Genomic DNA, 142711 nt, shown 5'->3' on the forward strand with positions numbered 1-142711 from the left:
ACAGAGATGCTTAGGATATAGAGTCCTGGAGATTTGAGTGTGATGGGATATGGGACAGTGCAGGGAACACCTGCGCTTCCTTCTTAAGTAACTGGGAGAACAGAGATGTCATCTGAGCTGGAAAAATGTATTGGTTGGCCAAAAGTTCATTCAGGTTTTCTGTACCATCCGATGGAAAAAACCCAAATGAACTTTGTGGCCAACCCAATAAAAGTCAGAATTTAGCACACAATTTTTAATACTTAGTTTATGTCGGATGTGAGGTTGGACAGGAGGATGATGTAAACTCTCGACACACTGAGTCCCCTTGCCACCCCCGTCCCCCTGCCGCATACCTGCACATCAATTACTGGTCCACTGATGCTCTGATTATCCAACTATCCACTAACTGTGGATGTGAGTGTGACTGGGTGTGTATTAGACAGAAGAAATGTGCATACAAAGTAGACAAAAACTTAGAATATTTATGAAACTGTGGGCTGGAGAGGTCTTCTTGAAAATATAGGCAACAGGAGGGGGAAAGGGATAGGGAGTTTGTGATGGACTCCCTCCCACTTCTCACCCTTTCCCACTCCTCCAGGTTGTTACAGAGCCCTGTTTGAGTTCCCTGAGTCATACAGCAAATTTGCAAGTAAAAATAGGTATTTTACATACGTTGCTGCTGCTACTGCTAAGTTGCTTCAGTCGTGTCCGACTCTGTGTGACCCCATAGACGGCAGCCCACCAGGCTCCCCTGTCCCTGGGATTCTCCAGGCAAGAACACTGGAGTGGGTTGCCATTTCCTTCTCCAATGCATGAAAGTGAAAAGTGAAAGTGAAGTCGCTCAGTCGTGTCCGACTCCCCACGGTCCCATGGACTGCAGCCTACCAGGCTCCTCCACCCATGGGATTTTCCAGGCAAGAGTACTGGAGTGGGTTGCCATTGCCTTCTCCTTACATATGTTGCTGCTGCTACTGCTAAGTTGCTTCAGTCGTGTCCGACTCTGTGCGACCCCATAGACTGCAGCCCACTAAGCTCCCCCGTCCCTGGGATTCTCCAGGCAAGAACACTAGAGTGGGTTGCCAATTCCTTCTCCAATGCATGAAAGTGAAAAGTGAAAGTGAAGTCGCTCAGTCGTGTCCGACTCCCTGTGATCCCATGGACTGCAGCCTACCAGGCTCCTCCATCCATGGGATTTTCCAGGCAAGAGTACACACTGCTATATTTAAACTGGATAACCAACAAGGACCTACTGTACAGCAAGGGAACTCTGCTCAGTGTTGTGTGGCAACCTGGATGGTAGGGGAGTTTGGGGGAGAATGGATACATATATATGTATGGCTGGGTCCCTTTACTGTCCACCTGAAACTATCACAACATTGTTAATCAGCTGTACCCGATACAAAATAAAAAGGTGTTTTTTTTTTTTTTTTTCTAAAAAAAGGATAGGCAATAAATTAAGTGTGAAAAAAGGCACCATAAACAAAGTCAGAAGAAAAACAGGAAGACTTGCCATAGTCAAAGGTTACTATCTCTTCAATACAAAGAATGTTTTCACATTGATAAGAAAGAGATGATTTACCTCTTAGAACGAGGGGCTAAAGACAGGAATTGAAATTCACTGAAGAGGAAATTCAAGTGACTGATAAATATATGAAAAGATGTTCACCCTTCTGTGGAGTCTGGGAAATGCAAATCAAACTTCAGATTGAAGAGAATGTAAAAGATATCAAATTCAGCTGCGAGTGCTGGGAGGATGGCACTTGTAGTGTTTGTGGATAGTCTTTATCATTTTCAATTTCTACTAAAATTAAAAAAAAAATGTATCTGAGTGTGGATCTCGGTCTGTGAACTGAGCGGCATGAAAAACACTTGTATTTATTTTGAACAAAATGACTTCATTTCTGATGCTAAACCTCTCATGTTCCAGACTGGGGAAAAGAAAATCCTAATTCTCATGGGGGTTTCTCTTCCTCACCCTCTGGGTCACATCCAGAGGTGTGTTTATACTGTTCTGGTCTGTGGTTTCGGAGGCACTTGTCTTACCTGTAAAGCTCAGACTGCGAGGTCTTTCCCCTGCTTTGGGCTGAGCACCGACCATCATTCTCTGCAGCTGTCCTCTGTTTATAAGCATCCTTGAGAGCGAGCAGGCGGGGCCTGGCACTTCAAACCTGTATCCTCAGAGGTACCCTCATCCCCTCACCCCCGATGAGTGCTGATGTGGTCTCCTCTAAGCTCTACTCTCTGCTTTCCTGGGGGAGCAGCCCAGACACAGCTACTTTTAAACTGACACCGTACTTTGTTTTCTACATCCGTGACTCTGCCTCTGTTTTGTAAAGAAGTTCTTTTGTACCCTTTTTTAGATTGCACATGTAAGCGATATCATACGATAGTTGCCTTTTTCTGTCTGAGTGTCCAAATATTTTAATCCTATGCCTTGAAAAAAGTTTTATTTAGTAAGATTTACTTATTTATTTTAAGTTTGTTTTTGGCCACACTGCACAGCATATGGGATCTTAGTTTCCTGATCAAGGACTGAACTCACACCCACTGCAGTGGAAGTTCAGTGTCCCAGCTATTGGAATGTCAGGGAAAATACCCTAAGATTTATTTTTACTCAGACTCTAGGTTCCTAATATTTTTATGCCTGTAAATTTCACTTTACTTTTTTTAATTGAGACATATATTCCAGAAAATCATGGTTTTGAAGTATGTGTTTCAGTGGGGTTTTTTTCATGGTCACGAGGCTGCACAGCCATCAGCGCTGTCTAATTCCAGGACATTTTCCTAACGTGGTCTCCACTAGCAGTCACTGCTTGTTTGCTACTTCCCTCAGCCTCTGACAATTACTAATATACTTTCTGTCCCTATGTGATGGTACAAAATATGCTCATTGAGGCTATGTTTATCTTCTGGATCACAAAAGTCTCCATGTTCCAATTTTTCAAATTCAAAACAAGCAAAACCAACAGCTGTCAGTGGAAATGTAAATTGGGCCTGCCACTATGGAAAATGGAGGGTCCTTAAAAAACTACAAATATAGTTACTGTATGATCCAGCAATCCCACTCCTGCCTGGGCATATATCCGGAAAAGATGAAGCTCTAAATTGGAAATATACATGCACCCCAGTGTTCATAGCAGCACCATTTACAATAGCCAAGCCAAGTGCCCCCCAAACAGACTTAAGAAGATGTGGTGCAACAGAATATTACTCAGCCATCAAAAGGAATGAAATATTGTCATTTGTAGGAACATGGAAGGATCTAGAGATGAGGCAGTCAGAGAGAGACAAATATTATATGATACCACTTAAATGTGGAATCTAAAAGATAATACAAATGACTCTATATACAAAACAGAAATGGACTCACGGACATAGAAGACAAATTTATGGTTACCAAAGAGGAAATGGAGCGGGGAGGGATAAATCAGGAGTATGGGATTAACAGATACAAACTACTACTTTTGTATAGATACAGACTACTATGCTTACTATACCTAAAATGGACCAGCAACAAGGATTTACTATGTAGCACATGGATGATATTCAATATCTTGTAATAACCTATATTGGAAAATAATCTGAAAAAAATATATAACTAAATCACTCTGCTCTACACTTGAAACTAATATAATATTATACATCAACTATACTTCAATAAACAAAAACAACAAAAACCCAACACATGTAAATTCTTCTGTATTAAAATTCAGTATAAAAATTATAAAAACATTCAAAACAACAAAACCACACATCTCTGCTCTCACTCTCTTGAATTTCAAGACCTTATAAATAGAGAGTTGTTTTGTTTTCTGAACACTTCAGTGCAAGGAACAGGTCAAGGTACTTTCTTGCGCATGTTTTTTAAAAAGAACTTGCTTTCTTTGCTCTCTGCTGGAACCTCTTTTGGAAACTTAGGGTTATATTTTGCTTCTCCAAGTCCATTTTCCTGTGGTTGATTGACAGTTGTAGCAACCGAGTCAAATTAATGATAGAAAGCAGTTTTCTGAGTCTAGAAGACAGATGATCCATGTTGTTCCCAGTTCTTCTGGTTGCCAGATATGATGAATACAAAGCCCTCCATGGTGTACAAAAAAAAATCTCTCTGTATTTCTTGCTTGAAAAAAAAAGATCAATCTTAGCACTTTTCTTCAATCATAGAATTGAGTGCCCTTAACTCTCCTCACCTCCTCTTGTTTCCTTTGCCTGTTTAGCACCAGAGTCCTAGGTTCTTAGTGTTGTGTTTCTTGGTGGGAGAGCATTACCCTGATGATGCTACAGGGCTGAGGACTGTATCACTGGATTATCTCACACCAGGAGTGGATGATCTCAGACCAGAGCTGCTTAGCCTTTTGCTGTACATCTGAATAACCCAAATATCCCATCAAAATCCAGATTCTGGTTCTATAGATCTGGGAATGCTGATGCTGCTGGTCCATGGACTATACTTGGAGTATTGAGGAAAGAGATCTAGCCATTTACAGGTATTGACAGAGAAGCCGTGCAAGGAGAGCCAGCCATGGAGTTCATGTGGGAGAGGAGCATGGAGCATGTTACTTTCAAAGGCAGCAGTGATGCCCCAGCTGCTGGACTTGGTGTGTGACCAGTGACAGTCACACAGGGGGCTGCCCATAAGCCTAACTCGGGCATCATTCCTGTTGTGTGGCCTCTGAGCTCAGTGTTCTGACCTCCCCAGAGAGGTTGTGAGCTACCCAACAAAACATCATTTAGTAAATTCCTTTTCTGTTTAAATTAGCCAGAGAGGGTTCTGTTATTTATAACCAAGAATTTGAGTCACTCTTGCATTCTAGTTCAGGTCAATAGATATTGGCTATCTGGAAGAATTCCAAGGCTTCATCAGTTTGGAAAAAGAATTTTAATAGCTCAGTGGTAAAGAATCCGCCTACCAGTGCAGGAGACCCAGGTTCAATCCCTGTGTCGGGAAGATCCCCGGCAGAAAGAAATGGCAACCCACACTGGTATTCTTGCCTGGGAAATCCCATGGTCAGAGGAGCCTGGTGGGCTACAGTCCATGGGGTTTGCAAAAGAGTCAGACACAGCTTATGGACTCAACAGCAACCACGTGGTGCCTGTGCTGAGGAGGGAATGGAAGCCTGCCCGCTGTGCCTCTGGCATCTTTGTGTCACACCTCTATTAGTTTCCTTTTGCTGATCTCACAAATCACCACAAACTTAGCAGCCTAAACTATCAGAAAACGTGTTCTCTCACAGTTCTGGAGGGCGGAAATCCAAAAGGGGTTGGTTGGCAGGGCTCCATTCTTTCTGGAGGCGACAGGAGAGAGTCTGTTTCCTTGCATGTCTCAGCCTCTAGAGGCCACCTGTACATCCTGGCTCATGGCCGCATCCTTCCGTGTCAAAGCCAGTCAGTCATGCCGTGTTTTTACATCTCCCTTGGACGCTGACCTCGTCATTGTGTCTCCTTTTGTAACTCTGACTTTGTTACTTCCCCACTACAAGGACTCTTGTAGGCCCACTAGGATAATCTAGGATCAACTCCCATCTCTAGACCCATCACCTTTTTAAAATTTTTTTATTTTATTTTTTAAAAATTATTGGAGTACAGTTGATTTACAATCAACTATTAGTTTCTGCTGTACAGCAGAATGAATCAGTTATCCAAATACATATATCTATTCTTTTTTTTTAGATTATTTCCCTAGATAGGTCATTACAGAGTACTGAGTAGAGTTTCCTGTCCTATCCAGTACGTCCTTGTTAGTTATCTATTTTATATATAGTAGTGTGTATATGTCAGTCCCAATTTTCCAGTTTATCCCTCCCTGCCTTTCCCCTTTGGTAACCACTTGTTGTTCAATTACTGAGTTGTATCCAACTCTTTGTGACCCCATGGACTGCAGCATGCCAGGCTCCCCTGTCCTTCACTATCTCCCAGAATTTGCTCAAATTCATGTCCACTGAGTTGGTGATGCTATCCAACAATCTCATCCTCTGTTGACCCCTTCTACTTTTGCTTTCAATCTGTCCCAGCATCAGAGTTTTTCCCAGTGAGTCAGCTCTTTGTATCAGGTAGCCAAAGTATTGGAACTTCTGCTCCAGCATCAGTCCTTCCAATCAATATTCAAGGTTGATTTCTATATAATCATAAATTTGTTTTTTTACATCTGTGACCCATAACTCATAAGTAAAAGTGTTAGTCCCTCAGTCGTGTCCAACTCTTTGAGACCCGGTGGACTGTAGCCCGCCTGGCTCCTCAGTCCATGAGATTCTCCAGGCAAAAATACTGGAGTGGGTTGCCATTTCCTTCTCCAGGGGATCTTCCCTACCCAGGGATCGAACCTGGGTCTCCCAAATTGCAGGCAGATTCTTTATCGTCTGACCCTCCAGGGAAGCCCCATAACCCATATATAGACCTTTATCTTAATCTCACCTGCAAAGTCCCTTTGGCCATGTAAGGTAACATCTTCACAAGGTCTGGGATTAGAATGTGGATGTGTTTGGGGGCATTATCCCATCTAACTCATGTTTATTAATCAGTATTTCAAGTCCTCTGGTGAACATTTTTAGCGTACTCATAGATGCCCAGTTCTTTGGTGACTGACTCATTCTAACTCAAGATTAATGTATTCATTTATAATGATTCCTCTTCTTTAGAGAGCAGAATACTTGAGCATTTGTGTGTAGAAAACCCTGTCTTTATGGGATTCCTGAGAAAGCAAATTACTATCCAGAGGTTCTGTGATGAATTAGAAATCAGAAAAAAAGAAAGTAGGAAGGTTGGGAGGGAGGCACCGAGTCCTCTGAAAGTCTGGTAAGATATCTTTGTCTTGAAAACAGACCTCCCTTCTAGAGCCTGTGTGTGTGCTTAGTCACTCAGCTGTGTCCAACTCTTTGTGACCCCATGGACTGTAGCCCACCAGGCTCCTCTGTCCATGGGAATTCTCCAGGCAAGAATATTGGAGTAGGGTTGCCATGCTCTCTCCTCCAAGGGATCCTCTCAACCGAGGGACTGAACCTAGGTCTCCCAGTTTCAGGTGGATGCTTTATCATCTGAGCCACCAGGGGAGTCCATGAATATTGGAGTGGATAGCCTATCCCTTCTCCAGGGGATCTTCCCAACTGAGGAATCAAACTGGGGTCTCCTGCGTTGCAGGTGGATTCTTTACCAGCTGAGCAGGAACTCATTTTCTTCACATAGAGTATCGATTGGCAAACACTGCCAGACAGTAAGCCTTGCAGACTAGAAATGTTCGCCAGTGCTGAGATAGAGACATACTGGACCAGTGATTCTCAGACTTTCGCACGTGTCAGACTCACCTGGAAGGCTTATTAAGATACAAATCCCCCCAAGCCCTGCCCCATTCTGTTTCTGACTCAGTAGGTGAGGAATGGGATCTGAGAGTTTGTCCCCATCAGGTCCCCAGGTGATGCTGACTCTCTGTCTGAGGATCACATTTTGGGAATCACTATTGCTGCTGCTAAGTCATTTCAGTCATGTCTGACTCTGTGCGACCCCATAGACGGCAGCCCACCAGGCTCCCCTGTCCCTGGGATTCTCCAGGCAAGAACAATGGAGTGGGTTGCCATTTCCTTCTCTAATGCATGAAAGTGAAAAGTGAAAGTGAAGTCGCTCAGTCGTGTCCGACTCTTCGTGACCCCGTGGACTGCACCCACCAGGCTCTTCCGCCCATGGGATTTTCCAGGCAAGAGTACTGGAGTGGGGTGCCAACACTATTACCAGACTGTAAGCTCTGTGAAAGCAGGGACCCTGTCTAATTGGTTCACTGCTACATGCAGCATCGAGCAGTTGAGTTACAATATCATAGGTGTTTAATGCACATCATAATAGCTACATAAGTAGCTTTACCTACCATCTTTTAGACCTAGATATTTGCTGATATGGGGCTTCCCAGGTGGCTCAGTGGTAAAGAATTTGCTTGCCAAGCAGGAGACTAAGGTTTGATCCCTGGGCCTGGAAGATCTCCAGAACAAGGAAATGGTAACCCACTCCAGTATTCTTACCCAGGAAATCTCATGGGCATAGAAGCATGGTGGGCTACAGTCCATGGGGTCGCAAAGAGTCAGACACAACTTAGCGACTAAACAACAACTGCTAATACACTATATACAGATTTCTATGTGTGTGGTCGGCAAAATAACATCCCCACTCCCAAAGATGTCCATGTTCCCATTCCAGGAACCTGTGAATGTTACTTTACTTGGCCAAAGGAGACCATGCCGGTGTGCTTAATGTTATAAACCCTGAGATGGGAGATTATCCTGGATCATCAGGGTGAGCCTAATCTAATTACACAAGTTCTTAAGAATAGACTAGCTTTCCCTACTGCTGTGATAAAGATGCGTTAGAAGAGAAAGCAGGAGTGAGGAGACGGGAGGAAAGCTCCATTTGCAATTTCTGGTTAGAAGACAAGTTCATCTGTTCACTTGAAGTTCAAGTTCAAGGAACATAGGTGTCCTCCAGAAGGTGAGAACAGCTCCCCACTGACAGCCCCCAGAAAACGGGGACCTCTACCCTACAACTGCTAGGAACTGAATTCTGCCAACAATCTGTACGTCCCTGGGAGGGGTTTCTGCCCCAGAGCCCCTCGTCAGGAAAGCAGCCTGCCGCTTTGTAAATTAATACTTCCAAAAAAAAAAAAAAAAAGAACTAACATCGTCTACCGTGTGTCAGGCACCACAGTGAACACGTTGCAGAAATTAATTCATTTTTGCCTCCACTTTATAGGTAAGGAGAGTGGGGCAGGGAGGGCTCAGAACCTCCTCCGAGGCTACAGCGGATGGTGGGGGAGGCCTGGGGTTGGGATGCACCTGGCCCTAGACCAGAGAACTTCTTCTTCCTGCATTTCCTCCTTTAGTCTTTACACCCCGACAGGGACTATGGTGCATCCATAAAGGTGCTGAAGGTGTGGAATTTAAGGAGGTGCTCATTCTCGGGTTCTTGTCTCATCTTAGTTGGGGCCCCACTTCCTGATGTCCCGATGAGGCTGTATTGTTGTAGCAATTGCATTTGACAAAAGAAGAGACCGAGAGGGGCTGTCCTGTTACTGGGCAAGGGCTGGACTGGACCCCAGGGTTCTTTTCTCAGCAGCCCCTCAGGTGTGGCACCCAGCACACCTCTTGTGTTAGGACACGCTTTCTGCTCTGCATCCTAGTCCCTTGCACCTCCCCCTGGTCCATCAGAGCAGCCGCGTTTGCTTGTGAGGCTCCCGCAGAATTGGGACTGTCCTTTGCAAGCAGCCATCCAGTCCCTGTCGGCAGAAGCTAGGAGAAGACAGCTGGAGTCCTCGCTGACACGCAGAGTAAAGCAGAATCTCACCTCTCTCCTGACACGAGTGTGCTGCCTCGAACAGTGTCCGTCACCCACACACTCTCTTTCCCTTCATTCTGCAGGAGGCTGGTGCTTCAGGCAGACACCTGGCATCTCTGACCTCATCCCTGCATTTCTCTCAGTCATAAGTCAGGATGGAATGACAGATCACCTGCTGCGGTAACTCCTTGCTGCTCCCATGGGGACAGGTGCCAGGCCCTTGTGCTCAGAGACTCTGAAAGATAACTCTCTGGGGGTAGGGGGTGAACTTCTTCCCCTGTACCAGGTCAGAATCCTCCAGAGACTGTACAGTCTCCCCCTGGAGGTCAGGCTTACACTGAGAGTCAGAGCTTCAGGTATCAGTGGATGGAGTAGAGAGGCACCTGAGCAGAGGTGGGGAGGAGGGGAAAGACTCTGGAGGTGTCAGGTCATTGGTCCACGAGCTCACAGGGTCCAGCTCCCACATGGACACTCCCAGACTGGGCAGTGCTTCTCTCCCACTTGAACAAAGATCTTGGCTAAAAATGGTGTCCAGCCCTGAGTGAATTCCACTCCATGGTGTATTCTGACTTCCTTCATCAGCTTCTACCCCATACTGCTGGGTTGCAGGGAGGGAAGAATAGCCCGTTCTCTCCTATTCTCTAGAATTGGGCTTTCCTACAGAACCCGGTGGCAGGCTAGGTTCTGCAGGATGGAGGGTGGGTGGGCTGGAACTTTCTGAGGAGTGCTCACATGTGTGGGGGAGGGGGAAGCAGGGTGGGGCAGAGGTGGGAGTTGAACCTGCCATTGTAGTGTGGTCCTCGGTCAGTCGTGCAGCAGCCCTGGAGCTGGACGGGCTGGCAGAGCTGGGTTGACCTGGGGCGTGGGGCTGGTTTGTACCCCAGCCTCCAGAGGTCATCTGTATGGGTGTCCATTGCCCCCGTGAACCCTCATGCAGACGTCCATCTTCAGCTGAAGGCCAGCGAGCCTCAGAGAAGGATTCAGCTGCTTGCTTTTGTCCACCAGCTCTCCCCGCCGCTGAGGAAGGCACTCTTGGTCCTGGAGGGAGCCTGGGCAGCATGCCAGCCCATCCATCACAGCCCCGTCTGCAGCATCTACACGGTGCACGTGCCTGAGAGCCCGCTGTGATTCATCTGCTCAGTCAGGTCTGCTTAAGCAGCATTCAAGTTCTGAAACCAGACATAAAGAGAAAATTATGGGGCAGCAGATCCCTCCTCCCAAACCCCAGAGAGATGCTCTTGCCAGGAGACGACAGAAACCAACAGAAGGAAGAGAAGATTCATGTTCTTCAGTTCACAGGCTCCTGGCTTATACTGACCGACAGCCATGGAGGCTAGAATCTCCCTCACTAGTTAGATGATTTCTCTTTCTCTCTGTAGAACATTCCAGCACACGTGGAATTGTGTTTGCATGTGTCAAATGTGTTTGTTCTGTGACTCCAACACAATAACAATACCTTAAAAAAAAAGTATTTGGCCACTCTGCGTGGCATGTGGGGTCTTAGTTCCCTGACCAGGGATTGAACCCAGGCCCCCTGTGTTGGGAGGGCCTTAACCAGTGGACCACCAGGAAAGTTCCCAACAATAGCCTTTTTTTTAAAATATCACCCCTGTTGGGACACTCTTCTTGTCAATAATCCTTGTGTGCTCTGCCTTGAGGAGCCCAAAAGAGGTGTATGTGGGGGAACATATAATAAATAAAACAGAGTGTGGCAAGTACCGTAAAAATGTAGTAGTTGAGACCAGGTTGCTGTGCTGTGCTCAACTGTGTCCGATTCTGTGACCCCCGTGGACAGAGTCACACCAGGTTCCTCTGTCCATGGAATTTTTCAGACAAGAGTACTGGAATGAGTTGCCATTTCCTACTCCAGGGGATCTTTCCAACCCAGGGATCAAACTTGTGTCTCCTGCATTGGCAGGCAGATTCTTTATTGCTGCACCACCTGGGAAACCCCTGAGACCAGGTTAGAGGAATTAATTTTGACCATTTGACCTGGTTCGTCTGCGACTTTGGTTGGTTTTACTCTGAGAAAACCCAAACCCTGGTGCTGGGAAAGATTGAAGACAGGAAGAGAAGGGGACAACAGAGGATAAGATGGTTGGATGGCATCACTGACTCAATGGACATGAGTTTGAGCAAACTCCAGGATTTGGTGATGGACAGGGAAGCCTGGTGTGCTGCAGTCCATGGGGTCACAAAGAGTTGGACATGACTGAGCGACTGAAACGAACTGAACTCTGAGAACAGATTTTTGTAATTGCTAGGCACACTTTTTTTTTGTAATTGCTAGGAAGTTTTATTGAGTAAGATGTAAAAGTCACAACTTGTAGAATCCTTCAGAGTCCCACAAGGTTGACCAAGAAGGCTTTCTTGTTTTGCTGAACTCATAATTTAAAGGAACATTGGTTGACAAAAATAGATGCTGACCTGAGAGAAGGTGGAATAGGGAAGAAGTGCTTGCATGCTCCAAGGACAGCTGAGTTGTCTGTTTTGCCACTGGAACCTTTCTCCCTGAAGCAGAGGGAGAAAAATAGCTCTCCAATATGATCTAAACCATGGTAACATGAATGTTTCCTTTGCTGCAAATGGCTTTTTTAAAAAAGCCAAGGCTTTTATGGAAAACATTCCTTTCAAAGAAAAAAAAAAATGACTGGGTTCCTGGTCAGTGATGAATAGGCTAGGTTTTGTCAGATGTGCCCACATTTTTCTGAGAACTGAGATTTGCCTGATGGGGAGCACTCAGGTAACAGCTATAACGTGACCGGCTTGACTGCATGTCCAAGTGGGTGCGTTCCACGTGAGCACGTGATGCCTGGGAGCAAATGTGAAGGGTGAGTGCAGATCTGGCTTTGCTGTCCTGAACTTGAGATGTTGTCACAGGCGAGCATCTGCAGAATGTTAGCTCTCAACCTCTGTTTCCCTGGTGCTTCCACGCGCATCCACTTTCATTAGCTTTCTTCCTCTTCATGTTCAGTGGTGTGTTTTGCTGGGTAACACGTCACAAGTGGACGTGATGAAATGCCAAGTGCTATGCATTCAGTCACATTCCTAAAGGGAGAAAATACATTTCCAGTAGGTTTTCCAGAAGTCAAAACATTGCAATACTATGTAATGTTTGCCTCCAGAAGGACTTTTTATTATAGAAAAATTTATAGTAGAGTTTAAAAGGACATCTGACATCTTCATTATGTTGAGATTTACCATCTAAACGAATATGTTTCATCATCTCTCTTAATATTTCTTAATAAAATGGACATTTTCTGCATATATCTTAAAATTTTCACTATGTATTATATGTTTGCTGCTGATGTTACTGGGGTAAATGGGAGTACTTTCCTCCATTTATTTTCTGTATGAGATTAATCCCACCTCAGGTTGTCTGAGAACTCTGACAATGCAGCCAAATTGTTGAAAATCAGAATCCTGAAATGACCTAAATGCCAGCTCCAAACTGGTTTGAGCAGAGCTGCTTTGATGCATCCAGTTTTCATGGACTTCTTTCCATAAAGAGGTGCTGATTCTCACTGCAGCCTGAGTCACTCAGAGTGGCATCCAGGGAGCCACATTCTTTACCATGAAATGGGACCCAGAACCCCTCACTCTCAGGTGGTTGGAGATAGGGTTAAGCAGCAAGCACAATGCTTGGCATGTCGTTGATATTAAATTAATGGTAAAAAGTGCAGGTTCTGGGTTCAGATCGTGCGGGTCCAAATTCCTGCAACCAGACGTTTCCTAGCTGTGTGTCCTTAGGCAAGTGACTCGAACTTGCTGAACCTCAGTTATTTTATCTATGAAATGAAGATGAGAGTAGTAAGGGCTTTGGGGGGCAGCTGCAGGAGTGACGTGACAATCCTTATACAGGGCTTATCGAGGCCCCGGTGTGTGCCGAATGCCAAGTGAATAAGCTTCCCTGCTTTGGCCACTCCTGAGTCCCAAGGGTGCTGAATGAATGACCTTAAATGAAAGAGCAAGGGAGTGAAAATATTTAACTGAAAGAATTCAGTGGCCTCTGAATAAAACCTCAATCCATAGTTACCAGCTTTGAGTCTCTGTTAACAAAATTCTAAAAGATCAAGACCAGTGGTTCTTAACTGGAGTCTCTTGCACCCAGGGGACATTTGTCAGTGACTGGAGGCATTTCAGTTGCCACAACTAGGTGAGTGTATTACTGGCATTGAGGGGGCAGAGTCTAGAGATGCTGCTGAACACCCCGCAGCACACAGGACAGCCTCCACCACAGAGAATCATTCCAACTCCAGATGGCAGTCATGCTCACAGGTTGACAAACTCAGCTCTAGGCTCGGATTTATTTGTGGTTCCTTAGGGTTTAAGGTGGGGCTACCTGCCAATGCAGGAGACCTAAGAGACACAGGTCCAATCCCTGGATCAGGAAGATCTTCTGGAGAAGGGAATGGCAATCCACCCCAGTATTCTTGCCTGGAGAATCCCCATGGACAGAGGAGCCTGGCAGGCTACAGCCCATGGGGTCGCAAGGTGTTGGACACGACTAAAGTGACTTATTAGCAGTAGGGTTTATCAGATAGTCAGATTGTCTGGTTTTGGGTGAGGTCATCTGATCCAGAAATTTCTGGTGATAACTAGCAACTTCTCAAGTTATAAGACAGGTGTTTGCTCAGTGGTTCAGTTGTGTCTGACTCTTTGTGACCTCATAGACTATAGCCTGCCAGGCTCCTCTGTCCATGGGATTTCCCAGGCAAGAATACTGGAGTGAGTAGCCATTTGCTCCTCCAGGGGATCTTCCCGACCCAGAGATCAAACCTGTGCCTCCTGCAGGCAGGCAGATTGGCAGGCAGATTCTATACCACTGAACCATCTGTGGTTGTTGTTCAGTCGCTCAGTAGTGTCCGACTCTTTGCGACCCCATGGACTGCAGCACACCAGACTTACCTGTCCTTCACCGTCTCCCGGAGCTTGCTGAAACTCATGTCCATTGAGTCGGCGCTGCCATCCAACCATCTCATCCTCTGTCACCCCCTTCTCCCGGCCTCAGTCTTTCGCAACATCAGGGTCTTTTCCAATGAGTCGGCTCTTTGCATCAAGTGGCCAAAGTGCCACCTGGGAAACCTGCAGGTGCCTATAGTACCCCAAAGATGCTGTGTTTCCTTTTCCACTTGCTAATTTTCTAGATGCCCTGCTGGTAAAGTACTGGTTCAACTTCTCCATGGATCAAATATTCCTCAGTCCTAGGATTTGCTATAATTAAACCCCGAGGAGATTGAAGCTTTTCCCTTGGAGAAAAAGCTCAGGAGATGAATGATTCACTCTTTCCAATGAACCATGGCCTCCCTGTGATTTTTCTTGTTGCTTCCACTAACTTTGCTATTCCCTCTTATTCACTGCTTCCTGTGTTTCCTAGTCTCCACTGATAGCTAAATTGTTCAAGAGCAGCAGGCAAGGCTCCTTGCAGTGATGAGAATCTTTCCAGCTGGGGAACTTCAAGAGAACTTGGTTGTTTGAATAACAAGTGAGTGACACCATGACAAAGTTACTTATTACCCAGGGATTGGGGAGGGAATGGAATGTGAGAAGTCACCATTTAATTTTAAATGATACTCAGAATGCAGCGACTAAAGTAATGAGCATGTTTTAATTCATCAGATACTTACTTGACAGTTGTCTAGGATCAGAGAGACACACGATAGCAGAGACTGCTGGTTTGCCTTCCTCAATATCTACTCTCCACCATGCCATAATAAGATCACACACAGTGACCCAGAGCAAATACTCTGTTCTCAGTCCTCCATGCAGCTGGATGTGTCCTGTGGCTAAATTCTGGCCAGTAAGACGGGAATGGAAGCTTTGTGTGGCAGCTTCCAACAACACTCCCTAAGGTGAGCTGGTGAATGCCCTTTGTTTTTTCTTCCATACTGCTCTCTGAAGATAACTGTGATGGCTGGAGCTCCAGCCAACATCTTGGAGCATGGGTACTAGAGTACAGTCCAGGGATAAGAATCTGGAAAGAATTTGGCTCCCTAAGGACTTATTGACATAGAGCCACCTTACCTGGTCACCTCTGAGCTTTTACTTGGGAGCGAGAAGAGTTCTGTTTGTTCAAAGCCATCATTAACCAGCCTCAATGTCACCCTCACTGATACTGAGACCAGGAGACCGCAGCTACAGCTCTCATCTTGACTTCTGTACCTGAGAAAGTGCTTTCTTTCATGAAAAGTCTCCTGACTTTATGAAGTGGGTTTCAGAGGCTTAAGAATGTTATCCATGGGAAGTTCCTGTGAGATGGCAGAAAATGGGGATATTTTACACTCTACAGTAGATAAGTCAAAAATGTGTTAATTCAGTGAATGATGTAGGGTGATAAAGCTCCACATTTATGAGCTGGAATCTGCTAGGCTCAGGCAGGGCTGGAATCCAAAATACCCTTGTTCTTCTCCCTTTACTCAACCATGACTTGAACAAAGGAAGGATAAATTGGCCAGATGCACTGTGACTTGTTTGTTGTTTGCCAGCTTTTCCTTGAAATGAACATCTGTGCACATTTGCCTGCCTGCTCACCCATTTAACCCCATCTCCTCTCTGCAGCTCTTCCCAGGACGGACTTCTGCCACGGGGATGATGAGGAAGTGGGTCTCAGAAGACTGAGACTGAACCTCCTGGGCACTTTGCCTCTGGAACAAATGACAGGAAACATCCATTCAACAGGCTGCTCATCCCTTACATTGATCTCAATGAGGCTCTGCCAATTAGTGTATTTTGTAAAAGATCAAGAACCCAGCAACAAGGGGCTTGTGATCGATATCAGGGCTTTTGTTCTAAGCAGCCACTTATCTCAGTAATTCTCGCTGAGAGTCTGTTGAAACAAGAGCTTCAATTTTATTGGAATGGCTTATAATTTGTGCGTTATTTTTAAAAGAAGAGACACACATGAGCTGGCCTATTATTCCCTCTTACAATTACCTTGGAACCTCTTCTTTTTCTTTAAAAGATCAAAAATTGTAACAGGAAATAGGATTACATGAATAAATTCCAAGGCACTGAGAAGACACTGACACCACTTTTGAGTAATCTGGCCCGACTTTCAGCACTTGTAATGAGTGTGTGCCCTCGGTCTATTAATAAAACATTGTTTTTCAGTTCTGAGTCATCCAATTTTTCATCTTCTTTCTGGGTTCTGTTTGCATCTCTGTGTCTTGTCCACGTGAGTATACTCCATTAAGGGATGTTTAATTTTTTCCTGTTTGGAAATTTTATTATATTCATTGTAGTAAAACAATGCAGAAAAGTTTAAAGAAGAGAGAAATGTCAGTACTGGTGATGGTGGTGTAGTCACTCTGTTGTGTCTGACTCTTGAGACTCCATGGACTGTAGCCCACCAGGCTCCTCTGTCCGTGGGATTTTCTGGGTGGGAATAGTGGAGTGCCATTTCCTTCTCCAGGAGGATCTTCTTGCCCCAGGGATCGAACCCGAGTCTCCTGCATTGCAGGCAGATTCTTTACCAACTGAGCCACTAGGGAAACCCTAAGGACAGCACTGCTACCTCCTTTATGATATTTTATTTTTAGTCTTGATTTTGTGAAAAACAAGATATATTTGTGACTAGAATTTACACCCCCTCCATGAGTTTTTTTCTCCTGCTTTTCATTCGTTAAAGCAGGCAGAGGGCCCTGATCTTCTGTAAAGGGTAAGGGCCCTGTGGCAGGGGTGGGGTGGCTGGCTGAAATTGCCTACAAGACCCTTCCTTGGTTGTCTTTATTTTCACATCAGTGCTCATGGATGGAAGGAAAGAGGGGCTTCTTCAGACTAGTGAGGATTGGCCCAGGGTTCCCAGAGCAGCCCCAACCTGAGCTCCACCTGGACTGGACCAGGCAGGCATGGTAAGGCCTCTTAGGGCGGTGTTTCCAAAAATGTAATACACACTCAAATCACCTAGGGATCTGGTTGAAATGCAGATTCTGATCCAGCTGTATCCAAGTGATGCACACGCTGCTGGTTCAGACCACACCTGGAGTGGCAGGTTCCAGGCTGCTTCGGGGAGTTTTGGCTCAAGTGTCACCCAGACCTGTAACCTTTTCTGGTCACAAAGACTGGAGCAGCTGACCTGGCAGAACCACAGGGCCCTGGCAGTGGGCACTTCCAGATACTGCTGTGCACACATGAGCAAATACCCTGGGGTTCTGAGTTGAGAAATTTGGCTAAACCCTGGAGGGTAGGTTGGAGGGTAGGTGAGCCCAACTGGGGCTGAATATCTTAACACCTTTGCAGGACTGGGATTCAGAGGTAAAATTAAGTTGAATTATGAAAAATAAAGAAGTGTGCACTTTTTTTTTACATACCTGAATTTGTAGACTGAAACATTTCATACTCTACCATGATGTACATTAAAGAAGCTTGCAGCATGCTGTATATACATTTTAAAAATCTTGTTTTGCTTCCAATTATGATATAACAAACTATTTTCCCAACTCGTGAAATAGTTTCTGAAGATAACACACCTTTAACAAGTCCATTCTAGGACAGCGAGGACCTGATCCATTGTGTTCAGCACTGTCTTCAATACTCGACACAGTGCCTGGCGAGGGGCGGAGGCTCATGAATCATTTGTTCATTCTCTCACGTGTAGATGGATGGATGACTTCTCTGCTATTGGCCACAAAGATTGCTTTCAGGTTTATAAATCATGCTGTGGTAGACATTCTTGTTGAAAACCTCTGCCCACACGCTTGACTGTTTCCTTAGTTTTCTGAAGAAGTCAGTGAATATGAAGAATTGAAGGTGAATTTAGTTCATCTTTTAGTTTCTCATAAAACCCTTGCTTATTGCTTGGCAAAACCCCACATAATATAGACATAAACTTAACTTAGTATGATGCAGATTCTTCTTAAAACTTACTCCAAGGGTTAAACCACTGAAATACTTGAATTACAGCTCTTAAGTTCCTATAAAGTTAAGTGTTAGTCATTCAGTCATGTCAGACTCTTTGCAACTCCATGACTGTAACCCCTAGCCCGCTAGGCTCCTCTGTCCATGGGACTCTCCAGGCAAGAATACTGGATTGGGTTGCCATTTCCTCTTCCAGGGGTCAAACTGGGGTCTTCTGCATTGCAGGCAGTTTCTTTACCATCTGAGCCACCAGGGGAACCCCTATAAGGTTAGACCAGTTTAGTAAAAAATTGGATATTGATGAAGATAAAGGTGGGATTTTTTCCTCTTTGAGTTGGCACCATCTAGTGGTACTTGCAGACAATACAAGAACAAAAACTGCTTTGGGGATTAAAAATGACACTCATTTAACTTTGCCATCTCCAGTCCAGGCTACCTTCTATTTTTCACCTGATCATTGATGCAGACTCCCACCTGGACTCTGTCTCTATTCTTTCACTCCTTATTCCATCCCTTAGTTTGTAGTCAGAGTGACTGTTTTAAATTTGTAAATCTGAGTCATGTGTGCGCGCTCAGTTGCTTCAGTTATGTCTGACTCTTTGCGACCCCACGGACTATAGCCCACCAGGCTCTTCTGTCCATGGGATTCTCCAGGCAAGAATACTGGAGTGGGTTGCCAGGCCCTCCTTCAGGGGATCTTCCCAACCCAGGGATTGAACCCGAGTCTTCTGCATTTCCTGCACTGCAGGTAGGTTCTTTACTGATGAGCCACCAGGGAAGAAATCTGTGTCAGTTCTGTTTAAGTCAACCAATAGCGCATCATTTTTATGATAAAGCTTGATCTTTTAACTTGATTTGTGAAATCCTATGCCAGGATTTGGCAAATATTTTCTAAAGGGGTCAGGTGGTGAATATTTTGGATTTGGGGGCACGCGGTCTTTGCAGTTCTCCTCCTAGGCCCCGTGGTGCTGCTGGTGGGCAGTGTCTCTGTCATCTTTGTCCACAGGAAGCTCTGGGCATGACTGTAAGTGTGGGGGTGGCTGAGCAGGACGAGATTTGTCCCAAAGGAAGCAAGTTCAGCAGGAGGGTCAATCCACAGTTCAGACAGGGTCAGGGCCCACATATAGTTAGGAGAACGGGACACACATCCCTCTGTACCCTCAGGAGGATCCTTCTAAGAGGTTTCCAACTCCCAGGAAGTATGTGGTGTTCTGTTTTGAAAAGGGGGGCTTGATCAAGGGTTTTCAAAGTGTATCTCCTAGCTGTTCTGTGGGCCAAGGGTGCTGAATGAGGGGCAGCTGAGTGGGTGGTATTCCTAGAGACAATTTCTAGGTCATAAAGGAATTCCCATTTAGAATAAAGTTGAGAAATCAGAGTGGAAAGGCTAGGGAAGAGGAACCAGGACCTGGGAAGAAGGCTAAGGGGGCAGAGTCCTATCTCAAAGGCTGCCAGGACAGGCATCCCAGGAGGAGCCCACCTGGGCACATAGGAGGCATGTGGAGAACAATTCCTGAATAATGAGTAGGTAATTAAATATAAACATGTTTCCCACAGCCCCTTCCTTCCTCCCTACTAAGTGCCACCCTCAGCCTCTGCTGCCTCCTTCCCTCCCTGAGAGGCCCAGCCTCTCAGTTTGACGTCTCAGTTTGAACCTTCCATGACTTTCCAGATGCCTCCCATCCATGGAGAACTCCCTGCCCATATGCCCCTGAGGTCCCCAGAGCTGGGTCGCTATACATGGTCCTAGGCAGGGATCATGGGAAGGAGCTCTGGGGACTGACTCACAAATATGAGAAGAAAGGCAGCACAAAACAGGTCAGGTTCTCTCTTGTCCATCACCTTGGACTTGACCATGACCCACACACCAGCATCCCTGTACTGAGGAGTTATTCTGTCTTGTGTGCTCCTGTGTTCACCAACCCCCTAAAGGTAAAAGAGGTTCTCTTTTACCTCCTGAGTACACAGGATCCCCCTTCCTGGTTTTAAGGGGGAAAAAAATGTATTCTCCTTTCAACAGTTTTGTTATAACTGCCAGAGCTAAGACAAAAAACAAATGTAGACTTCAGTTACTAATAATCATTAGTAATATCATTAGTAATATTAGTACCAATATCATTAATTGCAACAAACGTACCACACTAATATAAGATGCTAATAATAGGAAATTGTGTGTAGGGGTATATGGGAACTCTTTGTTTTGTCATCTAAGTTTTTCTATAAATCTAAAACTGTTTTTGAAAAGCCTATTAAATAAAATATAATATTTTGTCTTCTTGTATCCCTTTGGGAAACAGTGTAAGGAAATACATAGTGAGGAGGTTTCTGTGTTAGTATACCCACATTTTATCTCATCTTACAGGTCTGAGGTTCCCTTCTCTTGCTTCCTCTGTCCTCTGCCAGAGCTCACTGCTAACCCAGGCACTCAGAGATCCCAGAGAAAGCTGCATTTCAGGCCTCTATGACATGCATGCTGAACTTTTCCAATTAGTAAAGTCCAGATCAGGCCACCTGATGCGAAGAGCCGACTCATTGGGAAAGACCCCATTGCTGGGAAAGATTGAAGGCAAGAGGAGAAGGGGGAAACAAAGGATGAGATGGTTGGATGGCATCACTGACTCAATGGACATGAGTCTGAGCAAACTTAGGGAGATAGTGAAGGACAGGGAAGCCTGGAGTGCTGCAGTCCATGGAGCTGCAAAGAGTTGGACACAATTTAGCGAATGAACAACAACAAGGTCAGGCCAAGTAGGGTTAGAGAACTTTATGTTTCCCAGGTGATGTGAGGTGGCTTTGAGGACCTAATTGTGGGGAAATTAATACATGGCCTGAGTCCAAAGACTCCCAGATGGAAGATGCTTCCAAGGGCATGGAGGATGCTGTTATGCACCAGGTTGCAGAGATGGCCCCTGCCTGCCATCCCCCTTGTGACTGCATCAAATGAGGAGACCCAGCTTGCCCAAAGTCTTGCCTGGTCACATGCCACATTCACTGACTCATCAACATGGTGACATGAAAGCCCAGCACTCTCCCCTAAGCTCAGGACAACCCTGAAGGAACATCCTAGCACCAGAGCTCCACGGGAGCCCTGCTGATATCTTCATTAGGATTTTGTTGCAGCTCAACTTTTTCTATCTGGTCCTGCTTCCTCTCTGTCCCTTCCGCAGAAGTTGAGTCTAAAAGTACCTCTTGAGAAAATGACACGCTCATCTTCACCTCAGAGTCCATTTCCCAAGGAAACCAACCTGAGACAAAGAAGTTGTGGGGGCCACACCAGTCATGGATGAATCGAATTATTTATATATACTACTATGTACCAAATTGCCTTACTATACCGAGAGCAATCAGAGTCCACAAAAGCGTTTATGCCAAAGAGGTGTATAATCAGATCTGTGTTCTGAAAGACATGGATAAAGAAAGAGGAAAAGATTGTAGGGCAGGGCAGGAGAAACTGGAGTAGCCTGATTAGGAGGTAATCATTTTCCTTTATGTAAAAGATGACAGTGGATACAGAGAACTAGATTTAAGATGTGTTTAGGAGGTCAAACTAACAGGGTCTGACAGGGAATAGATATGAGTGGATGAGTGAGGATGAAGAGCATGGGTCTCTTCTTGGTTTAACCAAATGGATATGCCACATACTGAACAGGGTTGGGCAGGAGAAAGGAACGTCTGAGTGTAGATCATGAATTCAGCCTTGAATGTTCGAGGTGCAAAGTGAAGATTTCCAGGTCAAAGGATATACAAGTCTGTATAATGGGCTCAAGATGATTCAGTTACTAAGAAACGGAATCAAGATTTGAACCTAAAATGTATCTGGTTCCAAAGCCAGTGCTCTTGACCATTATGCCACCGAAAATCCCTCCCTCTGAAGTCTTCAGCGCTCCATAGAAGGTGTGAAGATGGCTGGAGGTGGAAGGAAGCGTAGGGTGATGGAAGCTAGAGATAAGAGGCTGTCTAGTCTTCAGCAGGGTCCATTAATGGGTTTCCCAGTGTGGAATTCATCACTCCAGAACAATGGGATAGAATGGTGGCGTCACAAGGGGAGGGGGAGTCTTGTCATCTCATAGAGGATGTCTGGGCCCTGCTGTGCATTCTGCTTTTCTAACACCTCTTCTGGCCTTGACATCTAGTCAGTCCCTGAGGCAAACGCAGGAATCACAAGGAAGCAGTCAGCGCCTGACTATGGATGCTTGGAGAGTGAAGGGGCTCCAGTTGAGAGTGGGCCAAGAGTCCCAGGACACAACCCTTGTGCTGGGGTTGAGCCCATTCCAGAGGTGAGAGAGAAGCAGGTGAACATGAGAGCTCCTCTCTATTTCTGAGAGTGTTTTCTTCCGCCCCTCCACTTCCTTACTACAGAGCTAGCCCCAGACCCAGTACACACAGGAGAGGCAGACCTCACTTTCCCAGGTATGTTTCTATGTGTGTTGCTTTTACCTCTTTGAGAATGTGCCTCAGAGCTCTACCTTCCCCATTCTGTAATGTACAATCACCATCTCGGAAACTCTTAACTTCTTTCCGTCAAATTGTCAAAAACAATTTCTCTGCAAGAGGAGAAAAGAGGCAACTTTCTGTATTATATGCAGGGATCCACAGAAAAGCCAGGAGCCCACAGCAGACATTGCGCTAGGACTAATTTTATACCTTCGACCCCTCTGGAGTGAAGAGGAGGAGTCTCTCATAAAGCTCAACTATACAGCCAAGAGGATGAGGCCAGAGATCTACCTTCCTTCCTGTAGCTCTGCGGCCCAGGGAGGCCCTGCTATTCAACTCAGGCCGGAGCTTTAACCCACCTGCCCATCATGAGCTTCCAGAAGTCTCCGGCCCAGATGACATCTCTGAGGATGCTAGATAGGCAAGGGCTGACGGAGAAGGCAATGGCACCCCACTCCAGTACTCTTGCCTGGAAAATCGCACAGATGGAGGAGCCTGGTGGGCTACAGTACATGGGGTCGCTAAGAGTCAGACACGACTGAGCGACTTCACTTTCACTTTTCACTTTCATGCATTGGAGAAGGCAATGGCAACCCACTCTAGTATTCTTGCCTGGAGAATCCCAGGGATGGGGGAGCCTGGTGGGCTGCCATCTATGGGGTCGCACAGAGTCGGACACGACTGAAGCAACTTAGCAGCAGGATTAGGGAAAATCTCTAAGATGGGATGAGACACAGGAAGGAGCACAAGCTTCAGGTGTCGCACCCCTTGGCTCTGGAAACCCTGAACATTTCCAGCAGCAACTTATCCGTTTGTAGCAACCTTGTCTGTCCAGTTTATAATTTCAAAGAGAAAGTGTTCCAGTTCCACAGTTTTTCCTCTCATCACAATCCTGTTCCTCTGACATCATGGAAGTAGGAACTGTCCTCTCTCTGTAGATCACAGAGGTCCAGGCCTCTCCAGGACCACACTGACACCGAGCAGGCTCCAAGGGCCACCATGATGCCTGTCCTTGATTTCCCATCCTGCCCACGTCTGCCCTCCCTTCTGCTGGCTCTGCTGCTGAAACTCACAGGTGAGTGGGACCTCCCTCTGCCTGGTTACCGTTTCCTCCCCTTCTGCTTCCCCAGAATTTCTTTGAGGAGGGATTTCCTTGGCCCATCATAAAACAGGAAGAATTTAGAGATCTAGACTTGAATGGCCTCCAGCACACAAAATCTCCCAGGGACTGTGTCTGTTTCACACCTTTGGGTCAGGTAAAGGACTCGCCCATGATCAGCAGGCTGAACAGAGCAAACACGACAGCTCTCATTCCCTAGCCACTGGGGACACAGGGTCTGTCTTTTCATTGGTCACCAGCACACATATGCTACCCACTAAGTGAAGAAAAACATCTTAGAAAAGATGAGATTATAAAAGCAAGAAAATAATCCACAATGCCATCAGGAGATAATCAGTGTTAAAGTTTTGCAGAGGTCTGAGTGTTCAGAGAATATTGGTCAGAAGTGCATACTAGAGGTCTCTGGGTCAGAGATGGAAGCTGAGCCCTGCAGTCTCCTTTGCTTAACTGTGTGGTTCTGCCTCTATTTGCTGGGGGAAAAAAAAAGAATTTTGTAGAGTCTTTCCCCCAAGGATATTGGTCCATGTTGGTAGAAGCTTTGAGTCCCAATTGCCACAGAAGATAGCTTGAGGGGTTTAGATCAGATGAAGGAGGAAGCAGACCATTATCTGAGAGTGAGGAAGAGGTGGGAAGGCTTGGATCTTAAGGGAATAAAATATGTGAGGCACTCACACCCACTGGAGAATTTTAACAGACATCTAAACAAGAATTGACACCAATTTTATACAATCTCTTCAAAAAATTAGAAAAAGAACCCACACTTCCCAACTCATTTTATGAGAAAATTACTACCTTGATAGCAACAGTAAATAAAGATTGTACATAAGAAAACTATAGCCCAATATATGTCATGAACTTAGATACAAAATTCCTCAACAAAGTATTGGCAAATAGGATTTAACATTGTATAATGTTATATATTATGACTAAGTCAGATCTTAGTTTCAATACTGAGAAAATCAATCATTATAATCCATCACATCAAATTAAAGAAGAAATAAATTGCATGATCATGTCAATTGATGCAGAAAAAGCACTTGACAGATCTAACACCTATTAATAATGAAAACTCTCAAACTAGAAATAGGGAGGAATTTCCTCAACTTGACAACATCCACAAAAACCCTACAGGTATCACTATACTCAGTGGTGGAAGACAACATTTTCTTTCCAAGATAAGGAAAAATGCAAAAATATCTATCCTCACAACTCTTATTCAACAAGTGGAGAGAGGAAGAAGGAAAGGATATAGATTGGAAATGAAGAAATAAAACTGCAGATACCGTGAGTTTCTACATAGAAAATCCCAAAGATTCTACTAAAAATCCACAAATGATCACTTAAATCAAAAAACTCCCAGAACTGAGTTCAGCAAGACGGCAGGAAACAAGTTCAACACACAAAATCAGTTGCATTTCTGCATACTGAAACAAGGGCTTCCCTGGTGGCACAGCCTACAATACGGGAGGTCTGGGTTTGATCCCTGGGTTGGGAAGATCCCCTGGAGGAGGGCATGGCAACCCACTGCAGTATTTTTGCCTGGAGAATTCCATGGACAGAGAAGCCTGGTGGGCTACAGACCATGGGGTCTCAAAGAATAGGACACAACCAAGCAAGCACAGCACATACTGAAACAAGCATGTGACCATTTAAATTACCTCCAAGAAAGGTAATCAGTCTCTCAGTTGTGTCTGACTTTTTGCAACCCCATGGACTGCAGCACGCCAGGCTTCCCTGTCCATCACCAACTCCCAGAGCTTGCTCAAACTCATGTCCATTGAGTCAGTGATGCCATCCAATCATCTCATCCTTTATCATCCTCTTCTTCTCCTGCCTTCAATCTTTCCCAGCATCAGGGTCTTTTCCAATGAGTCAGTTCGTCCCATCAGGTGGCCAAAGTATTGGAATTTCAGCTTCAGCATCAATCCTTCCAATGAATATTCAGGACTAATTTCCTTTAGGATTAACTGGTTGGATCTCCTCACAGTCCAAGGGACTCTCAAGAATCTTCTTCAACACCACAGTTCAAAAGCATCAATTCTTCGGCACTCAGCCTTCTTTATAGTCCAACTCTCACATCCATACATGACTACTGGAAAAACCATATCTTTGACTAGATGGACCTTTGTCGGCAAAGCAACATCTCTGCTTTTTAATATACTGTTGAGATTTATCATGGCTTTTCTTCCAAGGCACAAGCGTCTTTTAATTTCATGGCTGCAGTCACCATCTGCTGTGATTTTGGAGCCCAAGAAAATAAAGTCTGTCACTTAGGTATAAACCAATTTGTATCAAGAGCTGTGTGAAGCAAGCTACAAAATTGAGCAAAAACATCAAAGAAGAACTGAATATGTATATTTATTTATATATATGTATTACATGTTTATAGCTAGTAAGATAAATATTGTCAAGGTATCAGTTCTCCCCAACTTGATCTATATATTAAATGCAATCCCAATTAAAAGCCAGCAGGTTAATTTATGGATAGAGACAGATTGATTCCGAAGTTTATATGATGGAACAAAAGATCCAGAATAGCCTACACACTATTGGAGAAGAACAAAGTGACTTTTCACAAGAATTAATTGAAAATGAATCATATGAGTATGCAGTGGTAATAAAAAATAAAATGTTGCAGTATTAAAAAATGAATCATAGACCTAAATGTAAAACACAAAACTATGTAGAGAAAAGTCTAGATGACACAGGGTATGGCAATGACTTTTAAAATAATAGACTTTATATTTCAAGACAGTTTTAGGTTCACAGCAAAACTAATCACAAGGTACAAGGATTTCCCATACTACTCCCTGCCCCCACGCATCCTTGCCTCTCTGTTTTCAGCATCCTCCACTAGAGTGGTCATTCTGTTAGAACTGATGAACCTGCAATGACAAATTATTAACAGCCAAAGTCCAGAGCTTTCATTACGGTTCACTCTTGGTGTTGTACATTCCATGGATTTGGGTAAATGTATTATGATAGGCATCCCCCAACTTTATGGTATCATACAGGGCAGTTTCCGCACCCTAAAATTACCTGTGCTCTGCCTATTTTCCTCTGTTTTCATCCTAACCCCTGTCAAGCACTGATATTCTTATTGTCTCTTAAGTTTTGCATGTAATATAGTTTCCTGTCATGTAATTAGAATCCTGCAGCATGTGCATGCTAAGTCCTTTCAGTCATGTCCGACTCTTTGTGACCCCATGGACTGTAGCCCACCAGGCTCCTCTGTCCATGGGACTCTCCAGGCAAGAATACTGGAGTGGGTTGCCATGCCTTCCTCCAGGGGATCTTCCCAACTCAAGGATGGAACCCACATCTCTCATGTCTCCTGCACTAGCAGGCGGGTTTTTTACCATTAGTGCCACCTGAGAAGCCCCTACAGCATATGGGCTCATCCTTTAAATTAGTAATAAACATTTAAGGTTCCTCCATATCCTTTCAGGGCTTATCTGCTCATTTCTTTTCAGGGCTGAATAACATCCCATTGTCTGGATTTACCACAATTTCTTTATCCATTCACCAACTGAAGATCTTCTTGTTTTCATGTTTTGACAGTTGTGAATAAAGCTGCTATAAATTATGAGGGAGAGTGTGTTCCTGGCCTCTCTCAGCTTCTCAAACATTCTTTAAATTGTAGATGGTGTTTTCCCTGTGTCTTTGCATTATCTTTCCATGCATGACAACTAAATTAAGCTGTGCCTGAATTCCTGATTCACATAAACCAAAAAATGATGAATAGGTGTTTCTTAAGCCATTAGGTTTGTGGCAATTTGTTATTCAAAGATAGAAAAAAAATGTGCTAGGCTTGAGAAATCATTCAAGAGGAAAAATCTTCCATAGTTAGAACTTATCTTACATATATTCTGTGTATCTTCCATGAGCTCAGTGTCAGTACTCCCTGTGTAATACTCAAGAACACATAACAAGAGCAGTACTGAGTACTAAGAATTTGTTGCATTGGGTTGAGCATCCATAAACATCACACATTGTAATAACTGAGATGTTTTCACATTGCAATAACCAATTTTATACCCCTTAAGGAAAATATACATTTTATGGAGAATGCACGTCTCCGTGTGTATCTGGGCACCTGGGCTTCCACATGAAGAAAGGGAGATGCCTGTGTTTGAAAATTGCACTCTGTATATAGTATGTTGGTTATCAGCACAATGTCCTTAGCTTTTGGCCTTATTCTGGTTGTTGTTCAGTCACTAAGTGTTGTTGTTCAGTCACTTTCACTCTCATTAAGAGGCTCTTTAGTTCTATTCAATTTCTGCCATTAGAGTAGTATCATCTGCATATCTGAAGGTGTTGATATTTCTCCCTGCAATCTTGATTCAGCTTGTGATTCTTCCAGCCCGGCATTTTGCATGATGCACTCTGCATAGAGGTCTTCTCTGGTGGCTCAGTCAGTAAAGAATCCGCCTGCAGTACAGGAGACCTGGGTTCAATCCCTAGGTCTGGAAGATCCCCTGGACGAAGGTATGGCAACCCACTCCAGTATTCTTGCCTGGAGAATCCCCATGGACAGAGGAGCCTGGTGGGCTGCAGTCCATGGGATCTCAGAGTCAGACACAACTGAGAGACTATGCACAGCACTCTGCATAGAAGTTAAATAAGCAGGGTGACAATATACAGCCTTGTCGTACTCCTTTCCCAATTTTGAATCAGTCCATTGTTCCATGTCTGGTTCTAACTTTCTTATTCATCTACATACAAATTTCTCAGCAGACAGGTACATAGAGAAAAATCTGACTCAACTTTTATTTCACATTTTTTATTTAATATAAATCCATTCATGGGTTCATTGAAGATATGTTTATTTAGTGCCCACTATGCTCCAGTCTGGGGCTTCCCTAAAGGCTCTGCCAGTAAAGAATCTGTTTGCAATCAGGATTTGCAGGAGACGCAGGTTCTTGGTTCAGGAAGATCCCCTGGAGGAGGGTATGGCAATCCACTCCATTGTTCTTGCCTGGAGAATCCCATGGACAGAGGAGCCTGGTGGGCTGCAGTCCTGGAGTCACAAAGTCTCGGACACGACTGAGTGACTGACACACACACACATGCTCCAGGCTATCCTTATATATTGATGGAGAAAGAAAGTTCCATTTTCCTTTCTACATACTGGTCCTCTTCTCCTCATCCTACATGGCAATCAAATTTGTGATTTGTATACTTTGGTGCCAGTACATGTTGCTTACGAGTGTGCAGTCAGACCCCCACCTTGATCTAGAACCAGACCCTCAGAACATTTTGCACCAAGACAAGGAATATGAGAAATAACTCACAGTTTCTTTCTAGGAACTTCAGTTGAAGATTTCCAGGTGAATCAGCTTGAGAGTTCAGTGTCAGCCAAGGTTGGAGATGTCATAACCTTGGGCTGCAACATTCCTGCACCATCTCCAGTAGGGCCGGTCTTGTGGTTCAAGGACGCTAGGCTAGAACGAAAATTAATCTACAGTTTCAATGGACGCCAATTCCCCAGAGTATCCCAAGTGGTGAATCCAATGGCCAACCAAACAGACTATTCCATCCGCATCAGGGATGTGTCACCTAAGGATGCTGGCATGTATTACTGTGTGAAGTTAACAATAGGGCATCCTGACATGGCATATATAGCTGGCCCAGGCACCTATGTGTCTGTGAGTGGTAAGTACAGTTTGACAAATTCCATCTTCCTGATTTTTAAGACATGTTTTTTAAAATCGTTGACTTGTACCAAATCATCACTCTACACTGGATACTGTACCCCTTCATTCACAATCTGCTCTATAGGCTGGGATTCTGCAGATGGCCCTTCTGATCCTTCTGGCATCCTATGCCCAATATTGAATCAGGCTGAGTCGACAGGTCATGCCCTTCTTTAATGGCCACCAGAAACCAAATTAAGGACAATGGACATTCCCAGTTGAAAAGATGTTGGGTAGGTAAAATGCACGACATGTGTGCACTCTACGAACACTTCATGAACATGTCCAAAAAGTTAGAAAACAGAGTTGGGAGGCTTGTTTAGAAAAGCCCTCCTAGAGAGGTTGAGTCACTCTCCTAGCACTTGACTGTAGCCTGAGAATCTGCCCTGAACATTGCACTCCAAGCTCTGTTGTCCTTTTATTCTCAGAGGACAGCCAGTGCTTCTTACTCCTTGCCACTCTGAATTAATTTCATGAAATACAATGAGATTAGGGTATCTTCTGTTTTGCTGGGAAAACTTGTCTTCTCCTCAAGTTTTCCTCGATGTTTTCCTCAAGTTCAGCCACATTCCATGGCATCTAACTGGCCATGGAAAATTCACACATTGATTTCAACTTGAAAAATATGGGTACAGATAGCTTACCTGCCATTCTCTCCTGGCTTCAAGAGTTCCCTTGTCTCCCCGCTGACATCTTAGGCCATCTGTGATTTGATGCTTTGATAACTTGAAAGGAGAGATTATCATCAGAACTTGATATCATGTGGGGTAGTAAGGTTGGTGGTAGTGGGAGTTAGGGGTCAGTGGTGGACCCTCAAAATTGATGTAATCCCTTGAGGCTCTTCTCTCTTTTTGTTGAGTAGAATCAACTGTCCCCCTCTTCCCTCTTGAAAGTGAAAGTGAAGTCGCTCAGTCGTGTCCAACTCTTTGCGACCCCATGGACTGTAGCCCATCAGGCTCCTCCATCCATGGGATTCTCCAGACAAGAGTACTGGAGTGGGTTGCCATTTCCTTCTCCAGGGGATCTTCCCGACCCAGGGATCGAACCCAAAGCGTCTGCATTGTAGGCAGACGCTTTACCATCTGAGCCACCAGGGAAGTCCCTCTTGAGGACATAAGTAACAGACTCACCTCTGCCTTCAAGAATATATGCCCACTTGATTTTTAGGTTTCTGATTTCTTTACTTCCTCTTTCTCTACACCCCTCAGCATTAATGTCTCTGCAAAATCAGTGACTGATTACCCTTCAGAGGAGAGGTGAAGGCCAATGCCAAGTTCTCTGGATGTGTGGGGTGGGCAGAGGAGACTTGGATCTATCTCCAAGTGTATTGAGCAATTTTTGGCATTTAAATAAGAAGGAAGACTTATTTCTATGAACATTACCCATTCACAAACCCAGCCCTCCCTATCCATCTTCCTCTTATTTTACTTAGGGGCTGAGGAATGAAATTGGGGAGGTGATTCATCTAGTCCTCTGAATCGCCTCCCCTCTGCTAGCACTTGGGGAAAGAGCGGCCTGCACCTGCAGTGGCCACTCTAAACTCAGTATGTGGGTACTCATCAGATCAGATCAGATCAGATCAGTCGCTCAGTCGTGTCCGACTCTTTGTGACCCCATGAATCGCAGCACACCAGGCCTCCCTGTCCATCACCAACTCCCAGAGTTCACTCAGACTCATGCCCATCGAGTCAGTGATGCCATCCAGCCATCTCATCCTCTGTCGTCCCCTTCTCCTCTTGCCCCCAATCCCTCCCAGCATCAGAGTCTTTTCCAATGAGTCAACTCTTCGCATGAGGTGGCCAAAGTCCTGGAGTTTCAGCTTCAGCATCATTCCTTCCAAAGAAATCCCAGGGCTGATCTCCTTCAGAATGGACTGGTTGGATCTCCTTGCAGTCCAAGGGACTCTCAAGAGTCTTCTCCAACACCACAGTTCAAAAGCATCAATTCTTCAGCGCTCAGCCTTCTTCACAGTCCAACTCTCACATCTGTACATGACCACAGGAAAAACCATAGCCTTGACTAGATGAACCTTTCTTGGCAAAGTAATGTCTCTGCTTTTGAATATGCTATCTAGGTTGGTCATAACTTTCCTTCCAAGGAGTAAGCGCCTTTTAATTTCATGGCTGCAGTCACCATCTGTAGTGATTTTGGAGCCCAGAAAAATAAAGTCTGACACTGTTTCCACTGTTTCCCCATCTATTTCCCATGAAATGATGGGACCGGATGCTATGATCTTCATTTTCTGAATGTTGAGCTTTAAGCCAACTTTTTTACTCTCCATGTGGGTACTCATACATGTCACTAAAATGATGAATGATTGAGGCCCAACCTTGATCTGGATCCAGTTTTCTTAATCCTGCCTAGGTCGGAGCAGAGAAAATGGGAGATGATTTTGAGTTTCTTTTCAGGAGTCACACATGAGATGTTCAAGGTGCAGCAAGCTGAGCTATCGCGGACTGTGTCACCTGGGGAAACACTCACTCTGAGTTGCAGCGTACCAGATTCATTTCCAAATGGACCCGTCTTATGGTTCAAGGGGACTGGACCAAATCGTGAATTAATTTATAATTTTCAAAGGGGTCTCTTTCCCAGAGTAAACCAAATTGGAAACATGGCCAAAGCTGGCAACAAAGACTTTTCCATCCGCATCAGTGAAATCTCTCTTAAAGATGCTGGCACGTACTTCTGTGTGAAGTTCAAAGAGGGAAATCCTGACATAGAGTACCAGTCAGGTCGGGGCACCAAGGTGACTGTTACTGGTGAGTTTAACTCTTCCACCTTCTGTCGTGTGATATTGTGACAGTAATAATGTCCTCTAGTCATTGAACAACTACATTCTGCTAGATATTGTCAAAGGTACAGTGTACACTTGATCTTGTCATTCTCTCAGAAACCTGTGATTTAAATTTTTTATGGGAGGAGAATCTGAGAGTTAGAAAGGTTGATGAGTGATGAGAGATATTTTGTTTAACATTCCAACATTCAACCCACTCCCAATAGCTAGGCTAAACCAATTAAGGTAATTTCATGTCCCCTACTGGCAGGTGGCTCAGATGAGATGGACTTAAGTCAATTTGTGTCCATAAGAGGAATCTGGGAAACTAATACAATTTTCTCCCCTGTTGGCTAGGAACAAGAAATAATTTTGTCCCGGATACTCCAGGCAGACATTTTTTGGCCACGAGGGGAACCAACTTGAATAAAAATCTACTCTAGAGAAGTGCAAAAATGTAAAGTATGTGGGTTGACAACATTGAATATCCGTATTGCTCCTGATTCCAACCCCACCTCTGGACCGTCAATTATAGGAGAGAAAACCTCTCCTTTAAGCCTGTTTGCTAAAGTCAGCACTGTCCTAATGGATGCCAGCTGATAAAGAGCATCCACAGAGCACTGAAGCACAATTTCCAGTCAGTTTTTTCTGTTTCTAAAGTCTTACTGTATTTTGTTTTTCTATTTTATTATGACCTCTGAGCAATACCCAGCCCAAGGAATGATTAAATTGGTGATATGAAAACATTACTGTTTATTGGGCATCTACTATATCCCAAACACTTTCCCTATATTATTATAGTTACCTGCATAGCAACTTGAGCATAACAATGCCTGTCCTCACTGCACAGATGAGTAAACTGAAACTCAAGGAGATTCAGGAGTACAGACAATAGGGAATAGAGGTGAGGTTGGTCTGGGCTCTCTTCAGTATGCTTTATATTAGTGGAGAACCTTTTCTTACAAGGAAGAGGAACTTAATACACTAGTTTAATCACCCTGCCCCCCTCCAAAGAAAAGAAAGGAGTTGCGCTATCCTATACTTGAGGAGAGTTCTAGCTTCCTCATGTGTTCAAGGCAAGAATCAAGAACAAAAAGTCTGGATTTGGGCTCACAGCCTCCAAGACTCTTACTCTCTGAAATTCTCTCAGTTCTATCACTTCCTATATTTGTCTTTCTTGCTTGTATGTAGGCCTTGCTGCTGCTGCTGCTAAGTCGCTTCAGTCATGTCTGACTCTGTGCGACCCCAGAGACGGCAGCCCACTAGGCTCCCCCGTCCCTTGGATTTTCCAGACAAGAACACTGGAGTGGGTTGCCATTTCCTTCTCCAATGCATGAAAGTGAAAAGTGAAAGTGAAGTTGCTCAGTTGTGTCCGACTCCTAGCGACTCTATGGACTGCAGCCCACCAGGCTCCTCCGTCCATGGGATTTTCCAGGCAAGAGTACTGGAGTGGGTTGCCATTGCCTTCTCCTATGTAGGCCTTACCAATCCAATAAAGAAAACGCTGACATTCATTCCCTCATCTTAGCAACCAGCATGGGAAGAGAACTCCTTTTTCCCCAGACTCCACAAATGAGTCCCAGTGAATCACTCAAATTTGCCTTTCCTGTGCCTTTTACTTGCTCATAATTGCAAAGGAGAGGAGGTATCAGGTAGAAAAATCATCAACCCATTGAAACAAGTGCTTAACAGACTGAAAGCAACATGTGTCTGCCTCAAGGTCTGGTTCTTCCTTTATTGTAGAAGAACGTTGAGACCCAGAGTCCGGAAGGTACACAGGCAGTTCTCTCACTCCCATAATCCTTTAGGTTTGTGGCTTTGCCTTCTTCCTAATAAGAAGACCCCAGTTAGAGTGGAGGTGGAGGTGTGCATGAGGATGATTTAGACGGAAATTATCGTGAATGAGTTCAATTTCCCTATTAAAGTACAAATAGGTACCATTTAGACATGATAAATGAAAAGTACACATACATACAGTTTTTAAATACTCAGCTAAGTATAGATTTGCTGTAACTAGTTGTCGCAATTTTAGGGTTTAAAACAATAGGAATAGATTTATGTGAATCGCGTGATAGTGTGAGGAGCCCCACAAACCTACTTGCCAGTGAAATTGGCAAAAAAATAATTGATTATTTAAAGGAGTGACATTAGCAATAGAGCAGACTAGGACGGTGCCCAGCCTTTGTTCTCCAGTCACGGGAAAGGATTCCAGTGAAAGCTGTAGGAGTGAGCAGTGTTTTTTATACTCATACTCCTCCTTCAACCTGGTGTAGCAGCACAACTGGGAGGAAACCTTACATGCCTGCTCCGCCCTTGGAAATACAGTGGGCCATTCATCCAACATTGTGACTTGTCTTGGGGCTGACTGTGGGATTAGTTTCTGTATCATCTGACTCAGAACTCTAACAGGAACAGCAGCACAGTTTAGAAGTGCAGAAAACAGAAGCCATTGAAGAGGTTTCATTAGAGCTTCAGATATTAGGCAGTTCCACAGGAAGACACAAGCGGGTATAAGAGATTGAGAACTCCTAAGAAACAGGAAAGCTATGTAGGGAATTTGAGATAGCTAAGCATAATGACCAACCTAGATAGCATATTAAAAAGCAGAGACATTACTTTGCCAACAAAGGTCCGTCTAGTCAAGGCTATGGTGTTTCCAGTGGTCATGTATGGATGTGAGAGTTGGACTGTGAAGAAAGCTGAGCGCTGAAAAATTGATGCTTTTGAACTGTGGTGTTGGAGAAGACTCTTGAGAGTCCCTTGGACTGCAAGGAGATCCAACCAGTCCATCCTAAAGGAGATCAGTCCTGGGTGTTCACTGGAAGGACTGACGTTGAAGCTGAAACTCCAGTACTTTGGCCACCTCATGCGAAGAGTTGACTCACTGGAAAAGACTCTGATGCTGGGAGGGATTGGGGACAGGAGGAGAAGAGGACGACAGAGGATGAGATGGCTGGATGGCATCACCAACTCGATGGACATGAGTTTGGGTAAACTCTGGGAGTTGGTGATGGACAGGGAGGACTGGTGTGCTGCGATTCATGGGGTTGCAAAGACTCGGACATGACTGAGCGACTGAATTGAACTGAACTGAACTGAACTGAACTGAAGCATAAACACAGCCTGTTGTTCAGCCACTCAGTCACGTCTGACTCTTTGAGATCCTATGGACTGCAGCACACCAGGCTTCCCTGTAGTTCACCATCTCCTGGAATTTGCTCAGACTCATGTCCATTCAGTGATGCCATCTAACCACCTCGTCCTCTGTCGTCCCCTTCACCTCCTGCCTTCAATTTTTCCCATCGTCAGAGTCTTTCCTAATGAGTCAGCTTTTTGCATCAGATGGCCAAAGTGTTGGAGCTTCCGCTTCAGCATCAGTCCTTCCAATGAATATTCAGGACTGATTTCCTTTAGGATTGACCGGTTGAATCTCCTTGTAGTCCAAGGGACTCTCAAAAGTCTTCTCCAACATCACAGTTCAAAAGCATCAATTCTTTGGTGCCCAGCTTTCTTCATGGTCCAACTCTCACATCCATACATAACTACTGGAAAAACCATAGCTTTGACTAAATGGACCTTTGTCGGCAAAGTAATGTCTCTGCATTTTAATATATCATCTAGGTTGATCATAGCTTTTCTTCCAAGGAGCAAGTGTCTTTTAATTTTGTGTCTGCACATCATCTGCAGTGATTTTGGAACCCAAGAAAATAAAGTCTGTCACTATTGCCATTGTTTCCCCATCTATTTGCCATGAAGTGATGGGACCGGATGCCATGATTTTTGTTTTTAGAATGTTGAGTTTTAAACCAGCTTTTTCACTTTCCTCTTTCACCTTCATCAAGAGGCTCTCACAACCTAGAGAAGATATATCCCCAGAAAATACTTGAAAGGCCCAGAATCTAGCCAGGATGATTGAAGAAGGCATTCCCCTGCACAAAGCCAGTCCATAAAGAGATGGTTGTTTTAGTTCATTCAGGCCACTGTACTAAAACAGCATATACTGAGAAGTTAATAAATAATAGAAATTTATTTCTCATAGCTCAGGAGGCTGGAAATCCAAGATCATCACACCAGCATGGTCATGTGAGGGCTGTCTTCTAGATCAAAAACCTCTTATTGTATCCTCACATGGCAGAAGCAGCTAGGGAGCTCTGTGTGGCCTGTTTTATAAGGCCTTACTACCATTTCTCATGATTCCACTCTCATGAGCTAAGTATCTCCTGAAGGCTCCTCCTACTAATTCTATGACATTCAGGGCATAGGATTTCAAATATGAATTTGGGAAGACATAAAAATGGTGTGTTCAAATGTCCAAATTTCAACCAAAGACCAGAAAGCATACTAGGAAAACATGGCCTAATCAAATGAAAAAAATGAAAGCCCCAGAAACTGACTATAAAGAAACTCAGATTGTGTCTCAACTCACAAATAAAATTAATTTTCTAATTTTCCTTGTTAGATATATCCATCATTTAAAAGCAGACATTTAGTTATCAAATACATGGAATTTTTTAAAAAGTATCTTTGATATTAATTTCTCATTTAAATGCTTTCTTCTTTGCAATCACACTGTGTTTTTTCAGTCTTCTAACTTTATTGAGGCTTTTAATGGCTAAGTCAAATCTCTCTTGGTAAATGTCACATTGCCCTTGAAAATATGTGGGTTATTTTCAAATATCTCTTGATGTTGATATCTAACATAATTCCACAGTGATAAGAGTACAGACTCTTTATGATTTCAATACCTTTGGACCATGAAATTTTTGCACCTTGTTTTACATCCCTGGGTATGTTCCAGTGTCTTCTAGTTTATAGTCTATGGGAACTTAAGTAGAATTTGAACTTGAGTAGCATCCTACTGTTTTGTGAAAATTTCATAAATCTTAATTATATTAAACTGGTTTATAGTGCTCTTGAGGTCTACTATATCCTACCTCTCTGTATATTCATTCTATTAATTTTGAGAGTTTGATATCGAAACTCCAACTAAAAATCTTAATTTATCTACTTAAAAAATAATTGTAATATATAAAAATAATTATATTACAATTGTAATAATTGAACTATATGTAACCTTGTTCTGTATTTTCCAAGTCTCCTGTAAATGTGTTATCGTACTTTCATAATTTAAAAAAGAAGAAAAAAAAATCAGCTGAAATGTGAAGAAGTATGGAGCTGAGCCCAGACAAAATTATCAACCCACAGAATCACAAATTAAATAAATGGTTATTGTTTTAAACAACAGCCGTTTTGGTGTGGTTTGTTACCCAGCAGTAGCTAAACCATACAATGCCTTGCCTACTAAAATTTAAAAAACTTTTTTCATTTTAAATAAAACTTTAGAAATAGCTGAGAAAGGAAAGCACATAGATAAGTGGCTGATTCATGAGGATGACATGCAGATCCTGAGAGTCTTGTGGAATTTTCCAGGCCTGTGCTATATTCAAAGAAGCTTCAATATATCAGGGTCCTCAACAGGAGAACAAGTAGAGGCAGTAACAGGATTTACCGACGGTACCATGAAAGGTACTAAAGGCCATGTAGGACCAGCCACATCTCAACAGACCCCAAGTGAAAAGCGCTCAAGGAGCAGGTCAGACCACCTCTGAAACAGACTCAGACCCCAAGACAGTGCTCAGACCCAAGGCCCACATTCCATCCAGAAAGAAACTTCAGCTTCCTCTGCACCCAGGACTTCCTGCAGTAGGAAAGAAGAAGGGAAGCACTGAAAACTTGAGCTTTTTTTCCTAAAAAAGACTGAGTTAACCTAAGAGAGAATGATGGCAGCATATAAGTGCTTACTCTACCCCATAAATGCAACCATATTTTTATTTTAATTTTATAGATCAGGAGTGTTCAATGATTGTCCTAGGGTCACACAGCCAGATCTGGGTAAAGCCACAATCTAAATCTAGACGGTACAGCTAAAGAGGCTATCAGAACATGGAAAAGCCTGGGATTAGTTAGCAAACTTAATTTTTCCTTCCTAATAACTGGCATGATGGAGGAGGGGGTGATTCTTGAGAAACTTTAGATCAGTTACAGAAAATTAAGATGCCACAAACACAAATGTTTGCACAATCTGAGTGTGTTACATTTGGACCCCAGAAAATGGAGCTTTAGAATGTTGCCCACAATTATACAATTAGGAAGTGTCTGTGCCCACCCTCCAATGCCAAAAGGAGGCCACTAGGGGTCTTGATTTATAATCAGTCCTTCTTAAGCAAATGTTACTTCCTCTATTTCCTACATATTATGAATAATGATGGATAATATGTTTTCCCTTTATATTATGCTAGGCCCTCATGCATATATGTCATATCATTCCTGCAGTTAGGAAGGGATTGCTCCTGTCCCCATTTTACAGATGAGACAACAAAGCCTTGAAAATGACAAATGACTTTGAAAAGTCACACAACCAGGAACAGGCAGACCCAATTCTCTATTTTTATTTTAGACTTTTTATTTTATATTGGGTTATAGTCAATTAACAATGTTGTGGTAGTTTCAGTTGAACAGTGAAGGGACTCAGCCATACATATACATGTATCCATTCTCCCCCAAACTACACTCCCATCCAGACTGCTACATTACATTGAACAGAATTCCCTGTGCTGTATAGTAAGACCTTGCTGGTTATCAGTTTTAAATATAGCAGTATGTACATGTCCATTCCGAACTCCTTAACTATCCCTTCCCCCCAGCAGTCATAAATCTGTGTCTCTCTGTTTTGCAAGTTCATCTGTGTCATTTCTTTTGAGATTCCACATATAAGGAATGTCTGTTGAAGAAGACTCTTGAGTGTCCCTTGGACTGCAAGGAGATCCAACCAGTCCATTCTGAAGGAGATCAGCCCTGGGATTTCTTTGGAAGGAATGATGCTAAAGCTGAAACTCCAGTACTTTGGCCACCTCATGCGAAGAGTTGACTCATTGGAAAAGACTCTGATGCTGGGAGGGATTGGGGGCAAAAGGAGAAGGGGAAGACAGAGGATGAGATGGCTGGATGGCATCACCGACTTGATGGACGTGAGTCTGAGTGAACTCTGGGAGTTGGTGATGGACAGGGAGGCCTGTCGTGCTGTGATTCATGGGGTCGCAGAGAGTCGGACACGACTGAGCGACTGATCTGATCTGATACGATATTTCTCCTTCTCTAGGGGCAGACGCAATTCTTGATCCAAAGTCAGGCTGACTTGAGGCCACACTGTGACAGCCGTATTCATCTCCCTCCCAGGATGGCAAGGACAGAGTCTGGGAAAGGTCATTAAGGTTTTGACAGAGTGAATACAGGAACTACTGCTCAGATGTGAAAGCCGGAAACTCCTCTATTCCCCTTCTTCCTCTTGCATTAGCAGCTTTGTTTTGCTGTAGCGAAAATACTTCCCCAAGTAGTCCTGGCCTTGAGAAGGCCTTGTATACGGACCCCACTTCAGACTCCAACGCCCATCAGAGAGTAGAATGGTGGTCAGTCTAGGGGACCACAGGAGGTGCCCTGTGCCCTCTCTGATGCCCACCCTGACCTGCCTGGCTCCCTCATCTCCCTGCTCCTGGCTGCTGGCACTGCTCCTTGTCCTCTCCGGTGAGTAGGATCTGAGACAGAAAAGGATCCACCCCTGGCTGACCCCAGAGACAGGTGCCAGGAGGGGCCTGACCCCTACCAGATGGAGTGGGAGGGAGAAGCTGAGAATATCTCTGATCCCAGCAGAACTCAGACCAAGTGTCTGGAGAAGCAGAACTTTTAGGGCAGCACAGGGAAGCCAAGCTCCCAGGCTCTGGGCTTACAACACCATGTTCTGGCTGATACTTGTTAGCCCATCTGCAAAGAACTGGTCTTTGGGACCTTTCTCTAGGGGGTGCTGTGAGTTATTAAATATTAATATAAAAACAGTGAGGCTCAGCCCATGACCGGCTACATAATTTGCCCAGCCCTGTGCAAAATGAAACCGCAGGTCCTTTGTTCCAAAGATATTAAGAATTTTAAAACAGCAATAGTAGAGCACTAAGGCAAGCATGAGGCCCTTCTAAGCTTTGGGCCCTGTGCAACTATACAAATCAAACATCTGTAAGTCAGTGGGGCTCCATAAAAAGAGACTAATCCTAGGGCCCATCTCATGACTTTGTGTGAGATAATACCTATAAATACTTGGCACAATGTAAAGATTTAATAACTATTGGCTACTACTATCATACCCATGTCTCCTCTAAGTCAGGATCAGGCTGATTTAGCTCCTGAGTTTGGGGGCTTCCAGGTTCAACTCAGACTCGGAGCCCAGAACACTTTGATCAACCAGACAAGATGCGTGGCTCTCGGTGGACTCATTCTGTCCCCTGCCCATCTGGGTCTTTGCCCCAGGACCTGCTGAGATCTAGATTCTGTTCATTATACCTTGGGTCCCCCGGAATGGTCAGCCCCAAGAGAGATTTCCTTGAGTAAAGTGTGAGTCATAATTCTTAGTAAGTCATTTCACAAATACTTGAGTGTCCCTTAGGTGTTAGGCACTAGGTTAGGAAATCATATATCTAAACAAACCAGAGTAAAATATATTCAAAATATTTGTGGAAAATAGTGATTTCTCGCAGACTTCCAAAAGAGAACCCCTTGACAGGGATAATGAAAACCAGAGCGTGCAGATAGAAAAATGGGTGGAACGGAATCCCAGCGCTGTGGGGAAGGGACTAGTCCAGCTTTACAGACAAGAGAGAGACAAAGCACCCCGGATTTCCCAAAGTCTGTGTGATAACACAGAAGGAGAATCAAGAAAAGGCGAGTGAGAAGGGGCGAGAGGCACAGCACCTTATTCCAGGCTCCAGTTTCCTCTCTGCTGTTTCACTTTCCCAGACTTGCCCCAGCTGGGATAAGAACCACGCGACTTTCTGAGCCCTCACCTTCTCCACTGCCTCTTCTCCGTTAGTTCTCCCCTTCTCATAACACACAGAAGCTTCATCTTCATAAAATCTTAATAGCTTTATTGAGGTACAACTGACATAAAGCAAACTGTATGTGTTTAAGGTGTGCAATTTGACACGTTTTGTGGGCATTGGACATGTTTCATACTTGTGAACTTATCACCAAGATAATCAAGATGATGAATGAATATAACACTCATAAAAGTTTCCTTGCATCCTTTCCATTCCTCCTCCTCCCCAGGTAACTGCTTATCTGTCTCCCATAGCTGCCTCCATCACTACAGTTTAGTTTGCACTTTCTAGAAATTTATACAACAAACATCCAGTACATACCCTTGTTTGCCTGGCTTCTTTTATTCATTGCAATTATTTGAGAGTCACGCATGTTGTTGCACATATCAATAGTCATTTTTTGTCTATCTACTGTATGGATAAACCACAGTTTGTTTCTCCACTCATTTATTGACAGACATTTGGGTTGCTCGCTGTTCTGTGTGGACGTATGCTTTCATTTCTCTTGGGGAAAGTACTAAGAACAAAATGACTGGATCATATGGCAGGTGATTGATTAACTTTTAAAGACACTGCTTTAAAGTTTTGCAAAGTGATTTACCATATTATATTTTCATCATCAATGTAGGAGAATGACATTTCCTCCAATCCTTGCCAACATTTGGTATGATCAGCCTCTTCAATTTTAGTCATTCTAAAAAGTAGCATCTCATTGTGGTTTTAATTTGCAATATGCAATTGGATCTTACATTTTTTGTTCAATGTGACAGTTTCTAACTTTTTCTGGGAATATTTAGACCATTTACATTTAAAATAATTTTTCATATGATTGGGTTTAAATCTATTAACTTATCTGTTCTACTTGTTCTTTGCTCCCTTTTGCTTCTTTTTCTGTCTTCATTTGGTAATTTAATACTTTTATAACGCTATTTTCTCTCTTTTTTTGGCTTATTAGCTGTGATTTTATTTTGTAATTTAGTGATTGCTTTAGGGTTTACAATATATTAATACCTCTTTATCAACATCTACCTTAAGTGATATCATACCATTTCACATATAGTATAAGAACCTTATGATGGTATACTAACATTCTCCCCACCCCAATCATTATTCTATTGTTACCTTAACTTTACTTATACATGCATTATAAGCTTCACTTTAGAATGTTATTATATTTTATTATTTGGGGCCTTGTTTTTCAGATTTGCTATGTGGGAGAGAGCACTTCTCTCTAGGCAGAGTACTCTCTTCTGTGTAGTCTACCCATGACCCTGTTGATGAGTTTTTCCAGTTTTACAGATGGGAACAGGCATTATTCTCTGTGCTCTGCTGAGTGATGGGCATGATTTAGTGCATATGTGTGAGGAAACTGCTGAGGGCAGGGAAATGAGCACCAGCAGGAATTAGGACGAGGTCTCGCCACTCATATAGTGGTGTTTGGGGTGAGTATTGCTGAACTTCCTGTAACTAAGGACACCAAGGACAAACAGAATCCCTGGGACTGAACATGGGGTGTCCCTTGGTCACAACTGTGAGGCAGTTCTTAGTGGCTAATGGCACATACCTCGCTGAAGATGGGAGGGAAATGAATTTTGAATTCCACAACCCTTCCCCAGATCCTCTTAGAAGGGAATGTTTGCTCCACCTTTCTACTCCCCTCCTGCACTGAAAACTAAGAAACACCATGATACAAACTTAAGACCTGGGATGAGACTGAGTTATGCCCAAGGCCTGATTAAAGCACAGATGAAGGGAAACTTGGAGCACAAAGCTGATGACCCCACGGTGAGCTTATTACTTATAAGTTCTCCATTTTATAGCCCTGCTCTCTCTCTCTCTCTCCAGCCAGCTGCTTCACCTCCTCTTTCACTTCCCTCTCCAACAACACCCCTCAAATGTTCTAAGCAATTGTTCCTGACCAGTTAATGGCTGGTTTATGTTAAGTTTGCCTCTTAGGACTCCAACTTCCTCTAGCCTTGCACGAAAACTTTTTTCCTCTGTTGCAGGAGTTTCTGAGCAGAGCAAGGGGAGTAAGTGGCAGGTGCTGCAGCCTGAGGGCCCCATGCTGGTGGCAGAAGGGGAGACACTCCTGCTGAGATGTACAGTAGTTGGCACCTGCACTGATGACCTGATAAAGTGGGTCAAGGTGAGCAACCAGGACCAGCAGGAAATTTACAGCTTCAAGCATGGCTTCTTCCCTGGGGTGATGCCTATGATCCAGAAGATGCTGGAGCCACTTAATTGTGACTATTCCATCTATATCCACAATGTCACCAGGAAACATGTTGGAACCTATCACTGTGTGAGATCTGATGGCTCAAGTGAGCACTTAGGAAAGACGCTGGATGGAGGCACCTCCGTGCTTGTGAAGGGTGAGTATCAGGCCCTGCAGGTCACAACCTTCTGCTCTGATCTATCTCCCTTTACCCGCATCATTCACCTTTACCCACAATCAAGCTCTGCTCGCAAAACCTCAGTGACATACAACAATTCGTATGTCTCACTCACACATTTACAGGCAGCTGGGCTGGTTCTATTCTGCATGTCTTACTCCAGGGCCCAGACTGGCCAGAGTACATATTTCTCATGGAGATAGCAGAAGCACAGAGGGAAAGTCCCAACACCTTAAGCACATTTCAAGCTTCTACTTGTGTGTCTGCTGTTAATAACAAATAGCCCATTGGCTAAAGCAAGTCACATGGCTAAGGTCAAAGGTAAGAGGCAAGGAAGTATACCCAACCACCGTGAGGCCACGGTAAGAGTTTGGATGTGCCATGCCATCAGAGGAGAGTCAAGAACTGGGGCTGATCATTTAATCCACAAGTAACCAGTCATGCCATCTCTAAGTCCACCAGTGGTGACCTGGACACCTATATGGTCTGTCATTCAATAGGAATGTGTTCTTAACTTAGTCATTTCAGGTCAACATCCTTCAGGTGCTTAATTTGTGAAACAGGCAATATAATTCCTATTTCAAAGGATATTCAGGTGATGAAATAGAAGAATTGATGTTTGTGAAACCCCTGTAAATTGTTGACTTGGAGGGTATCTCTGTGTGTGTGCGTGTGTGTGTGTGTCAGGGTAGGGGGTGGAGGTAGGGGGTTCATTTTATCTTAAGGCAAACATTTCAGAAACCCTTCTCTGACTCCTTCCAAGCTTCTCTTCGTCCTGCAGTCTTCTGGGTTTCCAACCTCAGAAGAATTTTCTAAGCCAACTCCACCACCAGACTGAGAACTCTAGGGCACGGCATTTATGTTTTGCTGAGCTTTCTTTTCCCCAGTCCTAGCATCAGCACATAGTAGGTACTGAGAACTTCTTTACTGAGTGAATCATCTATTGAACAATGAGAGAATGTGGGAGGGAGTAGCTGAGTGAAAAAAACAGGGGAAGTAAAGGGAGGAAATCAGTGAACTGTGGAGGGAGAGAGAGAACAATAAAGTCCTCTCTTTGGATTCAGGACCTGGGAACACAGGGCCAGACCTCTGGATCATCCAACCCCAGGAATTGGTGTTGGCAACCCCTGGAGACACCGTCTTTCTGAATTGCACAGTGCTTGGAGTTGGTCCCCCAGGACCCATCAGGTGGTTTCGGGGGACTGGTCTGAGCCGGGAGGCCATCTACAACTTTAGAGGCATCTCCTACTCCAACGTGACTGCGGTCCAGGCCTCCAACAATGATTTCAGCATTCTTCTGCATGGCATCTCTGCCGAGCATGCAGGAACCTACTATTGTGTAAAGTTTCAGAGTAAACTCAACAGGCAGTACCTATCCGGACAGGGCACCAGGTTGAGAGTCAAAGGTGAGACAGGTAGTCAAGAAGGTGTTGGGGGACAGAGGGAGGTGGTCCACCAGGAAATTTTTACCGTGTCGCAAACAAGCTAGCTCTTCTTAGCCTCAAAGTCATTTACATAGGCTATTAATGCTTTCTCCTTTTCTATGGAGAATTTCTACTCATCCTTCAAGGACCAGCATAAATAGCCCCTCCTCTGTGAAGTCTTCTCCTTCTCCCAGGCAGAGTTGATTTCTTCCCATTCTGGGCTCCACAGAAACAGACTGTGGAGACTGTACAGACTCTTAATGATTCAACAAACATGCATGCATGCCTTTGACGGCCACACACTGGGTGCTGCAGATACAGAAACGGAGCAGGCATTGTCCCTATTCCAGAGATGCTCAACCAGGTCTGACTAGTCCTTCATAGTTACTGGGCTTGACTTCTAGTCCCTATCCCAGGCAGAAACTCACAGGCTCATCTCCCCAGCTACTAACACAGGGGCTCAGGAAATGGAGGGATAGAAAGAAAGGGGAGTGTGAGACCACTTCTCTTCCTTGCAGCAAATCACCCTTCTCTCAAAGGGTCAGAATTCACCAAGGAACGTACAACCAAGATATTTCCATCAGGTGAGTATACCTACCTCCAGTGGCATTAACCAGTCCCCCATAGGTAAGTGGGGCCAGAGAGCTTGGCCATGGGAGATGAGCAGCCCCAGACTTCTGGGGCCCTCCTGCCACAAAGACGGTTCCCATGACTCCATCTCAGCTGCACAAGCAGAACCCAGAGAACCAGAGTAAAGTTCAATCAAAGAAGTACTTTCCAACAGTCAGTGCGAACTGCTCAGTGGGCAGTCTTGCTGTGAGGTCTTGAGCTCCCCCTGAGTCAGAACCCTTGTATCCTTATACACTGTGGAACTGTGCAGAACAGAGCTGGAGAACATGGCTTTGTAGCCAGGCTCCCTGGATTGAGCACCTTCCTAGCTCTTTGAGTCTCTGGTGTCCTGCTCTGTGATCTGTGAGGGGAAAGGGAGATAAAAATCAGAGAGCTTACCTCATGGAACTATATACAGATCCAATGGGGCAAGTGCCCAGAACTGTGCCTATCACATAGCCTCAAGGGCACTTGATAATTGGGGGATGAACTTGGGATAGAGGTGACCAGGTTAGTTTCCCAGATGCTCGGCCCTGTTCCTGCTATCCTTGGGAGCCAGACCACTTCGTCCCATCACTATTTTGGCACATGTGGCCCTGAGCAAATCACTCCCCTGCTCTGGGTCTGTTTCCTCATCTATACAAATTGAACTGTTATCTTACTTTGCAAGATTAGTTTGAGGATTATATAAGGCATTTAGGAAATGCTTAGCTCTGGCCCTGGGACAGAGGAGTTGAGCAGCAAATAATGAAAGACATTTTCTCTTGTTATCAGAGGTCTGGGATGCTGTCAAGATGATTAAGGGTACAAATAGGATATTGGGCAAAGGCTCTTTGAGCCTGAAACAGGAGGAAGGGAGGTCTATGATCTCTTTAGCTGTAGAAGGGATATGGCCCCGCAGGCTATACAGAAGCTAGGCTCAGCTTCACCATAGGGGCACTGAGTTGTGGGCTGTTGGGGGCTCACCCGGGGTCCTTCCTGAGCTTTCCTCTGTGTCCTCCAGGACTCCTGTCTGTCCTCACACTTGCAGTCCTGGGACTGAAAACAGGGACCTTGGCTGCACTCTTGCTGGCCCTGGTTATCTGCTGGAGAAGCCCTTGACGAGAAGACATCAGAACTCCGGGCCCAGAAGAGGTGTGCTCGTCTTAACATGGGTCATGGATGAGTGGTGGGCCCTAGAGTGGGTCCTCTAAGAGAGGGCCCAGGAATCCCCGGTCATTTCTCTGCCTCCCAGCTGCCCAGCTGCCAGCTGCCCTCCCAGCTGCCTTCAAGCCTCACGATGAACTCCAGGATCCTGATTCCTATTCACCTGGTGAAATTCTCTATTTGGCACTGGGCTCTCCTCTGTTTGCTTTTGTCTCACTGTATTTCACTGTTTGCTGAACCCAGGGTAGACAAGGTGCGAGCTAAGAGGCTGGAAAAAGATGCGAGGAGCTGTAGGAACTGTAGACATATTTATTCTCTCCTCTTGTGGCTGACCCAGCAGACAAAGCCCTAATGCAGCCTCACTGCCATAATGTTAGCAGCCATAACATAGACCCAAGGGCTTTCTCAGGTAGAGTTTATATATGCTTACAGAACAAACATAGCCTGTGGCCAAGAGAGTACCTCCTGACACGCATGTGCAGTGCTATAAGTGACCTCAGCTGTTACGTAATTATTATTTACAAAAAGTGGGGCAAGAGTGAGAGCGTGTGGGGTGAGGGAGCCTGATCACTCCATCTTCACCACTTTACTCTTTCCCTACAGCCTTCCTTTCTCTTCTCAGCCTGTTCAAACCCTCCTTATCTTTTAAGGTCTTGCCTAGGTCTCTCCTCGAGGCCTCTGCTCCTGTTGCAGCCCCTTTTGGAGGGCCCACCCCCTTGCTCCCCACCCTACATTTTCTCTTCCTTCAAGATCCAACTTGAGAGTCCTTCCCAGAAGGTTTCCCTGAGTGACTCTGAGCTGGCCCAGCCAGACCACCTGTGCCCCTCCATCTATATCCTTTCTTCCTCCTTTTCTGCCTATGTTCTTTCTTCACCCTGGCTGGATTAGGTGACTATAATAGTTAGAATTCAGGTTTGGCAACTTTGACAAAACTCTTAAATCAGAAGAAAGTAGCTCAAATCAGAAGAAAGTTGGTTCCTCTAGTAGTATTTGAGCATAAACAGGCCAGGCAATTTGGGGACTCCTTGAGACCCAAGATTCTTTGATCTTGTTGATACCAGGTCCATATCTCAGGCAGAAAGACCAGGGAAGAGGAGAATGACACTTCCCTTCAAGGTCACAGCTAGGAATTTGCCCATATCACCTCTGACTGGTTGGAATGTGGTCACTTGGTCACACCTAGCTGCAAGGAAGGCAGCAAGAGTGCACCTAGCTAAAATCTGTCACTAGAGAGCCAGAGAGTAAAGCTTAGTAGATGACCAGCGATCTCCACCCCTGTGGCGTAGAGACAGCTTACTTGCTGTGTGGCACACCTGAGCTCCATTCCCAGGTGAAACGGCACATCTCTGTACCTCTGCCTCCACCAGGGCAGCATAGTGGAGGGTAGTAGTTCTAAAGAAAAGGACACTTCGCCCTCCAGGGGATACATGGCAATGTCTACAGACATTTTTGATTGTCATAACTTGGGGGAGACTGTTGCCCTCTAATGATTAGAGGTCAAGGATGCTGCTAAATGCACAGGACAGACCCCACAGCCAAGAGTTATCTGGCCCAAAGTATCAGTAGAACTGAAGTCGAGAAGCCCTGACGTAGTGGAAAGTATGCATTCCCTGCAGTCAGACACGCCCGATTTCTAATCCTGAAGCGCCCACTCCCTCCTTGAGCACCATTGATAACGAATCAGTCATTGCCCCTCTTGGAACATGGAGGAAGATAACGTGGACTTCTGCATTGTATAAGAAACAATTCAGCATCGACTGAGGGCTTACTATGAGCTGTGTGTTCTGTGTACACTCAGTACATGTGAACTCCCTTTTCTCTTTCCATACAAACATTTATTAGCACCTATTATATCAGGAAATGGATTAGCCTGAATGTTTTTCATTTTAACAAACAGAAAAGTGGGTGGAACAACACTAAGCCAACACATTTAGCCTGAGTGTTTCGTGCCCGTTTCAACGTATGGATAACCGGTGCTGTAGCTGGATCAGCTCTTGTAGTTCTTATTATGAGTGCAAGATGCCCTTCAGCAATACCCATCAGGGAACTTTGAAGAACTAGAGGTTTATAACTTTACAAGACCTGGAAGTTACACAGAATTCCTGGGGCCGCACTGTGAGGTCACAAGGAAAAAACAGAGAGGGAACACCTGGGGTTCTGTTTTATTGGGGTTGATGATTTTGTGGGCTCACTTTTTATTGGTAAATTTAAAACTTAAGAGAAGGAATTTAAAGCCCAGGAAGAAGAAAAGAAATAGTAGCTCAAATGATCAGTTATTGAAATCAACCAAGAAATCTAAAACAAAGGAAACTCAGTGGGGGAAGATGGCCTGACTGTTTAGCCCTGTGATTGGCAGTGCATTCAGAAATAAACACATTGAAGGGGATGCCTCTTTGAAATGGATGCCTCAGCAATCAAAACTTAAATCAGATAATAGCATTACCAAAAAAAAAAAAAAAAGGAAAAAGAAACAACTGTCAAGGTTTACACTGCACTGAGAATTGAATAATTACTGAATTACCAGACATCAGAAGAGAGGTAGATATAATAAATTAAATAATATCTTCCTACAAAAGATATCCAAGTCTGAATCCCTGAAACTTGTGAATGTTACCTTATGTGACAAAAAGGACTTTGCAGATGTGATTGTGTGTGTGTGTGTGTGTCCCATTTTTAAATGGAGCAGTTGTCCTGAATTATCCAAAGTAAAAGTGTTAGTCACTCAGTCATGCCCGACTCTTTGCAACCCCATGAACTGTAGCTAGTAGCCTGCCAGGCTCCTCTGTCCGTGGAATTCTCCAGGCAAGATATACTGGAGTGGATAGCCATTCCCTTCTGCAGGGGATCTTCCCGACCCAGGAACTGGACCCAGATCTCCTGCATTGCAGGTACCTTCTTTATCATCTGGGCCACAGGGAAGCCCTTAATTATCCAGGTGAGCCCTAAATGCAATCACAAGTGTCTTTGATGAGGGAGAGAGAGGGAGATTCCACACTGAACAGGAGGAGAAAACAATGTGACCACAAAGGCAGAATGGAAGTGTGAAAAATGCTGGCAGCCACAAGCAGCGGGAAGACGCAAGGAGCAGATTCTCCCCAGTGTCTCTGGAGGGAGCACAGCCCCCTGACACCTTGATTTCAGCCCAGTGATACTAACTTCAGACTTCTGGCCTTCGAAGCAGGAGAGAATAAATTTCTGTTGTTTTAATGCCATGAAATTTGTGGTAATGTGTTAAAGCAGCCAAAGGAAGCTATTAATAGGGTGGAACTGGGCTTCTGAAATAGCTGGGTATTCCCTGCTCTGCCCCTGTAAACCTCTTCACTTGTGCTGACTTAAAAAAAAAAAAAAAAAAAAAAAAGCACAATATGAGAGTTATGAGTTAAGTTTTATTTGGGGCAAAATGAGGGCTATCTCCTGAGAGAGCGGATTCCAGATAGTTCTGAGAAACCACTCTAAAGAGGTAGGGGAAGGTCAGCATATATGTGATTTTGGTCAAGGGGGAGTAATGCAAATCAAACACATGTTTTTGGCAGGTTTCTGTTAGTCTCATGAAGGTTACTGCTAGTCACAAGGAGCAGATATCACCATGAGGATTTTAGTGTTTTTCTAGATATGAGGAGATTTGAGAACTGGGCTCACAAAATCAGCTCCTGAAAATATCTGTCTGAAAACCTGTTCTGCCAGTTTTTCCCAGAGCACAGAGCACTTCATTTCTGGTCTCCACCCCAACAGCTCCTTTCAGTGGATGTTGAAAATCAGCAGCCGCAGCAGCACATGACTTAATCCTTGTAGAGACAGATGGCAAGAGCCAATGGCAAGGGCCAATTTGTAGTTGACACTAGACAGGGTCCTGCGTGGTGTGATCCCTGAAAGCCCTCCCCCCATCTTATCCCCCGCCTCCAACACCCTTTAAATTGACTCCCTGTCACCCACCTGGGCCTTGGCTACACATGTTCCCTCATTCAGTCGTCTGCTTAGCTGTTTCTTCAAGAGGCCTCCATAGTAGCTCATCCACAACATTGTCTTCTCATTTCCCATTTGCAGCGTAAGTTTCTTCACAACATTTACTGCTACATATAAATATGAGAGTGTGTGTGTGTGTGTTTATTTCCTTGATGATTGTTAGTTGTTTACTAGTGAATTTGAGTGGGCTTCTCAAGTGGCTCAGTGATGAAGAATCCGCCTGCCAATGCAGGAGACATAAGAGACGCAGTTTCGACCCCTGGGTCAGGAAGATCTCCTGGAGGAGGGCATGACAACCCACTCCAATATTCTTGCCTAGAAAATCCCATGAACAGAGGAGCCTGGCAAGGCTAACAGTCCGTAGGGTCACAAAGAATCGGACACAACTGAGCCACTGAGCACTCATACAGTGTATTTGAGTTCACCAAGGTCGGGAACCTAACTTTTCACTATTGTAGCCCCTTCCATTCATTCATAAAAAGTAGTTGAAGGCTGATAATGTGCCAGGCAGGTGGTGGAAGGCAGAATCAGAGTGGGACTGGGGTGAGGTCAGGATGGGAACAAAAATGGAGGTGAAACTGGAGTGGGGCTGGGGGTGAAACTTGAGGAGGAAGTGGGCTTTGGAGGGTAGGGGTACATGTAGTACTGGGAGTGGGGATAGGGGAGAAAATGGTGGGGCTGTGTGGGTCAGGAGCTCGTGATGGTGGGTCTTCAAGGTAGGGATGAGTCTGGAGGTGGTAGTCATGGTGGGACTTGGGGATGGGGGCAGGGCAGGGGAAGGAGGGTGGGGGAAGGGGCTGGAAGTTGGAAGTGGGCAAGGCCTTCAGCACCACCCCTACTCAGTTTTGTTAAGGACATTTAGATAAATGTTATAAAAATGTATCAATAGTTTCAACTTCGCACCCAAATGTCCCCTTCTAATCAAATTCTGACTCTAAACACCTCCAATCAGATTGCTGGAACCGCCTCCAGAAACTAGCCATGGAAGCACAGTCCTACTGGCCAAATAGATACAGGGTGGTATAGTGGTTAGGAGCACAGCATCTGAGATGCCTGGGTTCAAACTTATTTAGGAATCTGCATTCCTGGTCTTGAAGTCCTAAGACATAACTCTGAATTGTTAGGTTGTGGTTTTTTTTTTTTTCAGTCAACAATAGAGACAAACATCTGTTTCATTTTGCCTTGTACTGTTCTTGTACCTGGGTATTGAAATACAGATCATTTTATTCCAATCACTATCTTTTTTCCCCCCCTTCAATTAGGGTGTGATGTTGGTTTTGTCAATGCATATAAATCAATTTTATTATCTCTCAATTTCATTTAAGGCATAAAGGGGTGATACAAAATGTTTGTTATGAAAGTGGATCTGAGAAGGCTGTGAACACTTGCTGGCCCACCTTCCACCACCCACTTTGAACATAGGCCCTGAGGCCCAGAGAGGGCAAGAGATCTGCTCTAATCACCCAGCTTGTTCAGAGCCCAGACTGAGGCAGGAGCTATATGGGCTCCAGGATAGACATTTACAACTAGCCTCCTGTTTATATTTCTTGAGGCAAGAAATGGATGGACTCCAGCTTAGACATGTATAACCAGCCTCCTGTTTATACTTCCATGTAGAAATAAACAACAGGAACAGGGTAAAGAGCTGTACTTTTGTCTCTGGTGGACACTTAAAATGACAGTAATGGGCGGGGCAGAAATGAGCTGAGTCTTGCCCAGATAAAGGATAAAGAGAGCACATATTTCTCATTTTTGAGATCAAGGTGACCTCCCCCACTGCAAGTATGCAGAAAGACTTCCTAGGGGTCCAAAAGGGAGAGGGGGCCACCCCAGAATAGCTGGTGTCAACTTTCCCATAGGCCTCTGTGCTGGAATCCATCTTGACAAAAAGATGTGCATACATGTGAGAGAGGGACCAAGGACAGGTCAGGTGTAGAAAAAGGAGAGCGATAACTGGCCAAAGGTAAACAAAGACCTGGAAGAACTGCCCTGTATAAACGATGTGACCACCTCTTTACTGCCCTCCTCCTCATCAGGCAGGAACCCGCTCCTTTTTCTCCAGGTGGGTATCTCTGCCTTGCTTCTGTCTCAAATAAACAAACTGTAACAGGAGGGAAAGGGGCGGGGCACAACTTTGGAAAGAATGACATAGCCCAAGGACACAGCATAATCCCATTAGAATCAAATGGGACCAAGATGGCAGACAAGACTAGACCTTGATCCTCAATCAGCAAGTGAAATGACACACCCAGAGGTGCCAGGACAGTTCCAAGGCACTGTTAAAAGACCAAGGAGTGGGCGATGGCCCAAATCCTGGAAATCTCCACTCCTTCCCCAAAAAAGTTGCAATAATCCTCCCACTCGTTAGCATAGGAAATCACCCAGCCTGTAAAAACTAACCACATCACATTTCAAGGCTGCATTTGCCCTCTGTCATGGCCCACACTCTGTCTGTGGAGTGTGCTTCTCTCTGACTCTGAATAAATCCACTCCTTACCTATCACTTTGTCTCCCACTGAATTCTTTCTGCGATGAGACATCAAGAACCTGAGCTTCATTAGGTCCTGAAACCAGGTACGGTGGGTTATAGCTGAGTTTGAGTCCCAGCCACGTGGGTTTGAGTCCCAAGCAGGGTTTCCTCTGGGTTCAAGTCTCAGCCACGTGGGTTCAAGTCCCAGGCAGGGTTTTGGCTGGGTTTGAGTCCCAGCCATGTGGGTTTGAGTCCCAGGCAGGGTTTCCGCTGGGTTTGAGTCCCAGCCACATGGGTTCAAGTCCCAGGCAGGGTTTTGGCTGGGTTTGAGTCCCAGCCACGTGGGTTCAAGCCCCAATCCGAGGGAAACAGCTTCAAAACCATTTCCTTGTGTGTTCTCCCACACGTGCCATGTCTCCAGTAATAAACTTTGTACCTGCTTTTACAGTTTTTGCCTCCTTGAGAAATTCACTTTTCAAACAAGGCAAGAACCAGGGCAACTTTGCTTCCAGCCTCTAGCCCTTGGTGGTCTAGCAGCTAGGATTTCTAATTTTCATCCAGGCTGAGTGAAGTTGCTCAGTCGTGTCCGACTCTTTGTGACCCCATGGACTATAGCCTACCAGGCCTTTCCATCCATGGGATTTTTCAGGCAAGAGTACTGCAGTGGGTTGCCATTTCCTTCTCCAGGGGATCTTCCCAACCCAGGGATCGAACCCAGGTTTCCTGCATTGTAGGCAGACGCTTTACCCTCTGAGCCATGAGGGAAGCCCAGGCTACTCAGGTCCAATTCTTGGGCAGGGAACTAAGATCTCACTTTAAGCTACTGCTTGCTGGTGTCTCTTCAAGACCAAGCCCACAACCACGATGAACACTAAAAGGCAGTCACTCTGCAGCCCCACACCTCCAGAATGTATGTTTGTGGGTCTCAAGGTTGCCACTTCTCATAGCCACAAGGCATCTGTTCTATGGAAAATGAAAAGTTTTCTTTTATTGAAATTAGGTCATATCCCACAGTCTGTTCAACCCTTCTCGGGAGTCTGGTACGTGCCCTGCATCCTTGTGCTGAGATTTTCATCCCTGCGTTTCTCACCTGGATATGCAGATGCTTGAGGTTTCATTTATTCTCTCCTTCACTAATTCAACAAAGAGTCAGTAAGCAGCTGTTTAATGCCAGTGACTGCAAGTCATAGGAGATAAAATGAGAGCTAACATTTGCTGAGGACTCATCGGGCTTCCCTGGTGGCTCAGCTGGTAAAGAATCCACCTGCAATGTGGGAGGCCTGGGTTTGATCCCTGGGTTGGGAAGAGCCCCTGGAAAAGGGAAAGACTACCCACTCCAGTATTCTGGCCTGGAGAATTCCATGGACTGTATAGTCCATGGGCTGGCAAAGAGCCAGACATGACTGAGCAACTTTCACTTTCACTAAGCATCAAACATTGCTCTTAGCAGTTCACATTGAATCCTCAGAACTCTCTGAGGTAGGAACCATGAGGAGTTCCACTTTACACATCAGGAAACTGAAACTTAGAGAGATAATCTATCTGCCCAAGATTACACAAGCAGTAACAGCTAGGTTTCAACACCATGTGTGTGTTCTAAAGCCATACTGTGTTGGAAACAGTCACAGCTCCTGCTGTTCACGAGGACTGTGGCCCTTGGGGAAGACAGACACTTAACATGGCGCCAGAGGGCATTCACTGGCAACTGTCTGATGGAGCCTAGGGACGTAGAAAGGTATCCTTGAGGAGGGGATACCTAAGCTGAAACTAGAAGGATGAACAAGAGCACATCAGTGGATGGCTCCTGTGTGCTGAGTTGCTTCAGTCATGTCCGACTCTTTGCAACCCTATGGACTGTAGCCTGCCAGGCTCCTCTGTCCATAGGATTCTCCAGGCAAGAATACTGGAGTGGGTTGCCATTTCCTCCTCCAGGGGATCTTCCCAGGGATCGAACCTGTGTTTCTCTTGTCTCCTGCATTGGCAGGTGGGTTCTTTACAACTAGCACCACCTGGGAAGCCCAGTGAATGGCTCAGTGGTAAAGAATCCGGATGCCAATGCAGGAGACACAGGTTCAATCCCTGGTCCAGGAAGATACCACATGCTTTGGAGCAACTAAGCCTGTGCACCACAACTACAGAGCCTGTGCTCTAGAGTTGGGGAACCGCAACTACTGAGCCCATGTGCTACAAGTACTGAAGCCTGTGAACCCCAGAGCCCATGCTCTGCAACAAAAGCCACCACAGTGAGAAGCCTGCGCTCTGCAACCAGAGAGTAGCCCCTGCTCCCAAAACTAGAGAAAAGCCCGCACAGTGATGAAGACCCAGCACAGCCTAGATAAACAAGTAGAAGAGTGATCAGGGGAGGAGGAAGAGAAGAGCATCCCAGGGAGGGTGGCAAGAGGAAAGAGGGCAAAGAAGCTGAGGACCTCTGTGACAGGATTGTGTCTGAGAAGTTGCCCTTGGAGCAGAGGCTGAAGAAAGTGAGGAAGCCACGAGGGAAGGGTGTTCCAGGCAAAGGGAGCACACAAAAGCTCTGATGCAAATACTTGTCTGGCACCTTCAAGGAACAGCAAAAAAGGCAGTGTGCCCAGAGTAGAGGAAGCTGCTGAGAAGCCTAGGAGATGAGATGGAGAGCTAGTTGGTGCACCTCACAGAGGTCTTCCAGGCCCTCAGACTTTTTTTTTTATTTTTTAACACAGATTGAGATGAGGAGCCATGGAAGGGTTGGGAGAGACAGTGCCTTGTTCAAGGCTCTCACAACATGAACAACAAGAGTGATATTCGCTCAGTCTTGTCCGACTCTTTGCAACCCCATGGACTGTAGGCCGCCAGGCTCCTCTGTCCATGGAATTCTCCAGACAAGAATACTGGAGTGGGTAGCCATTCCCTCCTCCAGAACAAGAAGGCAGGGACTTTGTTTTGCTCCCTGCTAATGCCCAGCCCCGAAAGAGCACAAAGAGGGGGTAAGAATACACAGAAGAACTATACAAAAAAGACCTTCATGACCCAGATAACCACAATGGTGTGATCACTCACCTAAAGCCAGACATCCTGGAATGCAAAGTCAAGTGGGCCTTAGGAAGCATCACTACGAACAAAGCTAGTTCAGTTCAGTTCAGTTCAGTCACTCAGTCGTGTCCGACTCTTTGCGACCCCATGAATCGCAGCACGCCAGGCCTCCCTGTCCATCACCAACTCCCGGAGTTCACTCAAACTCACGGCCATCGAGTCGGTGATGCCATCCAGCCATCTCATCCTCTGTCGTCCCCTTCTCCTCCTGCCCCCAATCCCTCCCAGCATCAGAGTCTTTTCCAATGAGTCAACTCTTCGCATGAGGTGGCCAAAGTACTGGAGTTTCAGCTTCAGCATCATTCCTTCCAAAGAAATCCCAGGGCTGATCTCCTTCAGAATGGACTGGTTGGATCTCCCTGCAGTCCAAGGGACTCTCAAGAGTCTTCTCCAACACCACAGTTCAAAAGCATCAATTCTTCGGCGCTCAGCTAGTGGAGGTGATGGAATTCCAGTTGAGCTATTTCAAATCCTAAAAGATGATGCTGTGAAAGTGCTGCACTCAATATGCCAGCAAATTTGGAAAACTTAGCAGTAGCCACAGGACTGGAAAAGGTCAGTTTTCATTCCAATCCCAAAGAAATGCAATGCCAAAGAATGCTCAAACTACTGTACAATCGCACTCATTTCACACACTAGAAAAGTAATGCTCAAAATTCTCTAAGCCAGGCTTCAACAATACATGAACCATGAACTTCCAGATGTTCAAGCTGGATTTAGAAAAGCCAGAGGAACCAGAGATCAAATTGCCAACATCCCCTGGATCATCGAAAAAGCAAGAAAGTTCCAGAAAAACATCTATTTCTGCTTTATTGACTATGAGAAAGCCTTTGACTGTGTGGATCAAAACAAACTGTGGAAATTTCTTAAAGAAATGGGAATACCAGACCACCTGACCTGCCTCCTGAGAAATCTGTATGCAGGTCAAGAAGCAATAGTTAGAACTGGACATAGAACAACAGACTGGTTCCAAATCAGGAAAGGAGTACGTCAAGGCTGTATATTGTCACCCTGCTTATTTAACTTATATGCTTCATGTGAAATGCTGGGCTGGAGGAAGCACAAGCTGGAATCAAGATACCCAGAAGAAATATCAATAACCTCAGATATGCAGATGACACCACTCTTATGGCAGAAAGTGAAGAAATGAAGAGCGTCTTGATGAAAGTGAAAGAGGAGACTGAAAAAGTTGGCTTAAAGCTCAACATTCAGAAAACTAAGATCATGGCATCCAGTCCCATCACTTCATGGAAAATAGATGGGGAAACAGTGACAGACTTTATTCTTTTGGGCTCCAAAATCACTGCAGATGGTGATTGCAGCCATGAAATTAAAAGACGCTTGCTCCTTGGAAGAAAAGCTATGACCAACCTAGACAGCTTATTAAAAAGCAAACACATTACTCTACCAACAAAGGTCCTTCTAGTCAAAGCTATGGTTTTTCCAGTAGTCATGCATGGATGTGAGAGTTGAACTATAAAGAAAGCTGAGCGCTGAAGAATTGATGCTTTTGAACTGTGGTGTTGGAGAAGATTCTTGAGAGTCCCTTGGACTGCAAGGAGAACAAACCAGTCAATCCTAAAGAAAATCAGTCCTGAATACTCATTGGAAGGACTGATGCTGAAGCTGAAACTCCAATCCTTTGGCCACCTGAGGTGAAGAACCCACTCATTGGAAAAGACACTGATGCTGGGAAAGATTGAAGGCAGGAGGAGACGAGGACGACAGAGGATGAGATGGTTGGATGGCATCACCGATGGGATGGACATGAGCTTGAGTAGGCTCCGGGAGTTGGTGATGGACAGGGAAGCCTGATGGGCTGCAGGTCCCTGGGGTCACAGAGTCGGACGCGACTGATGACTGAACTGAACTGAACTGAAAGAGTTCCCTTGGTTCCACTCAGTTGCACAAGTGAATGAACGAAAGAATAAATAAATGAAATGAGGAAACGACTCAATGAATAATGTGAAACTGAATCCTTTGGCGATCTTTCATTCCACAGGTACAGAGTGTTGGACCCGCCCCGCCTCTCATCCTCCCCGCGCTCCCTCCCCCGCCGTTAGACTGAGGGTCCGGGCTGCGGCCGCCAGAGGGCGCAGAGCGGCGGCGTTTCCCGCACGGAAGGTTTTGCGTTAGGCACTGTATGGGGCGGGGCCTGCGGGCGGGCTCCACTCGGCTGGACCTGGTCAACCGGAGGACGGAACGCCGCGGCGGGGCTGAGGCTGTGCAGTGATACCCGGGGCAGTTTGGGCGGCGCACCGGGCGAAGATGGCGGCGGAGCGGCAGGACGCTCTGAGGGAGTTCGTGGCGGTGACGGGCGCCGAGGAGGATCGGGCCCGCTTCTTCCTGGAGTCGGCCGGCTGGGACCTGCAGGTAGCGCCGGGAGGGGGGCCGCGTCGGGCAGGCAGGGTACTATGGGGAGCAGACACCTGGTGCCTCAAGCCCTCGGCGGCCGAAGCGCACAGTCATGCCGCCGGGCTGCGGCCCGACCCAGGCCTCAGGGTCCTGGGGCCGCTTGCCACGCGTCGCCAGCTCGTCCTGGGCGAGGGGAAACGCAGGCCAGCCCAGGCCCGGACTGACCTGGTCTATCGGGCTTCGTTTTTCCTTTTTGGCTGGCTCTCGGGTAGGCGAGCCTTTGGGCACAGCCGCAGCCCGCGTGGAGACGGGGACCCTGGGGGCGTGGCTGCCGCGCCAAGTCTCGGCTGCGGCCCCGGCCGGACTGACCAGCTCCCGGGTGGAGCGGGGCGACGGGGGGCACGAGGTGCTCGTTCATTTCCATTTCCGCAGCCTCCGTCACACGCCCCCTCGTACCTAAATGCTGGGAGAAACTGGGTTGTGGCACAAAGTTGGATCCTATTCATCTTTATTGGGTAACTTCTCTGTGAAATGGGAGTCTTCTTGGAGCTTATCGTGTAATTCACTGGCAGGTATTAGACATACATAAAATACTAGAAGAGATTAAGATAAAGTACACCAGGCAGGGATTTTGGTAAACTGTTGAATCCTCTGTGTCTAGAACAACACCTGACACGTAAATAAGCACTCAGTGATTAATTGTAGAAAGAATTGCATACATGTTTTTGGCCAACCTACATCTTTGATGGATGACGATGATTAATATTTATTAAGTGCCTACCATGAGCTTTATGTATCTTAAGTTATTTAAGCATTGCACTTTGAAGCTGAAGTTTAGGAAGTTAAGTAATTTGCTGAAGGCCTCACTAGCTACCAGGTGGAAGAAATGGCATTAGAACTCAGTTCTGTCTGATACCAGAACCCAAGCTCTATTAAGCTCTGCCACCACGTGCCCTGGGACTTTACATACATGATTTGGTTTATCCTCGCCACATTGTGAAGTGAAGAAAACTTCTTCATTTGAGGAAATTGATGAATTGGAAGCTCAGAAGGCAAGTGATAGGCCCAAGGTCACACACCCAGAGGTTAGGATGTGAACTGGGTCTGTTGACTTCACTATTCACATGCTTCACGAAGGCATAAAGTTAGGTAAAGCATCACAACTGTATAGACATATGGTGTAAAGCCCCTGTGCTGGGTGAAAATGCAAAGTGCGGCTTCTACTTGAAAGACCTAGAAGCTCCCAGTGTTACAGTTGGCAGGTCATCGGTCTCGGTCTCCTCATGCTGTTAGTGCGGAAGCACGCTCACGTATGTGACGTGACTTGCCCACGACTTGGACATAGACCCCCCCCTTGATGCCATTCAGTGCATGTCCCGTAGCACAGTGCCTCCTGGCTGGCTTGCTAAAGTGTGTCCTGTAAAGGCACGCTGCTTCCCACAGGCTGGTTGTGTCCCACAGCAGCTCCCTGTCTCTGCAGTGTGGTGACCTTGAGGACAGGTGCCTTGTCTTGTCATCTCTGTAGACCTCATTGCGCTCTTACTTAATTGTGCAGAGTAAGTGTCGGTCGATCAGTCCTGTCTGACTCTGCGATCCCATGAACTGTAGCCGATAGCCCACCAGGCTCCTCAGTCCATGAGTTTCTCCAGGCAAGAATACTGGCGTGGATAGCCATTCCCTTCTCCAAGGGATCTTCCCTAACCAGGGATTGAACCTGGGTCTCCTGCAATGCAGGCAGATTCTTTATTGTCTGATCCACCAGGGAAGCAGTGATTAGTAAATACCTATGCATTGACTTCATGCAAGAAACATCCAATCACAAATGGCTAAAAGAAGTCCATATTCCTTCTGTATGTATAGAGCTAAGACATGATTGTGCATAAATGTTAATGGATGCTCTCATCCATTTTGCAGGTTGGTGAGATGAGTGTCCCCATTGCACAGACTAGGAAACAGCCTCAGAGAAAAAGTAAGAGTAGTCATCTGTAGTGACCTCGCAGTTTCCAACTCCTGGCTGTCACCTGAGAGCTGAGAGCAAGAGCCTGAGCAGACTGCCTGGGATCAACCCTGGCTCCACTCTTTACCAACTGTGTAACCTCAGACAGTTTTCTTCTTACCACTTCTCTGTCAGCTATAAAATGAGATGATGATAGCACTAACTCCATAGGGTTCTTTAAGGATTAAATAAGTTAGCACAGATAGAGTTGCACTCAGATCAACATGGCACATAAATGAGTGTTCAATAAATGTACACTGCTTTTACTAGATCACATTTCCTCATAAAATGACATTGAGGAGTGTCTCCATCCCAGCTTTTCTTTTTGCCTTCTTTTTCCTTTAGTAGTTGGAATTTGTTTCAGGTGATATGAAAACAAATAGTTGGGCCACTAATCTTTTGGTCTTATTTTCTATGGCTCACCATATACAGACTGCCTTATAAGCATGGGCCATATTTTTGTGTCTTTGCTCCTTTATGTTCAAAGGGAACATGTTAGATGAAGGCCTGTTTAAGGATCCCATGTTACTGCCTGTCTGTTTCAGATTGCCCTAGCAAGCTTTTATGAGGATGGAGGGGACGAAGACATTGTGACCATTTCGCAGGCAACCCCCAGTTCAGTATCCAGAGGCACAGCCCCCAGGTAAGGGCCAACTTCAGTTATTGCTACATTGGTGTGCTTCCAGCAGTGGTGGACTGTTTCCTGACTTGACAGAGGGTTCAGGCCTGGGAACCTGGACCAGTGGGTTTGAGGGAGAAAGACTGACTGGTGGGCAGTAGTTTCTTGCAAGACTTATTCCTTTTGTGTGGAGATGTGGGATTCTTAACTGAGTGTGCTTTATGATCCAGTCCTGAAGGAAACCACAGAACCAACTATTTAAATGTTTGGGGAGGGGGTCTCTTATTTATGAAATGTGAGGAGTGGCTTCTCCATTTCTGAAAGTTTTTAAGTTGAAACTGAAGTGCTTCCTTTCAGGGAGGCTGTAGACATAAAAGATTAGGCCAGATGACTTTAAAAAGGCTCTTTAAATATTTTAGGATGCCTATTACCCTATTTAAAAGACTTAGACAAACTAAACCTGTTAACCCGCTCTTTCCCAGATTGATTAGGGAGACCTTGTCTTATTTTGTGAAACAGTGTTAACCTTTGCGATCTCATTTGCATCCCCTGTCCTGGCTGTACTGACTCCAAGATTCTTAGAGCAGATCACTACTGTGATCTGCAGATTGCAATAATTATTGCAGGACTTCATGAGACAAGCAGGGCCTCTTCCTTTAAAGGTGTGGAACCACATCTCCCTTCTGTGCTGAAGCCTTTTCTACTCTGGTGTATGTCCTCAATTAGTTTGAGTTTGCATTCAACTCCAGAACACACATATAGGGTTTCTTTGCTGGTGTGAAGTGATAAATTGTGTTTCTCTCTGAGGACATCTGAGATTTAAATTATATTTCCCCTCTTTCAAGAAGGAACACTAATCCTAGCTGTCACTGTTTCCTTAACTTCTTCTCTATTTCCAGAGGAGAGAGGTAATAGGCAGGACATCTTTCAGTTCTTCATAGATGCTAACCTGTGAGGTATCAATGATGACACATCAGGATATTACTCCCTGGGACCTGGTTGGTAGGGTAAGGGCTCTTCTGCACTACTCATAGAGACAGCTAATTTCCTGCAGTGTCTTTCACAGGCACACCAGATTACTGTTGGGTGTTGGCACAGAAATAGAGAGGAGGAGAAATTGAAACCTAGCTTGTGATGTCAGTCACATGTTCATACCTGTCTTCTCTGGTAGACCCAAAGTCCAATCCAGACAGTGGTTTATTAGAGCCTGGGCTTGGAGCCTAACTGCCCACCTTCATATTAGAGCCTAGGCTAGAAGCCTGACCGCCCACCTTCATACTAGAGCCTAGGCTAGGAGCCTGACTGCCCACCTTCAGGTTAAAGCCTAGGCTAGGAGCCTGATCACCCACCTTCATGTTGGAGCCTAGGCTAGGAGCCTGACCACCCACCTTCTTGTTAGAACCTGGGCTTGGAGCCTGACCTCCCACCTTCATACTAGAGCCTAGGCTAGAAGCCTGACCGCCCACCTTTATGTTAGAGCCTAGGCTGGGAGCCTGATCACCCACCTTCATGTTAGAGCCTGGGCTTGGAGCCTGACCACCCACATTCATGTTAGAGCCTAGGCTAGAAGCCTGACTGCCCACCTTCAAATCCCAGCTCTGTCACTTGAGAGCTTTGTGACCTTGAGCAGGTTACTCAACATCGCCAGTCCCTCAGTTTCATTACTTGTCAAATGGGAAGGATAGTAGTGCCTACCACATGGGCAAATAAATGAGTTAATACAACATGGAACATGTTAACTGCTATTACTGTCATTTTTGTATTACCATTATTAGCATCCATTCTCATCTTCCCCATTCTTTTATTTGTTCCCTGTCTCATTCCACAAGTTCATATGTTAAGAAGAGTTAAAGAACCAAGGAAATAGAGTTTATCATTAAGACCAAGAGAAGTAAAAGACTTGCACACACATGCAGTTCTAAAGGTCTTACTTTGCTTTGGTTAAGCCTCAGACTTGGTACTGGGCTTAGGTGAAACCAAGGAAAAGGGAGAGGGAACGCACCATGTGTTACATCATGGTCCTTGTGCAGATGGTAAATGCTAACTGCATTCTCAGGAGAAGGCAGGCATGTGTTAGCACCCACGAGGAACTCTGTGTGGGGCCTGCCTTTCCCCTGTTTGACCTGACCATTGCAGGACACTTAGCCTGCTGCTGAACTCTCCCCGCCCCCGACCGTCATCTTCTCGTACTCTTTCACGTTGTCACTACCTCTGTGCATAGCACTCAATTAGTAAGCTCCTAATGTGGAGGCTAACCCCCTAGGAGGGATCTATGGAATGGATGTCAGAAGGTCCGTAAATTACCTGAAGTTGTATGTAATAACTTGTATATATGTTGAACCTTTTCAGGCAAAAATATTCGTAGCTTTTTACCAGATACTCAGAGGGCTGTGGGACATAAAAAGGTTAACCATAGGTACAGGAGAAAGTCTGAACTCCTCAATAATAACAGCTATCATTTATTGAGTGCTTATCAGCTGCCAGGCACTAGGTTTAATGCTTTACTACAACCCTGTGAGGTGGCTACTGTTATTTTTCCCATTTCACAGATGAAAACACTGAAGCTGGGCTTCTTCCCAAGATCACACAGCTAGTCAGACAAAGATTTAAAGGCAGATCTGTTTCTGCTTCCAGCACTCAGCTCTCAGCCAGAATGATGTACTGCCTCTCCCTGTGGACATTCAGCATCCTCAGGAGTTTGCAGTGAACCTGCCATCCTCATCTTAGCCCCCTTTTCCTCCTTTCTTAAATCTTTATTTCAACCAAAGTGATTTGTTTGGTGTCTCAGTTCTGCCTTAGTTCTTGGTTCTTCTGCTTTTGTTGGAGCCACTCATCTGACTCGACATGCCTAGTCTCTTGCTTCCTTTCCACCTGTGCAAATCCTTGTGTCCTTCCATGTGTAGCTCCCTCCCCACCTTCTCTACTAAGTATGTAATCCCCAAACCCAGAGGCAGCACAGACTCCATTCACAACCCACATCTGCATACTATTCAGTGACATCTCTCCTATGTTGTCTTGAATTCTTCTGATGATTACCAGAATGTTTTCTCCCTGAGTAAATTGTAAGTTCCTAGAGGTGGAAGGGCTAGTATTTCAGAAGCACCCACCATCTGTCTGGCCCTGCCAGATACTCTTTCATACATTATCTTCTTACACCTCAGTATCCACTGTGGAAGTAGGTAGGGTGCTCACCATTTCACAGGTCTGGATGCTGAGCCTTAGTCTGAGTAACACATTTGCCCTTACGGCAAATTCAAACCCAAACTCGTCTAAATCCAAAACTGCTGCTTCTGCTAACTACCTTCCTGTCCAGTATCTCCCACCCCTGTACCTAGCACAGGGTTGAGTAAGAGGGATGCTGTTATTTCTTCCTTTTTTTTTCTTCTTTCATTCAACAAAACTGTACTTTCTTAAAATGTTAGGGGCCACCGTTGTCTGATTCTCTAAAACTATATTGTCTAATATGGTAGTCTCTAGCCTCAGGTAACTGTTTAAATTAATTAAAATTAAATAAAACAAACATTCAGCTATTCATGCTCAGTTACTGAATTTTAAATGCTCAATAGCCCCATGTGACTAGTGGCTTCCATATTGGACAGTACAGATACAGCATTTCTGTCACGGCAGAAAATATCGTCTGACAGAGCACCTTTGTGCCACTTCAGGGTGCCTGGGAGATAGAGTTCTGATCCTGAAAAGTTGAAATTTCTGAGACATTTTGCCAGTTTGTGGAAGATACAAGACCCAGTATTCTTAAATTGGTGATGTCCCTAGGACATCTGTACTGTTAAGGTAACTCTGAGAACATTACTCCAGAACAGTGGTCCTCAGACTTGAGCATGTATCAGAATTACTTGGAGGACTCCTAAAACCAGATTACTAGATACTCCTTTTAGGGTTTCTGATTGAGGAGGTCTAGGGTAAGGTGAAGGATTGCATCTGTCTGAATTTCGAGGGTAAATGCTGATACTCCTAGTTCAAGGACCAACAGTTTGATACCTTCTGCTCAAGAGTAGTACTTGAAAAGTGCTGCACTGTCTGTCAGCACCCCAGCTGTTCACAGTAAGCCCACGAGGTTGGTGCTGGTTGTTTCCATTTTCACATGAGAAAATGAAGACTTAGAGAATTTCAGTAGCATGCCCAAGATCCCAGGGTTGGAAGCTAAGTTGGGATCGAGAACTTTTGGGGAAAGAGAACTATAGCCAGAGCAAGTGGTTTGCTCAAGCTGGTGGTGGTGGTGGTGGTGTTCAGTCACCAAGTTGTGTCAACTCTTTGTGACCCCATGGACTGCAGCACACCCCTGTCCCTCACCATCTCCCACAGTTTGCCCAAGTTCATGTACCTTGAATCAATGATGCCATCCAACCATCTCATCCTCTGTCACCCTCTTCTCCTTCTACCTTCAGTCTTACCCAGCATCAGGGTCTTTTTCCTGTACACATGTGTATTTGAAGGTGTTTAACAATGGAGAGAGAGAGAATTTTTTTTTCCCATAGATGATAAGCTGAGCATCTGTAGAAAAATCCATTGGGAAGAGTCATGAGTGGAATTAGCTTTCCTAGGTGGTTCAGTGGTAAAGAATCCGCTTGCCAATGCAGAAGATGTGAGTTCGATCCCTCGATCAGGAAGATGCCCTGGAGAAGGAAATGGCAACCCACTCCAGTATCCTTTTCTGGGAAATCCCATGGACAGAGGAGCCTGGCGGGCTACAGTCCAGGGGGTCACAAAAGAGTGGGACACGACTTGGTGACCAAACAGCAGGCCTTTAAGGCACTAGTACAGATCTTACTCACTTGCCTCCTTTTAGACCATGTTGTGTAGAGCGTGAAGGAATGCCCAGGAGGTTGCTCTCAGCTCACTCAGGCAGGAGTGTATTTGCTACACCATTTGCTGGTTGTCCTCTTATGTCTAGTTGGTAGAGCCTCAGAGGGTATTCTGTCCTCTGATTGTCTCCCTGAAATAAATCTTTCTTCAAGACTGAATGGGAGTAAACAACTCCTTCTTAGCCTCACTAAATCGCTATTACCCCCTTCCCCTCGTATTAAAGAGAAACAACTTTTTTCCCCATAAGAGATACAGAAAATGTTTTTATAAATTCTGTGTCTCATGGTCCTTGAAAAACTAAGATTGTTCCTTGAGGACAAATCTAAACTAGGAAAAAAGTGGCAGTGTAAGACAACATCAGAGGAGGGAGTTAACCTTTCTCATAACGTGTTTAGTGGGCCCTCTCCACCGCACCCTGTACTTGACTAACCTACAGCGGAAGCAGACAGGGGCCTCTTCACGCACATATTTGTTTCATTTCTGTTCCTTGATTTGTCCTTTAATGTGTTGCTGTCACTGGTTTCTGTGTGTGCCTGTACTGCTTTCCTATAATGCCCTGCTGGTCCCCTTTCCCCACCATCACCACCATCCATTATCCAGTTGACTGATGGTCCTCTCGTTCATCGGCACTAGGTCCAAATGCCGCATTTCTCTGGGAAGCTTTTCTTGATACTTCCCCCACCCCCACCTAGAACAAAAGACTCTGCTCTCACGTCCCATGTGCTTTCCTTTGTCACAGCCCCTATTGCACAGTATTTAATGGATGGTTTCCAGGCCAGAGTGCCACTAACCTGTAAGCAACTAAAGGGTAAGAACTGTGCCTGATAATTTCACAGACCTAGCATCCAGTTCAGTGCCTGACACACAGGCATCCTCCCAATATTTAAAAATTATATGATGAAAATCACTATCCGGTAGTGTGTTTTTAAAGTAGTACAGTCCCTATCGGGTTCCCTCCTCTCCCCTGCTGCTGCTGCTAAGTCACTTCAGTCGTGTCTGACTCTCTGCGACCCCAGAGATGGCAGCCTACCAGGCTCTTCTGTCCCTGGGATTCCCCAGGCAAGAACACTGGAGTGGGTTGCCATTTCCTTCTCCAATGCATGAGAGTGAAAAGTGAAAGTGAAGTCGCTCAGTCGTGTCCGACTCTTTGTGATCCCATGGACTGCAGCCCACCAGGCTCCTCCGTCCATGGATTTTCCAAGCAAGAGTACTGGAGTGGGGTGCCATTGCCTTCTCCATCCTCTCCCCTAGGAGAGCTTAAATTGGATTCTACTTTACTTCTTGATACACTTCCTATTTATTCTTAGTCCTGGGTGACCTTGAATAAATATCACATTGTTTAGCATATAAACATAAGAGAGAGAACCCTCTCTACCTAGATCCTCTTCCTGCCCCACCAAAAAACCTAAACCTCAGTGTCCTCAACTTTTAGCAGTTGATGATGGAGTTTACCTTTTTTTAACTCCCCATGAGATCAATTTGCTCCTTTCTGTGTCTCCAGCGATAATAGGGTGACATCCTTCAGAGACCTCATTCATGACCAAGATGAGGACGAGGAGGAAGAGGAGGGTCAGAGGTGAGTCTTTGTTGGGGACACAGTCCACATGAAATTCTGTGATAATTACCTAGAAGGGCCTAGAAGGATAAACGTGCTCCGTTATCATTAACCATTAGTACTGTGAGCTAGTCACACACATACTAGGAACAGTTTTCCAGTCCCTGTAGCTTAGAAGTGATCCTGGTCTTCTTACCTTTTTTTTTTCATTTGGGGTTTGTTTTTTTTTGTTGTTGTTTTTAATTTTTTAAATAATATGTATTTATTGAAGAATATTAGGGAAAAGGAAATAAATCTATAAGGAAAAAAGCCATTCATAGTATTATAACCCAGAGGTAGCCAGGTATCAATACTTTTGGTGTATTTCCTTCCAGTTTTTTCTTAATTGAAAAAGCAGTATGTTACATAATCAACAGGAAAATGGGCTTACAAATGTATATTCCCCTGTTATACAGACACAGTACTGTTTTTTGTTGGCTTGCTTTTAACCTTTAGGAATGTTATAATAAAACTGGTGTCCATTGTGGAAAATATAGCATAATGAAGAAAATATAACACTCACCCACCCTTTGGTCACTACAGTTAATATTTTGGCATATTTCTACTAAGTCTTGGTTCTGTGTATAAAGGTAGCTTGTTGATACCGTATTTTACATGATGAAGATTAGATAAGTTTGTTTCTTGCTTTTGTAGAATTAATGCTACATCTTGATATATAATGCTACATATTTCTCTGTGTCATTAAAATTTTTGATAAGTGTTTTCACTGACTATAATAATAATCCATCATATGGAATGTTTGATGTTTAGATCATTTTCAGTTTTTTACCACTGTAGATATCAATGCTGTGAACATCTCTGTGTATTAATCTTTGACTACACTTCAGGTTATATTAAATAGTTTCTAGAAATGAAAATACCAGGTCAAGGCCATGAATATTTTTAAGGCATTTGATCATATGTTCCTAGTTCATAAGCCAGGGCTTTGAGATCCCATAATAAGGACCTTACAGAACTTTACCTGGAATGAACAAGGCTGAACTGGCTGCAGCCTCATTTTACAGGTTTTGGTTCTCCATGGAATCTGCCTGGGTCTGTCAAACATTCCTGAGGAACATTGTGTAATAACCATTATGGAAATGCAGTTACCTCATTGTGGTCAGTCTTTGGAAAGTGAGCTCAGAAATTACATATGTTCTATTCTTTGTTTTCATCCATGTAGTGACTTTTGCCCTACCTCAGCATTCTATTTAAATATACTCAAAGTTTAGGAATAAATGTTAATTTCAGTGTTTCAATGCCCCTTGAAAGACAGTGTCATCAAGTAAGTGAATGCCCAACTCCTAAATAACCTCTCCCTAGTTCTCCTGTCTGGTCACGTCCTCCAGGCAGTGACCTTTATTTCACATCTGGAATTACCTCTTTGATCCCTCAGCATTTCAGACCTAATGACACTGTTCCTCTTGTTCATGCCAAGGCCTAGGGTTTTGCCTCCATTCCCTGGATAATGTCAAGACATGGAAGGCTGAGGCTAATTTTTATAGGTTCTCAGTTCTCCCCACTGAGATGTGCTGTTGACTTAGCTGTGAATAGGAGTGAGAAGGAAGCAGCCAGCTAAGGGTGCATGACTGTAAATTTTCAAACCCAGGTTAAAAAACTAAAGTGCTAACTTAATCTCAAGCTTTGCTTGGCCCCTTACAAAGCAGATGTGGGTATCTTGGGGCTTATATTTGAGCTTCACTGACCACCTCCAGTACCCACTCTCATCATCCTCCTGGTGTATGTCACAAGAATTGCAAGGCGAAGTAAAGCTTGGGTGAGCTCTCGGTGCGGTATCAAACCACCTTACATGTGTGCGTTACTCTGTGCTTGTTCTTTTGCATACATCTGCTGATTTGAACCTCACGGCCCTGACTTAAGGAACAGGTAGGTAGGACATGTGGTTCTTCCCTTCCATTTCAAAGAAGGAAAGTGAGGTATAGCTCAGTGCACTGGCTTGCCCAGATCACTCAGTGACAGAGCCACCAATGGAACCTTACTGCTTGTACTAACCATGCCACTGCCACCATTAATCCGGGGCTGCTAGTGGTAGCTGCTTCTCACTGTGCACATCGTGATCATCTCCTGGAACAGTGTTGGCGTTTAATTCCCAGAGCTAACGTGCTGTCATGCATGCCTGGAATGCCCTTTTCTGGTTTCTTTACCTGATAAACTCATCATCCTCAAGGTTTAGCCCAGAAAACACCCTTCCAGGAACCCTTGACTGTTCTCCCTGATTCTGTATTCCCAGAGACCCCTTCCTTACCTTTTCTGTGGCTCACACTGCAGTATGCCTGCCTGCCTCTTTACATGTGTCTCCCACTAGACAGTAAGTTCCATAAAAATGAGCATTGGTGCCCTTTGCCTCATTGTGCCCAGCTCCTAGCCCAAAGCCTGGCACATGCTCTGTTTATATTTTCTAAGCGTATTTGGTGTTAGATGTGTATTTTCTGTGCAGGTTTTATGCTGGGGGCTCAGAGAGAAGTGGACAGCAGATTGTTGGCCCTCCCAGGAAGAGAAGTCCCAACGAGCTGGTGGACGATCTCTTTAAAGGTGCCAAGGAGCATGGAGCTGTAGCTGTGGAACGAGTGACCAAGAGCCCTGGAGAGACCAGTAAACCAAGAGTAAGCATAGGGGCTTGATGTCTATGTCCATAGGACTGAGGTTCCAGAGCAGGGGGAAGGAAGCCTTTATCACCCAATAGTGACGGAATTGTTTTTGTTTTTCATTTGCTCACTTCCTCTTGTGCAGAAGAGCAGTGCAGTTTCTCTTACCTTTTAACATAAAATCAAGATTTGGGGTAAAATTTTCAAACCTGTGGTCTAAATCAGGTTCTGCCAGTTGTTTTGTTTGGCCTGATCAACTTGATTCAATGTCTTGCCTTATTTTTTTTTTAATTTTAATTAAATCAGTAGCCATCTGTTTTACATAAAATCTGAATTTCTGCCTTCTTTGTGAAAATCAAAAAAGTATCTGGTGTTACCCTGCACCGAGATTCCAGCATGGTCGTGATTAACTAGATCTTAGTAGCAGCCATTCCCTTTAGCCAAGCAGCACTCTGTCCGGTCACACCTTTCCAGTTTTTACCCCAATCCTGACCTGGTAGCTCTGAGTTTGCTACTCAGAGAAGGCATACCTCATAGTTAATAATCTTGAAATAACATTTTGTCTGAATAACCTGATCACTGTTGACCCAACTCCTTAGGTGTTTGTGGACTTGTCTTTTATAGCCATTTGCAGGCGGTGGCTACCGCCTTGGAGCGGCACCAGAGGAAGAGTCTGCCTACGTGGCAGGAGAAAGGAGGCGGCATTCTGGCCAAGATGTGAGTGTGCATCCATCTTCTGTAGGGAAGCTCGTGGACTGTTTAATTACTTTGGGGGAGAAGTTAATCCTATGAGTCAGCAGCCTCTGAGAGGGAAGAGGCAGTACATTTGCTGTGTCATCCATGAATGAAAAGGCTTACCTGAGAAGCACAGACAGCTCTCATCTGGCTGGACGGTGGCAGGGGGAGCTGGATAAGTTGGGGTGGGCAGAGTGGATGGACAAATAAAGGAGTTTTCTGAGCGTTCCATGAGTCTCAGACAGAGGGATAGTGATTCCAGGGTTCTCTGATGGTGTGGACAAGGCTAAAGAACTTGGTCTTTAGATCGCCCCCCCCAATTCTTGCCTGGAGAATCCCAGAGACAGAGGAGGTAGGAGGCCGTCTATGGGGTCGCACAGTCGGACACGACCAAAGCGACTTAGCAGCAATAGCAGCAGCAGGGAGGCTTGAAACATACTTTTAAAACTTTTTCCTATTGTTATTCAGTCCTTTTTCCCCTGTGCATAGGGGGTCCCCCCTTCTCTACTAAGTGTAATAATGCTATGAGTCAATTTTGAAGTTTATGCCATAAACATTTTTTATCTTACTGATTTACAATGTTGTGTTAATTTCTTCTGAACAGCAAAGTGACTCGGCTGTATATATTCTTTTTCAGTGCCATAAATGTTTTCATATGACCTTGTGAACATTAGTCTCCATAATGTTTTTGTTTTTAATCATTTTGGGTTTTTTTCAAAACAAAGTCAAGCAAGAAGGAAATAAAAATTCTATCTGCCTGAGGCAGCAGCTGCTAATATGTTGTTCTTTAGCCCTCTAGACCCTTTCCTGTGGATGTGTACAGGGAGTTAACAAATTTTGTAGATATCATTTTTAATGACTGCAAAATAGTCCATGTAAAATTTGCCATGCTAATGTAGTTGAGCACGAGCTGTGTGCCAAGCACGCTGGCAACCCTACAGATAGGGAAGCTGCAGTGTCAATCAATTGAGTCATGTGCTCAGTGCCACTTAGTGAATGGCAAGATCAGACGCAGATCCTGGTCTGCTTAAATCAAAGCCTATTCTCTTAACTTGTGCCATATCACCTTATTTTAGGTTAATACTTATTTCATTGGTTGTTGATTGTTCTCCTTATGCATGAGTATATATGTTTGTCTGTCTGTGTGTTTTAGTAATGACACAGTAAAATAGTAAAAAACTCGCTAATTTGCAGGTTCACACTGGTGTGCTTGCCAGGTTCCTGACAATGTATGGGCTGCTTACCTCCTGTTGTCATAGGTTCATGTAGTGTTGAAGCTCTGGAAGACTGGATTCAGCCTGGACAATGGTGAACTCAGAAGCTACCAAGACCCATCCAATGCCCAGTTTCTGGAGTCTATTCGCAGAGGGTGAGCAGAAAAACCCTTTTTCAGGTTCCATGTCAGTGAGTGAGATGGCAGATGGGAAAGAAGAAACCAATTCAAATGTTTATTATTTAAGAAATTTAAAATTTTAAGCAGATTTAACATAGTTGAGAAACAGATTCACAGATCTGCTTCCAAAACCCTGTGTATCTGCTTTTCCACTTTGGGCCTAGGTCAGAGCCAAGTCACCAGATATGACTCTAGGCAGGCATGAGAGAAGGGGGAGGCAGCAGTGAGCTCCCCATGGAGGCCCATCAGTTGGAGATGGGAAGTTTCTCCTCCTTTTGTACCCGTCAGTGTCATTCCCATCCTGCTCTGTGTGGGCCCCAGCACTGCCTTTTCTCCCACAGAGAGGTGCCAGCAGAGCTGCGGAGGTTAGCGCACGGTGGGCAGGTGAACTTGGACATGGAGGACCATCGGGATGAGGACTTCGTGAAGCCCAAGGGAGCCTTCAAAGCCTTCACTGGCGAGGGTCAGAAACTGGGCAGGTAAGGAGCAGCACGGGTGGGGTGGAACTGTGTGGGTCTCTCCTTTGGGGCCCAGCAGACCCTGTGCACAGCTCACTTGATGCAGCTCTTTACTGTTTATTACAAAGTACTTCAGATTTTATCTTTATGGGAGGAAAAGTATGAGAACATAGGCTTTGGCGTTAACTAAGTCTAAATCTCTTCTTCGCTTTCTAGCCATATGACTTTGGACTGTACAGCCTCAGTTTTCTCAGCTTAAAGTGGGGCTAGTAAGAGCCCTTATCTCCTTGACTACTGTGGGGAGGAACACGTAGAGCACTGTCCTACAATGAGCAGTGAAGGTAACACGTTGCTGCTTGGACTTGGTCATCTAGGGTGCTCAGGGCAGAGAGCACCTCCTCGATGGCTCTAAGGCTGAAGCAGACACATGTATTCAGGTCAGTCAGAGGGGTTGAGGAATCCAGCCAGCCTGCAGCAGCATCGTTCAGGATCCAGGGAAGCTCAAGGACGTTGTTGCCCGTGTGCAGGCTGCTGCTCCAGTGTTAGGGGCGTCTTATTTTTACCTCTCTGGTAAACACTGCCTGACACTTAACTTTGTCATTCCCTGTGACTGTTTTGCCTTGTGTCTTCTGCCACTATCTCTGTCTTGCATTCAAACCCCTCATATTAACAGGATCTGATTGGTTGATAGTTCCTGTTAACTGTGATCAGCAGAGTTCTCACACCAGATCCTTGACGAACCCACAGATAGGCAGCCTTTTCTCAGGGACCCACTCAGCTTTGGCTGTGCACGGGGTCACTTGGTCAGTATTCTTCTGAGGGATCTGTGCACACAAGAGGCTTTCAGCGTGGTGAAACATGGTACAGTCCTTACTTCACAGAGGGAAAGCTGAGGCTCTTGGACTCTAAGGATTACCCTTAGGTGCTCCCTGCAGTGCCACCAGGACTAGAACCTGGTCTTCTGATTGGCACTCCTTCCCACACTTCTGCACAGCATGACCCTACTTCTGACCTAGCTCTGGCAGCTTTTGAGCTCGGTGCTACCCTTGCTCACCTCACCAGCATGTTCAGGAATCAGAGTGTGGTCTGTGCTCTTTACGATTCTGACTGGCCCTCTCCTCGAATCCCCTGCCTCCCTGCTGGCCATTTGTGCCTCGTCAGGAGCAAGGGTCATAGCTCTGTTAGAGATAATAGACTGCGATTTACCAGGACCAAAATACTGAAGTCACCCTGCTCTCATCGTTTCATCTCCCACATTGAGCCCAGTGGGTTAGTCTGGGACAGCTGTTCTCAGAGTGATCCATCTATGACTTCCTTGTCAATTGTGGTAAGCTTTGTGGAGCACCACTTAATTTTTTTTCCCATATATTATTGAAAATAAAGTGTGTTTATCTTTTAAAATAGGAAATACAGATAAAGAGTAAAAGCTATTCTTAAACCTAACAGCTAGATATATCCAGTTAGTATCTGAGGGTGTGTGTGTAAAAACAAATGTTCTATGCCCTACTGTTTTGCCTAGTCAATGTAGTCTGGCTATCGTTCCAGATCAGTAAATGCATTTCTACAATATTTTTTTTAATGCTAACATAATTTTCTATCCTCCGTATGTGCTATAACTAGTGCCTGCTATTAAGTATTTACGTGATTATCAGTATTATGAACATTGCAGTGGTTATCTAATTAAAGCTTGATATACCCCTGATGTTGTCCTGGAAGTAGTACAACAAGTAGCTCAGAAAGTCTTCACGCTGCCCTCAGAACATGGCAGCCTTCTTTCACCCGCCAGTAGTTTTAAGGAAGGACTCAGAACACCTTGCAGTTTGGGTTTGTCTGGCTTCATATTAACCAAAAATGCTTCTGCTTTTGCAATGTCTTTATTGTGTGTACAGGACAATACGTCTCAAAAAATTAAGATATTTTAAGGAGACTTAGGATGAAGTGAAGTGTTAGTCGCTCAGTCGTGTCTGACTCTTTGTGACCCCATAGACTGTAGCCTGCTAGGCTCCTCTCCATGGGATTTCCCAGGCAAGAATACTGGAGTGGGTAGCCACCCCCTTCTCCAGAGGATCTTCCTGATCCAGGGAGGGAACCCTCGTCTCCTTCATTGCAGGTGGTTTCTTTACTATCTTAAGTCACCAGGGAAGCCCTCTGTTTTAGGATGAGACTACGTTATTAGTGCAGATGATGAATCAACAGAGCTTGATAATCAGACATGATGCTTGTCAGCTAAATAAATGTTCATTGCCAGTTCCACTTTGATTTTCTAGCTTTAGTTTTTCCAATAAATTTTACTGTGCTTTCCATCATTGTCTTGTTAAATAAAATGATTAGGAAGCCAACTGTTTTAAGAAATTTTTCTCAAGTTTCCCTCAAAAATTGATCAATCCTTGTTTTTTCTCCAATTACCTAGAAAAATAAAGTGAATGAATAGATTTTTCTCAGTTCAGAAATTAAAAAAAAATTCTTTCAGTTGCATGAAAGAATGTAGGTTTTGTTTTAGATTTTGCATTTGTTTGTTTGGATGGGAACTAATCTGAAGATTTGAGAAGCCTGCATTTGATTTCGAGTAGCAAACACCACAAGCGCACTTGGGATGGGGTGAGGGCGTCACTGCTGCTGGGATGAGCTCCGCTGCTCCCCATGCTTGCTGCAGTGCTCGTGCAGCATGGTGGCAGCAGAGCACTTTAGTGCCCAGTTTATTCCTCTACAAAGCAAATGAGCAGTCATGTGATTCAGCTTCTCTCTCATTCAGGCCTTTCTGGCAGCCAGCAGCTTCAGTGAGTACCTGTCGTACTTGGAACTGTTATAAACAGTTGAGGGCCAGGCTACCTAGAATCTAATTAGAGAGTTGACCTAATGCTGTTAAAACTAATGAACAGAACAGAGTAGATCTTAAGCATTTACAGGTGCAACATTTAACTTTCTGTGATGGGTGTAATTTATCTGTGTGTCTCATCTTTTGAGTCCCACACGTTGTGAGGTCAATACATAGAAGAAGTTTTTCTCATAGCCAATAACTGTGGCCAGTGTTCTCTTCTGATCTCCACTCTGTAATTCTCTAAACCCGTATTTTTGATGTTCACAGAAAGTAAGTTCAGTTTTTAGTTCTTGCTGACTGTGTGCTCTGGGGCAACATTTCTTGGACTGTTCCATGAAATGATCTTCAGGAGGTTAACATGAAAGAAGAACATGGTGGTCAAATAAGTTTGCCTTCACTTCACAACCTCTCAAAGTGTTAGTCCTTCAGTCGTGTCTGACTCTTTGTGATCCCATGAACTGTTAGCCTGCCAGGCTCCTCTGCCCATGGAATTCTCCAGGCAAGAATACTGGAGTGAGTTGCATTTCCCTTCTCCAGGGGATCTTCTTGAACCAGAGATCGAACCCGGGTCTCCTGCATTGCAGACAGTTTCTTTATGACCTCTCAAGACCTTTAATGTGTTAGTGGCCTCTGACGCTGTTGGTATAATATGTGACATTTCCAGAACCTTCTGTAGATAACTCAAGGGACTCAGGTCCCAGGGAACACACTTAGGAAAGCACTTTCAGTTGGATTTGCTAAGAAGACCCTTTTTAGGTTGTAAAGATCAGAGGAAGAAGTGAGGTGGAGGAACTGATCTAATTAGAGGCTTTAGGGGAAGGCAGGGGGATTCTCATCTAATGGCCTCTATTCCCTGCAAAGGTCTAGGCCAGGACATCTGCTAAGAGAAAAAAGAGAGAACGCCTCCACACGGTTGTGGAGAATTGGGAATTTGTGTGCATTTTGTGTTTGTCCACCTCCCTGAATGTAACACCCCTTTAATTCTCACAATAGTCCTTGTTAAAGAATCTCGTTACTACTCTTGTTGAAACTCAAAGAGCTTAAATATCTAGCCCAACATCACTATAGCTAGTTGGTGAATTCAAACCCTGGTCCATCTCATTCCAAGATCTGAGCTTTCCACACTGCAGCAGGCACCATGTCCTGTTCGTATTATATACTTAATCCCTGTGGTGCAGGCACTTGGTTGGCTTTCCAGAAATCTGAACTGTCTCCTAATAGTTGGCCAGTGAGTACGAGATACCCCATGAGTGAGGCTGCTCTAGGGCAGGCAGGCCTGAAAATTCCATCAGAGGATAAGAATCTGGACTTGTCCTTTACATCCCAACGGTCACCTGCCAGGCTGTGTGACACCCACCTCAGTTGGAGACTTGGAGTACCCCCTTCCCATTCTGTCCTTAGCCTCTCACTGGGGCTAAAACTCATCCTGGTCTGTTGGGTCCTCCAGCGTCAGGTCCCAGTCTCTTCCAGCCTAGGCTTTCTTGCATACTGCTTTCTTCCCTTCAAGCTCTGTTCAATTGTGGACATCAGGGAAGAAGGGGGTTGGTAACTTGCCTAACTCCAGGAGTGAGGGAGCTGGCAGTAACTTGGGGGTTGAGGTGAATTCTGCTGGACCTCTAATTTCCATCAGAGCAGGGATTCTGTCTGGTCACTCCTTATGTCAGTAGCAGCAAACAGCACCAGACATAGCAAATGCTCAGTAAAATCCTTGACAGGATTCTACTCCTGCTGGGGCTTTGTTTCTGTTCATGTCCTGATGCGATCCTCTCTCCTCAGCACTGCCCCCCAGATATTGAATACCAGCTCTCCAGCACAGCAGGCAGAAAATGAAGCCAAAGCCAGCTCTTCCATCTCAATCGATGAGTCACAGCCTACCACAAACATCCAAATACGGCTTGCTGACGGTGGGAGGCTGGTGCAGAAGTTTAACCACAGCCACAGGTACCTTGCATTATGGGCCCTGGCTTATTCTAAGAGGGTCCCAGAAACTCCCACAGATACGTGAGTAGAGGGAGCAGTTCTTCCCCCTAAACACCAGCAGACTCTCCAGGCTCTCTGCAGAGGAGGCAGTGGGGTAGGAAGCTGTGCACGTCTGAAGTCTTTGGTTTGGTCCCCCCTCTTCCATTAAGTGTAGCCAGTGACTGCTCCCTCTCCCTCGTGTGGGTCACAGATTCCTCAGATGGATTTGTTCCAAACTATTTGTTCATAGGAAGTTTGATGCAAAAGCCCAAGAGTAGAACAGATGAAATCTGAACTGCTGTGGTTGATGGAGTGGGGAGGGGACGAAATGCAGCATCCCACTTACTCATCCCACTCATCCCACTCCTCTACCTCCCGACCCCCAGGAGGCCTCTGACAACCTCTAGGCTATGAAGGTCTCTGAAATCCGGACTTGGAGAATTCTAGAATACCTGTTCTATCTCAGCTTATCTGGGCCAGATTGAAACAAACTGCCTCTGCAACTTAAAGATGGGGAAGCCGAGGCACAGAGTGATGAAGGGATTAGCAGGGGAGGACTCTTGCCAGTAAAGATATTTGGCAAAACAACTCTCTTTTTCCCTAGAATAGCAGTGTCTAAATTTCATCAGTCATAGGCCATATAAATCAGAACCCATGTGGGGCCCAGGGAATGGCTTGCCTTGAGTGTTAACAGGCTTCACATGAGGTTAGTGTGGAGCAAGTGTAATGAGGATTATAGAAGAGGAATCAGGCAGAGAAGCCCCTGGGAAGAGGGACCAGATGTGGGCAGAGAGCACAGCACGGTGAAGAACTGAAGGGGGGAGGTAGGAGAGCAGGGGAAGGAGGCTGGTGTGTAAATAGGCAGGACTTGGGACTACAGTCAGGAGGTTGGTGTTTATAGCAAGGAAAGAAAGTTTAAAAGAAACTTTAGTCGCTCAGTCGTGTCCAATTCTTTGTGACCCCATGGACTGGGGTCTACCAGTCCATGGTAGACTGTAGCCTACCAGGCTCCTCTGTCCACGGCATTTTCCAGGCAAGAGTACTAGAGTGGGATAACAAGTAAGACGGGAGCAATTCTGAAAGATTTTAAGAGTGACATGAGCTCTTGTGTTTCCAAATGGCATTTTGGCCACTCTGGAGGATGGGGCAGAGGAAGGGACCTGGGGAGGTGATGTTGCCTCCCTCTAGCCTGGGGCCGGGAGGGTGAAAGTGGGTAGCAGGCAGCAGAGAACACCGCTCACCCGCCTCCCCACTCCACCAGGATCAGCGACATCCGACTCTTCATCGTAGATGCCCGGCCGGCCATGGCTGCCACCAGCTTTGTCCTCATGACTACCTTCCCGAACAAAGAGCTGGCTGACGAGAACCAGACGCTGAAGGAAGCCAACCTGCTCAATGCCGTCATCGTGCAGCGGTTAACATAACTGCCAGACCCGGCCTGCAGCCTCATCTCCCTCCCGTGTCTCCCATGGCCAGCTGCCCTGTGGGGACCACCCTTCCACCCACTCCTGCACACCCTGCATCCAGTGCCACGTCTCCTCCGTAGCTCTGGGTTCTTAGATCTCAGTTGGACATTTGTTTTCTCCTTAGTTGCATTTCCTGGGTTTTTGTGATGATCAATGGACTTTAAAGAAAAAAATAAAAACAACCAAAAAAAAAAAAAAAATGGAAGGAATATCACCAGCATGTTGTACAGAACGTTTCCCACTGAGGCAGGCTTTGATTACCGTGAAATTGTATTTGTCTAGGGTGTGTGGAGGAGCCTTCCTTCCATCCTCTCTGTGTAAAAATTGCATGTGGCACACAACACCCACCCACTAAGTGTGACCCCCGCCACCCCTATGTAGGGAAGAAAGGGGGGAGACTTAAGAGAAAAAGGCTTTGTAGCACTCATTACATAAGAACAAATTTCTTGCCTGGATAAAACCGGCAGCAACAAGAGTGCCCTGAAGCATGAGATCAGATTCAGAGGCACACCGCTCCTTTTACTCAAACCCTGGGAGGTGTATACTCCCCAGGCCTTGGCCAGTTGAGATTCTGACTACATCTGCTTTGGCCCTTTCCTCCCTCATCATCTGGGCTGCTGTGTCATTGCTGTATTTCATGGAGAGATCTGTCCCTCAGAGGTAGGGGAATCTTTTTACTGGGAAACAGCTTGTGCCAGTTCAGTGAGTTCAGAGTCAGGGTGTCTTGGCCTGAAAGAGAAACAATCAGCATATCACCGAGCTCCTGTTAATGTGTGGCAAATCACATGTTGAAGAGGTGGGTTCCCTATGCTTCAAGCTCCTTGTGCTGGCATTTGTAGGAGGCTCTTGCTGACTAAAGTTAGAGTGTAAAAAGATGGCTTTGGTGTGCAGGCCCGAGTTCTGACTTGCACCAACTTAGGCAGTAGTCCCAGCCAGGCCAAGACCCTCCCCACATGAAGTGTGAGTCTGGGAGAGGAGGACCACTGGGGTCTTGGATGGAAGCCTTTCCACCCCCTGCTAAGTGAACTCCAGAATCAACACTGACTCAGAATCGCCTGGTTTCAAATCATAATGTGGCTCAGTCTGTTTCTAAGCAGTCATCACCAGTCACTTTCTCTTTTCTGCTTCACCCACTGCAGTGAGCCAAGAGCTATCACTGCTGGTCCTCAGAGTCGGGGGAGGCCTTGGGTTCCCAATCCAGACCTATCCTGAGAAAGGGAGTTGGTACTTCTGATCCCAGAGAGGCAGTTGGGGCAGGGCTGCAGGGTGTCCTCCTGCAGGTGGAGAGAAAGGAAACCAAATGCTGGTCTGGAGAAACTGGAAATTATTGTCGCCTTGACCATTAAAAACCAATATGAGGACAGTGGAGTTTTTGTACTCCAATGGGTTGCTCTGAAGTGTAATGACAGCAACCATAGTATACTTCAGTGCTGCACAAGAATCCCATTGTACAGTGCCAAAACCTAAAGCCCAGGCCACACGGCTGTAAGTGGTAAGGCCTGTCTGTCCGCAAGGCCTCTGCTCAAACACCGTGCCCCATACACATATACTCCAGCCCTATGTACATACACTCAACCCTCCCCTCTTCAGGGTTTCAGCGTATGTTAATTAGCACATGCCAGAACAGAGCATGAAAACACATAACCTGCATCGCTAGAAGAGTCTACAAAGGCCCCTGGGTTCCCCTCCAGCCCAGGAATTGAGTGAGGCAGCTGACTTAACTGTTGGCAGCCACCACAGTGCAGACCAGCCAGGTGTCTGGCCCTAGGTCAAAGGGACTGCCAACCACACAGCCAGGGATCACACTAGCCCAGTTAAGGCCAGTAAGGAGTTTTCAGCCCTAGTTGTTTGTTCCGGTGGCCCAGATGAAAAGGTTAATCCACCTAATAGACTTTCATAGGGAGATACTCAACAGCCACTAGTTTTGGGCTTCTGAAGTCAGGGCAGTTGTTCTCAATTGAGGCATTTTGGATCATCCCCCAAATAGGCTGTTGAGTGGGGTATCCTCCTGGCATTAAATAGGTCTGTGCATGCTAAGTCCCTTCAGTTGTGTCTGACTCTTTGTGACCTTGTGGACTATAGTCCGCCAGGTTCTGGGATTCTCCAGACAAGAACACTGGGGTGAGTTACCATGCCCTCCTCCAGGGGATCTTACGGACCCAGGGATCGAAACTGCATCTCTTACATCTCCTGAATTGGCAGGTGGGTTCTTTACCACTAGCACCACCTGCGAAGCCCTAATTAGGTCTGGCCAAGGACATATTGCAACATATAGGATATGTCCTAATAGAAGGATATCCAAAGTTCATCACTAAGTGAAAAATGCAAGTTGTCATGATGATGCCCTAATGAGTGCATATTAAATTCATCTCTACTGTGGGACATGTGTGTTGTTCCTGTTTGATTTTATGAACTACACTATGCTAAACAACCCTGCAAAGTACAGTGTGGGGCACATCTGGTTGCTTCCTTAGGAGATGGCCTTGGGTGGCATTGAGAAAGTGCCCTTCTGAGCTGCAGGGCCCCTTCCCATGCCTGCCCACAGTATATAAAATGTGCCCATCATTGGAAGGACTGGGGCTGAAGCTGAAGCTCCAATACTTCAGCCACCTGATGCAAAGAGCCGACTCATTAGAAAAAACCCTGATGCTGGGAAAGATTGAGGGCAAGAAGAGAAGGGGATGACAGAGGATGAGATGGTTGGATGGCATCACTGACTCAATGGACATGAGTTTGAGCAAACTCCGGGAGATCGTGAAGGACAGGGTTGTGAAGGACAGGGAGGCCTGGTGTGCTGCAGTTCATGGGGTCACAGACTCAGACATGACTTAACGACTGAACAACAACAAATCCCAGCCAGGAGCCCTTTAAAGTTGACTTTGAGTTCATTGGGGGAAGAAGTTGGTGCAGAAATGTGAGTTCCCTGTTGCTCCCTCTAACTGCATTTTTAGGGGGGCGGGGGGACTGCTGCCGGAACTTCTCCCAGGGTCAAGTAAAAGGATATCTTCTTTCTTTAAAATGGACTTTGTTCCCTTGTCAAGGGCTGTGGCCATGTTCTCCCATCCCCCCATTCTACATCCACTCTTATCTCAGGCCAGGCCAAGGAAGCAGAGCGGCAAACACTGCAGACTTCTAGTGTCCAGCCTGGGTCCCAGTCTGAGCAAACTCCTGTGCCACGTGCCTGCGTCTCTCTCTCAGTGGCCTCATGCCTCACCCCACATCCAGTCCCTCAGTAAGTCCTCCAGGTTCTACTGCAAATGCATCCCAAATCCAGCCACCTGTCATCCCTCCCCGGCGGTCTCTGGGGCCCATTGTCTACCTCTCACATCAACAACTGCAGTGACTTCCTTTTGGTCACCCTGTTCTTCTCCTTGCCCCTGACAATCTGTTCACACAGAGTCACCACATCCATTAAAGCCCACCGCATCTTCCTTTAAAGCCCTCAGGAGCTCCCCACTACCCCTAGAAACGTATTACTAAAAGCCCGAAGAGCCCTGTAGGACCTGGCTGCTACCTATCACTGTATCCTTCTGTCCTGCTTTTTTCTTCTGACTTCTTCCGATGTATTATGTATTCTATTTGCCTTGTCCCTCCACTAGATTATAAGCTCCCTGAGGCAGGGGATTGTTTTCTTCACTCCTGTACCCTGACAACCTGATGGCACAGTGCCTGACACATAGTAGGCCCTCAACAAATAACTGGTTGGATGAACATGTGAAATGGAAATAAGACCTCCCAATCAACTGCCTCCCAAAGTAGGTTCTTATTCAGCCACGGAGGGGCATCATTCTAAAGAGTAATCAATAGCTTCAGGTTCTTTCAGCAAAGGCCATTAAGAGGGCAGAACAAAAAGCACAGTGGGGTGGGGGGAGCATGGTGTAAAGGGAATGCCCCCAGCATTTCCCTGCCACCTGGGTTGGATTCAGTTCAGTTCAGTTCAGTTCAGTCCCTCAGTCGTGTCTGACTCTTTGCCACCCCATGAGTCAGCACGCCAGGCCTCCCTGTCCGTCACCAACTCCCGGAGTTCACTCAGACTCACGTCCATCAAGTCGGTGATGCCATCCAGCCATCTCATCCTCTGTCGTCCCCTTCTCCTCCTGCCCCCAATCCCTCCCAGCATCAGAGTCTTTTCCAATGAGTCAACTCTTCGCATGAGGTGGCCAAAGTACTGGAGTTTCAGCTTTAGCATCATTCCTTCCAAGGAAATCCCAGGGCTGATCTCCTTCAGAATGGACTGGTTGGATCTCCTTGCAGTCCAAGGGACTCTCAAGAGTCTTCTCCAACACCACAGTTCAAAAGCATCAATTCTTCGGCGCTCAGCTTTCTTCACAGTCCAACTCTCACATCCATACATGACCACAGGAAAAACCATAGCCTTGACTAGATGAACCTTTGTTGGCAAAGTAATGTCTCTGCTTTTGAATATGCTATCTGGGTTGGTCATAACTTTCCTTCCAAGGAGTAAGCATCTTTTAATTTCATGGCTGCAGTCACCATCTGCAGTGATTTTGGAGCCCCCCAAAATAAAGTCTGACACTGTTTTCACTGTTTCCCCATCTATTTCCCATGAAATGATGGGACCGGATGCCATGATCTTCATTTTCTGAATGTTGAGCTTTAAGCCAACTTTTTCACTCTCCACTTTCACTTTCATCAAGAGGCTTTTGAGTTCCTCTTCACTTTCTGCCATAAGGGTGGTGTCATCTGCATATCTGAGGTTATTGATATTTCTCCCTGGCAATCTTGATTCCAGCTTGTGTTTCTTCCAGTCCAGCATTTTTCAAGATGTACTTTGCATATAAGTTAAATAAGCAGGGTGACAATATACAGCCTTGACGTACTCCTTTTCCTATTTGGAACCAGTCTTTTGTTCCATGTCCAGTTCTAACTGTTGCTTCCTGACCTGCATACAGATTCCTCAAGAGGCACATGCTAGTAAAGTAATGCTCAAAATTCTCCAAGCCAGGCTTCAGCAACACGTGAACCATGAACTTCCTGATGTTCAAGCTGGTTTTAAAAAAGGCAGAGGAACCAGAGATCAAATTGCCAACATCCTCTGGATCATGGAAAAAGCAAGAGAGTTCCAGAAAAACATCTATTTCTGCTTTATTGACTATGCCAAAGCCTTTGACTGTATGGATCACAATAAACTGTGGAAAATTCTTCAAGAGATGGGTTGGATTAGGAAGATTATTAAGGGCCAATCACCTTCACAGTGAGCACCTGAGATCCTCAATGCCCAGCTTAGTTCTTTAGCTTCTACTGATGTGAACTTCTGATGTTCAAGCTGGTTTTAGAAAAGGCAGAGGAACCAGAGATCAAATTGCCAACATCCGCTGGATCATGGAAAAAGCAAGAGAGTTCCAGAAAAACATCTATTTCTGCTTTATTGACTATGCCAAAGCCTTTGACTGTGTGGATCACAATAAACGGTGGAAAATTCTGAAAGAGATGGGAATACCAGACCACCTGATCTGCCTCTTGAGAAATTTGTATGCAGGTCAGGAAGCAACAGTTAGAACTGGACATGGAACAACAGACTGGTTCCAAATAGGAAAAGGAGTTTGTCAAGGCTGTATATATTCACCCTGTTTGTTTAACTTATATGCAGAGTACATCATGAGAAACGCTGGACTGGAAGAAACACAAGCTGGAATCAAGATTGCCGGGAGAAATATCAATAACTTCAGATATGCAGATGACACCACCCTTAGGGCAGAAAGTGAAGAGGAACTCAAAAGCCTCTTGATGAAAGTGAAAGTGGAGAATGAAAAAGTTGGCTTAAAGCTCAACATTCAGAAAACGAAGATCATGGCATCCGGTCCCATCACTTCATGGGAAATAGATGGGGAAACAGGGGAAACAGTGGAAACAGTGTCAGACTTTATTTTCTGGGCTCCAAAATCACTACAGATGGTGACTGCAGCCATGAAATTAAAAGATGCTTACTCCTTGGAAGGAAAGTTATGACCAACCTAGATAGCATATTCAAAAGCAGAGACATTACTTTGTCAAGAAAGGTTCGTCTAGTCAAGGCTATGATTTTTCCTGTGGTCATGTATGGATGTGAGAGTTGGACTATGAAGAAGGCTGAGCGCCGAAGAATTGATGCTTTTGAACTGTGGTGTTGGAGAAGACTCTTGAGAGTCCCTTGGACTGCAAGGACATCCAACCAGTCCATTCTGAAGGAGATCAGCCCTGGGATTTCCTTGGAAGGAATGATGCTAAAGCTGAAACTCCAGTACTTTGGCCACCTCATGCGAAGAGTTGACTCATTGGAAAAGACTCTGATGCTGGGAGGGATTGGGGGCAGGAGGAGAAGGGGACGACAGAGGATGAGATGGCTGGATGGCATCACCGACTTGATGGACGTGAGTCTGAGTGAACTCCGGGAGTTGGTGATAGACAGGGAGGCCTGAGTGCTGCGATTCATGGGGCCGCAAAGAGTCGGACATGACTGAGTGACTGATCTGATCTGATGATAATAGCAGCCGCCATAATTTAAGCACTGATTTTGCGCCAGGTCTTATATGCTCCCTACTTCATGTAGTTTGGTAACAACCTGAAGGTATCATAATTAGCCCATTTTGTGGAGGAAGGTTCTGAGGCCTAGCTCAGTGAAGGGATTTGGCTGAAGTCACATTCCAAGTAAAAGAACCGAGATTTGAATTCCCAGCCACCTGACTCCAAAGCTACGGCTCTGGACCATCAGGATCTACTGCTGTGAATAATGCAGGCCCAGAGACAGCGGTGGGAGAAATGATGGACAGGTGGGGAGAAGGGCAGGGGAAATCAAGGAGGGCTCCTCAGAGGAGGGCACCCTTGAGCTGGGCTGTGAAGGATGACCAGGGGTTGGTTCAGTAGCAAGGAGGTAAAGAGTTTTCCTTCCTCTAGAGAGAAACCCAAAGGGTGCGTGAAGGTATGGGGCAGGTAGATCTGGTATGACATTAGATGAGTCAGCTAACCTCTGGGCTCTGGAAAGGAGCCAGTGCCAGAGACTGCATCTTGTCCCTACTGAGGGACAACACCAAGTTCCCCTTCGGACCCGTGGGATGAGAGAAGGCTGAGGAAACCAAGAATGGACTCCAGAGCCCCAGAGCTAACCCCTTCCTCCTCATTTGACTCTCTCTGCTCTGCAGTCTTCCCATCTATAAAATTGGCTCTCAGCAGAATTTCTGTATTGTAACAATTACTGTATTGCTAGGAACGCTGTTTCCCAAACCTGTGAACTCATGGGCCCCCTGATCAGCCAGTACTGTTGGTTTTGACAACAACTCTGCTTCCAGGGCAGGTTTGGGACACCTCAACTCCCCAGAGGTGATGGAGTTTATTCCAAGATTTCAGACTTATAAGATGGCAAGTCAGCTTGCAACCTCCCTCCCCAGGCCAGGGGTTTGTGCTTTCTTGGATGATTTTCAACCAGGAACTTGGAGGGCAAAGCTCCAGTCAGCAGAGACGCCAAAGGTTCTTAGCAGGTGGGACCACTTGACCCCATGGAGATGGGACAGCTTCCCTTCCATGCAGGCTAACTGCTAAGTCACTTCAGTCATGTCCGAGTCTGTGCAACCCCATAGACGGCAGCCCACCAAGCTCCCCCATCCCTGGGATTCTCCAGGCAAGAACACTGGAGTGGGTTGCCATTTCCTTCTCCAATGCATGAAAGTGAAAAGTGAAAGTGAAGTCGCTCAGTCATGTCTGACTCTTAGTGACCCCATGGACTGCAGCCTACCAGGCTTCTCCATCCATGGGATTTTCCAGGCAAGAGTACTGGAGTGGGGTGCCATTGCCTTCTCTGTCCAGGCAAGCCAAACAGGTCCCCAAATCCCCAGTGGCGGTCATAATTCAGGAGAGACTCTGGCCCCATCTGAACACTCTCCACTCACCAGCCAGATGACAGAGATCTAAAGTTGTAAGTGGTGGGGAAATTTGAGGTGAAGAGGGGTGAGAGTTATCACAAAGGCCAAAAAATTATCTAAACCAATCCCTGAAGCCCCAAGGGCACAGGTAGAAGTGAGCAAGAGACAAAGTACCAGTGTCCTGAGCTGGTCTTGAATTTGAATATTACCATACTGCTTACTGGCTCTATCCTCTCTCTGAGCCTTGATATCCTCATTGCTAAAGGAAGACAATAATCATACCTCTCAGAAGGTTACTGTGAGAAATCAAATAACATGTACGAGGCACACATGCCTCAAGTGTTCGTTGTTACCTGCATCAGGGCAGAAACTAGATAAGCTGTGACCTCAGGGTTCCACTTGCTAACAGCGCTCAGGTTCACAGGAGTGCCTGAGATCTTGAGCACAAGAAAATGGCATTTTCTAAAATTCAAGTCTCTTGCAGATTCAGGATATTTAACAAGGGAGAGAAATCTAGCCCACAGTTGGTAGGCACATGCTCAGTGCCAGGCCCAAGGGTGCATGGTGGGGTTCCTTGAGGGTCACCCCCCATGCACAGTCTTCAGGGGAGAGAGTCAGTCACTAAAGGACACAGAGGCAGGTGAGGGGCAAGACAGACGCCAGGAGCTTGTCACAGGCAGACGTGGCCTGTCAGGAAGCCAGAGAGCCTTTCTCGAGAGGACTTTGGAGCTGAGAGCTGGACGTTGTACGGTATTCATCCAAGTGGTCAGAGAGCTGATGAGGAATGTGCCAGGAAAAGGGAGCAGAAGGTGCAAAGGGCAGGAAGCCCCAAAGCATGTGGTTCATGCTCGGAGCCAAGTGAGGCATGTACACTTGAATGAATGAATCTCTTTGAACCAGTCTTTGTAATATCAGATTCTAAATGAATTTAACCAGATGGTTAAGTAAATTATGGCACATTCACACAGTGAATACAATGCAGTCATTTATAAGGAACGAGTGATCATGCATGAAAATGGATTCTCTCCAAGATACCTGGTAAGTGATTTCCAAGAATAGGGCCTACATGTGCCAGGCACTGTTCTTAGCACTGCACAAGTATTAACCCATGATCCTCACCCCAACCCCATGAGGGAGAAAAGAAAGAAAAACACGAAGTATAGGTTACAAAAAGCAGTTTATTAATGTGTACAGTGCACATCACGAAGGAGAAATGAAGTAAAAAGTAACTCAAAAATGCAAGGTTAGAATTCTAGTTTATATAGCGTCTTCAACAAGGAACAATAAATCTGTAGAAAAATGGCGGGACAAAGGAAAGCTTTTTAGGCTTCCAAAGATGGCAGATTGTGGGAAGGTAAATACAGGGGAGGAAACTAATAGAAGGTTTGTTTGTAGATTCCTCTGGTGTCATCTCTAGGTTGAAATGTCTGTCTCTAATAAAAGAATTTATATCCTGCCTTTAGGGGTAGAAAAGGGGGAGGTTTTCTGCTTCCTGTTTTCAGTATAAAATAATTTTCATGTCGAAGAGGCACATTTTGGAATGACATACTGTGGTTTCCTTCACTTCCTCCCACATATAATAAATCTATATAAATATGTATTTGCTTGTATCTGTATAGACACCACGAACATGCTGGAAAGACACACCAAATGCTAATTGTGGTGGTCAGAAGGGTATATATAACTTCTGTTATACCTTAGAATTTTGACCTGTGCACTTCCAGATGGACAAGCTGGATTTAGAAAAAGCAGAGGAACCAGAGATCAAATTGCCAACATCCGCTGTTTCATAGAAAAAGCAAGGGATTAAAAAAAAAACAAAAAACAACAAAAACCTGCTTCTTTGACTACACTGAAGTGTTTGACTGTGTGGATCACAACAAACTGTGGAAAATTCTGAAAGAGATGGAAATACCAGACCATCTTACCTGTCTCCTGAGAAACCTGTACGCAGGACAAGAAGCAACAGTTAAAACTGGACATGGAACAACAGACTGGTTCCAAATTGGGAAAGGATTATGTCAAAGCTGTATACTGTCACCCTGCTTATTTAACTTCTATGCAGAGTATATCATGAAAAATGCAGGGCTGGATGAATCACAAGCTGGAATCAAGACTGCTGGGAGAAATATCAACAATCTCAGATATGCAGATGATATGACTTAAATGACAAAAAGCAAAGAGGAACTAAAGAGACTCTTGGTAAGGATGAAAGAGGGGAGTGAAGAAGTTGGCTTAAAATGGGATTCCCTGGTGGCTCAGATGGTAAAGAATCTGCCTGCAATGCAGGAGATCTGGCTTCTATTCCTGAGTTGGGATGAACCCTTGGAGAAAGGAATGGTTACCCACTCCAGCAGAATTCCATGGACAGAGGAACCTAGTGGGCTATAGTCTGTGGGGTTGCAAAGAGTTGGACGTAACTGAGGACTAGGAACTAAAGAGTTCTTGATGAGGATGAAAGAGTTGGCCTAAAACTCACCATTAAAAAAAACAAAGATCATGGCATCTGGTCCCATCACTTCATGGCAAATGAAGTGACAGATTTTCTTTTCTTGGGCTCCCAGATCACTGCAGATGGTGACAGCAACCACGAAATTAAAAGATGCTTGCTCCTAGGCAGAAAAGCTACAACAAACCTAAATAGTGTATTAAAAAGCAGAGACATCACTTTGCTAACAAAGATCTGTATAGTCAAAGTTATGGTTTTTCAGTAGTCATGTACAGATGTGAGAGCTGAACCATAAGGAAGGCTGAGCACCAAAGAATTGATGCTTTTGAACAGTGGTGCTGGAGAAAACTCTAGAGAGTCCCTTGGACAGCAAGGAGATCAAACCAGTCAATCCTAAAGGAAATCAACCCTGAATATACATTGGGGAACTGATGCTGAAACTCCAATACTTTGGCCACCTAATGCAAAGAGCTGAGTCATTGAAAAGACCCCAATGCTGGGAAAGATTGAAGTTAGGAGGACAAGGGCGTGACAGAGGATGAGATGGTTGGATGGTATCACCATTTCAATGGACATGAGTTTGACCAAACTCTGGGAGATAGTGAAGAACAGGGAAGCCTGGCGTGCTGCAGCCCATGGGGTGGCAGAGTCGGACACAACTGAGTGACTGAACAACAGTCTTAACAACACAGATCTCACAGTGATTACATTATGAATCTGCACTGTGAATTTCCCTTTGCCATACATTCAACAACTCATGTTTAAGCCTCTACTATGTGTCAGGCACTATTCTGGAATCAGAGATCATTAAAGCCTTCCTAGCCCTTGGAGATCATCTAGATAAACCCCTTGTCTTTACAGAAGCTCAGAGAGGGGGAAGAACTTACCCAAGTGACACAGCAAGTCACTGGCAATGCCAAATCTAGAACCCAGGACTCCCTCCTCCCTGCCCACAGCTCTTCTCACCTCACCCTGGAAACTCTCATAGGGTTCTTGTGTTTCTTGTTCTCCGGGAAGGACTCTTTTTAGGGAAATGCTCTGTATTGGTGCCCTGACAACCTTGCACATATATCCACCTAGACCATGGAGGCAAGGTTTGACTATGGCTGACCTAAGCCTTGGTGGAACTCCTAGGATCTGCGGGAACATGGGAAGTCAGGCAGTCTTGTGAGGAGCTGCCAAAAGGTCAGTTCTGTCTTCAGGGGGACTGCTGTCATTGGGCATTTCTCATCTGTCACCCTGGTTTCAATGAGGTGGGATTTCCATCCCCCTCTTTTATATATATATATTTATTTGGCTGTACTGAGTCTTAGTTGCGGCACACAGGATCTTCATTTTGTTGCGGCATGTGGGATCTAGTTCCCTCTCTAGGGATCAAATCCGGGCTCTCTGTGTTGGAAGTGTGGAGTCTTAGCCACTGGACTACCAGGAATGTCCCAAAACACCAACTTCTGCTTCATTTCAGCCACTGTTAATTTGGTTTCTGTCACAGTTGAGTTCAGTTGCTCAATCATGTCCAACTCTTTGCGACCCCATGGACTGTAGCACGCCAGGCTTCCCTATCCATCACCATCTCCCTGAGCTTGCTCAAACTCATGTCCATTGAGTCAGTGATGCCATCCAACCATTTCATCCTCTGTTGTCCACTTCCTCTGCTTTCAGTCTTTCCTAGCATCAGGGTCTTTCTAATGAATCAGTTCTTCGGATCAGGTGACCAAAGGATTGGAGCTTCAGCTTTAGCATCAGTCCTTCCAGGACTGACTTCCTTTAGGTTTCTGTCACAGACCATATCCTAAATAATGCACAAATTGCCAAAGCAGTCACAGCCTCCCTGAGATTCAAAGGAAAGGGGACATAGATGATAAGAGTGTTAAAGAACTTTGGGGTCATGTTTTTAACATGAGCTGGTCAACCCCTTCAGACCCTGGCTAAACCTGGCTACCTCAGGGAAGCATGTCACCACAGTCCACGTTAAGTTACACATCTCTGTCATATGTCCTTCGGAGCACAAGGCCATGAACCACCCTCACAGTAAGGATTTGAAACTTTACATTTATCTTTGTGGTTATTTGATTGGATCTCCCTCACGAGACCGTAAGTCCTATGAGGTCAGGGACTGAGTCTGTCTCCTTTACTACTGTTACCCCAGCATCTAACACAGCGCATGACATAGAGTAGGTGCTCAATAAGTATACGTATGTAAGTTATGAATGGATGAATGAATGAATGAATCCGGACAAGAGAGGGACAGGTTTCCTGCAGCGCAGTGTAAACGCTGAAGACTCCTCCTCAATAGAAAAACAGAGCTCAGGATCGTGACCCACTGACTGGAATGCTAACATGAACGCACATCTGCGCGAACCTCTCACAACCATCCTTTTCCAGGATGAGTAGGTGTGGATTTAGTAGTCCCCCGGCTAGTAGCTGGCCGATTCCCAATTCTTACTCTTGCTTCTCATACGCGGAAACTGGATTAGTGATGCCCTCACCGCCGGTAGCACGGAGAAAGGAAGGGTGGGGGAAGCAGCCCGGCCTCTCTGAAAGGCAGCATCCGGAGGCCTCGGGGCTTCCGGGTTTCCGGTTTTCCCCGCCCCCCGTCCCCCACTGCCCCGCGGCCGGGGCTCCGGGGACGTGCGCGCCGTGTGGGGCGCGCACGCAGGGCGGGGCGTGCGGGGGCGCGCGCGTGCGCAGCCGTAGCGCGGAGGGTCCAGGCAGAGCCGAGGAATCGCCGCGAGATCCGGTCTCGGTCCACGCTGCCTGTCGCACAGCCAGTCGGCCAACCCAGCGTCCGCCGCTACCGCAGCCATGGGAGTGCAGGTGGAGACCATCTCTCCCGGAGACGGTGAGTAGGCGCGCGCCGGGTGGCCCCGGGGTGCCCCGGCCACCGCGCGCATCCGCTCACCTCGCGCGTCTGTCTGTCTCCTCAGGGCGCACCTTCCCGAAGCGTGGCCAGACCTGCGTGGTGCACTACACGGGTGAGTCGCAGGATCGGGGTAGGGGGCGGCTCGGGGGTCGGGGGGCAGCCGGCGCGGCCTGGGGGCAAAGGCCTGGGGCGTGGCGGCGGCAGGCCCGCGTGGCCCGAGGCCGAGGCCTGGATGGTGGCAGCGCCCCCGAGGGGGCAGCGTCGGGCCTGCCGAACCTCGGGCGGTCCGAGCCGGCGCGCGTGCCGGACTTTATTCTGCACTTCGAAAGCGGTTCTGTGTCAGAGATGCTGTCGTTCTGCCCACAGCGCGGATGGGGAAACTGAGGCGTGGGGCGGCCAAGTCACTTGTCCAAGGTCACAAGCTCAGGATGGGCAGAGCTCTAGCCAAGGACCATCAGAGAGGATTTATAGCATTTCTGTGCCCGGTTTACACCCTATTCCCGCTTCCGCCCCACCCTTCGATGGAGATAAGAAGGGCGAGGTAATTACTAGTTCGTGGGAACTCGGCCCCGCGCTGCGGGTGGAGAGACATCCCACTTTCTAAGTCTTGGCTCTGGCCCAGCCTGGCCTTGGCGAAGTTAGATCTGCAACGTCCTTTTCCTTTTCTTAGTTTTGAGCCACTTTATAAATCCGAGCCTCAGTAGCGGTGATGGCCCGGGTTGACATAACATGTAATTCAGCCCCCCAGTCTTTCTAAGAGTAGAGACTTATCCCCTTTCAAAAGATAAGGAAACTGAGGCCCAGTTAGGAAAACAAACAGTATTATAAGCCAAAGGAAGTATTAGACTCTCAGCCAGAATTTTAACATGACAGTCATATTCCTTGAGACCATTTTTTACTCTATGCCCTTACAAGGTTCTCCTGGGTTGTACTTGGTAGGGAGGGGAGGGGGGAGGCTGAGCAGGCGGAGACTTAGCTGTAGTGGGTGCTGGTGATTGGTGTGGCCACAGTTGTTAATATGAACAACCTTCCCTCCCCTTCCTCCTCCCTTTTTCCTCCTTCCCACCCTTTCCTCTGTTCTCCTCCTTCCTCTATGTCTCTCTGCTCCCCCACCCCCTCAAGTAGGCTGTAGGCAGTTCTGAACCTGCTGCTCGGGGATGAGCTCTCCCCTTCTCTCTCAGATCATGTCGGGTGGGGGAGCCCTCTGTTGAGGGAAATGACTTTTCTTTGGGAAGGGAAAAAGGCAGCTAACATTTCCCTCTCTGGTGCCCTTTTATTTTTCTGGGTTTTTTATTCCTCTGGCCCTTCTCCCTGTGTAGAAAAGGGGGTGGGGGTGTAGGGAGTTAGGGATAGAACTTTTAAAAAGGCTACCATAGGAGGAAGTATTGAAACCTATCTTGGTAGGGAACTATCTCATACCTACAAAAGAAACTGTAAAGTGGTTTTGATGTTTTAAATGGTTGTCTTTGTAGACCGTGGTCAGCACCTGAGCCCTGGAGGTCTAGTGGAAGAGAACATGTCAGTTTGGTTGATTTTGATCTGTGAGATGAGAAGATTAACCATTGCCTTTTACAGTGCTGGGTGAGTGGGCAGTTCATTCAGTTCCCACAGCCAACTGAGGTAGGGACTCAGAGAAGTGATGAGTTGACTTCTCCCCCCTTTCCTCCCAGTTTCTAAGTAGTCACATTAGGTTAATTGGCTCCACCTGTGCCATTCCCAAGTCTGTGCCCCTTGTCCTTGGCTCACCCATCTTCTGGGGCTGATAGCAGGACTGGACACCAGCATGTTGGCAGAACAAAGTTTCACTGTGCCTCTTAGTGAAGTGTCCCCACGCCGCACGTCTGGAGCCTTTTCCTAAGAGAACAGATGGCTGTGGGACCCAGAACACCATCGGGGCTCCCAGTGCCTCTTCTCCAAGTCTCTGTTTTCCTCGAGGGTGGCACCCACCCACACGTTCCCAGAACAGCGGTGTGACCCTGGCATGCATTAGGACAAAAGCTTTCTTTTTTATTTCAGTTTTGATAAGCCCTACAAAGACACCCTGGTGAGAAGCCAGCTCTGCCTCATGCTCACAGAATAGGCTGTTCTTGAGCAGGCTTCTTTGTTCTTGTGGGTCTTTGCCATCAGCCTCCCAGGAAGAACCTGTTTGAGACCTGTGGGGGCGTGAGAGGAGTGGGTAAACGCTTTGAGATTTCATCTGTAGCAGTTGAGTGACTTAAAAGCCACTTGGAACAGAATCCATCTTGAAGGAACATGGTGAAGAGTATCATAAAAATCTGAGGGTCCTCAAATGCAAGAGAACCTCTCCTCACTGAACCTTGAGGAGGAGAAATTCTCATGATCCTCCTAGTTTTCATCTTGTTTTTCTCTCTCCACCTATCTCAGTAGTCTCCTGTTAGGGCTGTTTCTCTGCTTCTCCCAAGTCATGGATTGTGGACATCCCTGTGTGCCCACCTCCCACCCCTGCCCCCTGTTTCTCTGTCTTCTTTTGCATAGCTAGCTCAGACTGCTTGGCTGTGTGGCTCCAGTGGTTACAGTTCCTAGGACGGAGAATCTGATTGACCCAGGTTCAGGTCAGGTGAATTCTCTAGATCCAGTCTGCTCTGGCCAGGTAACTGCTGCTGCTGATTTGGGAGCAGCTTCAAAGGATCAGCTGGAAATAAGGAAGCCAAGATCTTCTCTCGGTCACCAGGAATATGATTAGCACAGGCTGACTTTGACCACATGGATGTTCTAAATGCTTCTGGTGGCTGCCAGTTGTATCCTGGATGCCACTCTCCAGGCTCCTTCTGGTAACTTCCACAGCCTCTAGCAGAGCACAGCATGAGCACGGCCTCAAAGAAAGGCCTGTACCCTATCTACGTGATGTCAGAAGGGAAGGTGAAAACTGTACTGTCTGTAGCCAAGCCCCTCCTAGTAGCATGACAGGCAGGCATTGAGGTGAGAGGGAGGAAGTGGAAAGATAACCTGCCAAATAGGTGCCTGGAGGATCAGGTGGATCCTCATGGCTCTCTCCTTGCCTCCAGTAGCTTCATCATCTTTATTATTGAGCTTGTCCTGACACACTGCTAGGCTTATGTCCCTTTTACTCCCATCAGCAGGCCACGTGCCTGCCATTGTCAGAGCAACCTCAAGTGGAGTGAGGAATTCTTTTTTTATAGTTGACATCTTGTCCTCGGGATCAGGTTTAACTTGTCTGTAGCCTGACTTCTGACTGAGAAAAACCAAGGATCCCTCGGCTTCATCACTGCAGGAGGTCCACTTGAAGGGACACTGCAGCTCCCCTCCCCACCCGCTGCTTTTCTTTAGCCTCTGGCTCCCCTCTCCTCCCTGCTTTATTCCACCCCCTCCCCTGCTGGGTGTTTCTTGGCTGGTGATGCGAAGTCTGGAGGAAGGCTCGCCCCCAGCAGAGACTGCTCAGATGGCTTCCCCCATGTGTGCCGGCTTTAGGCAGACCGACTGTAACTGTTTGGGCAGGGCCACAGCAGGACCCTTTTCCTTCCTACAGCAGATAATTATTGAGCAACAGAAACCAGCCAGGCACTGGGGACACAGCCAGTGAACTAAACAAAGGCCTGGTCTGGTGGGGAAGAGACTAGCAGCATGAAGGTATGACACATCAGGTGGTGAGAAGCTCTGTGGAGAGAGGTTAAAGCAGAGTGAGGGCCTGGGAAAGGGGTTTACAGCTTTTAGTGAGGGTGGTTGGAAAAAACTTCTTACAAAAGGACACTTAATTATTTGCCCAAAGGAAGTTGGGAGAGACTGATGTGGCTGTCAAGGAGAAGAGTCTTCCAGGCAAAGAGAGGAGCTAGCGCGGAAGCCCGGAGGCTGGAGCATGACTTGGTATATTAGCTGGAGTGGATTGTTTGAGGGAGAAGGTAGTAGATGAGGTCATGGTGGGGCTTTCTTTCTGAGATGGGAGTCATGAGCTGATCTGGATTTTAACAGAATCGCCTCCCTTCTAGCTACTGTGTGGACACTGGAGTGTTGGTGGCATTGCGGAAACAGGGCCCTCGTTGTATCCTGGGTGTTCAGAGCATGCCAAGGGCAGGTGTGCAGAAGTGGTACCACGTGGACAGTGATCCCCAAAGAAGATGTGGGCCCTTCACTGGGTTCAGATTTTAGCTTGGGCACGTGATCTACTTTTCTCAGCCTCCGTATGCCATCTATTAAAAATGGGAGAAGCAATGCCTGCTGTGAGGAGTTGCCGGGGGCAATGCCTCTGGGAGGGGCGGCAGCAGCAGTGATGCTATCACTGCACACTGTGTCACGAAAGGCCCCTGTGTCCCCAGCGCTTGGTGTTTCATCACCCCTCAGTTTAGGGTTGGCAGAGTTGCTTAGGCTGAGACCCTTCCATTTCACAGATGAGGAAATAGGTAATTATAAAAAAGATGACTCTGAGTGAAGGTTCATCTTAAAACAGGCCTCCACATTGCCTGCAGAATATTTTGGCTAAGAAAACTGCAGCTGTTCTCTTTAATTTGAGACCAGAGGAGTTTTAGTATTTGTTATTGATGCTTGGTGGGTGTAAGATGGTCAGGGTTGGGCTGCACCAGCTCACTAGTGTGTGCAAGTTAAAGTGTCAGTCCTTTTACCTTCAAGTTTCCATAACATAATTGGATTTTAACATTTTGCAAATGGACCTTGCTATGGAAATGATATTTTCCTTCCTCTGAGATTGTGATTACCAAAATATTGAATCACATGGATGCCAGTTTCTTCTTCCACAGGTGAGAGCAGAAGGCTCACTTGTCTTAAATGAACTAAAGACTGCATAGAATTCTGGTATCTATGTGCAACTGTTATTTGTAAAGTTGTCAGAATTAGAGAAAAATCAAAATAGAACAGTTATTACCCACGTGCCCACCACCTAGATTCCATGATGGTTGACATTTTGTCATGTTTGCCAATTCTGTCTACTTCCAGGTGTATGTAGATAGATATAATCGATCTTGAGTTTTTAGCTGAGCCATTAGAAGCTGCTGACATGATCAGATTAGATCAGATCAGTCGCTCAGTCGTGTCCGACTCTTTGCCACCCCATGAATTGCAGCACGCCAGGCCTCCCTGTCCATCACCAACTCCCAGAGTTCACTCAGACTCACGGCCATCCAGTCAGTGATGCCATCCAGACATCTCATCCTCTGTCGTCCCCTTCTCCTGCCCCCAATCCCTCCCAGCATCAGAGTCTTTTCCAATGAGTCAACTCTTCACGTGAGGTGGCCAAAGTACTGGAGTTTCAGCTTTAGCATCATTCCTTCCAAAGAAATCCCAGGGCTGATCTCCTTCAGGATGGACTGGTTGGATCTCCTTGCAGTCCAAGGGACTCTCAAGAGTCTTCTCCAACACCACAGTTCAAAAGCATCAATTCTTCGGTGCTCAGCCTTCTTCACAGTCCAACTCTCACATCCATACATGACCACAGGAAAAACCATAGCTTTGACTAGACGAACCTTTCTTGGCAAAGTAATATCTCTGCTTTTGAATATGCTGTCTAGGTTGGTCATAACTTTCCTTCCAAGGAGTAAGCATCTTTTAATTTCATGGCTGCAGTCACCATCTGTAGTGATTTTGGAGCCCAGAAAAATAGTCTGACACTGTTTCCACTGTTTCCCCATCTATTTCCCATGAAGTGGTGGGACCGGACGCCATGATCTTCGTTTTCTGAATGTTGAGCTTTAAGCCAACTTTTTCACTCTCCACTTTCACTTTCATCAAGAGGCTTTTGAGTTCCTCTTCACTTTCTGCCATAAGGGTGGTGTCATCTGCATATCTGAGGTTATTGATATTTCTCCCGGCAATCTTGATTCCAGCTTGTGTTTCTTCCAGTCCAGCGTTTCTCATGATGTACTCTGCATATAAGTTAAATAAACAGGGTGACCATATACAGCCTTGACAAACTCCTTTTCCTATTTGGAACCAGTCTGTTGTTCCATGTCCAGTTCTAACTGTTGCTTCCTGACCTGCATACAAATTTCTCAAGAGGCAGATCAGGTGGTCTGGTATTCCCATGTCTTTCAGAATTTTCCACAGTTTATTGTGATCCACACAGTCAAAGGCTTTGGCATAGTCAATAAAGCAGAAATAGATGTTTTTCTGGAACTCTCTTGCTTTTTCCATGATCCAGCGGATGTTGGCAATTTGATCTCTGGTTCCTCTGCCTTTTCTAAAACCAGCTTGAACATCAGGAAGTTCACGGTTCACATATTGCTGAAGCCTGGCTTGGAGAATTTTGAGCATGACTTTACTAGCGTGTGAGATGAGTGCAATTGTGCGGTAGCTTGAGCATTCTTTGGCATTGCCTTTCTTTGGGATTGGAATGAAAACTGACCTTTTCCAGTCCTGTGGCCACTGCTGAGTTTTCCAAATTTGCTGGCATATTGAATGAAGCACTTTCACAGCATCATCTTTCAGGATTTGGAACAGCTCAGCTGGAATTTCATCACCTCCACTAGCTTTGTTCGTAGTGATGCTTTCTAAGGCCCACTTGACTTCACATTCCAGGATGTCTGGCTCTAGGTCAGTGATCACACCATCGTGATTATCTGGGTCGTGAAGATCTTTTTTGTACAGTTCTTCTGTGTATTCTTGCCATCTCTTCTTAATATCTTCTGCTTCTGTTAGGTCCATACCATTTCTGTCCTTTATCGAGCTCATCTTTTCATGAAATGTTCCTTTGGTATCTCTGATTTTCTTGAAGAGATCCCTAGTCTTTCCCATTCTGTTGTTTTCCTCTATTTCTTTGCATTGATCGCTGAAGAAGGCTTTCTTATCTCTTCTTGGCTATTCTTTGGAACTCTGCATTCAGATGTTTATATCTTTCCTTTTCTCCTTTGCTTTTCACTTCTCTTCTTTTCACAGCTATTTGTAAGGCCTCCCCATACAGCCATTTTGCTTTTTTGCATTTCTTTTCTATGGGAATGGTCTTGATCCCTGTCTCCTGTACAGTGTCACGAACCTCATTCCATAGTTCATCAGGCACTCTATCTATCAGATCTAGGCCCTTAAATCTATTTCTCACTTCCACTGTATAATCATAAGGGATTTGATTTAGGTCATACCTGAATGGTCTAGTGGTTTTCCCTACTTTCTTCAATTTAAGTTTGAATTTGGCAATAAGGAGTTCATGGTCTGAGGCACAGTCAGCTCCTGCTCTTGTTTTTGCTGACTTGTATAGAGCTTCTCCATCTTTGGCTGCAAAGAATAGAATCAATCTGATTTCGGTGTTGACCATCTGGTGATGTCCATGTGTAGCGTCTTCTCCTGTGTTGTTGGACGAGGGTGTTTGTTATGACCAGTGCTGACATGATACTTTTCTCTAAGTACTTGAGCATGCTATAAGAATGAGAGTATTCTCCCTATTCTAATTCTGGTCACCTCTGAGAAAATTTTAAATGATTCAGTAGTATCTAAAGCCAAATGCGTATTGAAACTACCCCAGTTGTCTTCAAAGTGTTTTTCAAAAGCTTAAAAAAAAAAAAAAGAGTTCAGTTGGAGATTATGTCTGTAGTAAACATCCAGAAGAGTCTTCATATCTCACTGTTACCCCCACATCTATCTCATTGTTTTTTCCTGATTGTTGTATAACTCCTTCCACTATCTTGATTTCCTTTAAACTAGGAGTTGAAATGTCTAAACAGTTTCTGGTTAAAACATTTTAGTGTGAAGACTTCTAACATGATGCTGTGTACTTCATACTTGGCATACCATGGGGAACATCACTATTTGTGATGCTAAATTGATCTTTTTTCTGATTATGCATTTTACCCTTTGAATTAACGAGGCCATTGTCAAAGTGCTCGGACATCCTGCATGTGCCCTGCTCCTCACCAGCCTTTCACCTGCTGTTTTTTATATCAGTTGATGATTCTTACCTGAAAAAACTGTTTCATTGGCATTTAATTTACAAAATGGTAATTAAAAGCTTTTTTTTTCATATCTTCCACATTTATTAACTGCTCTTCTATTACACAGGGTAAAGCTGAATTCTTTTGCTTTAATTATCAATTTTAAGGTCAGGAATTGGTTTTATAGTCATCCTCCATGGTGACAAGTGACTCTCCCCATCTATTTATTTATTTATCTTTAGTATATTAGGGACTCATATTTTACTCAGGGCCTTAAAACTATTGTTATTCATTATTCTTTTTGATAACTCTTGTCCCAGATTTGGCCAGTAGGAGCCCCTTCAGGGGGGCTTCCTGGCTGGGTCAGCAGTAAAGAATCTGCCTGCAGTGCAGAAGACACAGGAGACGCGGGTTCCATCCCTGGGTCAGGAAGATCCCCTGGAGGAGTGCATGGCAACCCACTTCAGTATTTGTGTCACAAAAATCCCATGAACGGTGGGCTGTAGCCCTTAGGGTCACAAAGGGTTGGACACAACTGAAGTGACTGAGAGTGCATGCACGCAGCCCCTGCCTTTTTGACATGCTTCCACTGTTTTTAATCATTTCCTTAGTTTCACTGTTCTGTTCCTTGCCTTAGTCACCTCTCTCCAAAGAACTCTGGTTCCTTGCAATGGGTCTCAGACTTTTTTTATTGACAGCTTTACTGGATATAATTTATACAATAAAATTTTTAACTTGAACATGTTTGGTGGTTTAAAACTGATTTTTGTAAAGTTTCTGATTAGAATACCCCCACGTCTGTCTCATTTTCTCCTGGTTGTGTGTAGCTCCTTCCACTACCTTGATTTTCTATAAAATAGGAGTTGAAATGTTATAGATACAGTTCATTATGTCTATAAACTAAGGCTCATTTGTCTGCCTTGGGATTTTCTCTAAAAATGGTATTGTCATCTACTATTTCCCATGGAAAAGTCCGGAGGTGTTTTGAACAACTTAGGCATGTATTCCCTTGGGCCCCTTTAACTTTGGCCTGATAAATTCTAGCAGTACAAAGAGCAGGAGGAGGAAAGGGAGAGAAAAGGGGGGATAATCTGCTCCTGGCTGCTGCTGTGTCTGTTCTCTTTGCCTTTCCTTTTCCCTTCCCAGGAGCTCAGGCCACCCTGGCCTGCATTCAGTTCCCCAAACACACCAACCTTTCCCCCCAGGAAGGCCTCTGGCCTGCCACACTGCCTCCACTTCACACCAGGGCAGGCTCCTCTTGCAGCTTAAATGACACGCCCTCGGTGGGCTCCCCGACCCTTGGCTAAAGTGACACTTCAGATGTGTGCACACACTTAGGCCTCTATCTCGAACAAGGTGCCCATCAGGCAGTGTGTAGTTACATCTGCTCTTTCCCCAGGAGACTGTAGGCTCCAGGAAGTCAGCCCCACAGGGCTGGTGGTCTCCAGGGTCTCTCTCCTTTGGTGCTTGGCATGGAGTAGGTACTCAGTGACTGTTTCAAGTGGTCACTTAGGACCTGGCATTAGACTTCAGCTGGAGTGTGGAAAGTCTGCATTCCTGTTCTGATTGGTATCATACTTCTGTTAGATCTTCTGCCCACTTTTTGATTGGGTTGTTTGTTTTTCTGATATTGAGCTGTATGAGCTCTTATATATTTTGGAGATTAATCCTGGAGTTTATCCCAGGGATGCAAAGATTCTTCATTATGCACAAATCAATCAATGTGATACACCAGATTAACAAAATTGAAAAATAAAAACCATATGATCATCTCAGTAGATGCAGAGAAAGCTTTCAACAGAATTCCAACATTCATTTATGATAAAAACTCCAGAAAATCGGCATAGAAGGAACATACCTTAACATAATGAAGGCCATAATGACAAACCCATAGCAAACATTATTCAGTGGTAAGAAACTGAAAGCATTTCCTCTAAGATCAGGAATAAGACAAGGGTGCCCACTCTTACCATTATTATTCAGTATAGTTTTGAAAGTCCTAGCCATGGCATTCAGAGAAGAAAAAAGGAATCCAGATTGGAAAAGAAAAAGTAAAACTCACTATGTGCAGATGATGTGATACTATACATAGAAAACCCTAAAAATGCCACCAAAAAACCACTAGAGCTAATCACTGAATTTAGTAAAGTTGTATGATATAAAATTAATACACAGAAATCCCTTACTTTTGTATATAGTAACAATGAAAAATCAGTGAAATGAAGGAAACAATCCCACTTACCATTGCAAATAAATGAATAAAATACCTAGGAATAAACCTACCTAAAGAGACAACAGACCTGTATGCAGAAGACTGTAAGACACTGATGAAAGAAATCAAAGATTACAAACAGATGGAGAGATACGTCATGTTCTTGGATTGAAAGAATCAATGTTGTCAAATTGACCACACAGAGCAATCTACACATTCAATGCAGGCCCTATCAAATTACCAATTGTATTTTTCACAGAACTATAAAAAAAAATTCACAGTTTGTATGGAAACACAGAATACCCTGAATAACCAAAAGCAGTCTTGATAAAGAAAAATGGAACTAGAGGGATCAACTTTCCTGATTTCAGACTATACTACAAAACTACAGTTATCAAGACAGCATTGTATTTGCACAAAAACAGAAATGTAGACCAATGGAACAAGATAGAAAGCCTGGGGATAAATCCCCACACCTATGGGCACCTTATTTTTGACAAAGGAGGCAAAAATATACAATAAAGAAAAGACAGCCTCTTCAATGAGTGGTGCTGGGAAAATTGGACAGCTACATGTAAGAGAATGAAATTAGAACACTTCCTAACACCATACACAAAAATAAACTCAAAATGGGTTAAAGACCTAAATGTAAGACCAGAAACTATATAAAACTCTTAGAGGAAAACATAGACAAAACACTCTGACATAAATCACAGCAAGATCCTCTATGACCCACCTCCTAGAGTAATGGAAATTTTTAAAAAATGGACCTAATTAAACTTAAAAGCTTTTGCACAATGAAGGAAACTAAGGAAGGTGAAAAGATAGCTGTCAGAATGGGAGAAAATAGTAGCAAGGAAACTAAGGAAGGTGAAAAGATAGCTGTCAGAATGGGAGAAGATAGTAGCAAATGAAGCAACTGACAAAGGATTAATCTCTAAAATACACAAGTAGCTCAGGCAACTCAATACCAGGAAGACAAAACACCACTATCAAAAAGTGGGCAGAAGGCCTAAACAGACAGTTCTGCAAAGAAGACATACAGATGGCTGATAAACACATGAAAAGATGCTCAACATTGCTCATCGTTAGAGAAATGCAAATCCAAACTACAATGAGGTATCATCTCATACCTGTCAGAATGGCCATCATTGAAAAGTCTGCGAACAATAAATAAAGAGAGGATGTGGAGAAAAGGGAACCCTCTTGCACTGTGAAGAAAGCTGAGCGCTGGAGAATTGATGCTTTTGAACTATGGTGTTGGAGAAGACTCTTGAGAGTCCCTTGGACTGCAAGGAGATCAGCCCTGGGATTTCTTTGGAAGGAATGATGCTAAAGCTGAAACTCCAGTACTTTGGCCACCTCACGCGAAGAGTTGACTCATTGGAAAAGACTCTGATGCTGGGAGGGATTGGGGGCAGGAGGAGAAGGGCACGACAGAGGATGAGATGGCTGGATGGCATCACCGACTCAATGGCTGTGAGTCTGAGTGAACTCTGGGAGTTGGTGATGGACAGGGAGGCCTGGCGTGCTTCGATTCATGGGGTCGCAGAGTCGGATACGACTGACCAACTGAATTGAACTGAACTTGCACTGTTGGTGGGAATCTAAATTAATACTAGCTACTCTAGAGAACAGTATGCAGATTCCTTAAAAAACTAACTGGTATTAAGTTAAAAGTAGAAATTCTTTCTCCCTCTCCCAACTGTAAGTAGCAAGAACTTTATATAGTTTTGAAAGCTTGGGGTTTGGGATATTCTGTTTTGTTATTGTTTGGTTTAGGTTTTTGTTGTTGGTTGGTTGTTCTAAAACTTTCCATATTTGGGGCCCTGCAAAATGTTTCCTGTGAAAACCACCTGCAAAGATGCACCAGCTAATGAAAATCACATTGTGAATCATGAGCTTTAACTACAACATGTGGTGAGGCCGTAGATTCATGCCTTCCTCAGTCATCTTCCCTTACCCAGTAGAGGGTATCTGGGAACTCTGCCTTCCACGAAGCAGAGTGCGCTAGAAGTGGCTTCTTTTCTGTTAAGTGAAATGATAACCCAGGGGTTCTCCAGACTCTCCAAATGCTAGCCTTGGGTCCTTCTTCTGCCTTTTTTTTTTTTTTTTTTAAGATTTTTTATTTTCTTTTTAATGTATTATTTATGTATTTTTATTTTTTGGCTGCATGCCATGCCAGATCTTTGCTGACCAGGGATTGAACCCAGGCCCTTGGCAGCGAGAGTCAGATCCTTAACCACTGGACCACCAGGGAATTCCCTGGCCTTGGGTCTTAACCACTGCTTCTGTGACATGGGCTGAGTGTCTGGAAACAGTCCGAGGGGCTTTTGCATAGCAGCTGCTGGCCAGGTCTGCCTCTGCTGGTTCCTTTTGAGCAAGGAAGAGCCCTCCATAACAGGCAGCAGAAAGCCAAGCTGTGGGCGGGATCCTGCGAGGAGAGGATCTGGAGACTTCCCCACTATCATGCATACGCTCTCTCTTTTAAAGCCTTCCTGCTCCCTCTCCAGGGATCTGAGTTTGATTCTCCCCCAAAGAACAGCTGAAACAGTTTGGGAGTAGACCCAGGTGAAGGTGACATCAACTGCATTGCAGCCAGAGGCCGATTTGACAATCCCTCAGGCAGCCATAGCTTTTGCTCCTTTCATGGCCTCATGCTTTTAACTGGAGAGCCTGGAGTTTGCCGAGGAATTTAAAGGTGCCTAATGTAAAAAACTGCCATTCTGGGATTACCCCTCAGATTCTTTTTATCACATAGGGAAGAGGTCCAAAGCCTTGTGGTTGTCCTGCTAGTTCTTTAAAATTGTGCAAATGAAGCAGATCCTAAAGTGCTCATGAGTGCCAGGGGTTGAGCTGAGTGCCTCAGGGACATAGAACTCTTTGAGTCCAGGTCTGATCTTGAGCCATGTTCAGTTGGGAAAGACGAGAACTAGTTCTTCACATCAAGAGTACGTAGCTATCCTAGACAGTTTCTGGGTCATGAGGTATAGATTTGTGTGTAGTCAGAAATGGAATCAGTCAGTTCTTTAAATAGAAGGTCATGCTGGTGATCCAGGTTTTTGCTAAGAATGGCCTTCGGAGCTTAAAGAGTATCAGCTGTCGTGTCTGCACTGTAACCTCAGTTGCCTTCTCTCAGCAGAGAAGTGTTTTCTCTAGGAAATTACAGCACTAACTTGGCAGGTGGCTTCACTGTTCAAGGGCTCCCGGTTCTGGCACGGAGATGTCCAGAGCTAAAATGGGAGCAGCTGCTGAGGCTAACTTGCCTGCTTTACCTGCTCCTTCCCAAACAGAGGAAGCACCTGCCATCCACTGCCTGGTTGGGTGTAGGAAGCAAGCATGTTGCATTTTAGTAAATCTCACTTTTCCCCTTTCTCCTGTTTTTTAAAATAACAGTTTTATAGAGGTGTAATTGACATCCAGTAAATAAGCTATTCATATTTAATGTGTACAGTTTCATGAGTTTTGATATGTTTCTTTGTTACTCTTTGAAACCTCCCTCCTCTTCCCATCCCTGACAACCACTGATAGTCAGCATAGGTTAGTGTGCCTTTTCTAAAGTTTTATAGAAATGGAATCATACCATGTGTACTGTTTTGCCTGGCTTTCACTCAGCATGATTATTTTGAGGTTATGTTGTTCCACGAGTCAGTAGCTCGTTCCTTTTTATGGCTGAATAATTTTCTATCATATGGATATATTTAATTATCTGTTTACCAGCTGGCAGATGTTTGGATTGTTCCAGTTATTGGTTATTATAAATAGGTCTGCTATGAGCATTTGTGTATATGAATATTTTTATATAGCCAAAAGCACCATTTCTCTTGGATAAATATCTAGGAGTAGAATGACCGGGTCAAATGGGAGGTGTATGTTTAAACTGCCAGCTGTTTTCCAAAGTGGCTGTTCTGTTTTATAGTCCCACCAGCAGCATGTGGGGATTCCAGTTCCTCTGTATCCCTGCCAGTACATAATATAATAATAATGGTATGGACCTTACAGAAGCAGAAGATATTAAGAAGAGATGGCAAGAATACACAGAAGAACTGTACAAAAAAGATCTTCACGACCCAGATAATCACGATGGTGTGATCACTGACCTAGAGCCAGACATCCTGGAATGTGAAGTCAAGTGGGCCTTAGAAAGCATCACTACGAACAAAGCTAGTGGAGGTGATGAAATTCCAGTTGAGCTGTTCCAAATCCTGAAAGATGATGCTGTGAAAGTGCTTCACTCAATATGCCAGCGAATTTGGAAAACTCAGCAGTGGCCACAGGACTGGAAAAGGTCAGTTTTCATTCCAATCCCAAAGAAAGGCAATGCCAAAGAATGCTCAAGCTACCGCATAATTGCACTCATCTCACACGCTAGTAAAGTCATGCTCAAAATTCTCCAAGCCAGGCTTCAGCAATATGTGAACCGTGAACTTCCTGATGTTCAAAGTGGGTTTTAGAAAAGGCAGAGGAACCAGAGATCAAATTGCCAACATCTGCTGAATCATGGAAAAAGCAAGAGAGTCCAGAAAAACATCTATTTCTGCTTTATTGACTATGCCAAAGCCTTTGACTGTGTGGATCACAATAAACTGTGGAAAATTCTGGAAGAGATGGGAATACCAGACCACCTGATCTGCCTCTTGAGAAATTTGTATGCAGGTCAGGAAGCAACAGTTAGAACTGGACATGGAACAACAGACTGGTTCCAAATAGGAAAAGGAGTTCGTCAAGGCTGTATATTGTCACCCTGTTTATTTAACTTATATGCAGAGTACATCATGAGAAACGCTGGACTGGAAGAAACACAAGCTGGAATCAAGATTGCCGGGAGAAATATCAATAACCTCAGATATGCAGATGACACCACCCTTCTGGCAGAAAGTGAAGAGGAACTCAAAAGCCTCTTGATGAAAGTGAAAGTGGAGAGTGAAAAAGTTGGCTTAAAGCTCAACATTCAGAAAACGAAGATCATGGCATCCGGTCCCACCACTTCATGGGAAATAGATGGGGAAACAGTGGAAACAGTGTCAGACTTTATTTTTCGGGGCTCCAAAATCACTGCAGATGGTGACTGCAGCCATGAAATTAAAAGACGCTTACTCCTTGGAAGGAAAGTTATGACCAACCTAGACAGCATATTCAAAAGCAGAGACATTACTTTGCCAAGAAAGGTCCGTCTGGTCAAGGCTATGGTTTTTCCAGTGGTCATGTATGGATGTGAGTTGGACTGTGAAGAAGGCTGAGCGCCGAAAAATTGATGCTTTTGAACTGTGGTGTTGGAGAAGACTCTTGAGAGTCCCTTGGACTGCAAGGAGATCCAACCAGTCCATCCTGAAGGAGATCAGCCCTGGGATTTCTTTGGAAGGAATGATGCTAAAGCTGAGACTCCAGTACTTTGGCCACCTCATGCGAAGAGTTGACTCATTGGAAAAGACTCTGATGCTGGGAGGGATTGGGGGCAGGAGGAGAAGGGGACGACAGAGGATGAGATGGCTGGATGGCATCACCGACTTGATGGACGTGAGTCTGAGTGAACTCCGGGAGTTGGTGATGGATAGGGAGGCCTGGCGTGCTGCAATTCATGGGGTCGCAAAGAGTCGGACGTGACAGAGCGACTGATCTGATCTGATTATATTATATTATAATAATATAATTATATTCTAATAATATGATAATGAGTAGTTTTATACATTCTAATCGATAGTAGTCATACCTCCTAGTGGTTTTAATTTGCATTTTTTAATGATGATCGTGTTGAATATATTTTCATGTACTTATTTGCCATTTTTTATCCTTTTCAATGAAGAATGGATTCATATCTTTTGCCCTTTTTAAATTGTTTTTTTGCTGAGTTTTTTGAGGGTTCTTTTCATATTCTGGACATAAGTCCGTTATGAGAGATATGTCCCGTAAAGATTTCTCCCATTCTGTGGCTTGACTTTTCATTCTCTTAAAAGTATTCTTTAAAAGTGCAGAAGTTTTCATTTTTGATGGAGTTCATTTTGTCCTTTTATGGAGTGTGCTTTTTCACCTCATATCTAAGAAATTTTTGCACGACTCACAGTCAAAGGTTATTTTCTTATGAGTTCATCTATAAATTTTATAGGTTTAGTGTTCTTTTAGAGCCGATTTTTAGTTGACATTTGATTATGATGTGAAGTATAGGTCCAAGCTTTTACTTTTTGCCTGTGGATGTCCATCCAGTTCTTCTAAGCTCAGCATGTTTTTCATTTCAGGCATTACGGTTTTCACCTCTGGAAGTTTGACTTCAATCTTATAGTCGTCCTCTGCTCGGTCTAACATCTGTGTCACTTCTGGATTGGTTTCAGTTTATTGATTAGTTGCATGTGGGTCATACTTTCCTGCATCTTTGCATGCTTGGTAATCTTGGGATTGTTCATTGAAGAAGGCCATCTTGTCTCTCCTTGGTATTCTCTGGAACTCTGCATTCAGTTGGGTATACCTTTCCCTTTCTCCCTTGCTTTTTGCTTTTCTTCTTTCCTCAGCACTTTCTAAAGCCGCCATAGACAACCACTTCAGTCCCATCACGTCATGGCAAATAGAAGGGAAAAAGGTGGAAGCAGTGACAGATTTCCTCTTCCTGGGTTCAGATGGTGGCTGCAGCTGTGAAATTAGAAGACGATTGCTTCTTGGAAGAGCTATGACCACCTGAATAGCGTGTTAAAAGGCACAGACATTGTTTTGCTGACAGGTTTTGTATAGTCAAGGCTATAGAGTAGCCTTGATGATCTTTTCAATAGTTGTGTGTAGATGTGAGAGTTGGGCCATAAAGAAGGCTGAGCCCCGAAGAATTGATGCTTTTGAATTGGGCTGTTGGAGAAGACTCTTGAGAGTCGCTTGGACAGCAAGGAGATCAAACCAGTCAATCCTAAAGGAAATCAACCCTGAATATTCATTGGAAGGACTGATGCTGAAGCTCCAATCCTTTGGCCACCTGATGCGATGAGCTGACTCGCTGGAAAAGACTTTGCCTGATAATAGGAAAGATTGAAGGCAGAAGGAGAAGAGAGCGACAGAGGATGAGATGGTTGGATGGCATCATTGATTTAATGGACATGAACTTGGGCAAACTCCAGGAGATTGTGATGGACAGGGAGGCCTGGCGTGCCACAGTCCATGGAGTTGCAAAGAGTTGGACATGACTTGGCAACCGAACAACAACCATCTTTAGATGCTAGACATTGTGAATTTTACCTTTTGGGGTGCTGGATATTTTATTCCTAAAAATCTTCTTGAGTTTCTTATGGGTAAACACTTGAGTTACTTGGAAACAGTTTGATCCTCTGCGGTCTTGCTTTTATGATTTGTTAGGTGGCTCCTCCAAAGCAGTGCTCAGGTGGGGGCTGATTACTCCTTACTGCTGAGGCAAGATCTTCCCAGAGATCCTATGCTGTGCCTCATGAACCATGACATTTTTCAGTTCAGCTAGTGGGAACCAGTACTGATCCCAGTCCTGTGTAGGCTCTGAGCACTGTTCCTTGTAAACCTTTTGGATGGGTTCTTTTCCAGGCTATGAGTGGTGTCCTCAGGCCACGTGCATTGATTAGTACTGTGGTGGGTACTTACGGGGGACTCTGTAGATCTGGGCATCTTCCTTTACGCTCTTCCTCTCCCTGGTGTGTGTCCAATAGACTCTGTTCTGTTTTCTTCTCTCGGAAGCTTCCTAGGATATAAGCTGGGGAGGAGGGGGGCATCATAGCTCTCATCTTGTTAGTTTTATTTCTCAGGGATCACAGGCTTTAATTGCAAAATCCAGCGTCTTCACTGTTGTAACTGTAGTCTGGCCTCTTTTTGGTTTCATTCAATTTCTTTTTTTTTTTTTCCTGTGGTTGGTTTGTCTGGTGTCTTTTTGTTTCAGGTTTTGGTTGATTAGGTAGAAGGGTAAATCTGATCCCTTTTCCTCCATCTTGGCCAAAACTGTTAATACCTGTTTTGATATCATAGTTCTCTTATATTCTGCATTCAATACTGACAAACCTAATTCCCACTCGAGAAAGCATCATATGCACATTCATTCCTGCTTCTTAATGGACATTGCTTCCTTTTTTGCATAACCTCCTTCAGCATCCTGCAAATTATAGCCTTGGAGTTGATTTCCTCATTTGTTAAAAGCAGTCTCTGGCAGATGGATGGAAAGGCTCCTGAAAAAGAAAGGATTCTGAAATGCCTAGCTTCTTGTTGCCTGCTCTCACCCTTGATGCTGAGTTTATTTGGGCTGTGGTCAGTGTGTGAAGAGCTTGAAATGGGCTAGAGGGAACATCTATGGTGAGTATTATGGAGAGTGGAGATCTAGTTTTCTCCCAGTTTGTCATTTTTAGAAAACTATTTATTTATCATTTCTTTGATCAGATAATGATTGTGTTCTGGTAAAGAGATGAGCTACATGTACACCCGAACTTGTTAGTTTTAGGGTGCCAGTTCCTAGCTTTATAGTGACTTAACCAGGGTGGATCTCCATCTTTGTGTCTCCCTTTCAGTCTTCAGCTCCCAGTTTCAGGCAGTATCATCACCCACTCTGCCCTAGGACATCTGTCCCTTCTCCTCTGTTAGGACAGTAGTTCCTGTCCCCACGACTCCCCATTTTCCTATTTTGTCAAAATACAGAAAGTCTGGTGACTGTGATAAGCTGGCAATTGATCTCTGCTTCCCCATTCCACCTACCAGTGTTGACAATATTTTTTAGGTTGGAATTTCCCTCTACCTCTGAAAACATACAAATACAACAGAATTCTGTGTTTTGCTGGGTCTTTAGAGGGTTGCTTAGAACCATAGTGGTTGCCCTCCCTCCACCTCCAGTGAAATCAGTATTGTGTTAGTTATATGTCAGCAATGGGCTCCCTTCCAGTCTGGGATGAAGGTGTGTTTTCAAGACCTCAGTGACAGCTATCACAATTGGCTGACACTGGCTTCTGGAGAAACCAATGTGATGGTCTTTTGTGAACAAGGAGTTGCAGGTATCTGTTGGTCTTTTGTCATGACACTCATCCCCTGGCATTTCCATCTCTGAAATGCCCCCTTTTAGTGGAAGTTTCCAGTATGGGTTGTCTGGCTTATGAGAAACTGGAATGGCAGAATGAAAATGGTTTTTGGATTTATAGCCTAGCTTTAATGCCTTACCACATTACTTCGCTTTTCTCTGCCTCAGTTACTTCTTCTGTGAAGTGGGGACAGGAATCCTTTGCTGTGGGGAGGATTGAATAAGTTCATGTGTGGAAAGTACCTTGCCCAGTCTCTGACTCAGATTAGAAGCGCTGCCCACGGTTGAACCAGAGCTTTTGACAGTTGATCAGTGAAAGGTTTTTGGTGTCTTTTCCAATGCTCCTTCTCCAATACCAGCTAGTATCCTACAGTTCAGTTACGTTCTGGCACTACCCACTTTCTGTAAAAGATGATGGGTGAATTCAGGGAGGAATATGGCTTGCACATAGACTGACTGAGAACTGTGTGCTTAAAGGGCCCGCAGTTGCTCTCAGTCTGGGAGGAAATCCAGAGTGCTGGGAATTCCTGCCAGGAGTGTGTCTGCTTCCCCATTCTCCAGAACAAGGTAGACAGCCTGCCTCTGGTATCAGCTTACTGCCTTGAGTTGGGGAAGAGCCTTCGCTAGCTGGAATAGAGGGACTACCTCAGCTCCTCAGAGGCCCACTGAGGACACAGGAAATCCTAGGACACCACCAGGTCTTCCAGTGCTGGCCTCTAGGACAGGCACTCTCCTGCTGCCTCTCACTTCCCTCATGTCATTCCTCCTCGTTACTCATGTTACAACTGCCCTTTTCCACAGGGATGCTTGAAGATGGAAAGAAATTCGATTCCTCCCGGGACAGAAACAAGCCCTTTAAGTTTGTGCTGGGCAAGCAGGAGGTGATCCGAGGCTGGGAAGAAGGGGTTGCCCAGGTATGCTCTCTTTTTTTTTTTTTTTTTAGTGTCTACTTCTTAAATTATGTTTATGAGTAGGAAAAATTTCATTGCTAGCTCCCTCACCCAAATAACTCCTTTTATTAATGTTTTTGTAGAATTTCTGTAAATGCCCCCCAACCCTTTTTTTAGACACACACACACACACACACACACACACTGTTCTGCTCTTTTCTTTTGCACTTAATCAATCTGATACTTTATGTACCAGGACATAAAAGAGAAGAAAGCTCTCCTCATAGAGCTTCATGGTGTAGGCAGATCTTGGAAGTATTGCAGGCTTGGTTTCAGGCCACCACAATAAAGCAAATCTTGCAGTAAAGTGAGTCACATGAATTTTTTGGTTTCCCGGTGCATATTAAAATTATGTTTACACTATAGTTTATTAAGTGTGCAATAGCATCATGCCTAAAAAACAATGGACAGATGATCCTTGAGCAGTGCAGGGTAGGGACACCAAACCCCACCTCCCTGCCCCCTGAACAGTTAAAAATCCACACATAACTTTCACAGCCGGTCCTCTGTGCCTGAAGTTCCTCATCCAAGGACTCAGCCAACCATGGATCATGTAGTGTTCAGTGTTGAAAAACACGGACATGTAAGTGGACCAAGGCAATTCAAACCTGTGTTGTTCAATGATCAAATGTATGTGCCTTAGTTAAAAAAAATACTTTATTGCTAAAAAATGCTAACTAACATCTGAGCCTTTACCGAGTCATAATCTTTTTGTGGTAGCAAATCAAAGACCGCGTATTGCTATACAAATATAGTGATGAAAAGGTTCAAAATACTGCGTGAATTACCAAAATGTGACACACACACATGAGGTGAGCAAATGCTGAGGGAAAAGCCACAGGTAAGCTTATTCCACCCAGGATCACCACAAACCTTCAGTTTGTGACAAACACAGTGTCTGTGAAGCACAGTAAAAGGAGTCTGTATCCCTTAGGTGGGTGTACTACAGTTTATTTGACCAGGACTCTCTTGATGGCCATTTGGGTCTTTCCCAGTATTTCAGTATTATAAACAACACTGCAGTGATTAATCTTGAATGGACTTTATTTTACATTTGTGCAGGGGTTCCCACAGGCAGATTCTTGGAAGTAGACCGAGTGGTTCAGTAGCTGTGTGCACTGGATTTTGACATATTGCCATGTTGCCATCTGTAGGGATTACACTGAATTGCCACCAGTGGGCTATGAAGGTGCCTGCTCCTCCCAGCCCTTCCAGCACAGTGTTGTTAAAAACTTTTGGCTTCAGGACACAATGAGTGAAAAACATTATCTTGGTATGGTTTTAATTTGTATTTGTCTTATTATTGACCATGTTGTGTCAGACCACTTCTGAGAGGTCAGGCTCACGGAGAAAGTCATTTTGTTTGTCTTAAGTCTGTTTCTTCACTTCTCCCCTCCTCATTTGTGTAAACAGCTTTTGTTCTGCCAACTCTATGAAATTCCCAGTAGACAATAAGGGACCCAGGGTTGCCAAATTTCAGTTGGATTTTATCCTTGTGCTGAGCCCAGGAATTTTTTTCTTGGCACTGACCAGGTAAAGGGATGTTTATTGTGGCCTACAACCCAGGGAGCCTTATAATCAGGCTCTGCCATGGTGGATAATTAGTCTATTTCCTCTTACCAAAGAGAAGTGGAGATATAACCAATGTGGATAGAGGGATTTCTGTTTTTCTGTTTTTTTCAGAACACACTTTACATCCTCTATAAAGTGTCACTGATTGATCTCCAAATAAACTGCTTAAACTTGCAGAAACTGCCTTTCTTAGGTGTCTAGATTTTTGTTCCTTCCTGGCTGGGAGTCGGCAATAGAAAACGGAGAGGATCTTTGTGGCTTACTTCCTTTTGGAAACCTCTCCAACTGTACCCCTTCTGTCCTGTCTCCCACCCCAGACGTCTGGTAGGCTCTTGGGTCTGTAGCTCACCCCCCATCTCCCATGCCAACCATTGTCCACTCCATGGCTCATCTTCTGTGGCTGTTCCAGCACTGGAACAATCATTGTGTTGTGTGTCCCAGGAGCCGTCGCTGCTACTGAGCTAGTGTTATCAGCCTGCTTCCCATCCCAGACTGGTAAGGCCTGATGAAGTGTTAGGGAGATCCCCAGTCTCCCCCTGCAGCCAGGCTGCTTTGAGTCAGTCACAGTGCTGTTGCTTGGGGGAAGTCTGGGTGGTCTGAGACCTGCATAGAGCATGAACTCCTCCATATAATATTTCTTGAGGACATACATTAAAAGCGCAGGAAGAAGGGTTGTCTTTTGCCCCTTTTCCTGTTCTTTTGATATTGTTCCAGTTTTCTGTGCTTATAGGTCTTCAGTCCTGGCACATATACTATTTTGGGCAACTTGGTTTTTTCATCTAACCATGTATCTTGGACATCTTTCCATGTTAGTATAGTTAAGGCCACTGTTTTCTTTCTAGAGGCTAAGAAGAATGGTACAGCTGTACTGTGAAACCACGCCCCTTGCAGTGGGCATTTGAGTTGCTAGCAGATTCTGGAAGTGGAATTGCTGGGTAAAAGGATATCATTACTTTGAATTTTATTAGATTAAGCCATATACTTTCAACTGTCCTTACCGCTTTGGTCCAACATGTCCCAGTTTCTGAAGGGCGCTGTAGGAAAGAAGCCTGTAGCTTTCTCTTCAGTCACCATCACTTGGACTGAGTCAGAGAGCTAGGAGTGCACACATGGAGAGGTATGGGTATAGTTGGAGAGGCGTCTGAAGGAAAGGAAGCCACAAAGATCCTCTCTGTTTTGTACTGCCAACTTCTAGCCAGGCAGGAACAAAAATCTAGACACCTGGGAAAGGCAGTTTCTGAAAGTTAAGCTGTTTGCTGCTGCTGCTAAGTCGCTTCAGTTGTGTCCGACTCTGTGCGACCCCATAGACGGCAGCCCACCAGGCTCCCCCGTCCCTGGGATTCTCCAGGCAAGAACACTAGAGTGGGTTGCCATTTCCTTCTTCAATGCATGAAGGTGAAAAGTGAAAGTGAAGTCGCTGAGTTGTGTCCAACTCTTAGCGACCTCATGGACTACAGCTTACCAGGCTCCTCTGTCCATGGGATTTTCCAGGCAAGAGTACTAAAGTGGGTTGCCATTGCCTTCTCTGGTTAAGCCATTTATTTGGAGGTAAATCAGTGATCTTTTACAAAGGATGTAGAGTAAAGTATATTCTGAAAAAGAGACAGAAATCCCTCTATCCACACTGTTTAAATCTCCAGTTCTATTTGGTGAGAGGAAATAGACATGGAGACTTAAAAGAGATAAGTAAAGAGTGGGGATAAAGCAGAGAACCTGCTCACTGTTCAGAAAACAGACATTTTGTATTGGATGAGAAAATGAAAAAGCTACAAATACATTTTAAAAAGTGAAAATTTTCCCGCCATCCTCTGCTCTCCCCATAGAAAAGTGCTAGTATTATTTGTGTTCTTCCAGAAATGTTTTCATGTTTATACAGATAGGTGCAACTATGTATAAATACTTTTCTTTTTTGTATAGTTGGTAGCATGCTATTTTCATACAATTGGTAGATGCCACTTGGTACCCCCAGAAAATCTTATTGCTTGTTTTACTTTTTCTACATTTCTGAGTATAAATATAGAGATTGCAGAAAAGTAGCCTGCCTTAAATATTACTTTCTGTGTGTTTTCTTCTAAAGTAAAGTTTTATTCAAAGCACTCCTTTTGCAGTAGTATAGATGGTTCTAGTGACAAGCCACTGAAGGGCTTAGGTGGTGACATGTCTATAGTGTTGGCTGCCCAGAGTCGGATTAGTGGGACCAGGACAGAAGCATTGAGAGCCTGGCGATTCTGGGAGTCAAGAGGGATTTTTATCAGTTATCGGGTCCTTGGAGCCAGATGGAGGGCTCATCCAGCCTGTCTGCCTGCCTCCATGTCCTCACAGAGCGTGCCCGGTGCCCAGGCAGCCATGCAGTCACCAGAATGTCCTAGTCACACCATCCTGGCCAAGGAGCACCCAGTAAACAGCTCTGCTTCTTAAGGGAACAGTTGGGGAGCGCATCCAGCACTGCCATTCTTCCTTGCTCTTTTCACAGATGAGCGTGGGTCAGAGAGCCAAGCTGACTATCTCCCCAGACTATGCCTATGGTGCCACTGGGCACCCAGGCATCATCCCACCAAATGCCACTCTCATCTTTGACGTGGAACTTCTAAAACTGGAATGACAGGAGTGGCCTCCTCCCTGAGCTCCCCATTCTTGGGTAAGGAACTTAATGCTAAAGAACCTTCCTTTAACTACCTTTGCTCCTCCCGAGTCATGCCCAGTGCTTGATGGGCATCAGAAAGAACCTTGGTGCCTCGGGATGTTTTCCTTTATATTCTTCCTCCGTCAGCCATACTTTCAGTTCTGTTACAAGTTTATACCTTGGAAAGGGACAGCATGTGCTCTTGAAAGAACTCAGGGGGACGGGGCAGCTGATGGTAGCTGTTTAAGTGAAGTATTTTTATATGTAGCTTATAAACTAAAACTGAGTTGGGAACTGGAAATATAGACCAAATTTTTAGTGCCAGCATTTCAGTTCTCTAGAAATAAGATTGGTGATGACTTTGCTTGCCCTGCTGAGTTTGTGCAGCTCCCTCATTCATACATCCTCTCACCGCCTGTTAGAAAGGGATGAATGGGACATTACCACCTGGGCCACCTGCCTCAGGGAGCAAGCCCAGGACACGCAGGACAGTAGGCCAGCTTGTTATCAGTGGGTTTAAAGATGAGGCCCAGGATGCTTATGAAGTATGAAGGATGTTCTCAGACAATCCTGGAGAGGATCTTAGGGACCTGAGTGAGCCTTTCTGTCCAACAAGTAAGGAGGCTAAGGCCAAGAGAAAGAGGCCTTGCTCAAGGTCACATCCAGACAGAGACTGATTAGGACAGAACCCTTTCCTGCTTCCCCTTCCTGGACTTGTTTTCCTTCCTCTTCCCTTATTTCTAGGTAAGCCAACTCAATATTCTAATAACACATTACTTTTCATATGAGTATTAGAATCATAAAACATGTGAACGCTGACATCTTTCCACATGACGTCATGCATGCTAAGTCACTTCATTCATGTCCAGCTCTGCGACCCTATGGACCAAAGCCGGCTAAGCTCCTCTGTCCAGGGGATTCTGTAGACAAGAATACTGAAGTGGGTTGCCGTGCCTTCCTCCTCCATGTGACCCCAGATGTCTGCATTTGCTCCCCTCCTGCTTCTGGAACCAGAAGGCCATAGCCAGGGGTTGGGTGACAGTGATTCTGTTTGAAAACAGTAGTAAGTGGCTGCCAGCGTTATGGAGTACTTTGTCTTGAGGTAGAGGAGCCTTTTTTTTTTTTTATTGGCTATTTCCTCTCAGTGGTTTGATCCCTAAACACCTGGGTCATCCATGCCTGGTCAGGTTTGAGGACTCTGGCTTTTTCACTTGTCATTCCTTCCAGGAGGAAACCCTGACACTTGATAGAGCCTCTCTCTGCCCAGAGAGCTGCACCATTAGTCCCTGCCCTAGAAGGCTGAGTCCTTTGAACATAAATGTACCAAAGGGAGCCCTGGAGTAATCCTGATTTGGGAACAGGCTTTCTGTAAATCTGGAAGGACAGGAAAGGGAAGGAGGGGAGAGAGGGCTGAATGGCTATGATTGACCCTGGCCTCAGCCTCCCCCCAACACTGCCAAAGAACAGTTCAGAGCTTCTTGCAAAGGTCTTGAGGGAAAGCTCAAGGCCAGACCCAAAAAGTCAGGTTCAAGTGAGTGAATGAAGACTGTAGATATTTTCTCAGTCCGTTTGACACAAGGAAAAACTGGCTTAGGGCTGTGCATGTTAAAGTCTCTGGGAAGCTTTAAGACTCTTGATGCCCAGGCTACCCCAAGACCAGTTAACCGCTGTCACTAGATGTGAGGTCCAAGCCTTCGGGGTTTTTTTAAAGCCCCCAGATATGCAACCAGGTTGGAGACCCATTGATAATGGGGATCTGAATTGTCAGCCATATTGGTGGGCTCTGTCCCTCCTGCTGTCCTCAGCAACATAGATATAACCTTAGGTTTAAAAAGCACCACCAAGGTGTGCAGGAAGGAGGCTGCTCACCTGGGAACCCAGCCTGAGCACAGTGGGTCCTTCCCAACTGGAGCAGAGGGGTGAGGACAGATCAGACCTCACAGCTGTTGGGGAAGGGACATGGTATGGCAACAGCCTTGTGGTGGTCCCTTCCCCACACAGAAAGCATTGAGCTGCTGGGACTTATGGATTTTCTGTCCCCAACAGATGTGCCACAGAAGGATCTGGCGCCTCCAGACGCACACAGCGAGTCCGTATGGAGCTTTTCCTGATGTTCCACTACACTCTTTGTATAAACATCTTCCCAGACTGAATGTGTTCTGCCACCGGCTTTGCTCTTCCCCTTTCTCCTCGTATGTGTGTTGACCTGAACTATATGCCATAAACCTCAAATTACTCAGTTTGTTTTTGTTTTGGGGTGAAGATTGAGTTTCAGTCCTTTGGATCTAGGTTTCCAATTAAGTATTAGTCAAGTATTAACAGCACAAGTAATGGGTTAACTTTAGACTAGGAATTTGGTGTTGGGGTGGGGGGGGTGCAAGAATCTTTATTTTATTTTATTTTTTTGGATAAAAGTTTTATCTATTATATATTAAATGTTCTTGCTGCTGCGCTGCAAAGCCATAGCAGATTTGAGGCGCTTTTGAGGGCCGAATTATTCTCCAAGTTGAGAGATGTCCTCGGGTTGAATTGAAAGCCCTACCCAAAACTGCAGTGGGAAGGGGGAGAGCCTTTGCCTCCACTGCCCCACCCTCACCCTCCTCATAGACCCTCTGCCTTTTGAAAGCAGATCATTTTCACTGAGATGTTGGACATTGCAGATGTCTGTTCCCCAGGCCAACAGAGACCTCTGAAACCTTCATGGCCTGGCCTTTTTTTTTTTCATCCTGTGGTTTTTCTAATGGATATCCAGGATTTTTGTAATCGCATAGCTATCCAAGCTCTACTTCCTAAATTTTAAGAACTTTAATCGAAAGTTTAATTGAAGGTGCTGTTTGTAGACACTTAACACCCATGAACGCCCAGCCATCATGACAAATCCTTGAGTGTTGTCTTAAGAAAATGATGCTGGTCATCACAGCTTCAGCATCTCCTGTTTTTTGATGCTCAGCTCCCCCTGCTGATCTCAGAGTTTCCTGACTTCTCCTTGCCTCCTCTCACCCCTTTGCTGTCCTGTGTAGTGATTTGGTGAGAGAAATTGCTGCCTACTCCCCCAGCCTACCCCCACTCCCTGCACTACACATGAGTTTCAAGTTTTATTATTGCAATAAAAGTGCTTTATGCTGGCTTTTCTCAGCTCTGTGTGATGGTGGTTACTTTCAGGCACCTTCCCCTGCCCTTTTGTGGAGAGAATGGGGTTGGGGGTATGACGGTGGGGCTGTAGTGTCGGAGGCTGTGTCTTAGCAGAGCTGCAGCAGGAACATCCTGCCCCAGTGGTCTTTGGCGGGGGTGGGAGGGAGTGGGCCGTAGATTTGCATCTTCACCATGGAGTGAACTATGTGGAGGTGAGGCTGAGATGGTCAGGGAGCCTCCCCCTCGCCCATCATCAGAAGTTGATTAAAAGTGAAGTCTGGGTAGAGCTCTGTGCTGGGTTTCCTGGGGTTCCAGGAAGTCGGGGATGCGCCAACGGGTGAACTAAGCCACAACCCTTTTGGAGATGTGCTGCCAGCAAATGGATGAAATGTTACAAAGGGGAGATTTGGGTTTTAAGCAGGTGTTCCTTGGTGAAACCTGGTATGGAGGTTTTTGTCAAGTGGACAGTGTGAGTGCTTGCAGTAGCTTCCCTGGCCCTACCCTGTATATGCTAAGTAATATTCCCTACCTCCCCTTTCATGGACATCAAAAATTGTGGTGTCCCACTCCTTTCTAGACACCTTCCAAAATTTCCCTGGTTAAGAGCCTTTGATTTTAAATAGGTGGTTCAGGGACTTGCTTAATGATTTTTCAAATCCATCCAGCCATCTATTTATTAATTTATCTGTTCGTTTGTTAATTTGACCACACCACATGGCTTACGGGAGTTTAGTTCCCCAACCAAGAATCAAACCTGGGCCCTTGGCAGAGAGAGCGCAGAATCCTAACCGCTGGCCTGCCAAAGAATTCCCACCTTTTATTAATTGAAGTCACCAGAATATTATTTCAGTGTTATGTCTTATATCCCCCATAGTTCTTTTATTTAAAAAAAAAAAGCCAAACAACAGAAGATTTTTATCATGAACACCCATATACCCACTGCCTAGATTCTACCATGAACATGTTACTGTACGCCTGTTTATCATTTATTTATTCACCTGTCTCTTTAGTCACATTTCAGAATAAATGGCAAACATCACTGCAGTATCCCCTAGATATCATTAGAATTTAGTGTTTGTTGACACTTAAAAACCTATCAAAATATAGAATATCACTCTCAGGAAGTTCCCCTGTGCCCTTTCCTAGTCAGTCCCCACCCCACCCCCAGAGGCAACAATTGTTTAAATTTTTTCTACTAAAGTGTTGCCTGTTGCAGAGTTTAATTTCAGTATCCTCTTAGGCTGTATCTCCTTGCACTCGGACACATCGGGAAACTTAAGTTCTCATTGAACTTCAAGATGAAAGAAATCCTCTGGATCGGGGTCAGTTACCCATGACAGGCAGAACCATGGACGCCAAAGATGTCCACATTCTGATTCCCAGAGCTCATGAATACCTTAATGGGGCAAAAGGGTTTTTGCAGATGTGGTTACAGGAAGGACCTAGATGTGGGGAGATTGTCATGTATCATGTGGGAGGATCCAGTGTAATCACATGGGTCCTTAAATGAGTCAGAGGTTTGAGAACAAAGACATCTGAAGATACTGCAGTGCTGGCTTTGAAGATGTAGGCAGGGACCACAAGCTGAGAAATGGCCGTGGGCCCTAGGAGCTGGAAAAGGTGAGAAAATCCTCCCCAGGGCTTGAAGGAACCAGCCCCGCCAACAGTTGGTTTTAGTCCTGTGAGACCCATTTCGGACTTCTGACCTCTAGAGCAGTAAAATGATAAATCTGTGTTATTATAAGCCAAATCTGTGTTATTTTTAAGCCACTAAATTTCTGGCAATTTGTTACATTGGCAATTTGAGCAAGAAAAAACTCACACAGGGTCTTTGTTTCTTTTAATGTGTAGCAGAGAACAGAATAACAAGAAGTCAAGATTTTTTTAAAATCTCCCAAGATTCCACAACTCGTAACAAATCAGGTTTCAATTTTTTCCTGCTTCGTCCCCTCTATTTCCCTAGGGACTTGTCATTTTGAGTTTTAATTACAACCTAGCACAAATTTTGCATTCTGATTTTTTTCCCTACTGAATGTTTTTGATCAGGAATATATGTCCATGTTGCTACAAAGTCTTTGTAACTATTTTAAGAGGGCTGTAAATAAAATCAAATGACTGTACTAAGTTTAACCACCTTGGAGTTTTTTTGTTTTGTGTTTTGGCCATGCCACACAGCTTGTGAGATCTTAGTTTCCCGATTGACCAGGGATCACACCTGGGCCCTGGCAGTGAAATTGCTGAGTTCTAATCACCGGTCTGCTAGGGAATTTCCCTTAACCATTTTGTTAAAGGATAAACTTTATTGGAAAGTAAAATCGTGATTCAAGTACAAAATGAACATGTTAAAGATTGTAGTTGTTAATTAATTGGAGACCCAGTAAGATGTTTTAGTAATAAGCCAAGTAGGAATCCTGAAGTGAATTTCTTTAATAGATACAAAACCAACAGAATTGGCCAGTATCCACAGAGCTAATTCACCATCAGTTAAATTCCACTGGATGAAATCTGCATTTCTCTGCACAAGAGTCATCTTCACTGTCAATTTCCCTCAAGGTCAATCATTGTGAAGTGGCTTAAAGAGAGTGGACGGTGGAGACAACCGAGAAAGGGATGGGGGTGGATGGGCAGGTGGAACACGCAGTAACAGGAGGGAGGAAGCGACTTCGAAGGCTTCCACCACGTTTCCTGGCATCCTGCTATGGGGTACTTCAGGTATTTCCAATGTTTTGCATTTATTAAAAAGTCAATACGTCTTTAAACATGTAATTTTTTTCTTCCCTAAATACCTTGATTCTATAGGATAAAATAGTGGAAGGAGGGCTGTAGGGTCAAAAGAGATTATTATATGATATTCAGTTGGTGTTGCCAAGTTGTATAAGCTTCCCACACACCAAAAACGAACCCTACCCATGTCGCACGGCAGAATATGGGCCATCACTTCCATGGTCTCCTTAAAACATGAGCACTTTCTTTTTCCAGACACCCTCCCGCTCACCCTCTTTTCCCTCATGTTCCTTGGTTGGAAGTAGATCTGTGGAGAATTGACCGGACTGGACCAAAGACGTATCACCCTTCCCCCAGTGCTGGCTCCCTCTGAGCCCCAGAACAGCATCCTGGATCTCTCACTAAAGAAGCAAGAGTTGGGTCTTGCCTGGTAGTCCAGTGGTTACGAATCCACCTTGCAATGCAGGGGACACAGGTTCAATCCCTGGTTGGGGAGCCACATGTCTCAGAGCAACTGAGCCCAGCACTCTGAAGCCCAACCACCACAACTAGAGAGCCCAATGCTCCTCAGATCCACGTGCTGCCACGAAGACCCGATGCAGCCAAATTAAAAATGTATATTAAAAATAATAAACGGGAGCACCACAGGCCCAGCTGGAACTGGTTCATGTTGACACTGACTTTCTTTTCCTTCCTTTTTGTTTAATTTTTGAGAAACATGGTGGTTATATTTACAGTCCTGAGATTCAGGAGAACTAATTCTGCTTCTGAACTTTGCTATGGGTTAGACACTGATCTACCCTGTTAATGAGTTTTTCCAATTGTTGAGTGGATTTGGGGTGGAATTTGGGGAGTGCATAGTAGGTCAGAGTGACCAAGTGAACTTGTAAGATAACTTCCAACTCTAACAAAATTGTACTGATTTAAAATTCGGTGATCACATGAGAAACTTCACTGTTTGTATGCGGCCATGGCAGCCACACAGCTCCTCTGCTCTCCAGTAACCAGGATGACAGTTTGACTGCAAAAAAGAATTCCACCAGCCCCTACTTGTTCCAGGAAATGGCTGGCCACACACCCTCCACCCCTTCCTCTTTTGAAATGTCCCCAGATTGCTTGCTTGGCCTGTTGCAGCTAACCAAGGATGGCCAAATGTACTTGAAGATCAGTTGGTCTCTCCTTCACTCCACAAACCTGCCCTATCGGACCGTTTTCCAATTGGAAACTACATTAGTATACACCTAGACAGCATATTAAAAGAGGTCTTAACCGACAAAGATCAGTATAAAGATCTTTGTGTAAGTATAAAGATCAGACAAAGGTCAGCTGTGGTTTTTCCAGTAGTTGTATACGGATGTGAGAGTTGGACCATGAAGAAGACTGATCACCAAAGAACTGATGCTTTCCAACTGGTGCTGAGAGTTCCTTGGACAGCAAGGAGGTCAAATCAGTCAATCCTAAAGGACATCAACTGTGAATATTCATTGGAAGGACTGATGCTAAAGCTGAAGCTCCAATACTCTGGCCACCTGATGCTAAGAGCCGACTCATTGGAAAAGACTCTGATGCTGAGAAAGATTGAGGGCAGGAAGAGAAGGGGGCAACAGAGCCTGGAGATGGTTGGATGGCATCATTGACTCTGCACATGAGTTTGAGCAAACTCCGGGAGATGGTGAGGGATAGGGAAGCCTGGTGTGCTGCAGTCCGTAGGGTGGCAAAGAGTTGGACACGACTGAGCAACTAAACAACAGATCTCATTTTTACGCAATAAATTGTACCCCTGACACTTTTGAACCCCTGTGGAAGCAAAGATGACGGCAGGAGTTCCCTTGCAGTAAGTTTCTAAATAAACAGTCTTTATTAATTTTGTCTTAAACTTAGATTTGTCTTTGACACATGGGATGTGTGTCTGTAAGAATTCTGCCCTCAGCGTGCACCTGCTCCCTGGATAAATGTGGATTCACTTTGGTTGATAGCCTTGGACTGAACTGGGTTCTCAGGAACCACTGAGAAAGGAGAGTTTAGGGATTCCTGTTCAGCCCCTTGCTTGCTCTTGCTCCCTTGCTCAGTCATGTCCGACTCTTTGCGACCCCATGGACTGTAGCCTACCAGGCTCCTCCCTCCATGGGACTCTCCAGGCAAGAATATTGGAGTAATTCCCTTCTCCCAGGGATTTTCCCAATCCAGGGATTGAACCCAGGTCTCCTGCAGTGCACGTGGATGCTTTACCATCTGAACCACCAGGGAAGCCCAGAGATGAGGGAGGTCTTGATCAGACTGATAGAAGCGAGGGTAGTAAGAAAGTGGTCAGGTCCAGGACGTAGTACCAGGGTAGCTTTCAGGCAGAACCATGAGGGAGAGTCCCAGTAGAAAAGCAGCACTTTTCTGCCAGGCCCTCCTCACTCGAGCCCATGCACAGAGACAACTATTTCAAACTCCTAGCTCGCTCTTCTGCAGTTACCACCATGTTGCACCAGTCGATTATATTGTTTTTTAGGGGATTTTTTTTTTTTGGCTTGTTTGTTTAGAAAATAAGATTAAAGTAAATCTTTGGAAAGAGCCTGCTTAATTAAGAAGCAAAATCTCAGGAGATGTAAAGGAAATTAGATGTGACCACCTAAAAATGAAATAACAAAACTTCTGTATCATAATGCCATAAAGAAAAGAGGCATAATGGAGAGAAATTCTTTTTACAAAATAGAACAAAAATCTTGTACCCTAAATATATAAATAATTCTAAAGAAAAAAATTTAGTAGAAAATAATATTAAGCTACTCTTAAGAATTTTACATTACATTGCTGTGCTTCAACACTTTAGGATCTTAATCATCTCATGTGGCCTCTTGTTCTCCAGCAGGCACGCCCAGGCTTCTTCACAGCAAATGGTCTCAGTTCCACCTTGCACTAAGGTGATCAGAGGGGACACCCCACCCTCGCCACCCCCCACTCCATGGCAGGGTGGAGCCCCATTGCTTTCCTTGCTCCGCATGAAGCAACGGTAACAGAGGCAACACTCTCCTCCTCACAGCCAGAGTGTTGGAAGGGTTACAGAGAAGGAGGAGCTACAGCAAGAGATTCTTTTAATTTGTGTATGAAGTTGGCATACACTCAAGTGTCCCATGCATGAAACCCACTGAAATTAACATAGAAAAATCTCTGAGAACTGAACTATGATTTGGAATACTGCATGGTTTTAGATTGGCCTCTGAGTAGCACACAAGCAGGGCAGACCAAAATAACACTGAATTTGGAACTAAATTGACGTTCAAACACACAAACCACAAAAATGAGCCATAATATGCATTCTGAACTGAAACAGGTTGAAGGCATACTAAAGTAGAAGGTTATTTTAAAGGAAACAGATTGTTGTAGCATAATACCCAAAAATCCAGGATAAAAATCAAATATTACTAGATCTGAACTGAACTGAGAAAAGACAATCAACAGATCCCAATATCAAGATTACATGGATGTTGAGATTATCTGACAAGGGTTTTAAAGCAGCCATCATAAGAAAAAAAGGAAAGGGTAAAGGAAGGAAAGGATCAATAAGCAACTGTGAACACTCTTGAAATAGAGGAATAATTGATGAAAAGTTTCAGCAAAGAAATAGAAAATATAAAGGAAAACCAAATGGAAATTTTAGAACTAAAGAATACAAAAATAAACTCATTGGATGGACACAGTGGCAGGATGGAGATGACAGAGGAAAGAAACAGTGAACTTGAAGTTGGGCTAATACAAACTGCACAGCCTGAACAAGGAAACAATAGGTGAGAAAAACAAACAGAACTCCAGGAGGCTGTCAGACAGTACCAAGATACACTTATGTTCCTGGAGTCCCAGAAGGAGAGAAGAAGGAGTGCAGTGCAGAAAATATAGAGAAATAATAACTGAAAAATCCTCAAATTTGGTAAAACAGCATAAATTTACTGACTTAAGCTGACTGAACCCCAAACTAAGAATACATAACAGTCCTAAAATAAGAAGCTGAGTGAACCCCAAACTGAGAATACATAACAACCCTAAAATAGTATGCACTAAAAACCAAATTCTAGACAGTAAGATGGTGGACTATAAAGAAAGCTGAGCACCAAGAATTGATGCTTTTGAACTGTGGTGTTGGAGAAGACTCTTGAGAGTCCCTTGGACTGCAAGGAGATCCAACCAGTCCATCCTAAAGGAGATCAGTCCTAGGTGTTCACTGGAAGGTCTGATGTTGAAGCTGAAACTCCAGTAATTTGGCCACCTCATGCGAAGAGCTGACTCATTTGAAAAGACCCTGATGGTGGGAAAGATTGAGGGCAGGAGGAGAAGGGGATGATAGAGGATGAGATGGTTGGATGGCATCACCAACTCAATGGACATGAGTTCGGGTAGGCTCTGGGAATTGGTTTTGGACAGGGAGGCCTGGCATGCTGCAGCTTATGGGGTCACAAAGAGTCAGGCACGACTGAGCGACTGAACTGAAGATGGTGGATTCTGGGGGCTGGGGCTCAGGATATTGGCAGATATTGGTCAAAGGGTACAAATATCCAGTTATAAGGTGAATAAGTTTGGGGATCTAAAGTATGGTGTTTAAGTTAACAATACTGTATAATGTTCTTGAAAGTTGTTAAGAGAGTAGATATTAAATGCTTTCATCACAAAAAAAGAAATGGTAATTATGTGAAGTGATGGTACGGAGATAACTAATACTATTGTAATAATTTTGCAATATGTAAGTGTATCAAATTATCACATTTTATACCTTAAACTTACACAGTATGTCAACTCTATCTCAATAAACCTGAAAAAAATGAAAAGTGGAAAAAAATCTAGAACAGAATAAGTAGGAATTATGGGACATTTACAAAAGGTGTGGCATATACATAATGAGAAAACAAGGAGAAGAGAAAGAGAAGAAATGACTTGTAAGTCATTGAAGTCATAGTGACTTACAAGTTTCCAAAATTAATGATAGACACCAAACCACAAATTCAAGAAGCTCAAGAAATACCAAGCAGGATAAATACCAAAAAAATTGATGCCAAAGCATTTTATATTCAAACTGTAGGAAACCAAGGACAAAGAGAAAATCTTGAAAGAAGCTGGGTATGGAGGGAAACACCTTACTTGTAGAGGAACAAGGATGAAAATTATATTGGGCTTTCATGAAAGCAAGAATAGAGTGGAGTGAGATATCCAAGTGTTGAAAGAAAAGAACAACCAGCCTAAAATGTTGTATCCAGCAAAATTATCATTCAAAAATGAAGGAGAAATAAAGACAAACAAAAAACTGAAGGGGAGAGGAGCTAGAGATCAAATTGCCAACATCCATTGGATCAAAGAAAAAGCAAGGGAATTCCAGAAAACCATCTATTTGCTTCATTGATAAAACTAAAGCCTTTGTGTGGATCACAACGAACTGTGGAAATTTTTTAGAGATGGGAATACCAGACCACCTTACCTGCCTCTTGAGAAACCTGTATCAAATCAAGCAGCAACAGTTAGAACTAGACATGGAACAATGAACTGGTTCCAAATTGGGAAAGGGGTACGTCAAGGCTGTGTATTATCACACTGCTTATTTAACTTCTATGCAGAGTACATCATGTGAAATGCCAGGCTGGATAAAGCTCAAGCTGGAATCAAGATGGCTGGGAGAAATATCAATAACCTCAGATATGTAGATGATCCCACCCTAACGGCAGAAAGTAAAGAACTAAAGATCCTCTTGATGAAGGTGAAAGAGGAGAGTGAAAATGCTGGCTTAATACTTTACATTAAAAAAACGAAAATCATGGCATCCAGTCTCATCACTTCATGGCCAATAGATGGGGGAAAAATAGAAACAGTGACAGACTATTTTCTTGGGCTCCAAAATCACTGCAGATGGTGACTGCAGCTTGCTCCTTGGAAGGAAAGCTATGACAAACCTAGACAGCGTATTAAAAAGCAGAGGCATTACTTTGCGAACAAAGGTCTGTAAAGTCAAAGCTATGGTTTTTCCACTAGTCATGTACAGAAGTGAGAGCTGGACCATAACGAAGACTGAGCACCAAAGAATTGATGCTTTTGAACTATGGTGCTGGAGAAGACTCTTGAGAGTCCCTTGGACAGCAAGATCAAGCCAGTCAATCCTAAAGGAAATCAATCCTGAATATTCATGGTAAGGACTGATACTGAAAGCTGAAAATCCAATCCTCTGGCCACCTGATGTGAAGAACTGACTCATTGGAAAAGATACTGATGCTGGGAAAGATTGAGGGCAGGAAGAAAGGGAGAGACTGGCATCATCAACTCAATGGACATGAGTTTGAACAAACTCCAGGAGATAGTGAAGGAAAGGGAAGCCTGGCTGCTGCAGTCCACAGGGTCACAAAGAGTTGGACATGACTGAGCAACTGAACAACAACAGACCTGCCTTGCAAGATGTGTTAAAAGAAGTTCTTCGGAGAGAAGGAAAATAATATCAATTGGAAATTCAGATCAACATAAGGAAGGAAGGTATCTGAGAAGGAAGAAATGAAGGTAAAATACAATTTTCATTGCTTGTATACCTACCTAATCTTAGAGATAATTCTTTGTCCAAAGGAATAATAGCAACAGTGAACGGGGTGATTCTAGCATATGAAAAGTGAATTGAATGGCAGCAATGTTATAAGGGATTGGAGGGAGGAATTGGGACCACTCCAAGGGAGTTGGAGTACACACGAAGTGGTACAGTGTCATTTGAAAGTAGACTTATAAACAAGTATCAAATCATTAAGTTGTACACCTTCAGGTAATGTAATGTTATATCAACATGTCCATTGTACCTCAATAAATAAAAATGTAAAAGTGGACTGGGATTAGTTGCAGACATACTGCACACTCCAGTGCAGCAGTCCCCAACCTTTTTGGCACCTGGGACCGGTTTCATGGAAGACAGTTTTTCTGTGGACTGGGTCTGGTGGGACAGTTTGGGGATGATTCAAGCGCATTACATTTATTGTGCAATTTATTCCTATTATTATTACATCAATTCCACCTTAGATCCTGCAGGTCAGGGACCTCTGTTTTAGGGAAACCGTTAACAACTTTTTAAAAGAAGCAATTGATATTCTGAGAAGAGAGAAAATGGAATCATACAAAATTAAAACCAGTCACCGTCCACGCTGCAGCACGTTCAAGGTGTACCGATAGCCAGGCAGCTGGAGCAGGAGAGGTAATGACGGGCGAGGCTGTGCCAGCGTGGGTTTGACTTCTAGAGAGGTGCCCAGGGATGCAGCGGGCACGCAGTGGCCACTTGCTTCTGCCGCTAGGCCTAGGCCCAGGCCCAGGCACGCAGGGGAGGGATAACCCAGGCCCTGAAGCACAGAGAGGGGTGTGACACAAACAGCTTGTTATGATGAGTTAGGCCTGGGACTCACGGGCGATGGCTGCCTCCCTCCTTCCCTCACTCACCCCTTTCTGGGGATGCCCTGTGGTTAAATGTAGCAGTGATTATCAAAATGACACTTACCTGGAAATGAGTACAGAGGAGTGTCGAGGGTGGGCAGAGGGAGGCTTCCCAGTGTGGACTATGAGAGGGGTGTTTTCTGTAGAAAGTTGAGAAGCGGTAATGAAACCCCTGAAAGGCGCCTGCTTTTTATTATCACTCTGCACTGGCAGTTCTAATCCAAGTCAGTGATTAACTTTCTCCTTCTGGTAAAAATCGTTTGCGAGTCTAGGTTCTAAATGGTCACTGTGGTTACTGTTAAGTTTTAATAACAGGCTATTAGCACAGTTTAAAACTACTTTTCCTGTAATAAACACAGTGTTCTACATGGAAGTTAATCCAGAGAACTTTTATTATACACTTGGCTCCCCCCACACACCCAGACTCAACTACAGGCATTTGTTTCTAGTTTGGTAACAGTTTGTAACAGTTAAACTCAACTCCAGACACAGCTGGTGTACCCTCCGGTGTTCCGCACGCCCCTGAGTCTGAACGGCAAAGGTGAGTAAGCAGTGACAGCGCTGTGACCGTGAGAGGCAGGAACAGAGCCCGCGCGACCTCATACTTTGAGTGCACGTGCAGATCACACTCCAGGCTTACTGGGTTCACTCTGTATTTGTTTTTGCAAAAAGAAAAAAGACATTACTGTGACAGAAATATTAGTTCATCACTTTTCCTTTTTTTGTACTGTAATACTGTGTTTGTTGATTTGGTTTGTTGCTTTTCACTGCTACAATTATATATATGTGAAGTCCAATAAAGAAACTTTTCCAACTCTGAATTTCTTTTCTGGTCATTATTCTTATGATTTATTTCGTGATTATTAATGACAATAATTATGTTGCAGAGGAGGGAGTAGTGAGAAAATTGCTGATCATAAAGGCTAATTCAGTCCTGACTTTGCCCGAAATTTCACATCGACTCCACAAGATGGGCTTCTGTAGCCCATTTTATAGATGAGGAAACTGAGGTTCAGAAAACGAAGGGAAAAAAGCCCAGGATTACATTCATAAGTGACAGGAAAGGGGTTCAAGTCCAAGGTTGGCCCAACTCCAAAGTCCATGGAGTTTGAAATGCCAGCAGGTATTAAGGCTTTGCCAGAGCAAGACACAGCAAATGTGGACATGAACTATGGTGGCCAGGGGGCTTCCTGAAGGACGTTGTGCTGGGACGGTCTGGCGGGGAGGGCAGTGAAACATGAGGAACTTGCGAGGAGACAGAGAATGGGGCTCTCGCCTGAGCCCTGCCGCTCCCTGGCCAGTATGGCCTTGGACAAGTCCCTGGGTCAAGGATTCCACAAATCAGGCTAAACAGTGGTCTGGGCAGTGATTGTGGCTGGTGAGGGAATATGATCTTTCCCCACTCCATTTAAGAACTGAACCCTCAAGTCCCCCTTGGCCCACACCCCCCAAACCCTGCACCTCTGGGGTTAGGAGTCCAGCTGCTGGCTGGAAGTCTAGATGGCGTTAGTTAGAAACATAAGCCTGGGTTCTGGACAGGCCTGGCTTTGAGTCCCAGATCCACCACCTTCTCAGATGAGTCACCTTGGACATGACTCTACTTGTCCCTGTTCTCAGTGTCCTAAACCAGTGTTGATCTGAAAGAGTAGTTGTGAGAATGAAAAAAGAAAATAATGATGCCTGATACTTACTGGAAAATTCTGGTACCCAAAGTTCCAAGAGTATGACTGATTTTTTTTTTTTTTCATTAAATTTCCTAACCACCCTGTGAAGCTATTATTCTCATTTACAGATGTGGCAATGGAAGAACAGAGTGGCGGTGATCATTGCCCAAGGTCACACCCTTGTTCTGCTTGGCTTAGTGTCTGTCCCACAGGAAATGCCTCAGTTACAATTGTAACTAGTTCTGACACATGGGTCCCACACACGCATCTCCCTGTCTCTGGAATGAGGACGTGTCTGACAACTGATGTCCAAGGAACATGTCAGCCAGCAGGCAGAGGGGGAGTTAGGTGTCCTCACTGTCTCTGGCCAGTCCCTCAGATGGCTGAGATCAAGCCTGATGGAATTTTATCAGGTTGAATCCTTAATTATCCCTTACAGTGGCTTCTAAAATGATACCACATGGAAATAGAAGGTTATTGACTGTTCAGAAGGCTATCATCACCCAGGCAAAACAAAACTTTCCAAATTCATCCAAAGAATGTGAAGAACTTTAATCTTTGATCAAGTCACCAAAGTGACCATGATATGCAATTTTAGAAATAAAATACACTACTGTAAGTTTTTTGGAGGGCACACCTGATACGCCTCTTTTACCAGAAAGTTACTAAATAGATATATTTTCTTTAAAAATCTTACAATTGATAACGTTATAAAAAAAAGTGGAAGTAACTCAGTTGTGTTTGACTCTTGGTGACCCCATGGACTGTAGCCTGCCACGCTCCTCTGTTCATGGGATTACCCAGGCAAGAATATTGGGTTGCCACAGTATCAAGTAAATCCAAAATGGTCATGATTCTTCCCATTATGAGCACCAAAAACCCACTTTAAACTGACTTAAGTGAAAAAGGTACTTTATTGGCTCTTGGATGTAGAAAGCCTAAGAGTAGGCAATTGGCTTCAAGCACAGCTGGACTGGGGGGCTTTTGGTGGTTCACACAGTAAAGAATCTTCCTGCAGTGCAAGAGAGCTGGGTTCGATCGCTGGGTTGGGAAGATCCCCTAGAGAAGGGAATGGCAACCCACTCCAGTATTCTTGCCTGGAGAAATCCATGGACAGAGGAGCCTGGCGGGCTACAGTCCATGGAGTTGGAAAGAGTCAGACACAACTGAGCGACTAACACACACACACCTGGCTCTGCCTCTGCAAAGGCTCCCTTTCCAGCAGAGGCAGGACAGCTGCCAGCAACTCCAGCAGCCAACCCTCTCAGATTTGATGCTCCCATTCTTCTCAACATTTGGAATAAGTCCAAAGCCCAACTGCCGGTGACTGGAACGGGGCTACATGACTACCCTCTGGACAGTTCAGTGGAGGCTCAGGGGATGGAATGCAGGTCTGGGCCTGGCTTAGTCACTCTTGTCCCCTTGTAGTTTCAACTCCATCCACTGCCCAAGGCTGAGGTGGGGGAGGAGGCTTCCCCTGAAGAAAATCAGGGGTTGATGGCATAAGAAGAAGAAGTGAATGCTGGATGACCCCAAAATTATAACTGTCTTTGGAAAATAATAATTGGTGATGAAAGGAAGGTTCAGAGAGGTGACTTGTACCAGATCATCCACCTGGCTGCTCAGGTGGCCTCAGAAGGGGAAAGTGCGATTGTCAGACCACCTGTCAAGAGTGGGAAGAGTCCTTGAAGGTCCCTGGTGTGGTGGGGCGGGGAAGCTGGAGGCCCAGAGCTGGAGAATGACTGGTCCAAGGTCATACAGCAGCCCCTGGCGGAGATAAAACCAGAACACAGAGCTCAGGTATCTTGGTCTCCCATCTAGTGCTCCCAGCTGATCTTGTGAGTACCCACGGGGACTTTGGGATGGGGGTGTCCAGCTGGTTCATCATTTTTGGAGGAGAAGCTCCATCAGCCTCTTTGGGAAAGGACTTTCTCCCAGCAGATGTCATGGGGTGGCTTTAACAACCCCCGGCCTCATCCCTGCTGTACTGGGATCTCCCCATCTGTCTCAGTTGGAAGGGAGTTGGGTGAGGGGCCCAAGATTCCTACAGGCCTTCCCAGTCCTTGATGGTGCCAGTCTGATGCCTTAATCTTGTATAAAATGGAAGCCCGGGCCAGCGCCTCCACCTCTCCAGCTACCCTGCCTTCTGTGGATTCTGGAGCCACCACTGCTAGCCAGGCTGGATCTTCCCGTGTCTTTTTCCACTCTAGGAAGGGCCACATCTTCACCCAGCAACATCCTAAGAAACCGGCAGTGTTTCCTTATCTAGTGTTCAACGCCAGGAACCCAGCAAGCGTGAACCCACCAGCCCTGCTGTCTCTGGAATTCTCTGTGGTGGGGGGTCTTGGGTGCACAAGTCTGATTCGGGGTGGGAAGGAAACTGGGTAAGGCTTCCTTTGCATAATAAGTACATAAATTTATGTAGATGGTGCGTGTTTTGGGGGTGATGGAGGGGCTTCTGATAGAGATTAGAAGGGGCTTAAGCACCCACTGAGCTTCCCTGGTAGCTCACACGGTAAAGAACCTGCCTGCAGTGCAGGAGATCTGGGTTTGATCCCTGGGTCGGGAAGATCCCCTGGAGAAGGAAATGGCAACCCACTCCAGTATTCTTGCCAGGAGAGCCCTATGGACACAGGAGCCACTGGCCCATCCCTGATGTTATCACCAATTTAAATTTGAGGAACCAGGCCTAGCTCAAGGACAGGGCACCTTCGGTAGAAATGGAAATCAGGTCTTTCGGATAGTGGGAAAGACATGGGGTGGGGGGCTGGGTGCAAGGACATCTTCCCAGCTTGTTGGGACTTCCAACAAGGACAACTGAGGACTGTATTTATGACATGCTGCTGCTGCTGCTGCTAGGTCACGTCAGTTGTGTCCGACTCTGTGCAACCCCATAGACGGCAGCCCAACAGGCTCCACTGTCCCTGGGATTCTCCAGGCAAGAACACTGGAGTGGGTTGCCATTTCCTTCTCCAATGCATGAAAGTGAAAAGTGAAAGTGACCCCATGGACTGCAGCCTACTAGGCTCCTCCATCCATGGGATTTTCCAGGCAAGAGTACTGGACTGGGTTGCCATTGTCTTCTCCGGTATTTATGACATAGAAAGCTTTAAGTGAAAAAAAGGAAATTTACAAGAAAATGTGTGTGTAAGGAGGTAGGGTGTGTGTGTGAATCAAGTTTATGGTGGTCAAGAGCATAGGATTTGGAGCCAGACCACTCAGGTTCAACTATTGCTTTCACCCCTTACTTAACCTTGGTTATTTTATTTACACTCTCTGTGCCTCAATTTCTTCATCTGTAAAATGGGGATAGTAACAAAGTGAAGACTCCAGGAGATAACTCCACCTAAAGCAGTGAACGCAGGTCCTGGCACACCTGACTGCTCAGACGATGTTAATCTTGTTAGCCTCCTGCCTTGGGACCTCTCTCCTACAATCTTCAGCGGCCAGACTCCGGCCAGACCCCAGCTGGCCCCACCCTAGCTCCGGAAGCCAGCAGCCCAGCTGAGGCCACGGTCCATTGTTCCCTTCTTCCTGCTCAGCTTCGCAGCTCTGGCCAGGGCGCATCCGGGCTGGGGAGCCCACCCTCACGCTACCCCAACTCCACCCCCGCCGACCCACTCCCAGTCAGTCCCAGTCAGGCCCCTCCTGTTCAGAGTTGGAGCCCTCGACTGCTCTGAGGCCTCGGTCCAGCTTGCCCCCGTCTCCTCTCTAGAAAAATCGAAAATAACAGAGGCACCTCTCAGGGCTGTCTGAGGGTCCGATGAGATCACGCGTGCATGAGGCTGAGCTCCAGGTCTGGTGTCCCACTCAGAGTACAGCTGTCCTCGCAGGTACTGTCGATTTGGGGGGATGGCTGCTCCTGCCAAGGCCCAAGGGGGACCAGTTCAGTCATAATGTCTGGGCTGGAGTGGATTTCTTAGATCACGCTGCCTCTCCTCACCCCACCACTCAACCTGTTCCCTGGCACGAGGCAAAAAGTGGGTAAAAGGGCTGGACAGCTCTCCCAGGCTGGCAGCTGGAAGAGATGGGCTCTGGAGTCCTCGCATCCTGGTTCTGCCTCGGAATTGCCATGTCGCCCTGGGCAAGGCCTCCCCTTCTTTGTGCTCCCCTTTCCCTCCTCCCTGGCTGTACTGTGGCCATCTGGGTAACCGTGGGAAAGTTGATCCCTCCAGGACTCAGTTTGTCCTATCTGCCAAATGGCCTGCGCAGCTAGATTAACAAGGTGACTGCTGATCTCAGGAAGTTTCTTTCTTGTCTTTCTGCTGCCCTGTCCCCCATGTCTCTGCTCAGACAAGCCCACCACGCTGGGCTGGCCACGGGAGGCTTCCAGAAGACTGCGTCCAAGTCTTATCAGTGTGTCCCTTTGTGCTGGGCAGGACCGGGATCGGTTTTTTGATACGCTTTCTCTCTACCCTCAGCCCAGCAGGCAGAACGGGCCTCCCTGTCCACAAGTTGGCTTTGCCGCAACACGAACCACACAGGCAGCATGCTGAGTGGCCACTGTACAGCAGCGAGCATCCCGCCATCAGAGGGAGCTCGCTCAAGACGTGAGGCACGGGGATGAACCAGGGCTCACATCACATCACAGCTTCAAAGCCTCAGCCTATCCTCAGAGTACCCTCCTGCGGCTTCACGCCTCCAAGGGACCTCTCTGGCCATTACTTCCTGCCAGCGGCTGTCATCTTGTGCCTTCCCTCTCCTGCTTCCCTCCTTTGCTCCCCCATCCTGTGGACTCCAACAGAAACCCCTGAATCTTCTCTTCCTGTTATACAAACAATTGATTTGTTCCCAGTTTCGATAGGGGCAGTTGCGGGAGCTTGGATGCCCCCATGCTGTGCTGTGCTGTGCTTAGTCACTCAGTCGTGGCCGACTCTTTGCGACCCCATGAACTGTAGCCCACCAAGCTCCTCTGTTCATAGGGATTCTCCAGGCAAAAATACTGGAGTGGGTCGCCATGCCCTCCTCCAGGGGATCTTCCCAATCCAGGGATTAAACCCACCTCTCTTGCATTGCAGGCAGACTCTTTACTGTCTGAGTCACCAAAGAAGCTCATGAATACCAGAGTGGGTAGCCTATCCCTTCTCCAGGGGATCTTGCTGACCCAGGAATAGAACCAGGGTCTCCTGCACTGCAGGCAGATTCTTTACCAGCTGAGCTACTAGGGAAGCCCGGATGCCCAATAATCTCCATTGATTCCCCCCAAATCATCCCAAATAGACAAGGTCACCCTCAAAGAAATCTTAGGGATATTTTGTGCTTTATAAACACAGTCTTAAAACAAGCCCCTTGCCTCCCCTAAGCCTTTCTTTGCCAACCTTCTGCTCTCAAGTTTGTCCACCTGAGCTCATCAAAGGGCTCAGTCGGGCAAAGGGTCTTCCATTGAAAAGTATTTCCTTCCATGAAAGGCTCCTGGGAATATAAAAGGCACATTTCCCCATGTTACTTGTGTATTTTAATTACTCTTCACCATAACTGCTGTTTGAGAAGTATGGGTTCGATTTTGCAGAAGAGGAACCAGGCAGATTGGAAAGCCTGTCTGGCCTGACAGCCGCAGGCTCGGGGTTGTCAGATGTCTTTCTTCTCTTCAGTGCCCCCCACGCCAGGTAGGTCCCTGCTGCTGGACTCAGTGTGGCCCCACCCCCACATCCAGGACACAGAGGCTCCCTCTGCCCCTGCACAGGTGACCACAGCCGCCTGGTGCCCCCCCAAACAGAGGCCTGAGGTGGTCCTTAGTGCCATTCCCCATGTTATTCCCCAGGTTCTGCCCTCCAGGCACGTGGGGAGATGGCACTTCCTGCCCCCTTGTGATAGAGTGGGGTCATCTGTCTAGCCCTGGCCAATGAGGTACATGCGAGCAGAAGAAATTGCCAGGTGAAGACTCTCTTCCTCCATTATGGCTTCTGGTAGCCTTTGAGCAGGTGGCTTCTCCGTCGCCTGGGCCCTGGGGGAGGTGACCGGAGAGCCCCACTGGCTTTTGATGGATGTGCTGGTGCCGCTAAGACTTGGGTGGTTTGTCATGCAGCGCGTGTGACCTCTCCTCCCTTGACTAGTACATTTCTCCAGAAAGCAGAACCAAGGTGGAGCTGAGAAATGGGGTGGAGGATGTTCAGTCTCTGGAGACCTGGCTTGTGTTCTTTTATGAGATTCATCAGGTGTGGCCATGGAGCAGGCAGAGGAGAGGCTCAGGGAAACAAAAGTTCTATGCATGCACAAGTCTAGAGATGAAACGTACATGCCACGCATGGCAAAAACACAGGGTGGTCAGGAGAGGGTGGGGAGAAGGCTTAAGCCACAGCCTTTATTGGGGTTTCCAAGAAAAAGGCAAGGTAGGGCAAGGTGAACAGTTTGGGAACGACTGGTCCCAATAATTTCAGTGGGCTCTGAGCTGTAGGGGATTTCCAGTTGCCAAATACCTGGCCCTGGGGTGATTAGGCAGAGGGATTTCACCTATCAGCACGGGCTGATAGATATCTGGCACTGGGTGTATAATGCCAAATGCCCAGGCTGGATACCTGTGGTGTCTCAGGCCCAGCGGGGACCGACCGAAGCTGAGTTGGCCCTTTGCTGGATCTTAGGACATCTTGACATGAGGGGCAAAGACTGCTTGTTGCCTACCCAGTACGCATGCTCCCCTTTTCCTTTTAACAGAACTCCAGTATTATCTTGTAATGCGCCCAGCCTTGCATGCAACTGTGTGGCCATGTGATTAAATCCTTGCCACCTAAGTACCTAAGTATGAAGTCCGCCTGGACTTCTTGGTGGGCTTCCTATAGGGGGTCACTCAGCTGGAGGTCCTTTTGCCCTCTCCTTCCTGCTATCGCAGCTGCAGCCCCATCCGCGTTCTGAGTAGTGCAGGTGGTACACAGTGAGTGTGAAAATTGTGAAGACCGGGAAGATGTTTCAATAGCCAATGAAGATCATAAAACCTATAAAAATCCACTGCCAAGAAAGATGGGCCACAATTCCCATGTGCTTTGTACCTGGCTAGCAACACCCTACTGTAAGGGCTGGCAGAGATATCTCTGAGTGGGCTGAAGGGACTGGGGACATTTTTCCAGCCCCGGAGGAGAGGGATTCTTTAGCAAAGCAACTCAAGCAACTGGGGAAGTGGGGCTTTGGACATACATTCTTTGCCTTCCTTCTCCTCCCCAAGTTGCACTAGGGCCCGCATCTCCACCCCACAGCCTTCCCCAGAAGCTGGCTCTCTGCCAGGCTAAGGCAGGGAAAAGGGATATTCCCAGCTGGCTCTCCAAGCTCCCTTCAGAAGGGAAGTGGGTTTCCCCAGGAAATGGAGCAGAGAATTAGTAAGAGAAGACCAGTGCGCTGAGACCCCAGACCTCTCATGGCTGCTCTGAGCCAGACAAATCCCTCCACTGACTTGGGTTCCCACCTATAAGATGGGATAATAATACTCTGCCTGCCTCCCTCCCAGGGATGTTGAGGGACCATCCTGTGGAGCTCAGAGGCGTGCAGAAGGCAGGGGAATTACAAGTGTGCAATCTGGAGGTGTGGGGTTGGCCCTCTCACAGGAAGCAAAAAGCAGTGACCTACGTCCTGGTGGTGGTCACCAGCCCTGGCTCAGGTCTGATGGACCCAGATCAACAGCGCTCATGCCTCCTGTGATGCTGGACCTGAGCTTTCTCATCAGTAAACTGGCATTATTCCTGTAGACAAGGATGGAAGCCTACAGATGTGAACCACCGGGCGCAGCCCCCTCAGAACTGGCTGGGTCTTCACCACCCACCCCTGGTCTCAGTGGACATGCACATTCTCACTGGATGCCCTGTTTTCAAGCCGCCTTTGTGTCTGGTGAATGCCCCACCTAATGACACTAATGAGGGTGAAGGACAGGGAAGCCTGGCAAGCTGCATGCAGCCCACGGGGACGCAAAGAGTCGGACATGACTGAGCAACTGAACGTCAACAATGATACTTCCAACAGAGCACCCTTAATTTACCAGATGCTTTGCAGTGAGGGCTGGGCACAGGACGAAGACTCCCCCCAGTCTCGTGCCCTCAGTGCAAAATTTTGGGGGATCCATGACCCAAGGAGACAGGGGCACAAAGACCCACTTGGGCCATGCCTACATCCAGTGTCTGCAGTCACCAGGGACAGAGGTTCTGCAGGGACTGGCCAGGTCTGGGGGTCAATGAGATGGGTTGCCATGTCAGTGTCTCGTGATTAGGGGCTGAGAGGTGATCCGGGCCATAAGACTTCCATGCTGGACTCTCTGACTGACTTAGAGGTGGTGGGCTCCCCAGTAACCTTTAATAAGTTCCTTTCTTACTTAAGTAACACAAAGCCAGTTTCTGTCGATGGACGATCGCAAACCCTGGCCGACTCCCCTCCTCAAGCCCAAGTGCCGACACTTCCCCTACCCCCAAGTTGCCTGTGTGTGTTTAGATGCTCCTCCTGTGCCTCTGGTCAAACAGCTTGGCTGCTGCGACCAACTTTCACCAGCAAATTACCAAGTTAGACCCAGGGCCAGGCTAATGAGGCTGGCACAGCCACCACAACCTGCAAAGGGAAAGCAGACAGATTCTAGGTTCAAATCCCAGTTCCACGGTTTACCACATGTGATCATGGGCCCTCACCATACCTGTCCGAGTCTCGGTTTACTTGTCACAACACCCTAGTGGTCATGCTTTAGGGGTTTCAAGGAGGTAAGGGGTGGAAAGCCCCTAGCCCCATGCTTAGCACACTGTAGGCACAGGATCTGAGAAGAAATTAGGTTGGGAAGGAGTAAGACATTAGCTCTCACGTTATAGGTTGTGTCCCGGTCACCTGGAGAGGTGAGTCAAAGGCAGAGCAGGGTGCAGCAAGCCTGGTTGTTCCCTGGAATCTGTCTTTTTAACTGTTCTCTACCCAAGGGTCTCTGTTGCAGGTGGCTGGGGTCAGTGCCCTTGGAGAAATACAGGATTCAAGGGGAAGATTAGAGGAAGCAAGGGCCCAGATGGTGGGGCCGCCACAGTAGTGGGCCATCTGGGGACCTCAGCTTCCTACTTGCTGGAAGCTTATCCTGGGAGAAGCTCCAACCTGGATGGATGGTCCAGAAAGGATGCAAGTAATTTGTTTATTTGATCTCTGATCACATTTAAAGCAGTAATGGATACACTTTTTCTCACCTGGATAAAACAAAAATTCAATAATGTGCATATTATAATAATTCAAATTTAGCTGGCTCTTCCCATGGGCGCCATGTCATTGCACACTTTGTGCTAATAAATACGAAGTGAAATCATTCTCACAGGTGAGGAAACCAAGGCCCAGAGAGGTGGAGTGACCTGCGCAAGCTCACGCGGCCTAAGCATAGAGATTTTAGCCCAGGCAGGCTGGGATTCCACAGCCATACAATATGCTGTGCCCACTTTGGGATACCACTTTTGGGTATTTTTTGAGGGGGTGGTATTGTAAGGGGTCTCTGGCAGGTGCCTGTGGCCATGTTGGGGTCTCTGGCAGGAGCCTGTGCTTCCAAGCTAGGGGCTAAGTAGAACTAAATGGGGTGAAGCATGAGGGGAGTCGGCCCTCTGGTGCTCAGCTCCCACCTGAGAAATCCATGACTCAGCTCTGTGGGTTTGGGGAAGACTTCCCGAGCCCTGATGGCGAGCCCTGATGGCTCCATTCAGTTCACAGCCACGGCCTGTTCACATCCCCGGGCTGTGTGGCCTTAGGCAAGGTGCTCCACCCTCCCCATCTGCGGGCTGCTGGGAACAACCTGAAACTGGGCTCTACCGCATGCTCAGCAGAGCGTCCCACACGCAGATGGAGCACTTCCGGTTATCATTTAGCGGTACTGATGCAGCTCTGGTGACGTAACCCGCGTTTTCTACACCATCCCAGTTCTCGGCAGAGGGTAGAAGTGTGCAGTTGGCACTTCTCTCTGCCCAGCAGCTATTCCCCCTTCTTCCATGTTTTGACTTGAACCAGTTGACTTTTGTTTCAGTAACTTGTAGCTGGACTCCTTCCAAGAGGAAGTTGGAAACATGTTTATGGAGTTTCAGCTATGTCCTAAGCGCTGCATATGATTCATTTAATTCTCATGACAAGCTGGTAAAGCAGGTACCACTGAAGCTCAGAGAGGTTAGGTAACTTGTGCAACGTCATAGATCTGAGACAGAGATCTGGTGCCCCAGCCCAGCCCATCTTTTAAATGAGTTAGTCATTACATTTATATCTGTGATTGACTTTTCTAGGAGGGCATGCATTCAGTCAATAGACACTTACTGAGAGCCTATTATATGCTAGGCAGGGTGCTGGCCCTATGGATGAGAATCCCATAGACAAGTCCCTGCTCTCAAGGAGTGCCCATTCCAGGTGGTGCAGAGGTTTCATCTCACAGGCCAAATCCAGGTGGTCTTAGCTACCTGCCACATTTTTCTGAGAGAATTCTGAGCTGCCTCTGGTCTTAGTAGCAAGGGGTGTTACTGGCTGATTACTCAGGTCTGTGAAGGGTGCTGTACAGAGTTTCTGAGTGTATGGTGCATATTGGATACCAATGGTTTAGATTTTTGAAGATGGTTATGCGAGTGTATAACAAAGCAGAAACATATCCTGGTCAGAGCACAGGTTCTAGTTTTCATTTTGAAAACAGCCACTGTACATGTAATAACTAGGTCCTACCCTCAAGGAACTTAGGCTGTAACTGGTGGCTAGCCAACCTGGTGGCTCAGATGGTAAAGAATCCACCTGCAATGCAGGATACCTGGGTTCAATCCCTAGGTTGGGAAGATCCCCTGGAGGAGGGCATGGCAACCCACTCCAGTATTCTTGCCTGGAGAATTCCCATGGACAGAAGAGCCTGGCAGGCTACAGTCCATTGCGTCACAAAGAGTCAGACATGACTGAGCAACCAAGCGTGCACATGCTTAAAATATAAAAAAAATTTAAAAAGGACGTATGAAAAATACAAGATGATTACTATCAAAGAACAGAACGGAACAGCACGGTTTGATCCAGAGCTCAGAAGCAAGACAGGCCACACGGATGGAAGTGATCATGGAGGCTTCCTGGAAGAGAAGCTTTGAGTGGGGGCAGGGGGAAGGCATTCCAGGAGAAACAGCAGCAAAGGTAGGGAAGCTTGAGGTGAGAGTGGAGAGGCTTGCAGCCTGGCTGAGGTAGGAGCGCTGCGGCAACAAGGTTGAAAGTGTAATGACCGTGAGATGGGCCATGGAGTCGCAATGTCAGGCCTGGGAATTTAGTCCTGATCCTGACCCTCACTCTCTCCCTTGTTGTTCAGTCACTCAGTCGTGTCTGACTCTGTGATCCCATGGACTGCAGCACACCAGGCTTGCCCATCCTACACCATCTCTCAGAGTTTGCTCAAACTCATGTCCGTTGAGTTGGTGATGCCATCCAACCATCTCATCCTCTGACATCTCCTTCTCCTCCTGCCTTCAATCTTTCCCAGCATCAGGGTC

The 142711-nt window shown here is 45.5% G+C and overlaps 4 protein-coding genes and 2 long non-coding RNA genes across 8 annotated transcripts; all 6 read left to right on the forward strand.

Annotated features, from left to right (window-relative positions):
- The first annotated feature begins 8314 nt into the window (after window positions 1–8314).
- LOC129625031 (uncharacterized) lies at window positions 8315–10813 on the forward strand. The gene is made up of 3 exons (XR_008701229.1): window positions 8315–8445; window positions 9372–9468; window positions 10294–10813. It is a non-coding gene; the product is annotated as an uncharacterized LOC129625031 (long non-coding RNA).
- Window positions 10814–23574: 12761 nt separating this feature from the next.
- On the forward strand, window positions 23575–32607 carry SIRPD (signal regulatory protein delta). Its single transcript, XM_055543193.1, has 4 exons — window positions 23575–23650; window positions 29003–29350; window positions 31800–32150; window positions 32522–32607. Exons 1-4 carry the CDS (start codon window positions 23575–23577, stop codon window positions 32605–32607), a joined length of 861 nt encoding a protein of 286 aa, XP_055399168.1.
- Window positions 32608–39627: 7020 nt separating this feature from the next.
- SIRPB2 (signal regulatory protein beta 2) lies at window positions 39628–49282 on the forward strand. The gene is given in 5 exon segments (XM_055543194.1): window positions 39628–39745; window positions 43092–43457; window positions 44543–44884; window positions 45421–45486; window positions 46515–49282. Coding segments are annotated over 5 exon segments (993 nt in total). The 5' UTR covers window positions 39628–39672; the 3' UTR covers window positions 46661–49282.
- Window positions 49283–58296: 9014 nt separating this feature from the next.
- Window positions 58297–79182, forward strand: NSFL1C (NSFL1 cofactor). Its single transcript, XM_055544655.1, has 9 exons — window positions 58297–58532; window positions 61056–61153; window positions 67455–67529; window positions 70006–70171; window positions 70778–70870; window positions 72148–72257; window positions 72623–72760; window positions 77334–77498; window positions 78778–79182. Exons 1-9 carry the CDS (start codon window positions 58428–58430, stop codon window positions 78938–78940), a joined length of 1113 nt encoding a protein of 370 aa, XP_055400630.1. The 5' UTR covers window positions 58297–58427; the 3' UTR covers window positions 78941–79182.
- A 10927-nt stretch (window positions 79183–90109) lies between these two features.
- FKBP1A (FKBP prolyl isomerase 1A) lies at window positions 90110–119484 on the forward strand. Of its 3 annotated transcripts, XM_055544657.1 has the most exons (5): window positions 91922–92129; window positions 92215–92262; window positions 112006–112118; window positions 116200–116364; window positions 118396–119484. In XM_055544657.1, exons 1-4 carry the CDS (start codon window positions 92093–92095, stop codon window positions 116326–116328), a joined length of 327 nt encoding a protein of 108 aa, XP_055400632.1. In that variant the 5' UTR covers window positions 91922–92092; the 3' UTR covers window positions 116329–116364; window positions 118396–119484. The 3 variants fall into 3 exon arrangements, 2 of the variants coding, with proteins under 2 accessions (XP_055400631.1, XP_055400632.1); XR_008701615.1 differs by lacking the exons at window positions 112006–112118; window positions 116200–116364; window positions 118396–119484 and adding exons at window positions 93623–93731; window positions 100318–100751 and having other exon boundaries at window positions 90110–92129; XM_055544656.1 differs by lacking the exons at window positions 112006–112118; window positions 116200–116364; window positions 118396–119484 and adding an exon at window positions 100318–100744 and having other exon boundaries at window positions 90174–92129.
- On the forward strand, window positions 93756–96336 carry LOC129625804 (uncharacterized). The gene is made up of 2 exons (XR_008701616.1): window positions 93756–95759; window positions 95899–96336. It is a non-coding gene; the product is annotated as an uncharacterized LOC129625804 (long non-coding RNA).
- Window positions 119485–142711: the final 23227 nt, after the last annotated feature.

Source organism: Bubalus kerabau, chromosome 13 (assembly GCF_029407905.1).
Source record: "Bubalus kerabau isolate K-KA32 ecotype Philippines breed swamp buffalo chromosome 13, PCC_UOA_SB_1v2, whole genome shotgun sequence".
In the NCBI taxonomy this organism is placed as follows: domain Eukaryota; kingdom Metazoa; phylum Chordata; class Mammalia; order Artiodactyla; family Bovidae; genus Bubalus; species Bubalus kerabau.

Coding starts and splice junctions, on each gene's coding strand:
- SIRPD (XM_055543193.1), top strand. CDS start 23,575: ATGATGCCTGTCCTTGATTTCCCATCCTGCCCACGTCTGCCCTCCCTT. Junction 23,651..29,002: donor TCTGCTGCTGAAACTCACAG/GTGAGTGGGACC, acceptor GTTTCTTTCTAG/GAACTTCAGTTGAAGATTTC. Junction 29,351..31,799: donor CACCTATGTGTCTGTGAGTG/GTAAGTACAGTT, acceptor GTTTCTTTTCAG/GAGTCACACATGAGATGTTC.
- FKBP1A (XM_055544656.1), top strand. CDS start 91,674: ATGAGTAGGTGTGGATTTAGTAGTCCCCCGGCTAGTAGCTGGCCGATT. Junction 92,130..92,214: donor GACCATCTCTCCCGGAGACG/GTGAGTAGGCGC, acceptor CTGTCTCCTCAG/GGCGCACCTTCCCGAAGCGT. Junction 92,263..100,317: donor CTGCGTGGTGCACTACACGG/GTGAGTCGCAGG, acceptor CTCTTGTCCCAG/ATTTGGCCAGTAGGAGCCCC.
- NSFL1C (XM_055544655.1), top strand. CDS start 58,428: ATGGCGGCGGAGCGGCAGGACGCTCTGAGGGAGTTCGTGGCGGTGACG. Junction 72,258..72,622: donor CTGGAGTCTATTCGCAGAGG/GTGAGCAGAAAA, acceptor TTTCTCCCACAG/AGAGGTGCCAGCAGAGCTGC. Junction 77,499..78,777: donor AAGTTTAACCACAGCCACAG/GTACCTTGCATT, acceptor CCACTCCACCAG/GATCAGCGACATCCGACTCT.